This window comes from Melanotaenia boesemani, chromosome 13 (genome assembly GCF_017639745.1).
Source record: "Melanotaenia boesemani isolate fMelBoe1 chromosome 13, fMelBoe1.pri, whole genome shotgun sequence".
Taxonomy (NCBI): Eukaryota; Metazoa; Chordata; class Actinopteri; order Atheriniformes; family Melanotaeniidae; genus Melanotaenia; species Melanotaenia boesemani.
Genome location: NC_055694.1, coordinates 15,253,329 through 15,397,507, shown reverse-complemented (window position 1 = coordinate 15,397,507; position 144,179 = coordinate 15,253,329). Strand labels below are relative to the sequence as shown.

At 37.9% G+C, this 144,179-nt stretch overlaps 2 protein-coding genes across 2 annotated transcripts in view; one reads left to right on the top strand and one right to left on the bottom strand.

Moving 5' to 3' along the window:
* Nucleotides 1-28,165: 28,165 nt before the first annotated feature.
* LOC121652405 (chemokine-like protein TAFA-2) lies at nt 28,166-123,870 on the bottom strand. Its single transcript, XM_042005188.1, has 5 exons — nt 123,386-123,870; nt 71,431-71,531; nt 34,945-35,094; nt 32,539-32,663; nt 28,166-28,459 (listed from the first exon to the last, which is right to left on the bottom strand). Exons 2-5 carry the CDS (start codon nt 71,528-71,530, stop codon nt 28,448-28,450), a joined length of 387 nt encoding a protein of 128 aa, XP_041861122.1. The 5' UTR covers nt 71,531; nt 123,386-123,870; the 3' UTR covers nt 28,166-28,447.
* Nucleotides 123,871-143,447: 19,577 nt separating this feature from the next.
* LOC121652012 (rho-related GTP-binding protein RhoA-D) overlaps nt 143,448-144,179 on the top strand; it is a 21,136-nt gene continuing 20,404 nt past the window's right edge. The window contains exon 1 of the mRNA XM_042004537.1: nt 143,448-143,586. The gene's annotated coding sequence lies outside the window, so the exon portion shown is untranslated. The remainder of the gene's footprint in view (nt 143,587-144,179) is intronic.

The following is a 144,179-nucleotide window of genomic DNA, read 5'->3' as shown; positions in this document are numbered from 1 at the left end:
CTGGTTACACGAATAGCCTTCTTTCATGCTGAGCTGTTTTTCTTTTTCATATAATGTCATGTTTATATCCAGTATTCCGGTATTTAATTGAATCCATTCTTCCCTCGACAGTGAAATATTTTAATTTCCACTGCCTGTAAAACAAGCCTGCAGTGTGATTGATCTCTCCTTGTGTTTACAGTGAGACAAGTATTCTTCCATGTAATTCTGCACTTTTTATCATCAACAAGCAAAGCTTTGCTCATTGCAGCCAAAAAGCTAATTATTAACTTCAGCAGTCAAAATGATTTGCTTTTCAAATCGTGTCAGGCTTGAACTGAAGATTTTATATTAATGCTGTAGATTAAAAAAATCTCATGATGCTTAATTTTGCTTTGAGAGGTCCAAAGAAAACATTTTTTCTGACAACACTTTAATTGGTCATGTCTGCATATGTTGTGATGCAACGAAAGAGTCTGACAGCACTTCCTGAAGAGCTTTCACTGTTAACTAAATGTTTTGATTATCTCTTGCAGCATCACCTTGAGCTGTAGATTTACCAAAAAGTTATCTTTGTCTTCCAGACCACAGCTTGACCTGTAAAACTTTTTTACTGTCTGATCTTAGTTATATGATGAACCCCAAAACAAATAAACACACAAAAAAATAAAAGGTGGCTTTATGCTTTTGCTTCTTGGTGGTCATTAGTTATTCGATCTTGCTTCTCTATCACTGAAAGTAAAAAGAAAACCTGATGGGATGCATCACAACTTTTTCCCAAGAGGGGTCAATGAATGAATAAACACATAGCATATTACTAATGCACTACATAAAGAACTGAAAGATAAAAACAGTTATTTTTGACTTCAGGATTCTACATGGTGATGCAGCTAATAAGTTTAGACAGTGCACAACACACATCTACAAACAACAGGGTGAGTCTGGGTGTGACTGAATCGATACAGTGTTCATAGAGTAAACAATGGATCTTTATCAGAGGGTCTCTACTATTACACACATTTTCTCTTTAACTGATCTTTTTAATTAATTGGCTGCAGATTTTCTCAGCTCTCAGTCTTCACAAAGTACATTTTGTATTGATTCTCCTTCCTAGACTTCACAGTGTCTGCTTTCCAAAGTTATCCCATCTACTGCTGGTGTCTATATCAGTTGCTCTCTCATACACTTGCATGCACACATCCACACCAGAGAACACAAACACTTAAAGAGTGTTTCTTTCTGAAGTCTTATACTAAGCCTTTGGAATGTAAATTGGGTAGAATTTGTCAAAATCTTTCAGGTCTGTTTATTTCAGCTTTTCAGTTTTAAGCTCTGGAGTGAATTTATTCATCAAGAAATAAAGAAAGAAAGAAAGAAAGAAAGAAAGAAAGAAATAAAGAAAGAAAGAAAGAAAGAAAGAAAGAAAGAAAGAAAGAAAGAAAGAAAGAAAGAAAGAAAGAAAGAAAGAAAAAAAGAAAGAATTCATTAAAAAAAATTCAAGTGAAATATACATTTTCTATATAATTTGTGCAAATTTGATTTGACTTAAGTTAAGGAAGCTTAACACACAACTTAATCTTTGAACTCTTAGAAGAGTTGCATCTAAAAGATTATCCTGGAGCCTGAACAGTTTTAAAATTTCAACCCAAACACAAAGAAGAAGAAGAACATAAAACAGCAAGCAGCTTCTGGTTCGAACCTAGAATAGAGCTTTTCTGTGTGCTGTTTGTACATGGGTGGGTTCTCTTCAGGAACTCCAGCTTCCTCCTGCATTTCAGAAACATCCATGTTAGATTATTTGATATTTCTTAATTGTGAGTGAGCGGTTGTTTATCTCTTTGTTGCCCCTGTGATGGACTGGAGATCCTGTCTTGGGTGTATTCTGCCTCTCACTTCAGAGCAAATTAAGCAATTCAGAACTATTTGATTGATTAATTCAATAAACCCATAAATTTATTTTAAAAGGGCTGTCATTGTGTGTATGTGTGCATGTGTAGTGTGATATGTGAACTCAAATGCAAATTTATAGGCATGAGGCAAGAAGATCGAAAACAATAGACTGCTTCAGTGCAAGAATTTAAAGAAATGGGTATTTTTCTGTAGAAAATAACCACATAACTATCAAAGTTTTGTATCAAGAAAGAATTCTGACAGCTATCTAGTGCGGGACCTGTGTTATGTACCTGCGGTGCTCATTACATAACGCTTAACCCTTAATACTGGCTGATGCCAAAGGTGATTGGCACACCTGTACTAAGCTTTGATGCTCTGATTTTTCAAGAGGTCTGTCAGGTCTGTCAGAGTCACACAACTGGATCGGGCTCGTGAATAATACACACCTGCAATGCCGTACACAGCACACTGTGTAACTTGTGTACCAATGCATGAGCAACAACAATGTGTTTAGAACAAGATGTTGGGATTGATATACTTGCTGTTTCACACCCATGCACTGAAACATAGGTGCAGCCGTACAGCACGTCCCACAGGTAACTAATGCAGAATAACATTGTTTCCTGCATACTGGGCTATTAATCATGGATGAACTCCTGCATCACTGACAAATCAGCCTAATCTCACAGGGATGGGTGTGAGAATATACACGCAGGCAAAAGCACACCTAGACACTCACACACAGAAGAGCGTGCACAGACAAGCATTTGTTCATACACAGATCCATTCTATCAGTCTAATCTCATAGGAAAGAGCATGCTCTGACTGGCAAACAGAGAATTAATGCAGAGCAGGGGGCTCTCCTCCCATCTACCTCTTCCTGTCTCTATCTTTACTCATCTGTCTCCGTCATGTCCCCCTCTCTCATCTTCATTCTGTCATTTTTTCACTGGTTTCTTTTTGTGGAAAACAAAGAATATACATAAATATATTTTTATATATGTGTCTATATCTTGGGCATGCAGTAGCTGAGATACGGCCAGCAAACTGATGGACTTACTTGGCAGTCCATTGATTGTTCCTGAATTTTTATGAAACATCCCCTATGCATACCGTCAAAACTATTGGGAAAAACATTGCTTTTTGCATGTGCAGATGCACATATTGTATGTTGGCGTGAATGGAAACTCCAGTGAACAAACAGCCCTTTGACTTCTAAAGGCTCCCTCAGCTGTAACCCTTGCATATCTCAAAGCTCTGTTGGAACATACAATGGCATCCTGTCCCCTGAACACCCACCTCTGTTCTAGTCCCTTTCCCCTTTGGCTGTGTGACTGGCTGCTTTGTACTCTGACAAATATACAGCTCCTGGCTGCCCTATAGGGCTCTGGGGAAATGAGATACAAATGCCACAGTATCTGCGGTATCACTGCCCAAAACCATTGCTGTTGCTGCTGGCAGTAAAACAGCAGCAACAGGACAAAGGACAAAAACACTACAATGGATGTAATAAAACAGCAAAATACACAACGAAACAAAAATGATTTGGGACAATCAGCAGAACAGGAAGTCAGACATGACTGCCTTGATTTTAACTTCCATTTAGTCTAGCACAAGGCATTTAACTTCTCCTGCTCTCGAGGCTAATCTGTAAGTTTATTTTATGTGATGCACTAAAGGGGTTAAGCTTCAAAGGAACGCACAAATCATTGTGAATGCGAGGAATGTTTCCATTTTACTGCTCGTCATGTAACCTAAATAGGCTTTTTAATCTCTGATCTAAACATGGACACATAAATGCTCTTACACTGTTGTATATCTAACGCAGTGTATCTATGTGTCCTTTAATTTGCTTGGCTAATGCAGCACTCTAGCATAGTGATAAGAGAGTGTAATCTTCTTAGGTGTGTCGAAAGCTTAATCAATATTAACATATTCCTCAGCTCCCTCTCCATTGAATAATTGATATCCCCACACAGTCTTGCTGAGAATGAAATAAGATGTAGGAGTATTAAAATAACTTCCCCGAGATAAAAGAAAATTGATTAAAAAAAGATGGCTGAAAATTAAAGAGAAGGAAAGGGAGCCTAAGGGATTGGACTTTGCATACAAATGAGGGAAAAAGGCTGGTGGGATGGAAGGGGGAAAAAAGGAACTTTATAGAAGTTATGAGCCCATTTATTTAACTGTAGTCATTGCACACATGACTGGCTGTGTTTTTACTGAACCAATCAAAGCAGTTAATCTGGGGGATCCACAGTAGCCTCACCAATTCCTGACCTCCTTGTAAGACATGTAGTTATTAATCAGTGATTGCTCATCTGTAATTTCCATGATTATCTCTTCATTAAAACGTTCAGTGGTGCCATTGAATTCACCTGACAGTGTACTTGTCCTAAATACTGTAACAACATGCTCTGGTCAACCTGGAAAAAAAATCACCCAACAGGAATTATAATTAAAATTCATTTAAGCTTTTAAAACATATTTTTACATGATCTTCTAGTTCAATGCTGTATTAAAGTTTAAAGTTGTGCCAACTGTACAAATTGCAAAATTATTTAAAAATACAGTAAAAACCACACACACACACACACACAAAATACTTTTAAGTCTGTAGCCTGGGGACTACAAGTTCATCCTTCACAGTTGCTGTGACAAGGCAGGAAGGGATTTTCAAGATGGATGCAGTGAGAGGATCAGGGTTAAGAAGACTGATGCATTTGGACCACCTCAGCGCTATCAGATCACTGCTGACACCCCACCTACCACCCCTAGGGCTTTCGCTCAGATCACATGTTGAGAGGATAGACAGGTAGCTGTAAATTTGTGTATATGTGAGTGTGTTGGTGCAGTTTACCTGAATGCATGTGTGAGACGGAGGAAGTCAGAATACAAAATACAGCTCATCACAAATCTGAAGGTCGCTGTAGTCACACGAGCGACGTATGAAGGACAAATGTTTGTGCGGTGTCTGACAGCTGCGTTCAGTCAGCGAGAGACAAACTGATTGGTGAAAATGAGATGTCAACAGATGAGGCCAATGTGGAAAAATACATAGGCAGCAACCACACACGTGTATGATGCTCTATGATATGAATACAGAGAACAAGAACAGCACTTTTCTGTGTCCTCTATAGAAAGCATTTTCATGAGTTGATGATTTAACAGTGACACACAGTGCAGGTTTTTACTGTATGTCCTTGTGTCTGCCTTGTGTGTGTCCCTAACTGGTCTCTCATTCATTCAGCACTGTATCACATACCCTCTATCTCCATTTGATGGGCAGCTGGCGTGCAGTGAGGTGAGATAGCTGCTTCAATCAATGTATTCGATCTACACACTGACAGTTACTAACACATGCATGGACATATCCGTCATGATTAACTGTTGTTTTTCTAGGTGAAAAAAAAAAAAAAAAAGAAATATAAACTTATATGGTCTCCTTGTCCTGAACCAAATCAACCATCTGTCACAATTAATGGTGAGAGGATTAACTGTAAATGCCTCCCTTAATGCTTGACAAGCTATGAAAGGTGGCTGTAATGATGATTTATGACATTGCAATTAAAACGGTCTAAAATCTTTTTCACAGCCTTTTTTTAGTGTTATGTTTTAGTGATATTATTTTAATAGCACACATAAAGATGTTGAATTCATGGGGAGAAATTGCAAATTGATGCCATTTGTGTCTGTTCCTCCTGACTCTAACTAATCAAACTCCAGCCTGTTAACTGCCTGCTCTAATTTCACTCCATCAATACTCAGGCTGACTTTACTATGTCATGTTCTCTGCCCTGCCTGGGCTCATCAGCTGATTCAGATCACCTGGGCTTAATTGCCACTCTGCCTCTGCCTCTGTTCCTGCTCTGACAGGCTACCAGCCTAATTCAGCCCACCTGGTTTTTCCCTGATTGCTGCTTGGTTTCTCGGCACTACTTAATCCCTCTTCAGTCTCTCCTTCTCTGCCAGATTATCATCACTAGCACCTCACCAAGTTAATCGCCAGCATTCAGTCGTCTCCAGATTGTCTACTACTGTCACCCTTGGATTACCCTTCTTGCTTTGCCCTTGTTGGATGCCTCTTGCCTGGTTTCTTGGATTTCTGGATTCTGACCCATGCTTTGTTTTGGACCCCGAGCTTCGCCTGACGTCTTGGATAAGTACCCAGCTGTGTCTGTGTTCTGACCATTGCCTGCCTACTGACCCTGATTTTGGATTTTTCCGCACTCCTCTTTCCCCAGGACTAGACCGCTTCTTCCAGCCTTGCTGGACTCTTGCCCCTTTGCTGAATAAATCTGTTTTTTATACATTCCATCTGCTGTGTGATTGAATTTCTGGGTCCTCAGTCACCCATTACATACTATCTACTGGTTGGAGGACATTGTTTGTGCTCTTATGTTAAAGAGACAGTTATAAGCTGTTACTGCACACCTTTCTCGATATATTAAGGAGGAAACTGATGCTATTTTCTCTAACTTTTTTTGGTCAACATTTACTTTATAAATATGTGAAATTTGTGTCTAATGTGATGGACTCTCACTCACTTTTCTTTTTTTTTTTTTTTTTTTTTTTTTTTTTTTTTTTTTTTTTTTTTTTTTTTTGTGTGTGTGTGGATTTTTTTTTTTTTTTTTTTTTCCCCCCCCCCCCCCCCCCCCCCTCTGTCTGAGCTCCTGTCAGCTGAAACAAACTGCTGTGTCTCAAACAACTAGAGCACAGGGCAGGTGTCAGTCAGGCTGAGGAGATCATAAACTGATCATTCTTCTGCACAAGGTTATCATTCAGGATATTATACTCCTTTTACACTCTAAGGTTTTGTAAAACATTTCTTTTTCATTCATTGAAATGTATATGCCTGATTTGCAGTCTACACAGATTTTCATGCCATGTAGTCAAAGCTTCATTTTGTGGCACAGCTTAAATGTGGACAGAACATACTCCAGTCCTTGATGCTTCATTGTTTTTTACTTAATGGCTCTGTGGTGAATTTTGCTGTTCTGCCATGATATTGGAAATTGTCATGTCAGGGCTAAGATGCCCAGAAGGTTATGAAACCTTATACGAGCAACAGAAAAGCAAATCTTATATGGCTCTCAGGATTGAGTGTGGCAAAATGACCCCCTATCAAATTTCAATAATCCCTTTTGCACCACATCAAACCAAAGTGAACAAAATTCTATAAACTCATAACTATGCAAAAGAACATAAAGAAAATTTGGATCTGACTTTTGGTCAGTCTATTCACATCAAATTGATTCATGGACTCATTAATGTGGAAATTTTCTGTTTGTCATGAACAAAGGCAAGTATTCAACAGTCTCCTATCTGCTCTAAACTTCACATTTGTTAATACCAGCCTGAAAACATTTACACATCAAAATTTAGTAAAAGTCAAGGGTATACTTCCTGTCACCTGCTGGAAAAAGGAAGTTGATCTTCTTTGGCAAACATTGCATGATTTTAAAACATCTATATCTAAAACAGACAATAATGGGAAACTAAAAGTAAGCTGTTATAAAACTAAATTTGAGCTTGACACCACCCAAGCTGTATTAATCTGGCCTGTATTCTACAGTAAATCTGTAGCTGCTGGTTCTGATGCTTACCTGCAGCACTCTACCAGAATCTTCAAAAGTGGAATTTTGCTAATTGTCTAAGGAGAATAAAACATGTTCATGTTTTCAAGCAACATACTTTGAGGATATTCTTTTGAAGAATCAAGTAGCTTCTGTTTAGCAATCACAGGTCTTGCAGTCTTCCTGTGATGTCTAAAACTTTGACTAGTAACATTTTTTTTTTTAGGAATCTTATAAGCTTTGTCTTATTTGTACTGTCAGTATATCAGCAGTTTACCAAATGAGGTGGTGAGTTGAAAGGTAAAAAAGTAAACATTGTAAGACCAGGTTGTTTGACTAATCATATAATATCCTGAACAGATGTTGGTAACAAAGTAGTGAGGAAGCAGATTTGCATCTTTAGAAAGGAAAGTCTCTTCTGGGAGCACACAAACTGATGTGAGATCTCTTTCCTTACAAAATGTCTTTCACTGTGGGGTTGCTAAAGCCACAGCTGATCAGACAAGAGTGTTGGGTGATGTTGTTCCTGTCAATGAGTGAATTGGATCCCACTCATAGCCAACTCTGGTCTAGCTCGCACTGTCTTTTGGCCTCATAACTAGAACTCAGTTCCATTCAGCATTGAAGAAGACAAAACATTATAATCTAACCTTAATCCCAACATCTTATCCAGACCATACTGGAAGCTTTAACAGCTTGAAGGTTATTTCAAACGTGAATCTGTGAGATAATCTTTAGAAAATTCAACTAAGTCAGATTAAAAAGTAATAGTAATACTGATATTATAGTATATTTCTATTCTATACTTTACAGGAATAATGTTGACGAGAAGCACCCTAAACTTGACTAAATCTTCTCCCTTGAAATGTAGTTTACACATAAGTACAAAAAAAAACACATTAAGATGAAAAAAAACTGCTCAAAAGTGCCTGTGTCTTGTAGGTTTTGTCTCATGTAACAGATGTCCATCTCACATAGTTGCTATTTTCAGTTGCCTGTTTTCTGCTCTTTTTAGTTGACATGCATTGGAACTGACTCTTTCCATTTACATTCAGGAAAACATGGAAAGAGAACCTCATCTACCTCATCTGGTCCATCAGAGCGAGACACAGAGACAGACAGAGAGGAAATGTTTGAAAGCACAGGAAACAACGCTAAAAACTACACCATCTCAATCATCACTCACTGCCTTCCCCACGCACACTCTAAAACATTTATACAGCCTTGCCTGTCTGCTGATGGTTCTGCCACTGAATTATTTACAAATGGAAATGCTGGAACAATCTAATTGAAGTGAAAGAAAACTCAGTTCAACATAAAACTCTTTTTTTTTTTTTTGTGTGTGTCATAAGATAAATATTTTTCAGTTGACATGATCAGATTGTGCTGCTGTTGTCTTTGTTTTGTATTCTTGCAACTTGCTGTCTACAGCTGTCTGCAATTACCATAATGTTAATGACTTCTCCTCTGTGACTTGCCTATAGGAGTGCTATGTTTGAACTTAGTTTCAGTATTTGTCTGTCTCGTAGATGGATAGTTGGAACAGATTGTGGTATAAGTGCGATTCATAGTTATCTTTGGTTGAGTCAGAGCAACTAGAAAAATGCTATACTGTCTTGTTATAGTGAAAGATTTGTACAGTTCATGAAGACTTTTCATGAATGCTCATCATCTCTTTCTTTGTGTTGTGTTTGTTGATACATCAAGTCACTGTTGTATTCTGTTTCTGCTCCATTAGAAAGTTAAAATAATGCAAACTAAAAAAAAATCCTTGGAAAAAAAAACATACCATTTTGAGCAGATGGAGTTAAAGAAAATGAACGTTACTAATCTAAATGGTGTGTTACGTGGGATGCAGTGCAGATACAAGTATTTTGTTTTTCTTTTATTGTAGCAACCTTCACGAAGTAAACTTGTAGTTCACGGTCAACCATTTTTTTACTTTACCAGCTGACTAAGAATTGATAAAACATATGCATGAAGTTATACAGTATCTATCATTACTGCTGACTTCCTTGCAAAGCATCATGTTTTTAAGCCAAACCCAAGCTGCTTACAGCCTATTCCACATTAAGAAAAAAAAGCAGAAACAGTTTGCACACACTGCAGGATGGATATTGGCAGGGGACATTGCTGTTGTGTGTCTGATGATGAGATTTCCTGCATGTAGCAGAAAAATCGCCCAGTTACACTGTGTTGCACATGCACACATAACACTGTTACACACATGCAGTTCTTCCTCCTTTGAAGTGCTGCATCACTAGGCTGTAATGGAATTCTATACCTGACTGCTGACTGCAGGCTTTGGAGGGGGGATGGATGGAGAAATGGGTGGATCGAGGGAGGAAAGAAAAGAGATGTAGGTGGGAAAAATTGACTGAAGGATATTGTTGAGCTCTTTTTTTGTTCATCGGTTTAAGGAATTGTTCTTCTTGCTTTCATGGTGTTGTGCCATTGGGGTTTTGCTGTATAATTGAGTGTGTCAATACCCCCTGTGTGATAATGCTGATATCATGCATAACATGCAGAGATACAAAGATTTATCTATTTTACAAATGCCTGCTTTATAAACCTCATCTTGCTCATAGCATCAAAAGCCTCTCTGGGGTAAACATAAGTGTATGCAACACCTCCCACCTTCTTTTCCTGACTACGTTTTAGCTGGGGACAAGAGGGTACTGTAAATTACCTTTTGATTCATCCCCCTTTAATTATGCAAATAGACTTCATTATCTGCACTGACTCTAAAGTGTTGTGGAATGTATTCATTAGTCTGTGTGTAGAGCTCTGAGAGTGTTCACTGAGGAGCACTCAAGTGCATACAATTCTGCGTGTTGCCTTTTTCACAGGTGCAAGCACACAGTATATTAAACAATGTGTGTGCGCACTTATCTAACACGTGTACATATTTAGAGATAAGAAAAAAATATTTGACAGTATTTTGTGGGAGCTTGGTGGTACCATATATATATGTATATGTATATGTATATATATATCTCATAAAATCTAGGTTTGTTTTATTCAGGTCAACACTGTGCTACAAGGGTTCTAAATTCCAGGGTTTTCTTTAGTTATTATCACAGATAAAAATGTTAGGTTATAACATTTATTCATTAGAAAACAAGTTTATTTAGACAAAACTAACCCAGAAATGGTTCCAACCCATCAAACAAAATAAACATGTCTCCTCATGATCATATGGACGTTTATCTTTAAAAAAGCAAGTAGGTAGTGGAGTTTTGAACATGTGCTGTAGCTCTCTTCATCTACTTGCATGCATATAAACACACACAAACCACACACAGTTTATTGCTCTGACTGACATTTGCTCGACCCTTCATCTCTTAATTCTGTCTGAGATTAGATGTTGGGATCCATTCTTCCTCGCTGTCTCCACTATCACTCTCCACACACTCAGAAATTAAAGTACCTAATTGTATGCTTAGGGGAACAAAGGATTGTTGCTGGGGTGGTACCTTCAGAGGTACCGCTGCTGTACTCTCAATGATGATCAATGGTACAATAATTTATATACAATAATTTAAATAACAATAATTTATAAGTTTATATATTTAGACCAGTATAGCTAAATGAGGGTAAAGATGGCCCACACAGGTACAATTCTTGTCAACAGCAGTGCCTTTGAAGGTACCACGTTTGTACGACTTGTTCTACGACTTGCTAACTGTCGGAGGGAATGAGTTGTAGGCCAACAAAATTCTTGTTTTTTTGACCTTGCATCCAAGAGTTTCTATAATTATTACTGCTGTCAACTCTACTAGTTGCTTTCATGATGGAAGTTGTGGAAACAGCACAGATTTCTGAAGACATGCACAAACAAGATTAAAAAGGCAAAACATCTGATGCAGCCATGATGGACACGCTTACACATAATCAAAATTATATTCTCTGCCAAACTCCTCAATCATGAACCTTCCACTCCCAAAAGGTTTTTAAGTCCACCCTCCTGTATGTGTTTCAGTGGTAAAGTAAAAAAAAAAAAAATCACTTTGGTCATTATTTTGCTACTAATTACTAATTAGCTCATATTCACTGTAGAATGGCATCTATACAAAGTGCTCTAACTCCACAGTGTTGTCCTGAGGCAACGAACAAAAAACTAAATTTTAATATACAAGTAATAACAAAATAAGTTTTAAAATGATCAAAAACACTTCTTTACATGTTCAAGCACATGAGCATATTTTTATTTAAATCTACCACAAATATAAACTTGTTGAAAAGTGATGTGCATCTTGCTGAATGGTAGCAGTGTGCACCATGTGACTCTGCTCTCTGAAAGGACTGCTCCACTCCCAGCTAATAGGTCACATGCACTTCAACCCCACTTTTTATTGGACACAGACATGTCTAGTGATATTTTATTTTTTTACCTCCTCAAAAAACTTAAAGGGGCAGTGTGAGGACCAGATATGTGGTTTGTTGTCTGAGGGCAACACCATGCCATAGAGGGTGAAGACTGGGTCAAGTTTCCCACTCTCACTTTGAAATATATATGCAACTGTCAAAAGGGAAATTTTACCCTAAATAAATTACTGTTAAGGTTTCAGTTACTAACAATTCAATATCACTGTTTTCTGGAAAAAATAAGAAAGCCAAGATCAATTATTAAACCCTTAAAAACACAAAAAACAAAAGCGAAAACCTTAAGGCAGATTAGAAGCACCATGTTTACGTAAATGGTTAAATGCAAACAATTAAGTTTCACGGATAATTTTAGAACAAACATACTGCAAAATTCTTTTCAGATCTACAATTCCTTAATACCTCAGTTATAAATCACAACTTAAAAAATATATAAAGATATACATACATACATTGTTACAACCCTGGCTCTGCTAAGGGAAAACGGGTGGCAACATTAAAGACAAGAAATTATATTGTAAAGGTAAAGGGGTTTATTATACAACTAAAAGGGACTAAAAGTAAAAGAAAAAGGAAAAACTCAAATCCAAACAATACCAAAAAAAGGCTATACCGGTGCTTGATTTTAACAATCACACCCAAGTCCGTTCACAAAACCAAATTATAACAAGAACAAAGACCCAAATCAGGCCACCTATGGCTTTTCACACACAATCACAAGTCCAAAGACTTCAAATGGCAAGCTGCTCTGAACAATCACAGCTGTCCTGAATGAATGTCAGAAGTGTGTTTAAATAGTGGAGCTCCAGGTGGACAGCAGATGAATGAGCTAATTGTAGACGGGTGATGGCACAGCCAGGTCCTTGCTGAGGGGAACCAGACAGCCGGCCAATCACCTGGTCGCAACCAAACACAGACGCTTAAATACATTCACAGAGGCCAAGGCCTGGGGCCGACACATTTATGTTTAAACAGCTTAAACAGATCAATGTGCTGCAGGAGCAGGGAATTCTGACATACTGCATGAAGTAGGAACTACTCTGTGAAGGCAAAAGGTGAAACCTATAATTAATCTTTGAATCTATTTTTCTGAATAAATGATTGTGATCATATTTTTCATTACAGTGAAACAGGTTACCCAGTGAGAGCAGCAGCATGATATTTACTATTTGTAGTTTTTACAGTGAAACTCTACGACACAGTGGAACACAAACAATCACACTGCGGATACACAGACAATATTTGTTGACAGGCAAAAACTTTGTATAATGAAATCATTTCATAAGATTTGTGGATAAGTAAAATACAGAATAAAAACATCTACATTATTTTCTTATTTTAGCCATCTGTGCAAGCAACAGTGCTTTTGAATGGCTACATTTTTGTGAAGTATTGCAGTGCTGTAATCTCTGACAAATCCATCTCTTTGTGACAACCTCAGAGGTTGTCTTTAGTTGAGCCTGAGTTTAGAAAAGATACTCTCATGAGTTTCCAGCTCAAACTCTATGTGACTGTACTTATGCAAAAGAGGTCATTAAATTAATAAATAGCATCTGTAAACAACATCACAAAAACACAGTTTCCTTGTTTCCTTCCTTTCTTTTCTCTCTCTCTCCATCTTCATTTATTTTGTCTTTCTGTCTATTGCTTCTCTTCCCTTATCCCTGTCCAAATTTAACTTCATGGTCTCTCACTCATGGTTATGTGTATCTGAATATGAGAAAAGCTTCTAAAGTGAAGAGAAGAAAACATCCGCACCATTGCAATAGCTAAATAAACAGCTGATGCCGCGGCAAGGGAGATGAATGGGTTTAATGAGTAGAATATGGCAACATGACCCAGATTTAGTTTCTAGACTGTCACCAAGCTGCCTGCAAAAACCAAACTGACAATAGCAATCATCAACAACAAGTCTCATTAATTACAGTTGCAACACTCATGGTCTCCATTCTCAAAATCGACCCAAACCAACTCCCCTGTGCCTGCTGTGTGTGAGAGAGAGATATCTCTCTCAATCGGTATCCCTGTCTCTCGCCTAATCGCCTCTACTTCTTCTCATCCCCCTATCTTCTTCATGTTCTGTAATGCTCTTACTCTAACTTGGCATCATCCCGCCTTCACATCCTCAGTGCTCCCTACTAAATGTCAACAACTGAATATTCATCACAACACTGACACCCCTCCTCTCTGTCTCACTAAATCTCATCGCAGTCAGGGAATTTTTTTTTGTGCATCTCCCTTCAGACTGATTAACAGCAGATTTGAATATTCACAATTACCAATATTAAATGAGTAATTTCCTGCAATATTCTGCTTTTCCACCCTCCTAACAATTCAAAGAGATCAGAGAGCTTTTTCCTTGTTTACCTAATGCATAGGCTTATGGCTTTCTGTAATAGCATTCACATTTAATCTCAGTCATTTCTGAGCTATAAAGCGTAATAGTGCAAAATTTTTAAACAGAAATGAAGCGATTTGCAATGGTGAGATAAATACTGCCATAAATATTAAAGATATTGATTCATTGGATAATTAAACAGTTACCCAAGAGAAAATAAAAATATTTCTCTTCCACCTGGATTCACAGCATGGCCACTACCCCTTTTCTTATAATCCCACCATAGTGGTAACATAAGAATTCACTACATTAGCTTCCACAGCAGCCAACACCCAGCGGGGAATTTAGTAAGTTATTCCAAACACTCAGTCTAAAAAGAAAACAACGATATCAGCAGACCTTTATTTGTAGCTCACCGTCCTTACAAAAACATTTTCTTTTTTCCCTTGAGTTGTTTAAGAACCACAATATATATAGATAGGGCCGAAATCAACCCTGAATATGTTTCAAAAGTTGAGTTTTAATGGTGCAGATTGATGAAACTTGTGTTGGATCACAAATGAACACAGGACCCAAACTAACCCCAAAGAGCTGTTAGCATCAAAGATTAGTTGGTTGGACCTCCTCAGCTTGAAGATGAAAATTAACTCCCAAACTTACTGTCAGTTACGATCTCAATCAGAAGTCAACAGCTTTCATTAGAATCAAGGTGTTTGTGCAGAATAATGCCCTATCATATGCATCCAAACACTCTGGTGCTTTGCAAGCCAACAAAGTTCTCAAAGAAAATCACACAATGATCTTCTCTGCCTTCCTCAGCAGACTGATGTACTACTATGAACTCGTGGGGCCCTTTCTAAGTGCAATTTTTACAGCGATGGAAGACAATGCACCTTATTAAACAACAATTTAAAGATTTGTACAGATTATATTCATAGTGACCAGATCACTAAGACTCAGCAGGTATAGAGTGAGCTGGGATATACTATAATTTCTGTAATGTGGTTGCCTGGTAATTCTGCATATTAAAAATTCTGCCTACTCATATATACTTCTTAGAAAGATTAAATGAACTTCTCCTTTGTTACACATTAAAGTTTGGGGTATATTAACATTTTGGATTGACCTGCAGCATTGTACTTTTTATTATTCAATATTAAAAGTGAATCCTGGTGAATGCAATTTGTCAAATAACTTTGCGTGCAGTGTAGCACATTTTTAATCGTAAAAGTTCTGCAAAGCACCTTACAATCTGCTTCTCATATTTGCACTTGGTAAAACTGTCATCAGAGCAACTTGGGATTCAGTTTTAAGACAATATAGCAAGCCAAAGGTCTTAAAGATTAAACCTCATTCATATTATTGGACAAACCACTTCAGCAAGAGTTGCAAACCAACTTGAATGGACATATCAAATAATACATGTTTTTACAGAACAGCTGATTTGGCCAAACTATCCTAAAACAATTTCGATGGATATTTTGGGGAAATTTCATCAGCATTTATCAGCCAGAGTGAGGGGTCTCTGTTGGTGTGGGTGAGGTTTAGTCATCTGTTGAACAGTACAGGTGGCAAGTCCCTGTCACCCGAAAATGACGGATGACACCCTCTTCAGTTTGACTACAATAAATTAAAAAGCGTGGGCTGTGCTTTAGTGTCTATGGAAAGAATGTGTCAACAGCCTGCTGCTTATAGTGTAGATGTCATAGTAATGAATACATCAAGACCACACATTCAGATAAGCACACACACAATTTATGCAGCAAGTATAGATGAGAGGTCATCTTATCTGTGTGAGTCATCACTGCAACCTTAATCACTGTGACTCATATTCACTGCTTATTCAGGAAAGACTAGAATAGAAATGGAGGCATACACCTCCTTTCAGGCTTGCCATAGCATGAATGACACAGTTGGGGTTGGGGGTTATCTGTCTTTGTGTGTGTGAGTGTGGATAGCAGGAAGTGTGTTTGAGGAAAATAAAAGGCTGAGACCGCCATGTAAAGAACCCCTTGGGCTAGTGCCGCTTATCAGTCCAACACACTCTTTCAGTCTTGCACAGTATCCACCTTGCACACAAAAAAGATACACATACACACACTCAGTTGAGTTATATGTCACTCTGATCTTTCTCATCTGCAACCTGCTTCAATCAGCTCTGTTCTCCACGTCTCAAGACAGAAACCACAATATTTGTAGGTCATCACTTTGCTCTAGCATCACAAGACTCCTCCTATGTCATTTTTTCCTTTCTTCTCCCTTCTCGTTTTATTCATCATCCTCTCACTTCTTTGTGTTTCAGGATTTGCAGAGTTAAACTGCATGCCTGCACAGCACAGACTGGGTATAATGATGAATTATTGGGAGTTCTGTATGAAAAATCACTCAAGCATTACATAATTGTTGTTAGGGAACCTGGCTTGTCTGACACATTCATTCATTTCATGACTTCAGTAAAAGGTGTCAGTTGTGAAAATACTCTAGGAACAGACTAAAGTTTTTTGAAATTTATTGATACAGAAATGTTAATACCGAAAAAAAAAAAAAAAAAAAAACCCATGTGTAATGTGCTTCTACCATTTATGTCTTTGACAAGAACAACATAAAAACTTCATGCGTTTCAGGATTGATTTTAAGATTCTTGAAGTAGTAATGTCTTAATGGTCTTGGGGCTTTCTTATTTATCTGACCTGCTTTTAAAGTATGAGCTTTCACTGAGCCTAAGGTCCTCTAGCCTTTTAATTATTCCCAAAGTTAAAACCAAAACTTATGGCGAGGCCTTGTTCAACTGTAGACCTCATCAGTGGAACATCCTAAACAAGAATCTCAGGGCTGCAGGGACATTGTTCTTAAAAAAAGAGGCTCGCCTACCTTTTTAGCTAAACATATAGCAGATTTTTTTTTACCCTTTAATTAATGTTATTATATTATCATTTTACAGATTTATCTTTTACTTATTTTGTAATTATGCACTTATATATTTTAAATATCACTTATTTATGTAGCTCTCGCTATGCTGGTTTTTATTGTTTTGTTTTACCAAAGCACATTGTTTGTACATTTTATACCTGTTGCTTTAATTTGGTCTTATGTGTAACTTTTTTTTTAACTCCAATGTTTTCCTCTGGGGTATCTTTCATGCCAAGGACTTTGACTGCTCGGTCTACTGCAGTGATCACCCTGCTCAATTATTTGGCTGGGGTCCTGCACTGCAGCCCTATGGCCTTTGTGGTCATGGGCAGGACTAGCTTTTCCTTACAGCAGCATCAAGCCAGATGTTTATTTCCATTTCTATTTCTATATTAATATTAAGTTAAATATAGGATCCAGAGCTTAGAGTTTATGTTTGTACAAAATAAGGGGGGACATGTGTGTTGTGTGTGTTTGAGTACATGTGAGAGAGAGAGGCTATATGAAGTGTGGTTTTACATACAAAACTGTTTAAAGTTATTAGGTTATATACTTGGGTGTGTGAAAACCTGTTTTTTTAAAATGCATGAATTGTTTTTATTTTATTAAGCACTTTGTGCTTCTGTTTGTATGAAAAGGGCTTAATAAATAAATATTATTTGATTTGATGACAGTAAGAAATCTGGTATTTTTCTGTTAACCTTGGTTTTAGACACTTTTTTGCAGTATTCTCAGTATTCTCTTTTTTCCAGTTCTATATTCAATTCCCACACTCAAGTCACTCTGTATGATTCATACTTTTAAAACAATTTTGTTTTTGTTTTATTTTTTATTGACTTTGTGCAACCCTTCTGTTCTTCTCTACAAGTACTCTAATCTGAACAACCATCATATAGTTTGTTCATACTGTTAAATATTAGGATGTAAAAGCATCCTCGAAAGTATTGCTTCTATACACAGCGGGAAGGAAATACAGGCAATATGAGCATTTCTATATAACAGAAAACATCTTGTTTTTCAAGCCACAAGGATTTCATGAGTAAAAAGAACAAGGATTAGATGGTGTGGCTACATGCTGGGCTTTCAGTGATTAATTTGCTTTCAACTGTGGGACTTGTGTTTGAGACCAGCCCATGAAATAAATATTTTTCATTGAGTTTACTAAAATACTTCTTTTATTTCCTGGTTGGGTTTACGCAATAACATTACTTGGATAGAATTTTAAAAAAAAATTAAAAAAATCATGGTAAGGGCTAAAACACAGTTTTTACAATGTGATTGTCATTGTGATTAATTAAATTTTGCTGGTCACCATGGTTACATAGAAACATAACCTTTTACACTAAAACTCTGTCACTTTCTGGTTGGTTTTAGGAAAATATATCACCTGGTTAGGACTGAAAATCAAAACTGTTTGGTTTACGTTAGAATGAAAGCCAAAATACATTTTTACACTTGACAAACAGCTGTTCTTACAACCATTGGAGGTCACATATTTTATCATTATTCAAATGTATGATGTGTAGAGGGTCCAGGCTGCGTGGATAACGGCAGTCAAAATTTTTCCCAGGACAAGCTGGATCCCTGTTTATTAGAAGGTTAAAAAATATCTGTACTGTACTGTACTGTACTGTACAACAGAAGGAGAAAAATTACTCGGTCAGAACACAGAGAGCTACTTTCTAAAAGGTTACCGAGTAGTGTTAACATACCCTGTGAGCCACAGCGTGCCCACAAACATAGGGTAAACAATTCCAAACCCATTTAGTTGGCTTTATTAAATGTTAGGTCATTAACAGGGAAAACATTTTTAATTAATGATCTTATCACTGAACACAGCCTTGATTTTATGTTTTTAACAGAAACTTGGTTAAACCAAGATAACAACGCAGCTGCTCTTATAGAGTCAGCCCCTCCCAACTTTAGTTTTATCAGTGAGGTCAGACTGAACAGGAGAGGAGGGGGGCGTTGCAGTTTTATTTAATGAATCCTTTCAATGTAAGCATTTATCTTTTGGAAATTTTACTTATTTTGAATATGTGGCTCTTCAGCTAAAAGCTAAAAATAGATCAATGTTTCTGGATATATACCGCCCACCAGGGTACTGCGCATCATTTCATGATGAGTTTAGTGAACTGCTGGCTTTAATATGTGTAGACTTTGACTGTGTAATTATTGTTGGTGATTTTAACATCCATGTAGACAACCCTAAGGATAAGGGGACTAAAGACCTGAGTAACAGTCTGGACAACTTTAGGCTGACTCAGCATATAACAGGGGCCACACACACTAAAGGACACACTCTAGATTTACTGATCTCGAAGGGTTTGAACTTTTCTAAAATTACTGTATGTGATGTGGGCCTGTCTGATCATTACTGTGTTTTCTTTGAGAGTACGATTCCTGTTCACACAAATGTCTCAATAGAGGTGATCACAAAATGGTGCATAGCTGAAAACACGACTGGGATGTTTAACCAGGACTTCTCTTCAACACCTGCCCTATCGGGGGGTTCAGCCAATGAGCTTGTCACTAGTTTTGATGCTAAAATGTTATGTATTATGGATGCTGTTGCTCCTATTAAGGTGAAAGTTGTCTCTGGGAAGAAAAGGTCTCCATGGAGAAATTCCACACTGGTGAAAAATGAAAAAAGAGAGTGTCAGAAAGCTGATCTCAGATGGAGAAAAACAAATCTATAGGTTCAATATGACATGTATAAAGAGAAACTTCACTCTTATAATCTACAACTGAGGAATGCAAGAAAGTCATATTTCTCTGACGTTATTAGCAAAAACTATCATAATGCTCAGGTCTTATTCGCTATTGTCAACAGATTAACAAATCCTCCTGTGTCAGTATCACCTAAACTTTGTTCCACCAAGGCCTGCAATGAGTTTGCCAGATTCTTCACAGAAAAAATCCAGAATATCAGACAAACAGTTATTTCATCAGCAGCAACAGGTTCCGGAAATACACTGTGTCCATTGAAAACCAGTTTAAACACCATGACACAATTTAATCCCATTAGCAGCAAAGATCTAGGCAATATCATATGTGAGCTGAACTCCTCCTCTTGCTGCTTGGACATCCTGCCCACAGGCCTTTTCAAATAGGTCTTAAGAACTCTGGGGCCAGATCTGTTACAGATTGTTAACTTATCTTTAATTTCGGGTGTCGTCCCAGAACTTCTAAAAACAGCTGTAATCAAGCCTCTACTAAAAAGAGACAGTCTAGACAAGACACAAATGAGCAACTACAGACCGATCTCAAATCTTCCTTTTATAAGTAAGATCATTGGAAAAAGTCGTTTTTCATCAACTAAATGACTTTTTAACACAAAACTGCTAGATGTCTCCCAGTCAGGTTTTAGACAGCACCACAGCACTGAGACTGCTCTGACCAAAGTCATTAATGAAATATGTTTGAATACAGACGATGGAAAAATGTCAGTCTTAGTCTTACTGGACCTCAGTGCTGCATTTGATACAGTCGACCACAATATATTACTTAAACGACTGCAAAACTGGGTGAGCATCTCTGGCACTGCACTACTCTAGTTTAAATCCTATTTAGAGAATAGAAAGTACTTTGTCTCAATAGGTAATTTTACATCTGAGCAGACAAGAATTATGTCACACAATAGTGTGAGGGTTCTTCTAAATACCAGCAAAAAAGATTTCCACTGCCGAAGAAGGAGTACACAGAGCGGGGTTTACAATTTTATTAACAATAAAATTGTTTCTCTTTAAAAAGAAAACCAATTCCAAAGAAGTGGAGGCAGGGAACCAAAATACTAAAAAAAAAAAAAAAAAAAACTGTCCTTGATCTAAAACTAGCAAGCATCCAGAAAATGTCCCAGCGTGCTCCTAATGTTCCTCAGTGGAGACAATCCAGTTCGACCAGCTGGCCTGGGTCTGTGGTCATCACCCTGTTGGCTGGATATCCTCGACAAGCCGCTGTGGGAAGGGGAGAAGAAAGCGTAACTCGACTGATGCAGTTTTCTGGGAGGAAGAAAGAGGTTGCACACCTATGGTATCCACAAGCTCTTCCACTTTCCTTTACTTAGCTGGTAGCAGGCGTTGCAGTAGTCTCCTCAAAGCCTGGGCCAATCCTGCAGCTTCTCTGGTCCTCTGCCTGCAGCCAGTGCAGCTTCCTCTGACTCCTTCAGTCCCACCTGTACTGCAGCTTTGTCTCTGTTAAGTCCTCCTTCACTTCTGCACCACTTGATCTGCTGCTTGCCCTCCCTTGCTCATCCTCCCTCAGTTCTTAAGAGAGGCTCCTTATTACCCATTGTCCAATCCAGAGCCAGGGGGCGTGGGGACTTAACTTAAATCAGCTGTCTCAATCATGTCCAGGTGTCTCTCATGCAATTAGTAACACAGCAAGTAAAATATAAAATCCAGTATAAAAATCCACACAATAGCCAAACTCATGCAAAAAACAAAACCCCAAAACTGATCAATAATTAGCTAAAGAAAACAAAGTCCCATTTTGACAATTACATGTGGACTTCTCCAAGGTTCCATCCTGGGGCCTCTTCAGTTTAACATCTATATGCTCCCACTGGCACAGATAAAGAAAATTTAGTTACAATAGCTACGCAGATGACACACAGATATATATTACAATGTCACCAGGAGATCAAGGCCCTGTAAATGCTCTTGGGAAATGCATTGAAGAGATTAATGACTGGATGTGTCTGAACTTTCTCCAGTCAAACAAAAACAAAACTGAGGTGATGGTTTTTGGAGCCAAAGAGAAAAGATTAAGTGTCACCACAGCGCTTCAGTCTATACAACTAAAAACCACCAACCAGTCCAGGAATCTGGGTGTATTGATGGACTCAGACCTTAACTTTGAGAAACACATTAAGGGAATCACAAAGTCAGTCTACTATCACCTTAAGAATATATCAAGAGTAAAAGATCTCATGTCTCAGCAAGACTTGGAAAAACTAGTCCATGCTTTCTTCTTTAGCCGTCTTGATTAATGTAACAGTGTCTTCACAGGTCTACCTAAAACATCAATTAGGAACCTGCAGCTTATTCAGAACTCTGCTGCTCAAGTCCTCACTAAAACCAAGAAAGTGGACCAGCTCTGAGGTCTTTACACTGGCTGCCTGTTCGTCAGAGAATAGACTTTAAAGTTTTGCTGCTGGTCTATAAAGCTCTGAATGGTTTAGGAACAAAATACATCAGCAACCTCTTGACCCATTATGAATCTACCAAAACCCTCAGATCATCTGGTTCCAGTTTCTTATCAGGCGGCCATGTCCTACAATGCACCGCAGGATGACGTAGTTTCCCAAGCTCCATAGTGAGTGATGTCATCTAGAAGATATTTGTGTTTGCTGTCTATGGGTGGGCTACAGTCGTTGCAGGACACAAGCTCCACAAAATTAATTTGTTGGTGAATAACAACTGAGTACAACTAAGGTACATATTTGTGATGACGTGCCGATGAAAATTTCCTGTTAGTTGCTGAAGACAAGAGTTCAAAGCTTAAATGTGTTAATTACTGGCCACATCGGCCCTGTGCCTGATAAATAGCCACCTACCTCACCTGTATCAGCACCTCAGGTGTAAATGTTCAGCTTTTCATACTGTATCAAGTCATGCTTGTATGTACATTATCCAGTTTCAGTACAGTTCGGAGAGTGTTATTGCTGCACTAAAATGCACTGTAGTAGTGTATTTTTAATCACCTAAAGTGCAAAGCTTACGCTACTGCACTACCAGAAGTAGGGCTAGGCAATATATCGGATATACTTGATGTATCCCAAGAAGTTTTACGTCTGATATATAAAATATCTATATTGCAAACATTGAGTATAAAGTGACACTGCACCGCTTAAAGTGTCTACATGTGATTTTCTTCGTAGTTTAGCTTCTGTCACAGCAGACAGACAGCTAACTCCTGCACCTATCTAGAAAACTCTCCTGCACACATCCGCATTGTTGTTTCAGGGGAGACAGGAAAAAAGCTTGGAGTGTGCAGCTAGCTCGCTAGCAAGCTAGTTTAAGATCGTTAAGAGATGGAAGCTGAATGCAAGATGTCCATTTTAACCAGTAATACGCCTCAGAAATGACAATAACGAGACGACTGATTGTCCATCTGTCCGTGTTTCCTGACATTAACATCTTAGTACCCTGGAGCAGGAAAACTCCTCCAGCTGCTCTTATTATTAAATAAGAGCTGATCTTAAATCAGATACTTCTGTTTGTTTTACAGGTGATTGATGCGACTGATGATGGTGGTGTACAGCTATGTTCATTTACCCTGACCTAAGCTGTGTTTTGTATTGTTCCTTAAGAAACCACACACATATGTATAAATAAGGTAAAAAAGAAACATCCCATCAGCCTTAGTTCTTTATTTGATCCATACTCTGAATGGCCTCAAGAAGTGCTTTGGCTAGCACTCCTTGTGTGAACTTGGTGATCAAACCCTGAGCCAGCACCTTCCAGCCAGCACACTATTATTTCCAGAACAGGCCACTTGCTGCAGCCACAGGAGACCAAATACAGGGATCTAGAAACCAACACTGTGCAACTCCACACAGAAACACAGACAAAACCACAAGAATATTACAACAATAACTAACAAAATGGCAGGATAGGGGCAGAACACATACCAGGGGCTCCCTGGCTGCCTCACACCAATCTGATTTTGGCCTCTTTCTCCTCCAGTGTAATTTAGCCAGCAATCATCCACACCTGTTTCCATTAATCTGCTAGGTTCAACACAAGAGGAGGAAAATACAAGACAAATAAAAAAAGAATAAACATTACTATTCTGAATACAAGAACACAAAATGTGAGAAAAAAAAGGAATGGAACCATAAATCACAGCTACCATTCAGTTTCTCTATGACAATGTTACACTATTTCAGTTTAAAAAGAAGCTCAAATCAAAGCATCGTGCAATGACTGCTGCTTAATTCCAGCTCTTCCTCTGAAATAAAGCCAACACCTACTAATGTCATGTGCATGCTTCTAGCTGTTAACCACCTATCTGGGAAAACTTTTAGTTCTTCTTCCTTTAGATAAACCTCCGTTTCTGTCTTGCCTTTATAGCTGGTCAATCTTTAAAAATCTGTTTCAGCACTCAGTCTGCATAAAGGATCAAGTAATGAAAATCAAAACAATCTTAGTAAGCTGGTTATTATGGTAGTCATAGAACATGTGGGCATATTTCAGCATGTTTGTGAATGTCATTGAGCCCTGGCTGCATCACCTTCCTGTAATCATCATCCTTCCGCTGATGTATCCGAACAGGATAGCTTATCTCATAGTTTGACCGGCTGTAGCATCTGCTCCGGCATCTGTTGTAGCAGTGACCATTTCATCACCACTGCTATAACCAGAAAGCACACTGAGTAATCTCAGCATCATCTGGATTTTCAGAGGATAGTCACAGATGACGAGATTTGTGCTTTGCAGCAGTGACGATGATCACAGTCGTCGGATGGCTATGAGGAGGCAGCAAGAGCTGCACCTGATACCTCGCTTCAGCAGCAGTGGTAAATGATTTGTGTAACTACACACTGTAGTGAGGGTGGGGTGGTGTTAAAGGTGCTTTGGAAGAATTAAACAAGACTCACATGGGTAACTCAAAATTGGATTCACACGCAGTTTGAGAAACACCTCGCGAACAGTTAACAGGAATGCTCCAAAACTGAAGCTGTCATACTCTGATGTCAAAACCCCTTTACGCATTTTACCCTGTAATTAAAGCAGTCTGTTGAATGCTCACGACTGCTTTTTCTCCTCGCATGTGTATGTGTGAGAATCTGTGAGGTTTATTCTCTCTAATCTTTTAATGACATGCACTAACGATGCGTTGAAGCTCACAGAGAGCCTAGGCCATGGACACACACACACAGAGGCTAAGGCTCAGTGGAAGACTGTGGCCCCTTAGAGGATCCACTGGGAGATTAGCCAAATCAGAGACGAGTTTTAGAGAAAGGGAGCTTTTAAACCACACAACACAGACTGTGTGTGTGCATGCATGTATGTTTGTCTCAGAAAAAGAAGTCCTTAAATCCAGCATTTTGTTTTAAAATTTCTTTGACAGAGCCATCCTGGTTCATCTCCATCATTTGGTTTGCAGAAGAGGCAAACTTCTGCGCAACATCAGCATATATCTTAAGCCACTGCTTGCAGTGCAGTACACACCCTGTTTAGACCGCATCTTTCCACAGGATACTGTACTTTCTTTGAGCTCTTTCTATATTTAAATCTACAGACAACCCACTTTACTGTAATACATACAGGACCCCCTGAGTTATATGGCCATTTCTTTATATGCTGCTAGACATTATTAAATTAATTTCACTAAATATTTCATCATAAATAAAAGAGGAAGCAAAATCATGCTTAAATGCAACGTGATTAGAGCGCAGGTAAGCAGTACATTGCATGGTGTATTTCATTGAGAGCATCATAGTAGGTAGCAGTCATGTTCCAGTCAACAGTCAGTGGACAACCATTGTTGTTGTGATGGTTTTGTGTTGTCATTTGCATCAGTTTTTTTTGTGCACTGGATGTGAGGAAATGTGTTTTGACAAAGGATCATATTTATTTAATGCCATCTGACCAAGTGGAAGAACAAAGATGTCTTATTTCTGGTCTCAAAGCTACAAGAAGCTTTTTTTTCTACTATCTATTTGGTTATATGTGACAGCTCCAAGAAATCAGCCTTGATTTGGAAGGCGGCTACTGACATCAGGGATAGAATAAACCCATGAACCAAATAATCATTTTGGACTTCAGTTAGAATTATTTCATATTAACACAAACTTAAAGAGGAGTACACCACTTATGGAAAAAAAATATACCTTTAAGGAAAAAAAAAAAAAAAGAACTTAAAAGGGGAATGTGCACATTTGACTCATGCAAGTAAACATTTTGGAGACAAGAGAAATTGGCAAAGATATGGTGAAATTGTGAACTATATACAGCAAGCTTTAAAAACGCCCCTAATGAAAAGTACTCAGGGTCCACTTTTTTGTATTTTTAATCTCACTTTACTGTTACTGTTTTAAAAAGCTCAAAAAGTCTGATATCATTGGTCTTGCTGATGTTATCAGTCAGGCACAAATATAAAAGCAACTTACCTTTACAAATTAAACATCAAATAACTGTTCTCTTTTACTTGGCTGTAAATCTACGATGTTAGAAGTGATTCTGTTCAGTCACAGTTCTTGTGAGACATCAACACTGCAATAAATAAACGTGACACCATCTTGTTTTGGTAATGCGTGTACTATAACTTTGTATAAGCTTGTATTTCACAGTTCTCTTACCAAAGTAAAACTGAGCAAAGAAAATGATGTTGCAATGTAAAGTATGTAGTGGGCATGCTTATGTGTTTCTTATCGAATCTTTAGTAGAAGAGTATATATATATATATATATATATATATATATATATATATAGTGGAAGATATGACATGTTGTTAATGTTTATCTGTTTGTCTTCCCATGGGTGCTCCTGATGATTCTCTGCTTGTTTTCTTTTGTTGTTTTCTTGTTAATCTGATGTTTCCTGTCTTTTATATCTTATTTCTTTTTCTTCTCTTCATTTTTTCCTTCTGTTTTCTCCTCTCTCCACCCCTGTCAGGTCCAGCATTAACATGTAATTTAGCAATGTAATTACTTATATATATCCATAAAGTTCCCCTTTGGCAAAGTCAGTTTGTTTGGCACAACACAGCAGCCAGATCATTCTACTTACAATAATGTTGGATGTGAACTGTTAAACAAGAAGAAAAAAAAAACATCTGAGTGTATAAAATTATTGTTAATTATAAAGTAAAACAATAAAAGCCAAAAAAAAAACAACATACAGTTACAGTTACAGTCTTGCAGTCAAACATGCACACCAGCCCAGTCTTCCAAGTTTGGGCTTATTCATGTTGCATGCAAATATTATTTTCCTTCCTCACCTGATTGGAAATTCTGTGGGGAAAAAACAAACAAACAAACAAACAAAAAACATTTTCTATCACTAAACAAAGGCCAACAAAAATGACAATAAGCAGCTGATTAATGAGTTGTCAGTCACACAACACACATAACCCTGGAGGAAAATAGGAGTTTCAGCTTCTCTATCACAAACAAAACATTTGTTTAGATCTACTAGCATGCAGGGGAAAAACAACATCATGAAATGAATGTATAAAGTTTACAGCAAAGTAATTACCAGTTTCCGATGACATCTCTTGGAGCCAGTAGAATAAACAGCAGTGGTTACAAATTTGTGGTTTTGAGTTCCCTGTTACTCCAGAGTTTCTGGGGAAATTAAATCACACTGATGTTTTCAACAATGCATTTATTGTGAAGCAATTTCATTGCTTTGGTTATGTCTGGGGCTGAAGTAAACTACAGAGACTCCTCTTTTCTTTTCAAAGGTTTTATTCATTTCATATAATACTGACACGTGTACTCAATAGCGGTTAACAGGCGTTTTAAAAACACAGATATTAAAATCATTAGAGCATCAGTTTACTTTTAGTCCCCTCAATTCCATGGAATATCTTTTTTTTGTTTTACACGTTTACATGTTTCAATATACCATAACATCTACTTGGTATTAGTCTAACGCCACCCCTGAAAGAATTTTGTCCTTTGTCAAAAAACAAAAGCAAAAAGAAGACTCGCAAACCGTCTCTGCACTTTTTTTAAAAATGGCATGTGGTAAGCCACAAACTGTTCACGGAAAAATATTCTCATAGAGGTGAAGTCTTTAAAAAAGAAAAAAAGAAATAATAGCTTCAGTTTCAGATCTAACAAACATTTTGACAGCATTAAGGGGGATTATATGTGGCACAGGTAAATTTGAATGTCACCCAGACTACATGGGGTGAGCATCCTGGATCAACTTCCTTTTTTGTAGTGGTGCTTGCAATACAGGAATTAAAAAAAAAAAAAGGTAAGAAAAGAAAAATCAGGAACTTCTTTACTCCCGGAATACATATAGAACACAACTCAGCCAGAAAAAAAGATGGAATATAAGTAGTTTTTTTGTTGTTTTTTTTTTAAAGAAGTTATTTTTCCTGTCTTCTAATGAAGTGCTGTTAAGGTCATAGTTTGCTTTCATGTTTGTAGTAGCTTTAAAGGATTGTGGGTGATGTAGTCCTCCGCAACAAAAGACCCAAAAAAGTCAGTTTAAGGTGATGGCAAGCAGTGTTGGAGTCCTGTCTCCTCAGCCATCAGTTCTTGGTTATCCTTGGAAAAATCAAACAAATATTGGTTCCTTGAAGAGATCCATCTGAGTGCATGTTCTCACAAGTGGATAGGTCCATTGTGCTGCGTAAATATTTTCCCCACAGCTCTCTACTACTTGTCTTGAGATGGGCGGGACTATCGGGTCACCTGGAACAGGAAAAGAAAAATGTAGTGAAAACCCATAAAGAAGAAATGTAGTCAAACCCCCACCCCCACTCAGAGTGCAGAGCCAAAGTTGGCATAATGTCAATGACATAGTTTAAATTATGCATTGTTGTGCTACCATTATGTTGGCTACTATTTGAAAATAATAGGCAGGGAACCTTATTGGCGGAGCACTGACAACTTTGTTTACACAGTCTGACTCTTCTGGCAGGAAACTAAACAAGACACAGCTAGAGTCATGGCAGCCAGCCCACAGTACCTCACCTCATCGCCTGGCCCCCTGCCATGTCACTATGTCTATTTCTTGAGGTGGCCACCCTAATCACATTGTCTCTTTATCTCATTTGCCCAAATTGCCATTTTATTTGCCTTTACACTGTTATTTGGTTTATTCAAAGCTATTTGGAGACAAACAGATGCACACTTCTGTATAACTGCCAGTATTGGAGAATTTACTAGACCAGATCCTCTGAGACCTCTATATCTTTCTCTGAATTACCCAGTGGTCTCCTCTCTTAACCTCCACACAAGCTCCCTTGGCGCTTTCTTCTTGAGTGACTTTCTCTTTTGCTTAACGAACTAACCAGGAACCAACTAACCAAGTGTAAATGCCATTCATCTCTGTGAGCGCTCAGAGCAGTGTTTCCTCTAAGCTGGCAGCTGAAACTATACTGTATCTGCTCTTGATGGCTTCAGGCTACCCTTCCTGGGCCCATGTCCCATTGCCTTCGGGCATCCACTCCTGTGCTTGATCAAAGAGTCTGCAGGCGTTTGTTGTCAAGCCAGTTCAATATGCACATGCACTATTGTTTTTCTGTGCCTGTTCTACTTTAAGATGCAAAGTCAAAGTCCCTTTAGGTGCTCATCCCCTTGCATGATAGAACATGCCTGTAGGTGGCGGTTTCTGTGCCCAGTTAGAGGACACGCTGAGGTAAAGTCTCGCTTTACAAAGACTATAAGAGGTGCTCAAGTTTCATTTCTACTGGCTGTTTTAAATTGCATAAACAGCACATTTTCTTCTTATTGTATTAAAAAAGCATTAGCTTCCTACATTAAAGCCTGTGGACATGGCTATGCGGCAGATGTCAAATGATTTTCTTTTCTGATACTTGTGCAAATACTGTAAAGTTATTTGCAGTTTTTCTTTGTATTTGGATCTTAGAATTTGCTAAAACAATGTGTTAAGCTTCATTAATATAAAATATTCGTCATGCTAATTGAACATCACCTCTTAAAATGATTAAAAAGTGAAAGAAAAATAAAATTAAGAGGATGAAATTAAAGTCAATATGAATCAATGCTGCATTTGAGATTTTTAGGCTAAACATAATTTTTCTGTTGCATTACTTCTTCCAGTTTTGTCTCACAAAGGTCTGAAGAGTAATAACATCACTGCTCTGGAAACACTATTTTCTTCACCAACTTTTTTCCCCTGAGTGTTCTAAAAATAAGAACATTCTTCATTCTGTGTTAGGCAACTTATTTCTGATGTCTTATATTAAATGTGCTTTTTATTGCAATTTTGTACATCTATTTGATCCTCTTGCAGTTGTTTTTTTTTAAAGTGGTAACAAATAAAGTTGGATTGGATTGATCTCCAATGATGAAGCACACCAGCAATGAGTTTGGCTACCGGCTAACTACAGCTAACCAACAGCTAATCTAAGAAAATGAATCTCAGCACTGCTGATGCTTTTGTCTTCCCAGGAGGAACTTTTTATTGCCAATCCTGAACTTGGTTGTGTATGTTGTTCCACTACAGTCACAGAGGAAGATGCTTCTTCAACGCTGAAATTTATCTCTTGTGTCAACAAAGTTTTATTTTTTTATTGTGGTAATAATAGAAAGGCCCCTTTCAGACATTCCACTGAAGGTAGGATGCACCTTGTTGTGTATCACTGCCCTGTTTGTTACAGAATAAGATATAAGAGTTTAAGGCAGATGCACAATTAATAAATTTCTAGTTACATTCACACATTGAAGCATACATACAACACTTAAACCTTATCAGTTGTCTGTTAATGTGACTCTTTGTGCATTCATACACACTTTCCTTGCAGTTTAGGACAGCTGGGAGGCTTGGCACTGTGGCTGTGTCTATCTGCTCATCCATATGATATTATTTGGCATTGATCGAGCTGTCCCGTGTCCCCTCCCTCTCTCCTCCCTCTGCCCTCCTTCTCTCCTCCTTTCTTCTGCTTTCAGCCAGGGACAGAAATAAGAAAGAAAGAGAGTTCCAGATTCTCTCTTTGTGTTTTACATGTTTATTGTCAGCAAACCAGTTTCAATAAGCTAATTGTTGAGTATCTTCTAAAAATTCTTTTATCTCTTTTCCTCTCCACTTTCCAGGTTATGTTTCTCTCTCATCCATTTCCACCTGCCTCTTTCATCTTTTTTTGCAGCTCCTCCACTCTAATTCTCTTTCTCTCTCTTGCTCCATCGTCAATTTCAATTTACGAGCAGGTCTTAATGGGACTATAAAAGAATGTTCGATGCTATTGATCTGGATGTCTGTGCATCTTGACCTCGACGTTCAACAGCAGAGGAGAGACAAAAAAAGAAAAAGAAAAAAAATCACTCTTTTTTATCATCGGGCAAATACACCAGCGTACACTCTCAAATGATGTAGACACAAACAGAAAACAGACACACAAGCACACACAGATCATTGATCAAAGACCTCAATGCAAGAGACAGCAAATATTTGTGCTCTTTTAAACTATGACAGAGTCAATGATAAAATGATGCCTGGCTGGAAACTGGTTAGCTTTGATCTTTAGCAGGAAATTATAAATACACACTTTGGGGGCTGATAAAACTAAATACATGAGATCATATCTGAGAAGCAACTTCCAATCGACATTCATCTACTTAGAAAATACATCAATCCCATATCTGATCAATGCTTATGCGCCTCCCTCTGAAATTATGATCATTCCTTTTCCATTTGTCTATATATCTCTGATGGGGTTCATCTGGAAAAGTTCACTTCTGGCATACTTATGAGCAGTATTACATTTGAGCTTGGGCAGATGCAGCAGGAAGGTATTTCAGGATGAAAATAAAAGGAGGGGTTGTTGAGGAGGAAGAATGGCTTGCGGGGGCACGATCCACTTTACTAGGTGAGAGGTTGAGGAGAAGAAAACATATGGATGGCATCCTTAATCAGCCCAGCTTACAGAAGACTATCTTAGAGTGTTTTAGAGAAAGTCTGAGTCAGAAAGAAAGAGCAGCATAAGTGTCTTAAGCCCTCCTCATCACTTTGCTTTACTCAGGGAGATGCACTCCTGATGCTCCCCTCTGGCCACGCCTTCAATCAATTATTAAGGCAGAAAACAAAGGTCTGCACCTTGCCATGAATAATGGAAGGTGAGAAAGCAGAGAGAAGGATGGAGGATAGAAAGAGAAGCACACTGTGACAGAAGGTGAGTATTGCACAAATTTGTATGACAGACAGCTAAATATATGGCTCAGGTCAAGCCACTGAAGAGAAGCCAACAGGTGGGGATGGAGGTTGAGCAGAGAGATACAGCATGTAACACACAGAAACTTAGACAGAGACAGAGAAATTCAGGGCAAAGAGTTATCACATACTGCACAAACTGTGTTATGGAAGAATCGGAGCATAACAATTATTTGAGGACATTTACCACTCTGGTGTATCCAATGTGACGAGTTCTTTTTGCATCGAGTCAGATGGCATGCCAGAGAGGCGCAGGGAAACGAGGCAAGTGAGAGTGATGGGAATTGTGATATTCATGTTCAGTAAGTGTGTGTGTGTTTGTTATTTGCCTTGTTCCTGTTGGCCTTATTTTCCTACAAAGAATGTTTGATGTCAGATCCAAGATGGAGAGGGTAAAGAGGAAAACACATAAAAAAACATGTTGGAAGAAAAGTTAAAGAAGTAGGCTATACAGTAGAGATAATTAAGACAGAACACTGTGAGAGAGAAGAGGAATATACACCGGCATGTCTGTCTGTGGTGGGTCAGGCCACGTGTGCATGCATGTTTGTGTTAAAGGGATGAGAGTGTGCATAAGAAAGTCGGTATGCTCATCAACCTTTGTGGTCTTGACTTTGTTGCCTGTGCTGCAGCTCCATCCCGTGAGGTCTGGCAGAACCTTGCACTCCTCGCCTTCCATACATGGCTGCATCTGACACCACCACTTCTGGGCTACAATGGAGGCTACAGGATGAGAGGGAGAGAGCTGCTGATTTGTCTCAGTGTTAGTGTGTTTTCAGTCATGTGCTTTCATGTGAGCTTCTAGACTGTGAACTTGTGAATATTGACACTAAAATCTTCCAAGCTACATTTCCCTCTAATTTCCACACGAACAAAGAGTTTCTAGAAAACAAATGCACATTCTAGTATAGTTCTGTGAATAACAGGAGTGTGGCATACTGAAATAAGCACTTGGAGTTCCTTATTTTCAATGATTTATCTTTCATGAGGAAGTGGTCACAGTATGATTTTGTAATTTAGTCCACTAGTGAAAGCAATTACTCAGGTTACTAACTGTGCTGTTCTCCACAAATTCTAAATACACAAGTCACTGCCATAATCTTCTAGCTTATAGAGACACATTTTATACCCAAATTTCACCATATGCTTCTGAAAACTTGAACTGAATGTTGTTACACATGACTATAAAGATAATTATGAAGATGTTGCAAAGATGTCCCAGGCTCCTCTTAACCTCCAGGGTAACAATAAACCAGAACTTTTCTTGTGAGAAAAAAAAAAAAAATCTAAATCCTCTCTCAGTCATAATGAAAAATGAGTGAAGCTGTATGGGGAGATAATTTTATTTAATGCAAATTATTATTGTACGCATTGGTTTCATGGGTACTAGAGTCATGTGAATTTAATTAGTATTTAACAGATCATTTACATTTTCAAATCAAATATGGGCTCATATGTATGAAAAAGCTGGAAGTGTTGTAATCTTTCAGGGCTTACGGAGAACAACGAGATGATTAAATACTGTATACCTTTAAAAAAAGTCACTACATTAAAAGCTGACTGGATGTCTGAATTTGTGGGAGCCATCTTTTTTTTTTTTTTTTTTTTTTGACCAACCTTACTTTGCAATTGTCATGTGAGAATTTTTTAAGGTAAATATTTAGCAAGAGTTTGAAATACAAAGCTTTGGCAGACTTTTTTGAAGTTATCCTCATGCAGTAGGTGACACTGGATGGTGTTGATGCATAGCTGGTATATCCATGCTAATTTCTCTAATTCTGTTGGGAATTCTAAACATCCGGTCTGTCTCTCTGAGTGCTCAGAGATCAGAAATACCAGAGTTTGAATCAACAGTTCATTTTTTAACTGGGCAGGCATGTACTACATATGGTGGCAGACAGGAAAGAAATAAAAGGCTGGACTACACAAAAGGCTGTTTTTGGTAGCTCACTGAGATAGCATAACTTCCTTTGTTATGATCTTTGGACTTACTAACCCTGCAGACCTCCCTGCAAAAAAGGCCAAAACATTATGACCATATAACCTTATACAATATGAACCTATAAAAATCTGTCTTGCGAGTCTGGTCCTCCAGAAATTAAGTATTTATAATAAAACGGTTGCTTTTAGGTGTAAAGTAATGGCTACATCGGTTGCTTTATTTTGACTTTAGTATTATGTTTTTTAACCACCTCCAAATTTTGCGAATTCTGAGAAAGAAACCATAATAAGTTGAATAATTAGTGGAAACTTAGCAGCAAGGACAAATATTTGGTATTTTGACGGAAAAATGAATGCCAGTGCTGTCAATCAGTATATTTCTTATTTGTTAAGTATCAACATAGTTGTCGAATAAAAAGATTAGCAAGTCCATATCAAATTAGAAGACAAACTAATCTTGTTTGTGTTTTCCATTTTCTTAAGCCATATTTGTTGTTGAAGTTTGATGACAGACAAATTGCTAAAAACAGATAATTTACATTTTAAGTCCTGTTCCTTGCACCTTGTATGGCTCATTTTTTTGTGTTACAGACATTCCATTAGTTTTGCTTTGACTGTGTTGACAGTGTTATCTAATGCTATCCATCATGTTTGTAATTTCTCTAAAATCATTACAAAAACATTATACGCAGGGTGTGTGTACAAAACAAATCAGGCTGCTGGAGTTACAAATACCAGCAATGCACAGTGGACTATTGCTGACTCCACTATGTAACTCAACTGCCACACACACATGGGATACATAAATAGGCTGCTCCCGATGCAGTGTAAATGTCAGCCAGCACTGTATACAGTTGTTTAAAATTTCTTTCAGAGTCATAATGCAAACACAGCCTTGGTGCTTTGCCTGAAATAATTGAACTAGCACTCTGTTCTATCATCACTCACAAAAAATGTAATGAGTGTGAAACAGCATAAAAAAAAAATCAATGTGTTGTTCAAAGCAGGTGCTTGTCTGGCAGTGGTAAAATGTACGTGCACACACATACACAGAAATACATACCATCAACACAGGAGGGCATTGCCCGCGTGGTTCCTGCAACCTGACCAGGGAAGCAGGAACATTTGACAGTCTGAGATCGCTCCTCAATCTTGTTCTTGTTGCAGCAGCGATGGGCAGCGATCACTTCACATGTTCCTGCCTTTACATGCACTGTGAAAGAAACAGACACAATGCTCAGTGTACAACGGAGTCCCAGCAAGGACATGGTTTGTTTTTGTTAACCACAAATAACAAGAGCATTTCTTACTAAACCAGCAATTTGCCAGATCCAGAAAAATTAATAAGACCACATTCTTCCCTTAACATGGAGACAAACATAATGCTGTAAGGACAAAATATTATACCTATAGGACAAAATATATCCACTCAGTCCTAAAAATTCTGACAGCATAAAATAAAAATAAAGTCAAATTAAATTTCAGCAAAAGCTATGAGTCACATAAAAGAAATTTACACTCAGATTTATTGAAGCATGCTTGTTTTTGGATGCTTTATCCATAAAGTGATGTTTGCATAAACAAAACAATAAATGTGAAAATACATCTGACTTTCAGACACACATGGAGACTCATAAATATTCAGCAATTCTCACAGTCCCAGATTTACTGCATGACTGCCTCTATACAGGTATGTACTGGATGTACTAGCCCTGCAATTTAAAGTACCAGTCAAAAGTTTGAAAATACTGTCCCATTAAATCTAAGGGGAAGGTGTGTCTAAACTTTTGACTAGTAGTGTATATGTAAAAAATGTAACAACAGCCAAAGTTTGCACTAGAATATGCTGGTTTGTTTTGTGTATCATTTCTACAGTGTTTGTGCAATACAAACAAAGGGATATAAACAAAGGGTGGATGTGGAAAGCCTCTTCACTTCTTCTGTAGCAGCTACTTTTTGTGCATATTTATGTACACACACACACACACACACACACACACACACACACACACACACACACACACACACACACACACACACATATTTCAAACAGGCAGCCGTGTGGTTAATTAACAAGTCCACCCCAAGCACAGAAGTCCCTTGAGTCAGCCATGAGAGAGGGAACAAAGAAACCACTCTACATTTGAAGATTTGTGATGTCAACATATGCCCCTTTCATACCAGCCTTTCATCAAATACATAAAATGTCAAGGACAAACAATAAGCCTTGACAGGAGCTTTGTGTGCAAGTACACAGTGTGTGTGCATTTTTGTTTGTGCACTTGCACTTGTGTGGAATAGTTTACATGAGGTAGATAATATATACTGTATCACTGTTTGGTCATGGGTTTACATTTAAATTTTACCAACACACATAAACATGTTCAGTCTTCTTGCAGTGCAAGCCAAAGTCTACATTTTGTCTGTGTGTGTGTGTGTGTGTGTGTTGGCTTTTTAAACAGTTGTTGGAAGTTACTGTTATTTCCATTACAAAGAGCGCATGCATGAAACAACAAAGGGTGCACGCTGCATGGCAATGAAAACTAAAACAGAAAACAATGATTTTGCTCTGTCTAAAGAGTATTTAAACATAAAGCATGCTGAACTGAAAGGTCCAGTATGAATATATTAAGCAGGCTAACATAGATTTGTAAAGTTATTCATTTGTACTGTTAATGAGAAAAAAGACAGAGACAATCCTGCAAAGCTCAGTCCAATTAAAACCTTAAACTCTGATGCATTTCTGTCACATCGCTCTGGATGATTCCTTCTTTTGTTCCTCCAGCAGCAGGGCCGCAGAACAGCACTAATGCTTGACTGGTTTGTCCATTCAGCTGTCTATCAAGCCAATACTTTGATGGACCAAATAATACTTTGAAAGTTATTGAACAGATGGCTATAAAAGATAAGAATTTTCATAAAATGAACACCCACATACATTTGAGAGATTTTATTTATACCATAAATTTGACAATATTGTCACCAGAGGTAAAGATGGTCTATTACTGGTTGAAATGCTGAAAAATGAAGGGATGTTAAAGCTCTCTAGAAAGGACAACCCTGACTGAGTGTGGTGGCCCCTTGGTCTTCTCTGTGCTGATGTAGTTAGCCACACCTTTGTGGGAAAAATGTCTTTCAATTTTCACATCCTGAAATGGTCCCAGAAGTATGAACTAGATGGATGGTGCAGACCCTGTGGCTTCTCATGTTTCCTTTCTTTATTTTATTTTATTTCTTTATTTTTTTTTTGTCATTTTCCATAAACTTTGCTGGACAAAAAACTGCTGTGATCAAGTTGTTAACATGTGATGTACTGCTGGAAAACCTTGGAAGTATGCCAGTAATTCATTTGAATAAACAATCACCACGGCAGGTATAATCAATTGTGACAACAATTGAACAGCAAATCATACAAGTCTGACACCTTATCAGTGAGGTGTATTGATCAGCTGATTGATTTAACCCAACAAGAACAATCTTTTTATAATCTTTTTTTTTTTTTTTTAAATCCAATCCAGAGAAATTTATTTACTTATTTTTTATTTTCTTAAATAAAGCCTGTTATAGTTTTCCCCATTGAAAAGCAAATTAAAAATAAAAAACCTTCATGCTACAGGAAGTGAGAGAGAAGCAGGCATCTGCATCCATACAGCAGCCTATGACTCCTACTTCAACCCTGTCTGTCACTACGATTTTAAAACGGGGGCTAAATACTTTGCTTTTAATACTTTACTTAAAATTGATAGAAGCTAATGTGTCTACTGGCTAGAAAACCAATCAGAGGCTAACTTGAAAATAAGTGTCTTCCATGTATAAATTATGGCTTTTTTATGCTTCATAAAAATGTTAAGTCTACCTAGCTTTCACTAAACTGGTTCAAAAAGATACAGGGATTTGCCTGAAGTCCTCTAAAAAGGCAAACACAAAAACAAAACAAAAAAAACATAATTTGGCTAAAAACTTGTTTAAACTGAGAGCAGTCAATTTCAACACATAGACCCAATAATAATAAGTAAATCTGTCCATGCACTGGACTGTCTTCAGGAGTTTAACACTCATTTAACTTTGTCTCAAAGATCTTTGTCAACTTTGACTTCTGGCAGAGCGCTAAATAACCAACAACAGCACTGGCACAGCCAAGAGTAGCCCACACTACAGATGGCTCCACATATTTCTCACTGTCCTTTAATGGTTTGTAAATGAATCATTTTTACCTGAAAAAAAGAGTAATTACAGCATAATGCATGTGTTTAAAGCTCTGATTAAAAGTACAGAACCACTTCAAATGCTTGAGCCATTTAATGAAAACAACCAGTGATTTGTCTAACTAATTAATGCTACACGTAAATGAAATGAAAAATACTTTAATAATCCCAGAACGGAATTACAGTGTTGCAGTAGGTTTAGGTTTGTTTATTTGTTTGTTTATCAAATACAAACATCAATAATTAATTATAAGAGATATTGCCTTGTTCTGGAGGGCGACGGCCGCTGGCAGGAATGATGTCGGGTACCTTTCTGTCTTGCATTGGACATGACAAAGCCTCACACGAACACACTTTGTTGCTTCTTTACTGTGTTGTGTAGAGGATGTGAGAAATCCTCCACTATTTTCAGCTGCTTGTGCAGCCTTCTGTTCTGGACAGTCAGCTCCAGCGGATCCAGTTATCCCCAGCACAGAAACAGCCTTTTTCAGTTTGTTCTGTCTCTTTTAAGTCTCTGGTTCTGATGCTGCTGCAAAGCTGATTGCACTTTCCACAACAGACTTATAGAAGATATGCAAGATCTTAGTGCAGACACTGAATGATATGAGCTTCCTTAAGTAATGATCTGCTTCGTCTCTTCTTTTAGATGCCTCTGTGTTGCATTTCCAATCCAGTCTGTTGTCTAGCTTCAAGGTACTTGTATTCCTCCACTATCTCCATCTCTTCTCCCAGGATGTAAACAGTGTTTTGTTTACTCCTGTTCCTCCTGAGGTCAACAATCATCCCTTTTGTTTTGCTGGTGTTCAGGATGAGGTGATTGTTTCTGCACCATCTCACCAATTGACTGATCAGTTCTCTGTAATTACCTTCTTGCCCATTGCCGATACACCCCACAACTGCAGAGCATTCAGAGTATTTCTGCAGATGACAGGACTAAGAGCTGTATTGGAAGTCTGAGGTGTATAGTGTGAAGAGAAATGGTGAGAGTACAGTCCTTTGTGGTGCTCCTGTGCTGCCGACCACCATTCCAAACACACAATATTTCAGTATAACAAACTGTGGTCTGTCTGTTAGATAGTCATAAATGCTGGTGGTTGTGGAGGTATCCACCTGGAATTTATGGAGCTTCTCACAAAATAGAACATCATTTTACGTATCTTATGTAGAAAGAAAAAATATTCTTAAGTTTAGTCACCTCTGTGTTCATGCAAATATGGCAAAGCAGGCAACAAAAACTAAGTATTTAAACTTGCTTACTTGGTAACTTATTTAATGAAATATCATTAAATCATATCATATCATATTATCATAAGAAAAAGAGCACATTTGCAAAAGTTTTTTTTTCTTATAAAATGTATCTGTCTATATCAAATATAACCTGAGAAAATAAACAACCCATATATTATATTCATATTAAGATGTTGAATAATTCAATTTCATGGGGGTGATGATGGGAAATTGTACATACACAAAGGCATTCGACCATTATATATATCTAAGCTTTTTTCAGTCAGGGAAATGAAGATTGTATCGGTACATTGCTTGTGTTTGAGTTTTATTTTACAATTTGTTATATATTGTTTAACACTTATACCTTTCTTTAGTCTCTTCCCCTCTTATTTTCTGTTTTTCTGATAACCCTATTTACAGAAATACAGCTCAGGAAAATCAACACACACAGAGGCACCTTAGCCCCTTGTCAGGCTCAGCATCTGCAGTAGTAATTGACTAAGTGTTAGAGAGAACAGCAGCACGCTGAGCTCAGCAGTAGTAGGGCAGTAATGGGGAAGAAGATGTGAGGATTTTATGAGAGAGATGATTTGATTACACATATTAAGGTTAATAGATGGCAATTTTTATTTATTTAATTTTGTCTCCAAGATTGTCCACATGGTAAACTAAGTGAGCCAAAGCTCAACATCTAAATGGCAAAGTGATTATTTTGGCACTGCTTCTCACACAGACTTTACGTTGCTGCTGGGTTGCTGCTACTGTTGTCACTGAAAAAGTAATCTTACAATTTCTAAATCATTACTCCTTTCTATGAGTCAGAAATTGTTTTAAAGTTGTTAAATCATCATGTGCTACGTTTCTTTTGTTATTGCATCACACAGATGGAGGGATTTGTAGTGTTTTATGTTTTTGTCACTGTAATCCTCTGAATCAACCTTTAAATTCTGCAAAACTAACTAACTATTTAAAACATTTAGAACCTAAACTGTTTTAGGCAAATTTTTAAAAAGATTATGATGTTATACTTGATCAAATGAAAACTGACAACATTCATACATTTTTTGGCTGACTACACAGAGATATTAAAAAAGACTTGCTGAATATTTTTAGGGAAAAATTAAAAGTATTATGGGGGATAGATTTTTTTTCATCTCTTTGCTGTACCATAGCATGATGGAGGGCTCCAGGAGAAACAGTCATCTTCTGTGTTTTCCCAGCAGGATGTGATGTGTTGGGTTTCAGATTGAAAGATCAAGACTAAGTAGAAAAACATGAAACTTCTATTTATTGCTGTTGAATTTGTTTGAATGTTGTCCCCGTGGTGTGTCCCGCTGCAGGTTTGAGATGTCTCCCTGATCCAACACTCTCTCTTCAACAGCTTGTTGTCAAGGTCTGCCCAAGCATGGTTACCCATCAACCGGATTCAGGTGTGCTGCAGCAGGAGGCATCCAAAGGCTGCAGGACAGTTTTTTAAAGTATTTTTTACTGTGGGGAGATAGAAATAACGTTGGCAGTAAAGCTTCTAAATGAGGAGGGAGTGTAAGCGTGAATGGTTGTTTGTCTCTCTGTGTTGGCCCTGTGATGGACTGGTGACCTGTCAAGGGTGTACTCTGCCTCTCACCTGCTAAATGCTGGGTTATGCTCCAGCTTCCCCACAATCCTTAATGGACGAAGTGGAACAGATAATGGATGGATGGATGGGCTTTTAAATGATGGCAAAAATTTTGTTACACTGCTGGAGGTCTGCATTCTTTGAGTACTTCTAGTTGGGCAACATGCTTTTTTTCATGGTGTAAAGCTGCTGGTAATGTTGTGAAACATGCCCTAATATATACCTGTTATACGCCACTGTTGGTTAGCTTAAAGTACATGCAGATTTGTGAATGTGTCTAAATGTTCAAATCTGAATATTTTTTCTATAATTTCATATATATATGACACTACTGTGTCCTGAGTTGAACTATTCTTGGAAACAGGAAAACAGTTTTGGCAAGTATGCTGTGAGTTAATCAAAAAATGCTAGACAGTATTCAGAGTTATTAAATGTGACTGATATGTCGATTTTTAACTGGTTATTACGAAAAGGGTAATAATGACAGATGCAAACATGTTTACCCAAAAAGCATGAACACAGCAGGCAGAAAGAACATTTATAGGGCAAGAGCTTGAATTCAGGAAGGCTTTTTGACTGCAGAATCAATGCATTTGGTTGTCATCAACTACAAGCTCGTTTTCACTATGTCAATTTTTTTACTTAGTGAATTAAAAAAGAGGCAGAGTGACTGAGTGAGTGAATGTGGAAGAGTTAGTTTTATTGCGATCTCCTTCAAACTGTAGAAAATTTGTCTCAGAAACCAGACAGGCTGAACATTTTTCAGGATATTACGTCAGATTTTCATGTCCAGTCATAATTAACTGTATGAAATACATATTCACTCACTCCTAGGGTCAATTTGGATAACTTTACATAACATGCATGTTCTTGCACTGTGGCAAGAAGCCACAGTGCCTTGAAACTCAACAGGGACCGGTCAGAGATTTAACCAAGATCCATCTGACTGTGAGGCAACAGTGCTAACTTCCAGAATTGCACCCAGTTTGCAAAAAAGTCCCGTTTTCTTGTTTTTCTGTCCAGACTTTTTAAAAGGTCAATCTGAATATGCTGAAAAAATTTAAAAAGGAGGAAGATTTGAACTGGGAGTCAGAGCATGGCCTCTGAGACTGAAACTCTCTTGCTTATAAATTGTGCCTTTCTCTCTTGCAGTCTCTCTTTTTTTAAAAAAATTATCTATTTTTGTTCTCTTCTTCTGGACCTCCTCTTTCTTCCTCACCTCATCTTCTACCTTCTGTCTTACCTCATCCTCCCACTATTTCATAAATGACCCGTCTTTTTCTCTCTCTCTCTCAGCCACTCCAGTGTCCCATTTTTCCTCTACTCTTTCTTGCTCTTGGCTCAGTACAGCAAACTCAGCAGGGTAGCAAACCATTATCCTCAATCACAGTCCCTGGATCAGAGAATTTTTACAGTCTCTATAATGTGTCCTCTTTCTCTTGCCCTTTTTCCTTACTGTTGATGTCTCTTTGCCTCTCAGCTCGATCCAGTCTTTCTTCTGGGAATGAGGACTTATCTGTGCCTCTCTTAACACAGCAGTGGTTGTTAACCCCATTTACAAAAGAGGATGTGCTACTGACAGACTAACAGATGGACAGATTGCCCTGAACAACCATGAAGGATGTGTGTATGTGTGTGTGTGTGTGCCTCATTTTGCCAATGCTCAAAGCACTAAAATAGCTCACTTGGTCCCAGCAGGAAGTATTTTTCAAATGCCATTCCTATTACCGGGGGGGGGACTTTTTTTCTCTTATACACTGACAAATTTACATGTATAGATGCAAATAAAGACATGTGATATATTAAGAGACTGTAGGAAAAGTAAAAAGACACACACGCACAAAAAAAAAAAAAAACATTGTAAACAATGTGAAGGGTTTTGGCCCTGGTGTTCCAGGTTGTGGCCTACTTTAAGTGAGTCCATGAGTGAAAACTACAACAAAATATTGCTTGTTACACATCTGCATTGGTCTGACTCTTCAAATAGTGCAACTCTATGCTGTAGTTTTGCACAGAAATAAACTTTAACAGAGCAGAGACCAAGAAACAGAGCAAGTGTATTAGTCATGCAGCACCATCCAGTTTTACATTACAGCATATGGCTATTCTTTCCCTGCAGTCGTTGTGTAATGGGAATTCAGAGGATACACTGTATGCTAGCCTGAATAATTTACTGTGTTCCAAGCTCAATGCTGATGAGTGTCATCAACAATAAAGCTCTTCTCTGCAACTACCAACAGAGTTCATTAGACAACCTGCAAGTCTTCACGTGTTATCGTGTTTCCAGCATTGCCTGTTTGTGAAGATGTGTTTTATGAATTTTGCCACTTTCTGCTCTGGCCAAATGCTAATGCTATTTTTGGCTTTAAGCTCCATCAGTTCCCTTCTCTCTTTTGCTTGTGTTTTTCTAGATGAAAGTCCAGTTCAAAAATGATGATAAATATAAGAGGCTTTTTGTGCATCATACACCCAGCAGTACTTGAATATGTATTGTTGAGGTTTGTCTATGGCCTGCCAAGGGACAACAAATGTAAATTGGAAGTAATGTGAACATTTTCATTTTAGATTTCTTTTTTTACTCATGTTCTTTAATGTGCAATATGTCCCTTTTAAAATTAAATAAATAAATACCATGTTTGTTGATTGTGACACAGTGGATAGAGTCAAATTTGCAGCTCAACTGCAACAACATCCGTTGCAAATACACAACTGTACGATAATGTATTACATCATGTACAAATAACTTCAGCTTTATTTCCCTCTCAGATGTGTCAGCTGACATAAAGGTGTGATTTTATGTGGATGGAACTGTGTTAAAATGGGATTTTAAACTGAGCCAATACTGACATAATTCACTACCTGTGTTACTTTTGCACATAAGCATGTTTACATAATATAGTTTTAGAATAAATTTTGGGGAAAAAATAAACAAATAAATAAATGTAAACTAATACAGATACATGTACAGTAGTAGCGGTTTAAAAGTTCCCCTGTTTCCATGATGGGTCCTTGACTGGTTCTTGACTGGTCCTTGACTGGTCCTTGACTGATCCTTGGCTGATCCTTCACAGGTCTGTGGGGGTAATGTAATCCCCCGCAATGACGTCGTCAGCGAGGCTCTGCCCCTAAGCAGCCCAAGTAAAAAAAACAGCTGCAATCCCTCTTTTGTCCACGGGGAGGAGCAGTGATTTGATCTTGCTGCTCTCTAAACAGTTTATAATGAGCTGTGTCGCTCATTTGTTGCATTTTTGCCAACATTTAAAAAATGATTTGATTTGAAAATGGCGTCAAATAAATGTATCAAAAAAGCCGACATGTGTAGCTAATGGTGTTATGAGGCAAAGCACAACCTCCTCAAGTCGGCTAAGTGGTGAATGTCACTAGCAGCGAGCTTTCTAAACATCCCGAGGAGCGCTGCCAGCGGTCATTTGACTGCAACGTAAGTTATTCACAGTGGGGGTTGATACAGCTGCTGCATAACTGAATATTGACAAAATCATAACGTAATATCGGCAGGTAAAAATAACATAATACTGATAATGTGTAAAGCAGGGATCACAAAAGTCCGGACCCAGCCCAACCTATATTCTGAATTAGGCCTCAAAGTGCTATTATCCTAAGTAGATAAGTAAATAAATGGTTTATACTGTGAAATGAAGTGTCCCTGGATTTTATTCATAGCGATCTAGTGATAAAACGTGATAAAACGTCATACAACTGTGTCTCAGCGGTGGGACAGCTGCCTGCCCGCTGTCTGAAGCAGGCACATGCGCAAAGGCTGGTAGGAATGACAGGAACCAGCAGCCTATCATCACACAGGGTTTGTGATCTTACAGCCAATCAGAAGCAGAGTAGGGCGGCCATTTATTACAACTCCATAGCCGTGATATACGACAGTTTGGCTGAGAAAGAGTCTCCCTGAGCGGCTCTGTGGAAGTTTAGACGTGCTAAACTGCTCGTAAATATTGATGTGTTTACTTTTCCAAACAAGTAAGCAGGTAAAACTATAGACAACAACTATCTAATAAAAGTCCTAAAATACCAGGTTCAGCCGTTTAGTTTTTAATACACTATAAGCATGGTAGCGTGACTGGCGGTCATCAAAAGACCGCTGGCGACGCTTCCAGTGTTTAACACTGGAAAACCCAGAGATTTCTTATCCCTCTACCATGCCCAGAGTACAACCAAAAGGCTGCCCGGTTTGAAATTAACAATTCAATGGCCAACAATTAGCACCTTTACATTTGTAAACACAGCCATTACCTGCCGTTAGCTGTTCAAGCATACTCCTTGGGGGGAGGAGTGTGCTTGAAAAGAGCTAGGGACTGTGCTGTATAGTTTCACTCACCACAAACGGTATATGTGCTTTTGACCATTTCTCACATTTTCATGTACCCTTTATTGAGCATTGGTCATGTGAGTTTTCATCGTCATCACACTATTGTACGCCCAGCTTGCTTTCAAGTGAGAGATTATCACGTTTCTGTTTCCACAAAGGCAAGAAGGAAAGCATAATCAAGTATTTCAAATGAGAGATAATTACATTCCTTTTGACCTGGGAACAGAAAAGCAAAATCAATTTAATGTTCCTCACTTCCTAATATGGTGCAACAAGGTTCACAGTCCTCAATGTTTTTAGTAAAAAAAAAAAAAATTTAAAAAACACCTTACTAACAGGGTGGAATGGAACATAACAGAGTGGAACAGAATATAACAGGGTGGAAAATATTTGTTCCCAATTCCAAATAAAAACGCTTCAATGGCCAGATGATCAGCAATGAATAAAGATATTTCTACAGTGATCCAGATTTTTTGTTTGTTGTTTTTTTTGTTTTACATTTTAGATTTTGTAAGAGATGGGTGTGTTTTAACAACAGCAGTTTTATCCGTGACTTTAATCGATAATTATTATCATTATCCAGTGTATAAAAATGTTGGTGTAAAAACGCCAAAGATAGATAAGCATGATGCTGAACTTCGTGGTCTTAGCTCCTGGTTTGGTGTGTCTTGTTGTGTTTATTATCATTCTGAAAGGTATACCAAGTTGTGGGCTGCATATATGCAGCCCACAACTTGAACAAAGGCTAAATTCCTCAACATTCGCACTTGCTCCATAAAATTACCATCTCCAAGGCTCCTCCACCACCACTTTGACTATGGATTGATAAGTAAATGAGCCGCAGTTTTGTAATTGTTGCATTGTCAAAACAGTTCTGTTAGTGTTGTCACACAAAATTCAGTAGACTAGTTGGTTCCTATGCAGTGAATTTACATGTTATTACAAAAATACACAATAATAAAATAGGCAAGTGGCAAGATTAGAATAATGTTATAAGTTCTGCGCAAAGACTCCTTTTTCATTTTCCAAAACAAAACTGACATAAACAATCTTGAAAAAAATGTGCACGTAGGCTATGAGGAAAGAATGAATGCAATGAAGTAGGGACTGGTTGAATAAACACGGTTTAACTGGACGCCTAAGCGAGCGCGTTGCAGGATGGCTCCAGATTTTATTGTCAAATGGTTCCAGGTCAACCAAGTCCGAACTGCTTAGAGCAGAGTCCTGCACGGTTCCGTTTTGCTACGCATACCTGCTCTAACCCGTTAGAATGACTCCCGAACCCGACTCGTCACCAATGTATTTATTCCATTTAAATCCGAACCAGACTGATGTTTAACCCGCGACCCGAGCCATTAACGCATCATTGCCATGCTGCACCGCTTCTTTTCCATTATTATAGCCTATTGTTGTTTTATCATTGTGTTAATCTAAAACACATAGATAGCCTATGAATGTTTATTTTAAGCTTGTTCAACATTTTTAAAACAGCTTTATATTCCTCTGACTGAACCATTTCAGAGTGAAGACTAAACCAGACCAGTGTGTTTTATTTTGCCACTGAGATTTATAATAGGCTACTCGGAGATTGCTGTGCTTTAACAAAATGTAATCCACCTTTCCTGGCAGCAGCTGTGTTCTCCGTTCCTGGACTACAAATCCGGCGGCAGAAAACTCTGCTGCGCAAATACCAGCGTAAAATAAACTTTCATATATTTTCTCTGTGTTGTTGTAGTATATTCAGATGATAAAACAACAATATAATAAAAAAGAAGACTTGGAAGGAGGAACAGCGGTGCAGTAGGCTATGGCACACGTTAACGTTAAAAAGCACACTGCTTGTTGTAAATACTTGGTTTATGCTTTAAGAGGTAAATATTTTGGTTAACATGTTGAAGAAATATCGTTGTTTCTTTTTTCATCTCTTGCTATGCTATTGAATTTGGCAACATTAACATGGAAATTCACTGCATTAGGACCGACTAGCCTACTGAATTTCTGGTAGCATGACAACACAAACTGGACTCGTTTGACCACTCTTACCCAATGTGCAACAATCACAAAACTGGGTCACTTGTTCAGCTGCCTCATTGCGGCTCATTTACGTATCAATCCACAGTCAAAGTGGTGGTGGAGGAGCCTAAGAGATGGTAATTTTCTGGAGCAAGTGTGAATGTTGAAGAAGGCGCATGTTCAAGTTGGGGGCTGCATACAGTACCTTTTGGAATGGTAATCAGAGCGTGTCGGGGAATAGCCCACATGGAGGGGTGACGTAATCGGGATTCCCGGCGAGCAGGAAGTCGCAGCACAGCGAGTGTTGGATGTCCCCCCGCGATTAGACACATTGAAGTGGAAGAAATTATCTCCGATCCTGCGTGGGGCTTTTATCTGTCGCCCTGTCTTCTTATGGAGGTGAAATAAATAATATGAGAATAAAATAACCCTTCCTAGCTACCTCAAACAGATTCTGTGTTGCTTGATCCAAATCTGATTTGTCTATGTTAATAATGCTAATATTAAAAGATTAATCAGTATGATAAATACATCCTATTGAGAATAGAGCTAGGGGCTGTGATCCAGTATTTGAAAGGTTTTATTAACCTACTAGCATTCATTTCTGAATAAAACAATTGGCAGCGCACAAGCATGTTACAATTTCACATTCCACGTCAAACGATGATTATGTATTAAGTTTTATGCATTTTTATGAATTGTGACTGGCCATCAGAGGTGCTTTGAGTGGCGCCTCTGCCGGTCAGTGTAAATTCAGATAAAATCTGACAGACTACGGGCGATGAGAAGTCTGTGAGAGAAGCGCCATCTTCTGGGTCTACCCTATATTACAAGGAATGGGTGGAGTTTGATTAAAACATCGACACTCCCAGGAGAAGGAGGGGGCCTCTCTGGCGGCTGGAAGTTGGAAGGCAGCTGGCTGGAACTGGAATGGAACTGGGCTGGAAGCCGGCAGGTATTCGGCTGGCTTTCAGCTTGGATGGGAACTTTTAAACCGCTACTACTGTATCTGTATTATTGCTTTCTATTTTTTCAAGAGATGTTTCTATTTTCAGTTGTAATCTTGCTGTAGTTTGTTGCATAGTACAGAAGCTTTATTACTTTTATGACCTTTTTTCTCCAGCTTGTTGCTTGTTAGCACAGTTTATGTCTTTCAGATCAATGTATTAGACATTTTACTGTATTCTGAGTAAATTCTCTATATACTCACCTGTTGGTTCATTTATATCCAAATCTGAGTGTATATATATATATATATATATATATACATCATTTGGGTGAGAAGAAGGAAACTAGCTGCCCATGGTTCATACCAGCACTTATTTACCCCAAGGTATTAACCCCCAGCCTATTTCACTTAGATATTGTTTGTCTTTATTTCATATAACTTATCAGTATTAATTAGATTTGCTAGTGACACAGCTGTAAAATCTAATAGCCATACGACAGCCATGCACACATCTATGAAGTTAGATCAGGTTTAGATAGCTAGTGAGAGTGAAACAGCAAAAGGAAGCAAAGGCACATGTTTTCTAAATCATTGTTGCTATGCAGATGTTGGAGACACAGGTCGGATCATTTAGGGCCCACAAATGTGGTGAGAGAAATTATGAACAGGTTCTGAGATACAAATCCGAGCAGGACCCTCCACTAACAAAGTAGAAAGGATTTAAACATCAGCTATGCAGTCATGGGTCTAGAAAAGTTCTGATGAGGAGCCAGGCAGGGGCACTGGCCAGGAAATGGGGGGCACAAATGCAACCTTTTCATAAGGTCTAGATTTTATGCAATATTGAACTGATTATTACAACTAGTAAGTGATCATCTGTAAAAAAAAAGGGAAGAAAAACACAAGTGAAGGTCAGTTGACTGCACCACAGCCATAGGACCTCTGCCTGTCCTAAACTGGATGGTTTCCAGTGGTGGTGGCCTCTGTGGTCTTGAGTGGGCTGGCTCTTGGTGTGAACAGATCCCCAAGATATCGTTTCCTCACAGCAGTCAAGCCAGATGTTTACTTCCATAATATTCAGTTAAAGAGACAGAAATGGGGAGGGGAGGGGGTAAATGCATGTTGCATATAAATTCTCAACGCATCACATATTTTGTATGAATACTTAAATATATCCTTGAGTACGGTGTTCTATTTATAAAGAGCATATTTCTAAATACAAAATTAGTTCAGAATGTGTAATAAGTTCATTAGATTGGGATGTGCACGTGTGTTCATGCGCTTGTGTTAATGATTAGATTACATTGGCCTCTTAGGGGCCACCATTTGTTCTGAATCATAAACACAGAGCAAATTAAAATTCTGTTTAAGAGTCTGCCAAGAAAATGAGCATGAAGAGATGGGAGGGAAGCACACTCGACCACCACTGTCTTTTCTTGTCTCAGTGCTGTTTTCTATTCTGTGCTATGTCTGAATGTTTTCTGCATGTGTTCCACTTCTGCCTTTGTTTCTATTCATCTGCTGCCACAGCCTCTCAATCAGGTGGTCATTGCAAGAAGATCATAAGTGGTACATAAGCGCAGGAGGAAACATTTCTCTGAAGAATGTGTTTGTTTTCTGCGTGTATATGGATTTAAATTTGTGTGAGAATGAAAAAAAAACTATTCATGACTGAAAAGTTCAGTTGAAATTTGAAGAGGGGGTGGTTAAAAGAGAAGTTTAAATAATAGAAAGAGGTGTTTTGGTAAAAAGAAAAAAAAGAAGAAAAAAAAGCAGTGATTTGCAAGTCCATTAAAAAAAATCAGCAATTAGGATGATTTAATTGTGGATAGACTTACTGCCTACACAGATACGGATGTAGGATGATAGAGGCAACTACTCTATATCATCTGAAAGGTAATGAAACAAACAACAAGATGTTCTCTGAATAAACTCAAACACATTTTCCATTTCCTCTAAATAGATATTTACTGATGCTCAGCTGCCTAACACACTTACAAAGAGAAATTGCTTCAGAGAGGTGTATGTGTGTGTGTCTGGCTTTTAGTGAAGGGCAGACAGGATGAGGCAAAGGAGGGGGTGGGTGGGGGGATGCCATGAAAGCAAACATATTATCTTCAATGCACATTATTTAAATTGATATAAATATGTTTATAGCTAAAATTAGAGAGGGCAACTTTATTTCTCAGGAAAATGTTCCCATAACTAAATGTTCCTTCAAATGAGCCTGGCTTCTCTCACACTGTCATGTCCTATAATGATAACCTTTGACACTAACAGGGGTGGTACACAAAATAAGGAAAACACAGGAGAAACACAAACATGTTGACTAAAATTTAATCATTATTTTCTCCAACTTTGTGAGGGCTAAAGCCTAAAACTAGTTCTAGGAAAAAAAAAAGTTTGTTGTGAAAGACTGGAAAAGCACCCATTTGATACTTTTATCAGTGTTTCTCTAACGTGTTTGCTGTAGATTATCCCACAGAACACAGTTTTGCTAGTACAAAAAGCTATTACTTGCAAGCAAGAGAGAACCAGAAGAGATCTAAGGCACAAGCAAAAAGAAAAAGTAGCGAGACTTTGGACGATATACATCTCATTATGCATATCTCTTAGCTTTACAGCAAGCTCCTCTAAGTGGAAAAATATTCTCCAAAACCAGTCTTTAATAAATGCTTTTTAATTTTTCTTTCAAGGCAGAGTGGAATTAAAGAACAAACTTTGAAGTTAGGTCTATTTTCCACTCGGATAGTCTGAAGAAGACTTTCTGGCTAATTGCTGTGTTGCACTGAAGACTGTTGCAAATGTTCAACACTTTGAAGTCTATGAAGAAGTTATGCTTTTTTTCTATTGTATACAACTGTCATAATTTCTCATCCCTGGAGGACAACAAAACACAATGACATTAACTAACAGACTAAAAAAGCTGCCTAATTTCAACTTTTCAGCTTATCCATTCTTCTTCTTGGAGGTTCACATGAGGTGTAGCTTTCCCCAAAACACCAGAAGCTCTTATTCTTCATAGGAGACCAGCAGAACTTACATTCAGTAGAAAACGTGGCTCTCTTCAGGTTTCTAGACACATCACTTGTCCTAACAGCATCCCCTCCCCAGTTTTGTCAGCACCTGGCTCTTTTTTATCTCAACAAAGTGACTACAGGTTCATTAGGGGCTGCTTGTTGAACATTTCCAATCTCCACAGTCATCATCCCAACTATTAACAGACCAACATGTGCCAGATTTTCTCCCAGTCCCGGAGATCGTGCCCCTGGTTCTCCATCACAGATTTTCATGCAGTTTTAATGCAGCTCAGACAGGTGAATTATTTCTCCACATCACCACTAGCACCGATGTCCTGCTAAGTCATACTGGATATTAGTTCATGCAACAGGGCGAGTCTGGTGACACATGGCATGTCCTGACATATTAGCAACCTCATCAGCACTACTGCTGCCACCCCACAGCAGACAATTTGTACTAATTTGTGCTGCAGGCAAGATATTAGGGCAGTGAATTGGATATAAATTGTTAATATGTTCAGATGAATTAACACAGCATTACCACTCAACCATTAACCTGGGGCAGCATGTGTGTGTGGATATGAGGGCCTCATGTTTTAAACCCTGTGTTAATTGCCCACTGCTGACTAATGGTGCCTTTTCAGGAGCCCTCTGGGTTTGCTCACTTATCTGTATTTCTTTCTCTCTCTTTCGCTCCGTCCTCTCCCTCCCACTCTGTCTCACAGGTTGGAAACCTACACAGCATACATGAGTATTAGCATCTACAGCACTTTTTAAAGTACACTGTTCTGGGGGAGCTCAGAGGCATTAAAGCCTTTTTTCCCCATTTCTCCTGCTGAAGCTGGTGTGTCTTCATTTCCTTCTTTACCTCTTCCAGGTTTTCTTTCTCCTTCTGTGTTATTCTGGCAGATCAGTATAGAGAAAGAAACAATGACTGTGTTTAGTCCAAACACCCTCTGTTTTTCCCTTTGTCAGTCAGTGAACAGAGATCTATAGCACAGCAGCAGGTTGATGAGGATTTCATTCTGTCTGAAATTCTCACCCCGTCAAAGGAATAAAGGCGGACACTCGTAAACGTCAAGCCCCGTGTATTTCATGTTAGCAAGCTACTGTGTTTGTATGTGCACACGCATGAGTTATGATTGTTGTTTATATAACTCCGTAGCCACGTCGTTTCCCAGATCTAGATAAATGGCTCCCTATAAGGCTGTTTACTCTTGGTAAAGGACTGGACAATCCCATATGTTGAACCACACGCTGCCAGTCAACTTTTTTTTTACAAAAGGCTACAGCATTATATGCTGTAGCCTTTTGTAAAAAAAAAAAGAAAGAAAGAAAGAAAAACTAATTTTACAAATTGTAACAGATGTGGGGAAAAACATTATTTGGGTAAGTTCAGTGCTACAAAACTTTCTTTGCATTACTTTATCCATAAAAAAAGATAATGATATTACAATTGTGGTTATTAAATTCTTGTTTAAACCTAGGCAGTCCCCCATGAACGCAGGCTTTTATTACATTATTTAACTTTTTATGCATCAAGTCTCACCAATTTGAGAGGGTTTATGGATTGTTATGAGAGCTTAATAGGCTATTAAAAAATTAATTAATTAAAAAATGGCATAAACAAAACACTGATTATGTAAATATGTTAAAGGGGGACTGTGGACAGAAAATTGCATTGTAATTTTAAAGATCAAATTTAAAGATAGTGTCCATAAAGGTAATGTTCCCATTGTAAAATGATTATATTTATGTCCTAACCATAACTATTTAACCCCCAAGCAAGTTTTGATTTCTAACCATAACCAAGGCGAATAACTGCCTAAACCCAACCAGGAAGGGACTAACTTTGGTCATAACATGTTATGTTGACATGTAACCAAGGTAACCTGAAAACTGCATTCATAAAGGTGACAATCATTTCATTAAAATAAATGTATTTTAGCACTAAAGACAAATATCTTTTAGTTTTTACTAAATAGTTGCGACAAACTCTAAAAAAGTGTCAAAAGGGTGAAGTGTTTTAACTGGATGCAGCTCAGAAGTGAATAAACATGTTTCACATGTTGATCTTTAACATGTGTTTCATTTGGATGACTGAAAGGGCTATGTGTAACACACCACCCTTTAATTCCTGTAATTTTACACAAAGGCAAAGTGGAATACATTTTCTTGCTTGAATGTATTTATTTTTTAACCAAATAAGAAAGAAAAGGTTTAATGAGTGGTCTGTGCTTGTTTCCAACTAATTTAAACCTTGTTCTGTTGACATAATCCCCTTAGCAATAGGTTGTGTTCAACAGAAGTTTCTATGATTATACAGCTTGCAAAGAGAGCTTCCTTTGTGACTCTGAAAACTCTGGCTTTAGGCTCAACATGCTTCCTAAACCTATTAATCTTGCTTCAGGGGACAACTGTCAGGCCCTGAATCCTCAAAAAAGCCCAACTCAAGGAAACCCCCACAAAAACCACATTGGTGCCTCAATCCTAGAACCCAACACTAACCCAGCAGGTGCAGAAGAAAATTGGCAGAAACAGTTTTGTAGGAATATTTTTTATCATTAATTTTCATCATTAATTCAAACTCATCTTTCCTCTTGAAAATAAAACAACAAAAAGTAGCTGGAGAGTGTGGAGCACAAACCTTATCAGCTGCTTACAGCACAAAAATGAGAATAAGTTTAAGTTTTTTGCTTATGTTACAAAAATGTTTCTGATTTTGACAGTTAAAAGTGCACAACTAAACAAAGTGCAGTGCATATAAAATCTGCACTTTCATAATCAATAGTGTCTGTATATATCTGATGACAAAGTCAATGATTAAACTAATCTGAGTTCTGCTGTTGCAGATGCAAAGACTTCTTCTAATCTTCCTTACAATAAAAGTTATTAAAATCTTAATGAATACACCTGACACCAAAATACACCAAACACCAAACACAAACCTGATGTGGGATCATAATTACTACATAAATTTCTTTAATGCAGATGTTTTATTCATATTAAAACAAAATCATTTGTTGTTAAACATTGACAGGTTATCTGACGAGCTCTATGATTGGTGCACTGAGCGCATGTCCTCTTAGAGCTTTCTGTCATGTCAGCACTTTCTCTCTTACTGCATTCATCAGGACAGATCATTACATCCCTCCACTCCTTCCCTCTCTTACCACTTTCATCCTATCTTCACTACCAAATGAAAGGGAAACCCTGGTGTGTGTGAGGCTGGCTCGCAGCAGTGCCAGAGGTGGAAAGATGAGAAGAGTGAGAAAGGGGAGATGAAGGCAAAGAGAAGGAGAGAGAAAAGGCGAGCAGAGGAGAAAAAGCACAGCCTGCTCTGACTGTAAATGCTGCGAGAGACAAGGACAGTGTGTTGGGGAGATGATCAGTTTCTATTAGGGCTGCGTGAGGAGAAAACTGAAGACCCACCAAAGTTGAGCAATTAGTACAATAAAACTGAAGCCTGTCTGTGGCAACATTTGTATTTTGTTGGTAACAGTGAACCTTGCTTTTGCCTTTTGGTGCAGACCTTGGCTGACCCCAAATTTTCCTTTTTTTCTAGTATATTTTACAAAATGTAACTGCCAGTTAGATGGCCATATATAAATCAATTGAGCTTAAAATTCATTGCCTATCATATTTTATCGCCATTTTACTTAAGTCTTATTTTACCTTATAAGTTCCACATAGCAAGGATCTATTCACGAGAAGATAATTAAATTATGACAAACAGGTAGCATGACAAAAGCAACTTATGTGAATGTAAACTACTAACATAACCACCTTGAAATAATACCCCAAAGTCCATGATTCTTCTTATTTAAACCAACTTTGCATGAAAGGTGTTCATGTCCAGTATCTAGCCCAGGGGTAGGCAAGCTCAGTCCTCCAGAGCCGCAGTCCTGCAGGTTTTAGATGTTTTCCTGCTCTAACACACCTGATTCAAATTAAATGGATCCAACAGCTTATCAGGTTCTGCTCAGTGACTCATTCATTTGATTTAGACATGTTAAAACGGGGAAACATCTAAAAACTTGCAGGACTTCAGCTTTTAAGGACTGAACTGACCTACCCCTGATCTAGCTAGACAATCAACCTTTGTTTTACAGTGCTGTGAATGTAGTGATGTTGATGTGTCTGCCCAGACACATCAACATTTCAATGCAAGAAAAGCAAATCTGTATTAATGATGGAGGAGGTCTTGCTACATTGCGTCCTGGTTTACTGTCAATGTTTGTTGGAACATAAAAGGAAACCGAGACATTAATTCTATTTATTCAGTCTGTTTTTTTCTTTTTTTATTGATGTGAAAAGTCAAATATGTGCAATGCAAAAGGTTTGATGTCTATTAATGTTGCCTAATGAGACGTTTCCAGACATGTACAAACTGAGAGCAACATTACTGTTGCTGCTTTTAAATCTTTAATACGACAAATATTTTGGCATTGGCACAGACGGACTGACATTAACAACAGTCGCCTTTTAGGTGAAATAGTTTCAACATTGTGTGCCTGCTGGCTTACTGTCATGTTGTTATGTTTTACTGGGGCAGTTAGTGAGGTATATATAGGTAGGTCCTGCTAACAAAAGTCTTGCTTTTCCTGCTAGAGTAAAATTGTCTGCAATAAAATCAGGCTATTCTGAAAACACCAACAACAAAAATGTAGGGATATTTAATTTCATACAAAACTCCATGGTTGTAGCTGAGGGCTAAATAGCCAGGGCAACTGGAAACACATGTGTAGGTAACTGGGACATTTAAAGGCCCACATGACCATTGCACACCCACAGGTGCTTTCAGATCTTTCCACAGGACATGTGGAGATGTGTGTATATATGCAGGTTGGCACAGTCTTTAAAAGAGGCATAATATTGCCTTGCTGAGTTTCCTTTTTGCATATCCATTATGCTCTCAGATCCCATACTTTAAAAGCATTACTTTTTTTTCTGGTTATTTCAGCACAGCAAATATTCTGTATTTGCTTCAGGCAGCTTGTATTTTTGTCCTCTGAGACACCAGGGGAAATACATAAGAACTCAGACTCCAAACAGTTTGACTCTAAACAGAATAAAAGAAATACAAAAAATCTTTAACTCTATTTATTTGATAAACATTTTCCCTTCCCAAGTTTTCACTAAAAGCAACTTTTGTGTAATTTTTTAAAGTGGTACAAGCTTTAGGGAAAGCTTTGTGCTGTATTGTGTAAAAATTTATTTTGCAACTATTTGTGTATCCTTTCTGTTGTTCTTTTGGCCACAGTTAACTTACATATGTTACATACATACATAGCGGCATTACTCAATGGGTAGAGCGGTCGTCCTGTAACCTAAGGGTTGCCGGTTCGATCCCGGCCCGGAGAGCTCATGTCGAGGTGTCCCTGAGCAAGACACCGAACCCCTAATTGCTCCTGATGGGTCGTGGTTAGCGCCCTGCATGGCAGCTTCCGCCATCAGTGTGTGAATGTGTGTGTGAATGGGTGAATGTGACGTATATGTAAAACGCTTTGGATAAAAGCGCCATATAAGTACAGACCATTTACCATTTTACATATAACAGCTGGTCACTGATAAATTTGGTAGTTTTCTATTGCTGATTTGTAATTTAGATACGTTTAGATAAGTATGTGATTAAATACCGGAAAGTTGATTACTTATATTTCTATACACAAGCAAGCTGCAAAAGCTGCAAAAGACAAGAAAATGCATTAAGAAATAGATGTACTAATTCTTCTCAGTCATTGTTTTTTTTTTTTTTTGAGAGCGTTCTGTTTGAACTTAAGGAGTGAACAAGACAAGAAAACATGGCAGAGAAAAGTAATCTTAAGCAGGGCTGTGCAATATATAGACTTTTGATTTCAGCTCCAAACAATCACAAAAACAGTGGTAGACAAAAACAATTATGAAAATGATTTTGCCCTAATACCCAAATCAAAGGTGATCAGGTGCTTATGTAGCATGGATTTATCATGACTGGCCAATCACAGACGAGACTGAGCAGCAAGCGACCAATCCGGGAGAAGGAGGGCGGAGTGGCAGGCACAGGATCAGCAGCCATCCACCTGCAAGCACTGGCACAGTTCATTTGTATGAAGGCACAACAGGCCAGTAGGCCCAGGGCTGTAACAGTTGGTGCCAAGGCTGCTCTTTGTTACCAGTCCTGTTAATGACTTTTCAGGACAGAATTTCTAGGCACAGCTGAGGTGTTGACAGGATCCAATTTGGTGGCTTCAGGATTTTTCTCTGCTTTGATGATATGGTTCTGTTGGCTTCACGGGCGGTGATCTCCATCTCTCACTGGAGCGATTCGCAGTTAAATGTAAATCGATACAATAGGGATGAGAATCGGCACCTCCAAATCCGAGACCATGGTCCTCAGCCAGAAAAGGGTGGAGTGTTCTATTCAGGTCAGGAATGAAGTCCTTCCCCAAGTAGAGGAGTTCAAGTATCTCAGGGTCTCGTTCAGGAGTGAGGGATGGATGGAGCGGGAGATCAACAGACTGATGAGTCAACAACTCTTGTACAGGCTTCTCACAAACCTCTTGTGTTTTCATTGACTTCCACAATCCTGTTCTTTAAGCTTAGACTTCTATAGATCACTGTTATTAAAATTAAACAAGCGACTCAATCAAATGTGTTATTCCTCTTACAGCTTGGGTAAAAATCTGATGGTTTTCAACATTTTTGATGAATTACACACAAACTTTCAAACAACAATGCACTACACTAATTTCAAAACAGCCCACACAAGATGGAAATGACTCTACAATATCACGACCTTTGTCTAAAGGGTGTAAACTATACATAGGTCATCCATTTCTAAGGCTGCTATCTATCCTGAGCACACAGTCTTTTATTGATTCACTGTCAGTACATCAGTATAAAGATACATTAAAAAGACACACACACCCACACAAAAAAAAAACAAAACAAAAAAAAAAGTCATAGAAGTCAGAGAGGATCCCTGTTATTTCAAGAATCTATTTCAAGGATAAAAAATGACACTAGTTTCTATTAATCTGAACCAAAATAAGCATAAAACACTCAGTGAGGGATTGAGTGATTGGTGCTTTAATGCAGCCCACAGAGTATTTACAGTGTGGTTCTGCTAGGATTAGTTGTGTGAGAGGATTAGTGAAGCTGCATTACCGCTGTTTTATTTAACTCACAACAGCAAAAGACTAAAAATGAAAGCCTCTTAAACACATTTAGGCTACATGAGAGGCCTGCCCAAGCAGTTAGATAAACATGATATTTGTGTCCTCTTTAAATACCAGAAGTGGATAGCAATGTGCAAAACACACACACTTTCTCACAAGCTCAATTTTAAAGCTTCAGTTTTAAAATCGAGTAATCTGCTGAAAGTTGCCTTGTTCAGCATGTGCTACACATGGAAACACTGAGTCCCATTAGCTCAGGCAATGATGCTGGTGAGAGTGCAGCATATGCAGATACTGACGGGATCAACAAAGTTTAGAAACCCACTGAGAGAGGAAAGGATTAATAAAAAAGACTGTAAGAGAAGGGGACACTGTGAGAGACTAAATTAGAGAGATTTGCCGAGGCAGCACATTAACGCTCCCTCCTTTTTCTCTCTGTCATGCTCTCCTTCCTTGCATCAGCATTGATCACAGTGCATCAGTGAAGTAAAGATCAACCCATCCATCAGAGCATGGGTCTGGAGCTGCTGTTAAGAATACTAAAGCCACTCTCCACAGAGAGCACTGATTCACACAAAATGACAATCACATGCTTACTTACCGCATCAACATTAACCGTAGACCAACCAAAACAGAAGTGCTGTTAATCCAGTGAAATATTCAACATGTCAAAGTACAAATAAAGATTGTTTCTCTTTACTCAGTCATATTTGCATTGTCTAGCACATATTTGGGGACACTTTTACAATAAGTTGTGAACAAAAACCAAGCTTTGACTCTGCAAGTTATCCTTTATTTCTACATATGTTCCAACAACTAATGTCTGTTTAAAATTAACCTATTTCTATTTTACACATCTCTTGCATCAAGTGCCTATTTTTAACTGAGATCCCGTTGTAGTTCCCACTGAGCAGTTATTGGCAAATTGCATCCTCAACCATGATGTCATGGATATGTGTCATCCAATGTTGGCTAACATTAGTTTTAAAAGTCAGAACTTAAATCAGATCAGTACTGCCATTAAAACTTTGTAGTTCCATTACTACATGTGAGCCTGTTACAGTAATTTTGCATTACTAAATATAAATTAAGAGATTATGCGAGATACAGTGATTCTTCCTGCACTTTAATTATAACATTTACCTTTGAGTGCACTGGCCTTTCTGCCTTATTATGACACCATCAAACAAGTTCAAGTCAAATTTTATTTAAAAATACGTTTCATACAAAAAGTAGCACAAAGTGTTTTACATAATAAAAACAATTTTTTTGTATTAAAAACACAAATCTTCACACACCCACGTATATAACCAAACAACTTTAAAAACACACACCTGATTATAATTTCTCTCACACAGATGCATTCATACACACACGCACACACACACACACACACAACATATATACAACATGCATGCTACTAGGGTCATAGCAGTGGAAGGAGATCACGCCATAAGTTTTGGTTCTGGCTTTGGGGACAGCAAAATATGCATTTTTATCACGTTTGTTCTGGGTTTCTTTTTGCCCAAAAATTTTAAATTTTGTGAGAACTTTGATGAGGGAAACACTGCCGTCGCTGGTGACTTGCTAGCTGAGTGAACTCCACATGTGTACTGATGTGTGCAGGACTGTAGTCTAACAAATCACTTTGTAACCTCCAACACTGGTGTTATCTAAATGTTTCTAAACAACCAAAAGATCAATTTGAACTTTTATATACTTACTTTGTTGGGAAAACAGACTGGATGGAAACACTGAGCCAAAGTAAATTGGTTCCTTGACTTAATCCACTGCCAACCATCTGAACTCTTGATGCAGATGATTTCCTGGCTGATGAGGCACAAACACACTACTAATTTTTTTCTGACAACTGTGGTCTGTTATATTTGCATGTATTTCAAGTAAATATTTCTTCTCCTGTACTGGATTGCTTTGAAAAATGAACATATGAACTTGCATTTTTACACTTTTGTGCCAGCATTTATGAATCTTCTATCCTGGAAAAGTATGTTGCATTCATTATTCACATAGCTTCAAGCAAGCAGAACATCTGGAAAACTGAAAGAAGGCTATTTTATATTAGATCCAGCCAGCAGAAGACAAGCATCCCTTTGGAACTGTATTCATTTACCTCATTTAAAAAAGAAGGGGCGTAGAGAAGACCACTGCTGCTTTATGATACGCAACATTTTGTATTAGCATTAAATTATCAAGATCATGCTTTGTGCATATAACAAAAGCCTTAAATGACAAGCTGTCATGGAAGAAAAATAACCTTCTGCAAAAATATCTAAATGCTTCAAAAGGCAACAAGATCCAACCCTTTGTTTCCTTTCCCAACACCTGATCATTTATAGAATCTCCTGCGACTATAAATCAGAAACTGTGTACATGTGGATGGAAAAGGAGAGAAAAAATGGGGGTAAATGGACCCCAAGGAGGAAAATGCTTTGATCTGCTGTTTGCAAACTATACAGAAGAATTCAGGAAATTATGGTTTTGTATAGTAATAAAGGAATTAAATAATTAACAAACCCAACAGCAAACAGTTATTTGCATTCTCTTTTTTATTTATTTATTTATTTATTTTTTGTTTATAAAGAACAAAGAGAATTGGAGACCAACATATAGAGCAGTCCTGTGTTAGAATGGTTTGTCCAGAATTCCTGTCTCATGTACACACTCTGAATATCTCTAGCACAACACAAACCTGAACTGGATAAACATTTCACACAATTCAAGGAAAAGGTACAGCTTACACAACATACCTGTTTTCTTCTTTTATTTATTTATTTATTGCATATTGTGTATGACTGCACTGATTATGCTTTTGGTACCATATTATTCCATACAATTATACTGTATTTCTAAAGCACCTTAAAAACAAAACCAGCTGACCAAAGTGCTGTACAATAAATGTATAAAAGTCAAAAAAAGGGAAAAAAAACAGCACAAATTGGAAACAAGTATTACAACTAAGGCCCGACAGATATGGATTTTTTTTTAAGGCCGATGCTGATTTCAATATTTGGCAGAAAAAATTTCTGATAACTGATTATGGCTGATCCGATGGCTGATTAATTTAAAAAGATGCATATAAAATAAATTATATATATATATATATATATATATATATATATATATATATATATATATATATATGTGTGTGTGTGTGTTTGTTTGTGTGTGTGTGTGTGTGTGTGTGTGTGTGTGTGTGTGTGTACCCAGGCAAATACCAGACTGAGCTTAAGTTAGAGCAGTTGTTCCCAAACTTTTTCTGCAGGGCCCCCTTTTTATCTACAACATTCATGTCAAGGCCCCCCTGGTCCCACCACCACATACACCACAATGCATACAAAGAAACATTCAAGAAATGTTGCACAAAATAGTCTTTAGTTTATTGGCTGTATCTTCATTAACTATAGTTAGAACCACATCAGTGTGAGTCTTAAAGCCAGGAAACTCTGCAATCTACTTCAGGTGAGTTGAGCTTTTAATGAGACAGATGCTGCTTTAATTAAACAACTCTGCTATATATGACTGTTGAGTAGTTCATTTCTAAAGCAATTAACAGGATTATCTTTGTGTTTGGGATAAGGGGTCCCCAAGTGGTGTTGTAACTTGTTTGGCTTCATGCTGTCAGATTAATCTAATTTAAAACACACTGTGATCTCTCTTCATTCCCCATCATTGACCATTACCATTACTTGACCATTACGTGGTGAAGCAGGAAAGATACTTTTTGATTCATCATTGTTTGCCCATTGGTACTTTGACAAATTTGTCCATGTTTTGCAAAATAAATAATAAAAGAGTTAATGGTGAAAATATAGACTTTAACAGGAAATAAAAATATTGGATATACAATACTGTTGCGGTGACTTTTTGTCAGACTCATTGAACACTGATATCCTCAGTGCCTGAGGTTGCAAATATGAAACAAATGAATACCCACTACAGTTGAAATTTCAAAGAAACACACAAGGGAAATGCCTTTCAGAGGTAGCTCAAAGCCAAGTAGAGACGCTGTTGGGAATTGTGATGAAATAAATGTACAACCTAGCCTACATTTAAACAAGATTGGGTGGTTTTTGAAATCTTTGCGATAAGACACTATAATTAGGGGATAATTGGTTTATTTAGTAGTATGTAATACCTTTTTGACTGATCTCTAATTTATATTTTGGTTTGCACCTCAAGATATACAGTAAAATCAGGACAAGATTAAAACTGGTGTACTTTTCAGTCTGCAGTTTGTGTTAACCACAAACTCGAAAGCCTCAAAGTAAGCTCTTCTGGTCATCCTTCACTCTATTAAGAGGAAATTGTATGTTTGGTCATACATATTGCACCACAGCTGAGCTAAACAGGGCAATTCCAACCTCAGTTAGACTTTCATGTAAAATAAAGCCAAAAGAACTGCAGACACAGAATTGGGAATATGTGTGTGTAAGCCTGTGTTCCAATGAATACCAGAGGCAAGCATTGTACAAACACATAAGAACAAAAGCACAGCACCACCCACCAGGCAAATACCTCCAGAGGACAAATTGGAAATTGAATCATAAACTATAAAGAGGCAAGGTTGAGTTCAGCTGCGGAAGAAAAGCGAGACAAGATGGAGGGGGAGAGGAGAAAAGAAAGAATGGCTGCATTAAATAAAAGTTCACTCTTTCTCTCCTGCCCCTGCAGAAATTCATGCTGTGCCACCTGATTGAAATTTCCTGGTTTAATAGCTGTGAAATAAAGTAAAAGTTGGTAAGAGGAGAGAGAGAGAATATAAAGCTGAGGGCAAGAGAAGAGTGTTAGCACAACAACACAGGAGAGAAAGACTTTAAAACTCCAAAGAGCAACAAACACATGGGCTTCAGTGAATTATGTAATCATAAGTATAGTTTTAAACAAGCCCCTGATTGCTGCTCTACAAATACACATCTTTTTATTTCTTGCTTTTTAGTTGAACTGTTAATCCATACTAATGTTGTTCTATGCACAAGTTGTCCTCAGGTCTCAAGGAGCTCTGGATTTTAGTGAGATAAATAAAGCTTAGCTAACAGTCTTACTTCCATCTAGTGGCTTAACTAAAGCTACAGGGTCAATAGAGGCCTTGCTTTCACTGACAAAATCATGCAGACGTACCAAACTGGGTCTATGCAAGGTTGGCTGGCAAGCTAACAGGTAACGATTTGAACTAATGAATGCAATGAGAGGGCCCCAATAATCTAATCTTGCTGTGCAGTCAAAGGAAACTCTCCATTTACGCCAATTAAAAACTGACTAGCGCTCCTGGATACATACTGTAAATGATTTTAGTGTAAGAGCTGTTCAATTTTTGGGGGGGTCCTCAGCACATAAACAGCATAGAAAATGTTTTTAACCACGTTTGAGGGAAATTAAAGAATAAAAATGATCTTTCAAGTAAAATGTAATAGTGGTAAACTTCTGTGTGGGATTATTTCTATTGTCTATGAGGCATCAATATATTTTTAGTAGTGTTACACCAGTTAGTTGGCCGACAGGTTTTAGTATGATGAGAGCTTTATGGGTTGACCAAAAAAGCTATATCCTGATACCAAAAGGTGCATTTTTAGTATAAGCACTTAGAGATGTAATGCAGAGTTGTAGAGTTCTATAAGTGCTCGGTGCAAAAGGTTGCTTGATTTGTCACTAGGTGGAGCCAGGGTGGAGCATACTTTACCACTGTTTGCAATTATGCCCCTTTAGCTCTGATGCCAGCCTGTTGTCTGTAATCACACAAAAATGCAGCACTGACCTGTTTGTAGTCTGCCTGAGGAACAACAGGAAAAACTGTGACTAAACAAGGACGTCTTTTTTTGCTCTGATACTAAGTATTAAACCAGTGTCTGAAAACTGCTATTAACATTGTCTGTGGAAGATTTTTCTACCATTAATTATTTAATCCTATCCTAGTGATAGCATGTATTTTCCCTTCGAAGCAATTTTTACATTTTTATTTAACAGAATCATCAATTTTACACAAACATGTCATTACTGTTAGTTTAGTTGTACTTTGTGCTTGTGAGGAAATATTATACTTAGATGGAGATGTGAACTATTGGGCAAATCAAATATTGGTGCTAATAATGATAATATAGTTATTCCAAATCAATGAAAATGTTTTCTGACTAACTGTGTGTTTATATGGTAGCATTCATCAATATGAATAACATGTTATACATTTGAATTAGTGTTTGTTAAATATGCTTAGAAATAATATCCTCTCCTTTTTGATATCTTCAACAGATTTTTCATTTACTATCACGGCCTCACACAAAGTCAAGTGCAGAATATGTAAGTACACAGTAAGAGGTACGCATACTGTTTGGACTTTCTTCAGTAACCCAGTCACATCCAGTCCACTTTTATTTATCTGTTACTGTGGATCTCGAGGCAGAGGCCGTGAATCATACTTCCGCCTAGCAGAGTGCATCTTGTTGTCTAGCATCACCTTTCTACTTTCATAGACATGCATTTACTGCACTGGGTAGAAAATAACATCTGTAAACACACTCCTCCCTAGTAGAGAAAAACATTTCTGTTGCTTTATGATTTTCTTGTTCAATATTTTAGCAAACAGGCGGTCATCCTGACAATCTGAGAAATTTATTTTTGTCATCCCCACATCCTTTGAATATGTGATGGAACCATGCGTGAGAAGAAATGTGCACAGAAGATTATCTTGTGTTTTGGCCACAGAAGGCCAGAAGGCCAGTTATCAGATACACTCCTGGCACATTAATAACTACATGTGTTATCAAGGACAAACACGTCGGTGAAGGTGGATATATGCAAATTAAGTTACTTGTTTATTGTGAACAACAACAACTCAAGTAAAACCAGGAAAGAAAAAAAAAGAGAGTGGGCCCAAGGCTATCTAACACCCATAATGATGAACAAATGGACAGATCATAAATAACATGTATCTTCGTTGCTTTGATGAAACTAGACTCACAATCTGTTTTGGCTGGAAACCAGCACAACTAAATGTTATGTGACTGGCATAAAAAGTCAGAAATTTTACCATAACTCACAAATACTACCCAACCAGCATTGCTACCAAGCTGCACCCTGCATATGATTATTGCTGTGATTTCTACAGTATGTTCAACTTTTAATGAAATGGCTTGCAGAGTACCGTTTGCTTCACATATCCTGTGTGAACAGTTCCACACTGATCTAAATTGTCATCTTAGGTGGCCTTGGCAGGCACTGTCCACTCTTCTACATAACTAAAGAAGTCAACACTTTTGAAAAGAAGTTTTTCACTTAATGCAAAGTTGGATTATTATTCTTGACGTGAATGAGTAAGATTTGTGTGTTATTTTTTTCAGAACATGAGATTCTCTAAAAATTACCAGAAAAAAAATCACTGAAAAAAACACACATGCTAGATGAGATAATTATAAATGTTTTTCCTCAATTTGAGCATCTATAATTACCTTTAATATGCTAAAAAACAATAGTTATTACCCATGACTTTAGAAATAGCCCCCCTACTGTGTATTTGTATTTGTAGTTGTGGTAGTTCCTTCCTTATCTTCTGTTGCAGCATCTGTGTGTGACAGAGAGGAGTGCTCCAGATACACATGAGACATGTCCTAGTGCAATACAAGTGTTTTATCTATCTAAAACCAAAGATGGACAGAACCCCCATGTCTAAAAGACAAGTCAGTATATCTAAATCTGCTGACTTCCTCTGGGTGTACTTACTTAAACATATGCTAACTTTGGTGGCAATACAAATATGCAAACGCTTCTGATGGCTAGCTGTTTCATATTTATTTATGATCTCGTTGATTTCAGAAACTTTAGGAGCTACATTGCAGGTTTGTGGTATGTTTTTTAATATCAGGTGGCCAAACCTATTTAAGAGTAAATTAGTCACTTTAAGATAATCAAAACAAGCCTATGCAGTAGGGGTGTGCAGCATTGTATTGTTTGCTGGAATACCGGTAAATTTTTTGACACTGGTAGAAAATGTAATATTGTGACATTACATGATAACACATTTCTACCCTATGATGTCATTTAATTGCACCTCCACTAATTAAACACAGTGGAGCTCAGCTGAAGGAGCGAACAAGGAACCACGGCAGAGTGCAGCTGTACAATATATGCTGCAGAATGCTGATTTTGGTTTCAAACAACAAAACAACAGTGATTCCCATGTTCCTAGAGACAGCGAACTTCCTAAGGCGAATCCAGGCAAATACCAGAATAGGGCTGGGCAATATATCGAGATTTTCAAATTTATCAAAACCTTATCATACGCAATATAGAAGGAAGGAATATCGTTTATATCGAGATAGCTTGTTTTGAGTTAAAAGCATCTTTTGCATTTTGCACAGCTGTAATTTTTTGTTATAGTCATTGAAAATAATTTTTAATTTACTTTGTTTTAGGAACATTTCATTTAATATAAAGGTACTTTAATTTAATTCAGCTGTTTTATTGCACATGTGCTGCTGATCCTTAATAAAAGTATATTTTCAGCACTGAAGGCTGTAAATTAGAACTGTCTCTTTGGCTACTTGACAAAAAAAAAAGTATATCGAGATATATATCGTATATCGTGATTCAGGTAAAAAAAATATCGAGACATAAGATTTTGTTCATATCGCCCAGCCCTATACCAGAAGTAGACCCACTGCCATAGCTGCTCAATGCTGCTCAATGATGCCAACTTAGTGACTGTGTTGCTATATTTAGCGATATATTCCTAGACCCTTATAGTGACTCTTTTTCAAAACAGGAGTAGCAACAAATCCATTGACTTTTTCGGTCTTATTGGAGTCTGACATGAAAGCATGTATCATTCTTATTCTTCTCAATGAGAAACAGTGCTGGTGTAGCCCCTCCTCCATCCCAAAGCACTTACAGTAAACCGGTGTGTTGTTGAAATAAGTACCCCATCCGTAAAATCCAGAAACACACCCTTTGGCAGGGGTGCTTAATTCAACACAACACTGGGCCTCTTGCAGCAGTACCTTGTCAGAAACAGGCGTTTCTTTTTTGTCTTTCTTCCAAAAATTATTGACCAAAAAAAAACAAAAAAAAAACAATGTGTGTAGAAAATGCATCACATCGTATCGCATAGTTTTGTATTTTCTTCTAAGCAAAAATTTAAAAAACAACTAAACAAAAACAAAACTAGAACAGCAAGAATTGTATTATATTGTCATCCACGTCATCTGTGATATCGTTATTGACATTTTTAGAATGGTAATATTGCCAACCCCTACTCTGCAGAGATCATATCTCTCTCAACACTCACTGTTCAATTTTTGTGTTTTCTAGCTTTTGACCAGTGAATTATAAATACAGGAGTTTCCTGAAATGATTGTCAGCCCGAAAAATGTCACATTTGTAATTTTCAACTTGACTTTTTCACAAGCCATATGGAGCTGTGTTGTAGACCAGGCATGGACTGTAGCACCACTGTGGAGCAGCCACTAAGGAGGGCAGACAGCTTGTCTCCACCCATCACATTAGAAAGCCTCTCTGACCATGCATGAATGTACTTGCATATATATTGCATGTGTGTGTGTCTGTTTGCATGTGTATTCAATGCAGTCTTGTCCAAATGCGCGTTTGTCAGAGTAGCATAGCACTCATAGGCCTGTGACTTTGTATTTGTAACTCTTTCCCCTCTTTGGCAGCTACAATGCCTTTCAGAGTAAGTTAAGTCCTCACTGTCCTCTAATCAGAGGCGATGTATGGAGACTTCAGCCTATAGACTGAGAATCAATGACTCGACAGTGTGTGGTGAAGTGATCAGCGTAATCGCTGTTCCGTTTGCTTCAAAGTCCAAGCCAAGCTGTTTCTCCAACAGTATTGGCAAAGCCACTGAGACATTTAAACACGGCCTTGACTTTTCCTCCAAATAAGATATCTTTATTGAAGGAGCGAGGTCAACGATATACTAAGGCTGTTAGAGCTCTGTGGTCTTGGCATGAAGCATGCAATTTTGCACACATTTGTATGTATGTAGTGATGTGTTTAATAAAGCATGCATGTGGGAGAAAGAGAAAGCATGATGACTGCATCAGGTGACTGCATGTTAAAAAATATAAAGAGAAACTACAGATAATACACAGACATACATATATTTATACAGGACATACTTACACATATGCTAAGAATTATTGTGTCACTTGGGACACATCTTAAAAATGTGTTTCAAGTCCATGCCTTGTGAGCTAGTGGGGACCTTTTACTATATATATTTTTTTTTTGCCACCAGCTTACTACATCTTTCCATTGTGATTTGCAAATGAACAGAGGTTAGATACCATCATTGTGTTGTATGTCACAAAAAAAGGTTTTCCATATTCTTGGCCTGTTTGTAATAAGAGTAAATCTTATTTCTTAATTTCTCCTAGAGGTGTGTAATATAAGGAATATACTCAATTATCTTAAGTTGTTCTACGTGGGATATATTAAATGGTTATATTGTGAACATTGAATACAATGTTCTCATCATTAAGTTCTAATCCAGAAAACTCTCCTGCACACATGCGTGTTGTTTCAGGAGAGACAGGAAAGAAGCACGCAAACATGGAATATCCCCATCAAGCTAGTTTGTGGGTATTAAGAGATGGAAGCTGAGTGCAAAATGTTATTTTAAGCAAGAATGGAATTTCTTGCCTGTTATTTAAATAAATTGTTTAAAATCAATTACTTCTTGCAGTTGTGTTTTATTTAGGCACCTAAGTGAATTATACAGTATATAGTGTATGAAAGAAAAAGAGTGTATTTGTGTGTGAATTGTATAAGTGAGAACATCAACCCTGAGGTGGCCAAAGAGATTGTATGTAGTAATTATCTGATTACTCATCTGTTTTTCTCCACTCAGTCGACCTGCAACTAGATAATGTTGTTACTCCCTGATTGCAACTTATTCAACAATCAGTCAACCATTAACAGGAACACACATACACAAACACACGATCTCATATACAAGCAACACAATATTTTAGACTGTATAAAAAAGTCCTTCTTATTGGCCCACTTTGTTATTAATCCCTTTCACCTGCTGTTTTTAGTGTTTCTACTGCTTTGTGTGGACCTCAGCACTTCAGTCACAAAAAGGTTGGTAAGCACACCACTAAAGAGAGCCTCCATTCTCCCGTCATGTCTTTTTGCCTTCCTTCCTTTTAAGAAAATGTTTGCCTTGGCCTGTTCAGGAGCTCTTTGAGAGCAAGTGATAATGCCCGACAATGGGAGAGTCAGTCTTACACACAAACAGACACTAAAGACACACACAAAGCCTCATATTCCAGCAAGGACACACATTTGCTCTACAGACGCATAGATACAAATAGACCTTATTGTTTCCAAGAAGTGAGAAATTGTGAGAAATTCTCAATTTCCTCACAGAAGGCCAAAGGAGTAGAGCATGTCTGTCTAAGACTGATACTTTATAAGGATTTAAATAAAAAGTCTCAGACTAATAATTACCTCTTTCAGTTACTGACACCTATACAAGGTAGTCTTAGAGACATATAATACACTGACAGCAGGACAAAAAGTGTTGTTATAAATCATCCAGATAACTATGTAAGTTCTTCTGAGTGAAGGAAAAAAAAAAAAAAAACTAGAGTGATCAGAGTGATGCAGTTCACCATCTCTTAATTCTCTAAGAAGCACTGTTATTTTTCTTTATTTATTTAAAGTTTCTGGAACAGACCCGAAGCAGGTTCCTGTCAGTACAGGCTTGATTTTGAGGAAAAGAACAAAAGTTGCACAGTGCTAGATCAAGTGAACGGGGAGGGTGGAAAAGTAGTAGGATGAATTTCCTGCTAAAAGAAGAAAAAAAAAAAAAAACTAGTTGACCAAAAGCACTGAGTGTGCTGGCAAGTCCTCATGAAGGATGAACCTTTATTTTTTTCTACAGCTGTGGCCTCTTTCCTCTCACCTTTTTTCACAAAGTTATAGAACCTGTCTAAAATTCTGGTGTGTTAAAGGGAAAAGTACTGAAATAAAAGTCAAACTCATTAAAATTGAGTTACGGCATTATTTGTCCACCACTATTATATTTTCCACATTGTTTTTTAGCACCTATGAAACATTTGGTAATTGTTAGATACTTATATCTAAGTATCTAATAAGTGAAGCTGTTTATATCTAAACTTTGCGTCTCTGTGTTAGAATATAGATTAGTTCATATTGTTATGTCATGTGATAATTTTTCATCTGATATAAAAAATATATCTTTGCATGAACATTGAATGCAAGCTGGAATTTAAAAGACTAAATCTCAAGCCAGACCACAATACTGGTCATAAAAATCACATTAGATTTTTCCCATATCGTTCAGGCATATTTGTACCTTTTGTAACTGAACAACATAATCTCAGGCACATGCACTGAAACTCTCTGAAAATACAGGTCACAGGTGCAGTTTGCTCCCTATTAAATATTTTTCCCAGAGGTGTTTGACTTTCAGTGTTACACAGGTGATCAGCAAAGGGCCTCTGGGCTCTGTCATGCAGTAGGATAGCTGCTTGAGTTGCACCGGAAGGATATCACACAACCAGTAATTATTAATCCCCAAAGCTCACAGCTCTCTGTCTGTGCTGTAACCCTCAGGCATTTTTGAGAGTTGCCCCAGTGATGATGGGACAGTAAAGATACTAAAGCATCCAGAACAGAGAAGGCTCTTTAGCTGGATTACTTGTATTCCCTTTTCTTCTATTAAAGAACTGCTTTCTGTGTGCTTGTCTTCACAAAGCTTCCTCTGTGATCCTACATTTCATTGTGGCTTTGACCTCAGGATTCCCTCGAGTAGCACACAGTCTATCCACTACAACTTTACAACACGTAAAAAGAAATTGGCTTTAGCGTCTTCCTGCAGTGGCAATCTACAATAGATCTATACGGTAAGTGTTTTAAACCAATCCTCACTAACTGACAGCAATATTTGCTACACACATGTATACACACACACACACACACACACACACACAAACAGATGTACAAACACGTGTCCACTTACCTGTATGGCTCCTGTGTGCATGTGTGAGGGATGCGAGACAAAGAGATAACAGTAGACTCCACACACCTACTCCACAAATGCAAGGACCCCGTTCCCGCATTCTGTTAGACAAAAGAAAAACAAAAAATAAAAAAGCACATGATCAGAAAGCGCTGCAATTTTATTTTTGCTGTTCATGACCTATAAATGAAAATGTAGTATATCCTTGTCTTTTTTCAAACAGTCGCGCATTTGTTTGTCTGTGATGGACCAGAGACTTGTCCAGCCCATTGCAAACTGCAAACATCATATCCACATTTTTTAAATAAAAAAAAAAAAAAACAAGTTATCTAAAAATAAATATTGATAAATCCTTAAAAACATATATTTCCTCACAAAAATGTCAATGACCCTATAAACTCACCAGTTAAACCCAAGCCAAGACATTTGTTTTACAATTTTTCAATATTTTTTTAATTAATTGATTTAATCATTGTGTTGTTTTGCTCTGTGGGTAATGTAAAAACTCACTCTCCTGCCCTAAATTTTGGCATATGTGAATGCATATCATTACAGCCTTTTATATTCTGGGCAGAACATAAACTTCCACAACAGACAGTCTTTTTTTTTTTTTTTTTTACCACGGGAAAGATTTTATTTTATTGGTATGCTTGTGTACATTTGTGTATTCGAATTTGTAGCTACGGGGGGGGTGTAAAGCAAATGTATGAGGCAACATACAGTGAGAGCAACAAAGCATCTGTTATATCTTTTTTCATGATTTATTCACATTTTAAACAAAAGCATTCCAGTGGAGTTGGGAGGATGAAAATTTGCAAAAGTCCTATTTCTGCGAAATTGCAAACTAAAAGCTGCTCACATAGCCAAGAGTCAATCTATCTCCACTTGACAAGATAGGAAGGATTACTTAAAGATTTAATTGAACATGATCTTTCTTCATACTTCAGAGTCCCTTGTTTTATTATTCAAAGAAAACCAAGCAAATGCTTTTTACAACATGTCATAACAGCAACCAGAATCAGCTGACTGTGAAATACAATTGCTGAGCATAAAATGGACTAACTCACAAAGTTCATTTTGTTGAAGTCACTCTTGAAATGTCCTTCATGCCGGTAATTTACTTTTCCTGTAAAGCAGAAAATGCACTGCAGGGAAAAACAAGATTTTTGTGGAATACACTTGATCGGATATGTGATGATGTAAACCAAACTTTCCAGGTTTGTGAGAGTGAGCGGATTAACTCGCTGCAGATTTGATTACACACACACACACACACACCTGGTTGGATGTGAGCATGTGTTGGTGTGTTTTTTTCTCTTCCCATGTAGTGTCTGAGCACACAGTTTGTGTGCTCATGTGTGTGTGTTTGTTTCATGAGGAAGTGTGTGCTAAGCCTTGGCTTGACTTCTGAGCTTGATGTGTGTGAGTCATCAGGCCATGCAGCCAGGTCTTTTCAGAGCTGGGAGAAGCTGCAAAGCCAGACAGGCTAGGCCAAAGCTTTTTGTGGGCATCTCACACACACATCCCCGCATGCATAGAGAATCACAGATCAGCCTGCGCATTAGAAGACTAAAGTTATTAGCACTGATCATCTTATGCTTCAGATGCTGCAGCTGATCAGTTTTAATGAATATCACGTATTGTCACTTTTCTTCTCCTCTCGTCTCCTCCCAGTCTTTGTATATCCTTGCCTCTCTCCCTCCTCCTCTCATCCTCTCCCTCCTGTCATCACCTATGCTCTGCTAGAAGTAAATAATTAGGAAACAAAGCAGAGACGCTGCCAGCTTTCTCTCCAGCTCATTTAGACACACAGCAGTGTTTCTGATGATGCAGTGCCACTTTGTTATGGTTGGTTGTTGGTCTGTCTGCTGCAGAATGAGTGGGCGGGAGATGTAGAAATGGATTCGGAAAAGGAACAGGGAAAGAGGGATGAAAAAGAGAGAAAGAGCAGCAGCAGAGGCAGTCGTGTGTGTGTGTGTTTGTATATGTGTATTTGTCTGCTCAGGAACAAGGGGTTTTGATCAATAGATCTAAACTGCTCGAGTCTCTATTAGTTTCAAACTCAGTAGCCATTGGTGATTCTTCTTACCACACATGCATCGTCACAAACTCACTAAGGCTTTCCTGCATTGGCAAGCCAATACAAAGTTTGAATTTGGATATCCAGTTTTACTTCATCTGTTTTCAAATTGTTGTGTTACACTTGTTTGCATCTCATTGTTTTTTTCATGCAGCCCCATTAAATACTGTAAACGCCACAGTCCCCTTAACTCCATTGATGACATCCTCCAGTATGAACACCAGCAGGATTATATTTGAAAAATCAACCCTTTATGATGTTGCTTTCATTAGCTGAACACAAAGGAATGGAAAGGAGAAAGGAAGCACGAGTGGAGAAATTGTTGGAGAAAGAGTGGTGCTCTCCGATGATTTCTGCAGTCTGTTCCATCCCTTTAATTAGTCCCATTGGAATGCCCTCCCTGCTCCACATGGCTGATCAGTTTCCCCTCCTTACCTCCAGTCTGCGTATCTGTGTGCGCATGAGTGGGCGTGTGTAGTTATATGCATCTAAGCTACAGCCGGACAGACATCTCATGGGCATATGAGCTCTGGTTGAGCTCCCAGTGTCTGAGCAGAAAATGTAGTGGAAATATATTAATATTCAAGGAGTTTCCATTCTCTGAGATAACCAGCGTTTAGAAAATGGGTTGCCTGTGCTCTTCATCAGTCTCTGTGGCAATTAACATGAAGTGATTAATCTTACAGCGTATTAAGATATCACCTTATGTCCACTAATGCTACATTGCTTTTTATTGCAGTCTCTGTTAGTAGCATCATTTCTGAATGAGAAAAAACAGCTTTGAGGCAGCTAATTGAGCTGCTAGTGGATAAACCATCTTCAACATTTTTACACAACCTGTTTGGTTCAATTAAAACAACCTCCAGTTAATTTCCCATTCACTGCAGATTGGTTCCAATAATAATATTAATAAGACTACCTCAAAATGGGGTTTTGGTGTCTCTGTTAGTTGATACCACAGCTCTACTAACAATAACATGCACAATTTTCAGAGCTGAAAAACAAACTTTGATATTCAAAGATTAAAGATCAATCACATCACTTGTTATTAAATACCCAAGTACATAACTTGTTTCGATAACTTCTCTCTTAATAAGTTTAATAGTTTTTGTCAATATGCTGGCAATAGAGAAGGTTAGCATTTGGTTCATTTTGAGATCATGGCAGAAAAAAACAACAGCAACACTATCATAGATAGTCTTCCCCTAATTCTTGTCACCGTCGACCCTGTTACCTTACATACAGTTAAATTGGTCCCGACATGCCTCTACCAGTTGGTCACATATTGCATTTTGCAACTGCAAAGCGTTAAGTTCTGACCAATGCCTCAAACAAATTCAAAATATGTAAAGCAGCCATGATACACACATGTGTGTGTGTGTGTATCATAGCCTAACGTTACGTTATACGCATACATATTTATCACAACAGTGATGTACTGCTGTAAAATGAAGTTTGACTAGGCTCGTAGAGTCAGAACAAAGCAGCACCACACAGCAAAGGCAAGGTTAGATGTTAAAAAGCTTTTTCCTAATTTAGAATGGGCTTTAGGGACGGATACAAGAAAAAATGTTAGAAGCTTAGACAGTAACCAAGCTTACTTTTTTTGAAGGATTTAGGTCAGGAGATACGATGGAAACAGACCAAGAAAAACTTTGTAGATAAAAACATGCCCAAGATTTAGTAAATGGGAGGACAAAGCAAACTATGAATGCTGTACGACACTATGGTGTTTCTGGATCAGTGCACTGTAGTACATTGTATCCAACGGAATAACCATTGCAAAGATTCAGGAATAGAAATGACCTTACAATAATCATGGACAGACAAGACAGTAGCAACAAGTCTCCTATTTTCCTTAAAGGAAAGACAAGATTTCAATTCTAAGAAAATAATAACAGACTTTGCACCCAGGTTCTCCAGACCCAAGCCCATCTCTGTCACCACTACGCTACCACTCCCCTAAAAAAGAACGCCCTTTGACTTAATGATGAGCTATAATAGACCTAGAGTCAGATTAGCTGCAATTCAGTACAGTACCATAAATATATAAAAAATAAAATTAAACTAGTACAGATATCTTTTTTTTTATCGTTTATATCCAAACTTCGTTCCAAGATTGAAACATTTTCACAGAACTTCATCCCTTTAAGGCCAGACCACTAAACTTCCAGTGAGGCCCTCCCAAAGCATTTGGCATCCATCTTTTATCTTGCCTTTCTGAGCCCTCTCCAGTCAGTAAATCAGCCTGATGTTGACCCGTCTCATAGCTTGTTCTGTCCCTTTTTCTTTATCATTTCCTTGCTTTACCTAGTGATGTCTTCTTGCATTTTTTTTAATTAATCAGCCACAGTTTACATTTAAAACAGTGCGTTGATATCATAGACTGTATATAAAAGATGGACAGAGCCTCTGTGATGTCACCCGTAGGTTTCTGAAGAGCTGAATGGAAGCTCATTGGGCGGTTCCCACCGTCGCCATCTTGGCAGCATCATGCGTGTTGTCATTCTTGAAAAATCCAAAAATGGGCAAAAAGGTGGAGCTGAGATGGGGACTGTGAACTGACATCAGAGGATTTTGCAACCTCGAGCACAGGCTTTATCACAGGATTTGTTAAACCTCCTTTCTGGAATCGGCTCTGAAATGTTCTTATTTTGTCATTTTATCTTTCACCCAAAAAAAAAAAATCTGTTAATTACTGGTGACCTCTGTTATCCCCACAAGGTGTTACCTTGTAGTTTTTTTTCTGTCTTTGAGCTTGATGTAGGTAATGTAGAGCCCTCCTTCACACAAATCTAACCAGCGTTTGTCTACCAAGGACAAATATGGACCTTGGAATTAAACAAAGATGGTTATCTCTTTCCTTCAAAACCATAATCTGGCTAATAACACCAGCATACCGAGGCTTATTGTTAGATTAAAAGTCACATTATCAAAGAAAAACGGAACACTATATTTTAGAAAAGGATAATGGAAAGGAAAGGATGATCCAAAGAATACATGATGGGAAGGGTTGTTTACAGGCCAACAGCACGGGATGTCATGCAACTGCTTCAAAAGCAAAGTATGATTTTTATTAATTGCATGCAGTGGATGTTAAATTGATGCTCTGAAAACAAATGGGATTCTCTTGTGGTCTTCAAGTTACAAGAGCTTGTTTACTATAGGGATAACAGAACTGCATCACACACACTCTCAATTTCATGCTCATCGTATTTACAGAGATTGCATAGAGATACTGGAATGAAAAATGGAGAGGAGTGGGGTTTTATGTTTTTTTTTTTTTTTTTTTTTTTTTTTTTTTGCTTCTGTCTGTCTGTCTGTCTGTCTATTTATCTATCTATCTATCTATCTATCTATCTATCTATCTATCTATCTATCTATCTATCTATCTATCTATCTATCTAGCACAATTTCACCAGTTGTGTTGAAAAGCTGATGAATGACATGTTACAGCGCTTAGGTGGCACTTCTATAGAGTGTAAACGAAATAGTCTATATTTAAGAAAAAAAAATTAAATTATCCTTTTTGAGCCAGAAGATCCACAAGAGAAGCTGGCATTATGCACTATTATGTATTTTTGACACAAATAACGTCTTCTTAATTATAATCTTTATACTGAACAGTTAAATAATTCACAGCGATAACAATGAATGGAAATCGGAGTTTATTTAATAAATTACCAATAAATCATATCCATCCCACTTTACAGTCTAAACACAAGCAGCCAAAACAGTAAAGCAAGATGCTTGATATCATTTCTGATTACAGCAAACCGCTTTGTTTGCACTTGTAATAAATCAGTTAAAGCACTATGTTACAACAACATACTTCCTCTGGTAACATGGACCTAATGTCAGGTGTAAGTGTGTGTTATGTTGACTTGATGCTGGGAGGGACAGATGCAGAACAGAAACACCTAAAGAAACTGAGTAAAATGACTTTAACAGGCTGTGCGCTCTCTCGTAGCCATGTAATTAGTGTCTGTCAGGGAGCGCAAAATTTCCGAGGTAACGCTAAAGAAAAATAAAAAGTTCCACGTGACCCCTAGGGACCTCAGAAATTTTTTGAAAAAATGTGAAACAGAATAAAGCCCTTACAGCTTTCTTCAGTCAATCCAAGGGAAAATGTTCTGTTGACGTTTGCATATTTGTAAGGGCCTTATTATACTTCATTTGCAGACATGCACACAGACAACTGGCGGCAACATGGCTGTGTAATTGTTCTTATTATAGCACCTGTTTGGAGTCTGTTTGGAGGACATGTTTCTTAAATGCTCAGTGGATTGGCTGTTACAGTGGTTTTCCAGTCAGCAAATGAGTGAGAACAAGGACATCCTATCAGCCTAATTTCCCCATCTATGCCAATTTATTCACCCACAGCTCACACCATGTGAGACAATCACAAATAACAATCATTTCATGCTGAAACGTGGTTAAATCCTGTTGTACAAGCTGAGGAAAGCCAAACAATAAAGCTGAAGGTTTGTTTGGGCACCTATATTGGAATAACAAATCTATAGATATTAAATGCGTTGAAATGTGTAAAACAAAAGTGGAAAGATGATGATTTGTCAGAAGAATTTGGGGTACACTTCTGAGTTAGTAGAAAAGCTTGTTTCTGGGTCAAAGTTAGGACTAAGGATGACACGATAACTTCATTCTACAATTAATCATGGTATTACTACAATAACGTAACTACAATGTAAACAAAGTTACGCCACATTTGCACGTTGCTGCTTGTGTTGCTTTGTTTTGGTTCTGTTTTAGTTGAAGAAGAGGTGTGTTAGAGTAGGACACTACAGCAGAGGAAGAGTTATTCCCTCTAAACAAACGGATTAAGTCATCCCTGTCGAACTTTTTTTACTTTTTTTTTTTTTTTTTGTTATAGAGGAGGTAAAAGATCAAGGTTTCATTGTGGAGGACAGCTCACCAGCATGACATAAAAAGTTGTAGAGAAAGCAGGAAATGCATTGAATGCACCTGGATAAGCACCAGCTTTTTATGCTGAAGGTAAATGCACAGTAATTTGGTTCAATAACGCTAATGTTTATCTCACATAACATTGAAATGACATGTTATTGTGTCATTTGCTATTTTGTAAACATGTATGACTTGGGATGGTCTTACAACACCACATGATGCATTCACTGAACGTTATTTTATACAGATGAAAAAAAAAAAAAACTAAATACGTCTTTTGCGATGGATAGTTTAGCTGTTCAAACATAATCGACCTGGCATGAGGTCCATGGCTTTTAGTCGTCAGTGTGTAATAGTCGGTAGAAGAAAGTGTATTTAATTCCAGATATCTGATCTTGTTTCTTTATTTCCTCTGTTCCATAATTATTTATGTAAATGGGCTTGTACATACATAGCACTTTTCCAGTCAATTTGACCACTCAAGGCGCTTTACACTACATACCCATTCACACACACACACACACACACACTAATAGGTACTCATGGGGTAATCAAGGAAGGCCTGGAATCGATCCACAAACCTTCTGATTGGAAGACGGCTGTTCTTCCTCCTGAGCTTCTGCTCAAGGAAAGCAGGTAGTTAGATGTTTTTCTGTCTTTCTGAATTATCTTATCGGGTTGAAAGGAAATGTTCAAAACCATTTTTATAATGTCGTTTCCAGAAAGAAGCTACATTATCTCAACTCAAGGTAGAGGTCCTTTTCTATCTGTTTTCTTTTAGAGAAATCCAGAGTTAATATGTAGAATTAATTTATTCTTTACTTTGTTGGTTTGTTATTTTGTTAGTATCAATATAACAAAACTCATTATTTGGGAAATTTATGAACTAATAAATAATTGTAAAATCGTTCCAAGAAAATCTTTAGTCGTGGCATCGCTAGTTAGGACTGCAAGGATTGTCCTAACCTAATTGCAACCTCAGGAGACTTTGCTTATTTAGGCTTCCTTGATCTTGCCATGAGCATGTCTTTGTATAGGCATCTATGTGTGCGTGTGTGTGTGTTTGTGTGTGCCTGTATTCATTAGTGTGTGTATGATCATTAATCAAACACAGTTTAGCTTTTGCAGATAAACTGACTCCATGTGACCTGTACTGAAAGCCAGTGGGTCTAAATTAGGCCCCCAATTTAACTGGAATTGTGGAAACTCAAGACTGATGTAGTGTATGCGTGTGTATTTGTGTGTGTGGAAAGGGAGGAAGACAGGAAAAAAGGGAGAGAAAATAAGGAGTGGGAAGCTTTAGGCCATTTACTCCCCCATTCCTCAGTCTTTTAACCGTCTCTCACTAGTTAACAATATTCTATGGCTCTGGCTGAGTGCTCATCACAGCCTTGACATTCTCATCTTTCAAATCAGCTTTCGCTGCTACAGCTACATGTGTGTCCCCAACACATCCCTAAAGCTTGTTTGGACCCAAGGGTGTCACAGTCCATCCATCTTGTCCTCTCTCCTTCTTTTGCTCTGCCTCTGTCTGCTGATCGCTGTGCTAACCTGGAGAGCTCATTGCACCGCGAGGTACGATCCTGATGTCACTACCAATCCATCGTCTGCACACAACATGGCTACCCCTGAAACATCCTCGGGTCAAACACAGAGAAGGGCACATACATAGAAACAACACGTGTGTCTGCTGACAGTGCAAATCCAGGTGGGAAACGCAGTCATGCTGTCTGAGCCTTTCTATCACCCACCAGTCCAACAGCATCAGACAATAAAAGAAAAAGGGAATTGCCAGCTCTTTCCAATGGGCGTGAGCTACACAACATCGCTGTAAGCTGACTTAACTCTGCAAAAATAACATCAAAGTCCCTCTCTCAGTTGAATACACAGTGCACTACTTTCATATTCATCTATTACACTTTGACTACACTTCAATTTTCTGCAAGGTTTTTAAGCAATGACAGAAAAAAGTACTTTGAAGTAAATAAACAAATACAAAGAGGGATCTCTTGAAGCCTTAAAATTAAGGAAATGTATTAAAGCAAAATGCAAATGGCCTCCTCTGTGCGCTCCCTGTTGAAGGGAGAAGGGAAGTGTCTGGCATGAGAGAAAATTGGATGAGAAAATAATCCAGGCAGCTGTAATGGCTTCTTCAAATAAATTTCAATCTAGTGTTTTATGCATTCATGCCAGTTACAGCAATGGCTGAGGGCATTATGCTTTCAGGATGTCCATCTGTGAAGACGATATTTCAGGAACATGTAAAATTAGATTATTATTATTATTATTATTATTATTATCATTCACTCTGACTTAAAGATTAAGTGATTAGAGTAGGATTTGGTGACATGTTATAGGATATGTTCAGCTTCAGTTTATAAGAATGTAAAATTAAGAAAAATCTAGATCATAATATTGGGATTGATGTTTTCTCAGCTCAGTTTTAACAATAGTTACTGTACTAGCCGAGCTGTTGCTGTTTCCATGGTGACACCTGCACACGTGAGCTGTATTGGTCAACAAGGTTTATTAGTGGCAGCCACAGCAGCTGAACATGATGCAATAAAAACAAAGAAAGATGGTCTTACGCTCTCATTTTTAAGGAAAAAGCTCTGTTTCACAGCATCTGACATGTCCGACATGGGACAGACCACTGTAATGTGTACAGTTTATTTAAAGCCTTGAATTGGAAAGAAAAATTGGGTTTGTTAATATATAAAAGCAGCTGCATTCTTCCTGTGGAACTTTAATGTAATTGAATAGTTTCTATTTGTGAAAAAATATTGTTAATTTATTGTTGCATTTGTTGTTTGGAACATGTATAGCATACTATTTAATAAAGCAAAGTGTTGAATGATGATTTGCCTTTAGTTCTAGGGAAGACAAAAACAAGTTAATAATTCATAAAACTTAAAAGAATTATTCAATCAGTTAATAGATTTTTTTTTTAATCCATATTGCTCAATCTTACTTCAAAGTCTTCACATCAAGAGTTTTGGACAAGGCACATCATATTATCAGTGACATGGATATAAACTGCAAGTAAACTGGTTGGTGGAAGCAAACAAGCGTGACGTGGAATTCTAGTTTAACTTGACTGGAATTATTAGTGCACTACATGAGCGAAGAGGATCAGTGCAATACTACAAGGCTCTCTTCGAAAATGTAGTTGATGTTGTGCCGAGTTGAAACAGCAGCAGTAAACACAAACTTGATGAGCAAGCAAAATTTTAAGACAGTTCAGGAGGAGTTTCATCAAAGAGCAAAAAGTGAACAAGGAACCTCAGTCAGATGCATTAAGATAGTGATCTCTGCTGATAGTACTGGGAGCTAAGAAGGTGAAATGGGTTCAACTATTTGCTGGACTCACTGACAGAAGAAGAAGGCAGGATGTATTTTTCCAGCTTACTTTAATAGGAGGATGATTTCATGTGTCCATCTCCCAGACAGACAAGTGAAAGCAACCAGCAGTAAAAGCACTTACTCTTTCTGAATGCTCCCCTCTCTGTGCCTCCCAAGTTAATTTTTCATTGCAGCAAGGTTTTCAGAGCAGCTGCACTTTTTCTTTTCTCCACTGCCCTCAGCTGGTATATTTAGATACTCTCCTCTTCCATTTCTCTCTTTCTTTTGTTGCTTCCCCTCCATTTAATCATTTCTTTTTTTCATGACTGGCATCAATGTTTTTTTTCATTATGGTTATATTTTTATCATTGCCAACAGTGATAAATCCATGAATGAGTGCCTCAATCAACTTAAAATAAAAGGTGCAAACACCAAACAACAGGAAGTGTTGCTTAAGTCACTATTTTTTACTATTTTTTCTGACATTGTAAAAGATGTATTTTCCTAGATTTATAAAACATATTGTTTAAAAGATGAATGTTTTATATGGTCAGATTATTGCCCAGATGTTGGCACATCAAAAATCTGTTGTATAAAGATTGAATGATGGTGCTGATTACATTAATCTTCTAGTTTAAGCTTTTTTTGGTTCTACATTACATGGTATAAATTAGCTGCAAATATTTAGTCAGTGTTAGCTAGAGTAAACAGCGATTAGAATCATCTTAGTTTACATCTAGATGGTCTCCTTTGGATGAGCTAAGGCTAAAAGTTACTCAGAATGGAGGAAGCAGAAGAGTATATTTTGTTTTTACCACTACAAAATACTCAGTTCTCAAAAGTTTAATCATTTAATTGAAAGCTATATGGTGGATAATGTTTTTTTTATCTTTAACATCACTGTTAGAAGTAGGTTAGATGTAGGCAATGTGGTGGTGGGAAAGGAAGTGAACCATCCAGATTGCCTGTATTCTAGAGCTTATACATCTCATGAAGGTAAACTGTGGGGAAAATGAGAAAAACTGTATGATGAGCACTGATGTGAATTGATGAGAAACAGAAAGAAATGATTAGTGTCTAAGCAGACCTCAGAAAATTCTTCTTGAGTTAATGAATACCTAAAGAAGGGAAACACCATAAGGCATTAGCACATCTTCTCTCCCTGTATTACTTTTTTTTCCTTGTCCAAGTCTCTCTTCCTTTCATAAAAGAATGAAGGGATAACAACAGGGTGTCTCAGTCATGGCTTCAGTCCTCTCTGATCTCATTCTGTAACTATAATCTCCCCCAGTTCAGACCCATTTTTCTGCCCTACATGCATAATTTTGTAAATGAAGCATCTCGTTGGGTGGTCCCTGTAGGCCCATGTATATCAGAATCAGGCAGACACACACAGGAATCCATACGACCATTTAAAAATAGTTCTACCAATGATCCCCAGAAATATTTTGCAAATGACAGCTGTGTTTTTAAAATTGCTAACTTTTTTGCTGAATATCAATTTTTGATAGAAACAAGTTTGATAATTACATAGCAAGCAGTATATGAAGGAAGTTGATAGACTGTTAAGTTCTAAAATGGTAATCTTTCAGGCAGTGCATCATAATGCTGAAAGGTGGGTTGCTGGGTCAGCTCAAACAAAGTTTTATTTCCAATTGGTTTTCCTAAATTAGGACATGCCTTATCAAGAGCACATTTTGTTCAGTCTGCAGGAGCTGTTTAGATAAATAATAGATTGAGAGATAATAAGACAGATAAAAATACAAAACTGCAAATACTGCAAACAAAAGCAATGTGTTTTTTTTTCAATATCTGACTGTATAAATCATCACCATGAAGTCACAAAGTCAGGCTTCTTAAAGTAAGATAACTCTTAGTGTATTGACATGAAAACATAATTTAAATTGAATGAAAAAAGAATTTTACTATGAAAGCATATTAATACAAAACAACTTCTGAGGCAAAAGCTGCAAATACTGCAAAGAAATGTGGAGGTAGTTTTTATTATCACTGTAAAAAATGCTGAATAATCAGATTACCAAATAGTTATTCAATTGGATTTTTTTTCTTCTTTTATCTTTGTTCTAGGTGAGTCTGTCGTCCACTCAAATATGACCCAATGGGGCTTTTGTTCATGCAGGCTGATATACCCCAAGATAGCGTTTGTAGAATATGTGACCTGTAGTGGTCATGTAAAAACCAGCACCTGGATGGTTGAAATGGCATTCATAGGAGAAATACTTTAGCTTAAGTCATGATATTTTCCTAACCCCAGCCAATTAGTTCTGATTTCTAACTCTAAGCATGTGTAGTTTTTGGCTTAACCTAAGGAGGAAGTGGCAAAATTTTGATGCAACATTTTGTCTTTACATATATCCAAGGCAAACAGCAAAATGGTGTCCAAATGGGTGACAGTTGCATTGTAAAAAGAATGTATTTTAGCTGTGTTAGAAAGGAATTAATGTGTTTTAGTAAACTGTTTTTGAATGAATTTTAACTCAGAAGTGATAAACCTGTTTGACTTGTACTCGCATAATGAACATACCAGGGATTGAAGATTGGATTACTTATTGCTCTATAGGCAGAGGAAACATTAGCGCTAGCTTACACACATGTTTTGACTTATTGACTTGGAGGTTTCTAGTTGTAGAAAGTGATGGCTTAATTAAATTAGGTTGATGGTGAATCTCCCTGGAGGGCAGGACTGTTTTTCTTTAAAAAGTACAAAATCATCATATCCATGGCAATGCTGTTTGTCTCCTTCAGATTTATTTTCAAAACATTTTGTCCCAGCTCAGTGTCAACATCTTTGCTTTTAGCCAATTTAAAAAATCTCTAAAACAAGCTTTTGACACATTGAGCAACATTTTCTTCAATAACATCTCCTCTGTTCCAATCTGTGCCTCACCAGACACAAGCTTAAACCCTATTTAAAATAACCCCTTTAGCTTAGTCTCTCCTCAGGTTTAGCGAACATAACTTATGCATGCTGTTTTCATACAGGTTGCCAGGATTTGTGTGCATGTGTGCATGTGTGTGTATATACATACATGATACATTTACAACCAGCAGCTGTAGATAACAGCAGATCAGTAATGGTGTGTAACTCATCGTTATAATACGGGAGCAAAGCAGCAGGTAAGGTCACTGTGGTGGAAGGCAAACTGCCTGGACACACACACACACACACAAATGAATGAATCAGTGGCTGATAAACACATCTCCAGACACATAAACATGCACCCCACCAATCTGTATATCACTCCCAGTCTCCCATATTTCCTTGCAAACCATTATTTTTCCCCCCATCCATTTTCCTCTATGCATCCCTTCCTCCTTTGTTCACCCACCCTTCCTCTTCGGTCCTTTCTGTCTCGTGCTGATATTGTTGGAGGTCAGTGGACACCCTGAGGAAGATGGCTGATAAATGGATCCTTGATCACTGGCTGTAATTACAGTGTCAAATGAAGCTGTCCAATATTTGCAGGTTTGCATGTGTGTGTTCTTACAGTAATGTGCAAGTCAGCTCCCTGCAGATGTAGCTGCCATATCAGCATCCACAACAACAGATGGACTCCAGTCACACACATACACACACATATGCTTAAATGCACAAAATGCATTCAAAAGCTCCATCTTAGGTTTATTACCATCAGGAGAAACAAACAACCCAAGAAAAAAAAGCAGCATGTAGCAACATTAGGTAGTTGCACTCTTTGGTAAACATTGTGCTTTTTGCATTGATCCCAGATAAGCAGTTTCCATGGAGGCTCGTATGGGAATGAGCAGGTTGGTGACAAAACGTCTTACCACAGTTCATCCTGTCATAGCATATTCCCCTCCGTAGGAGCCTCTTTGTGCTCCCAGTATCTCTGGTAGATGTTGCAGTTGGTGCACACACACACCAAAACTCTCATCACAGCTAGTGATATCCTCATCTTTCAAATCAGCTCTAAAATAATGCGTTCATCTATAGTTTCAAACTCTTCGACCTGTGAATGTACTGAAACCCAGACAATAATTGTGATGTGTGCTTTAGTTTAAAATATTCGTGTGACTGTGAGCTATTGACTTCTTTACTTCAACCTCAAACAGTCATAAATTATTATCTCTCTGCCCTAAAGCTAGGGCAGAGAGATCAGCAGCAGGGCTGATGAGAATCAGACACAGAGGCAAACACAAGCAACAAGTAAAAGACTTGTTGCTTGTGTTTGGTTAGTTTAATTATTTTAGCCTGACTCATGTAGTAGAAAACTAAAAAAAAAATTGAACTTCATTATCATTAGTTTTATTTAAGTCATTATCCTCTGGGTGCTTTTCTAAGTTCTGTTTAAGTAGCAAATTTGTGGGCAAGCAGTTGCATGCCCAGGTGTTATAAAGCAACATTACTATTTATCTATTATCAACACAAGTCCAGTATTCACTTATATATATATATATATATATATATAGATATATATATATATATTTATCTCTACTAGTTTTAAAAGAAACATCTTATCTTTTATATATATTGGTCGCTAAATTTGTCAGTGCTGTTTGGTGCCCTTTCTAGTGGGCAGGTGTTTAGACCAGTTAAGGTACAAGTTGGACTATAAGATGTCCATAGAGAAGCCGAGAGAAGTGCAAGATTTCATTTTTGTGAGTTCATCACTAAGTGACTTACTATTTTATTTTATTTTATTTTATTTATTTATTTTTTATTATTAGAATTTTTTTTTTTTTTTTTTTTTTGCATTATCGCATTCTTTTTAAAGCAGCTTAAAACTCCTCTTTCTGCCAACATGTATGTTATAGCAGCGGTTATAAGCCAAGATAAAGCGTGTTAAACCGTTTAAATGTCTGAGTTTAAAAGTGATTTAGTCTTCTACATCCTGTTAATCGGAGCAGATACTCCTGCACAATCACTGTAATTTAAATAAATCATTTATAATGCTTGCCCTCTTGCAGTGGGAGCCAGCATAACACAAATATACACTTACATACGCAATGTGTGTTTCCAGGGATGCAATATAGGAAGATTCTTGCTTACTAACAGTACTGATTGGGCCTGTCTCCAGGGTGCAGAATCACAGTTTGCAGTCACAAAGTTGTAATAAACTTCTTTAATACTTGTACTTTTTTGTTTGCTACTTCTTGTTAACTTAGTAATGATAGAGCACAATCATGAAGAACCATTTCATAGTTCAGAGTTTTAATACAAACTTGTTTACAATCATTGGCAATAAATGAATAACTGCTTTCAATATTCAATTCAATATTTAATCAAAGGAAAATCTGTGTGCATAAAAATCATTTGACAACAACAAAGTGGAATGACCTCTGCTGTTTGTACCCAAATTGCAAATGCAGCGCTGTCATGAAACTGCATAGTAACCTGTCCTATTGCACGAGGAAACTTAGCTTGGACCAGCAAAAAATAAAATAAAAAAAAAGGATGCACATACATGGATAAATATTCTTGATGCCGGTATGAACGTTTCTGCATCTCTGGGAATGCGTCAGGAAGAAAGACAGACACACACACACACACACACACAGAATGTGTGTGCCTGTCTAGTTGATATTCCAGGGTGGCTTGTTGTGACTGTGGTTTCCCACAATTCTTATCAGAGCTGTGATCACAGAAAACTGGTCCCCTTTAATGGAACACATCTCCTTCACACTGCTAGGGACACACACACATACACACTCACAGACACACAGTTATCCCCTATGTTTCTCTGATGGCGATTCTTTTCCTTGAGTCTAATTCAATCTTCAACACAACAGTAAAGCACGTCAGCAGCAGTCAAGAACATGAATGCAATTTGGAACAATCTGAGGTGAGTATGTCTGCCTTATGAATAAATAACATGTTTCCTTTGGAAGTCCTGCTCGAAGCCAGTTGAAAAAATCTGCCTGGGGATGGATAAAACAATAGCTGCTGTAGAAAATTTTGAAACAATGAACAAAAAAAGATGCTGTAGAAAATACAGCACAAGGCACCAGGGAGAAAAAGACATACAATATTCAGTGGAGAAAGCAAAGAGGTCGACATTTTGAGGATTGGCGGTGGGGTACGAGGGATGGGGGGAAGCAAATGGCTGCCAGGTCGTACTTGAGTTCACTTCTTTCAAGCTGCAGCATCACTCTTGTCATGGAAGTACTGTTCGTTTTTATAGAAAAATAGTCTAATTGACAGGCCAGTGATGTAGCGTAGTAAGTCAAAGTACAAAAAAAGCTGTGCACTCACGCTAACGCTGTGCAGCAACACTGTACCCATGAGGCAGATCTGCATGCTGAGGGATGCATTACACAGAGGTAAAAAAAAAATGAATAAATAAAAAAAAAATATTTTGATAAGAGGAATCTTGTTTAGAATTTGGCTTTGCTTCATTCTGGGAAACGTGTCCTAGTTAGTTCTCCACTGCTCAGTGTACACACAGCAGCAGTATGCACGCTGGCACAAAAACACACACACACACAAACATTCCTACACCACTAATGAACAGACTGCTTTCTCACATGGGATTTCTCTACCCATATGTTTTTTTCTCTATACCTCTACTATATCCCCCCAATCCCTATCTGTTTCGTTCCTTCTTCATTCCCGTGACAGTCTCCTCTCCAGAGTTTAGACATTTGACATGTTTCACTTGCACATAAACTGGCAAAGTTGCGCACCCTGACACACACAACACTGTATGTAATGTGCAAAAACAAGTGTCCTTTCCAAAATGAAGCTAGCACAAATGTTATGAAATAGTAATGAAATACACCTGGTGTTGTACAAACACACACACACCTATGATACAGGGTGGCTCACTATTTAAGCAGATGAAATAAGGAGCAAAAGGGGCTCAGACTGCTCATTTACTCTCCAATATATAGAGACAGTGAATTCCACCAAGCAAAATTAAGATAGAATAACGCCTTTACTTGATGGTTTTGACATATTTAAGTGGGTGTAATCTTTTCTTCTAACTGGTCATCTTGCTTTCTCTCTTTTTTTAATTGTGCAGTTATGAAGTACAAACATACATTTTAAATTTAAGTGCAGTACTATTCCATATCATCATTGCTTAAAGGCTTATTTTTTTCATTTTTCTCCCAGGGAATTACGCCATAGGATCTCCCTGGCATTCACCATTTTATGCTTCACACTCACACTTGAGACTGTTTTAACCACCAGCCGTCACTGCTGTGATCTGAGGCTGTGCTCAATGTGTGAAAACATCAGCATGAGCCAGTATGACACCTCTTGTAAATGCTTTTACCTCTGCATCTGCAAATTAGATGAACAAATAAATCTACATTTCTCAAACATCACAGGCGATTTGGAATGCATCACTCTCCTGATCCGTAATACATTCATGTTATTCAACTTCACGCTTGCCATACACAACCCCTCTTATTCAAATACTTGTTTGCAAATCCTTTTAATCAAATTTGCATGGATTAATTTTCAGAATGTTTAAAGCATTCAGAATCTCTTTTCTATAGATAGCTTGGCAATATGTTTGACTGAGAGATAGATACTTGCATCATAGCTCAACACTATCATTTGATAAGTGAGGTAATTGAGGCAGCTAGTAATTACTCATCTCTTGTTGCAGGTCACAGTTGTGTTTCATCAAAGACCTAGCTGAGAGCTTCAGTGTCAAACTGTGGCTTTCAAAGAGTTCATTCTAAGTGAGTCATATACTAAGCCGTTTGACTCAGAGGCAGACGTTGATGACTTGCCCAAGACAGGTTAAAAAATGATCTGATATATGCAAATGTGTGTTACACAAAATGCTGAAAGTGCATAAGGAAATGGGAAAATGGATCATTATCAAAAACACATTTTTAAGGAAAATACAAGCTAATAGGGAAGCCAACATGGCTGTTTCAATTTTTAATTCACATCAGTGAATCAATGACTGTGATATGACATCAGAAGTAGGCAAGCACAGGACCAACAGGCAGGACGTCTAGTGTCTGAACAAAAACATTGTTTAAAGCAATGGTAGGGAACCCTGGTCCTCGAGGGATGCAGTCCTGCAAGTTTTCAATGTTTCAATGCTCCAACACATCTGATTCAAATCAAAATGATCCAACAGTCTATGAAGTTCTGCACAGTGATTCATTATTTAGAATAATGATGCAGGACGAGGGCAGAAAGCAAAGAACACCTAGAAGCATTTATACTGAAATGGTAATTGAGTGAGTGGATGCAGGTAAGTAATATGGTGACTAAAGAACAAAACAAGGACAACTGAGGACATCTAGGGATAATGACTTGAAACCTTAGAAAAGAAACCGTAAAGACTGTACAAAAAAATCTTGTTTAAAATAATTAATTTTAAAGAATTAAAGCAGATGCAACCAGGAGCTGAACAAAAGCAAATAACACCAAAACACAAAAATGACACAACAAAACCAGAAGATCTCATTAAATATCGACCCAGGAAAGCAAAAGATGACAAATCAAAACTCAGCAAAACCCAAGAACCATTGTGTAGGGGAAAAAGGAGCAATAATTAAGATTTTAACCCCCCACACTTAAAGGGAACATCAGCGCTGAGCAGAATTTTGAAAATGATTGCAAAGAAAAGAAATAAATAAGTACAAGTGATATCTTACTTTTCAAATAAAAAAAAATAAATAAAAATTGTCGTAGTTTTAATACCAATCTGAGAAGTGCATGAGTAACTTTTCATGGTTTGCTTCAATGACATGCTAAAACCACTCCTCAAGTCAATACACAAACCCTTTGACCACACCTAAAGGTGAACACTCCAGGGCTGCAAAGAGATTACAAATCACAATATTTCTCAGACGTTTGAACAATGTCACAACTGACCAAACCACAAAGGAAGAGAAGCATCTTTCTGCTGAAGGCAGAAGAAAGTAGCCAGGAGAACAAACGTCAATAATTCCACAATTGTGCATGTGTGGCATCAGTACAACACCACCATGACCATCGCAGATAAACTTTGCCAAGTCAGCAGAGTGTGACTACTGTTCATCAGGATCAACAAATTCAACTTGTCCATGCGAAACATCACAATCTGCTGCTGCTATCACTGGGAAGCACAACAAACCTGTTACTGGAAAAACTGCAGGGAATCAGTGGGTTTCTGATTATAGACGCTCCATTAAAACCTGTCTCAATCCGGACTTTATGGCTGATGCGTGTTCCATAAAAAAATATGTGTTCCACAAAAACAGAGTTTTTTACATGTACAGAACCGCAGTAGAGCCACTACTAAATTGAACTGTTTGGTTTGTTTCTGACACAAATGAATACACTCAGAAAAACCATGAGCTCTCCTGCCCTCATGTTCTCCAGCCAACAAAACACAAAACTCCTAACTGCCCTGACACAGTCTGCCATAAACAGTCTTAAAGGTACAGGCTCTCATTATTTGTTCATCTACTTGTAACACTTATACAAATATATAATATAATACCGATCAAATATCTGAGATAAAGTTACCATAGTACAAATAATAACTCATAGCAATGAATATCACTGAGATGAAGTGTTTTTAAATGTTATTAAATAATGAAACTAAGATCAAATTCCAACATAATCAGTTTTTAACTTAAAGTACCAGAAAGTACACATTAGATGCATAAGGCACCTACAGTGATCCTGGTTTTACAGTAAGAATTTATTAATTTTATCCTTCTCTTTTGGGGCAGTGCTACTTGAATAACATGTACATAACTCCATAGTTTCACAGAATACAAACACTGGATTACCAGCTCTTATTGTATTTCTGTTATTAAATAATGGTTAGTTTTTTTGTTACTTTTATGTAAATAAACACAAAAAAATTTAGACAAAAATAGATTGTCATGCCACAGTATCTCTAGTAGGGATGCGGATCACTAATCAACTAACTGATTAGTCAAAATGGTTTACAAAGTCTTTGGCTTTGTTTAAAAGTCAGCTGTTTATGTTTGGATGAGAGTTATGTCAGAATACACAGTGTTCAGCGCTGTGTTAAAAGAACAAAATGCCCCCTTTAAGACTGAGCTGAAGAGATAGCGAGAAAGAGACACACATCATGTCAGTTATTTTGGGGCACTGGTAAGTCTGAGTCATAGTGGGTGACTACGGGATAAACAAAGTTATCTGTGAGAAACTGTCTGTTAAGCTGTGAATGTTTTGCTACAAGCTTTAGCAATAAACACCACACAGCTCTGCTAGTTCCAGCAGAAGTGTGTGTTTGTGCCTGCTTCACCACTGCTGGTATAGTGAAGGGAGCTAAGCCTGAAGCTAGCAGCTAGCATCTGGAAGCACAAAAGTTTAACAGCTGTTTCTGTTGAAGTTTTCATCAACAGTGGAGGCAACAGACCAGAGCAGCATAGTTACTATATATATATATATATATATATATATATATATATATATTGTTGTATATGTATATGTTGTATATTTATCTGTAGACATTGTTGTATTGCGTGTATATCTAAAATTTTTTCAATATAAAGCCAGAAACATATTTTATTTAACTGCAAATATCATTATCATTAGTGTCTAGACAGGTTTAAATCAGGAAGTTTATTACTGTTATTTATTATTTAAGGAGAAGGGGTGAGAGCATACAAGTTAAACTTCTCATTCCTTGTCAAATATGTATTTGTATGTCTTACATGTCTTATTTGTTTTGTTTTGTTTGTTTGTATTTTGTTTTTATTTTCTTTTTTATTTATTTTGTGTTTCATATTCGAAATCAACACTTCAACAACAAATAATCCTGGTTTTTTCCTGACCCACTTTCTCATCTACTGGCTGAACAATAAAGGACACTAGCGCCCACACAATGTTAAAAATATAACAAAGTAAAAAACACTCATGGATGGAACACACACGTTATACAAATAACACCTCACACATGTTTTACAATTTCCCTTTGGAAAAGTATATTTTCATTTTATTACTGATGATGACTAGTCAACTCACGGGGTTCCTGCAGTACTGGAGACAACAGTTTCAAGATGATAATTTTGATAATATTTGATAATATTTTTCACAATATCTTCTTGGGTGGATTATCAACAAAACTGAGAGTTTAATCAATCAATGCTCAACAGAACTGTACTTTCATGCACCTTAAACTCTTAAAACAATGAATCCATTGATGGTGTTTTCTTTGCAGCAGTTTATCCTTTCATATTGGTTCCCCTTCCCCCTTGCTGAGTTTCATCTGGGTTTCGTGTTTTTTTTTTTTTTTTATGATGAGTCATTTAGCTTGTATTAGAAAGCCTTTTTTTTGTAGTGTAAAACTTGTGCTGCAGGAATTCCCTGTGGTGCCAGAGACAGTTTTGCATTTACCCCCTCACTGGTTTTTGCAGCGTAGCAGCTGTAGTTAGCTGGATGATCTAACTTCTATTCACCAGAAACAAGAGTGGATAAACAATTAAACAATCACAGAGAGATAAGAATTACAAGAGCAGGCTGTTAGATATGTTTGTGCACATTTGCATAAAAAGTTTGCAGTCTCGTATGTTTGTGTGGGCGGGTCAATAATTAAACTTGATTCCCACTGAGCTTTTTAAAAAATAGACACACACAGACTTAGAACAATTCACAACACCTGATTACAGATTGTTTTTTTGTTTTTTTTTTGTGCATGGCAGCACATTTAGATGTGAGCATACATACACATTTTACACACACATACACACACATCCCGTCCCATTGCTCCTTATAGCATATTGCCAAAATAAACAACATCATCCCTGTCAACACAAAAATCTCTCACTGCAAAGCAGGAGACTCAGACTCACACCTGATCGTCACAGCTAAACACATAAATCCACACACACACACACACACACACATGCACGCAGTCTCTATAAACACATCTGGCAAACAGAGGTGTGTAGAGACCAACAGTGGAGAGAAAAGGATCAGTGGGGTATTGATATTACAAGCACACATGCATACAACTCATTTTTCTGTCTTTCATCTCCCTCTTTCTCTCTCACACACACACACACACACTCCACCCCCGACAGAGATACAGACTGTTACTGACAGGCTGATCTCCTGGCAGCCATTGTCTCCTCGCCTCTTAATCCAAGCTGTAGGAGGTGGGCAGTGTTGACATCTGAAACCAGTGTATAAGAGCCTCTCATACCTGACCTTTAACACAGCCAGACCAGAGCAGGTAAAGGTCTACAGCTCCCCAGTGACATGCAGAGATTTGATACTGCACACATAACTGAGAGCAAGAGGAGAGAAAAGGAGCATTGGCACAAATGGAGGGTCATTGAATAAAAACCTATTAGCAACAAAGAAAAGTAGGTTCTTCTTTTTTATTTTCAAGCTCACTCATTCAGATTCACATATTTTTCAAAGGAGCTTTGTGCCATGAGACTATATTACTCAAAACGTGAAAATGGCGTGGCCTTCCCAGCATATTCATCCGACTGCTATCTGTATGGCAGTGTTGAATTTATACATATAAACAAAGAATAAAATTCTTGACTGGAAAGACAGGTTTTTTTCTAGGCTACATTTTGAAGCCATTTCCAAAGAAAATCAAGTTTTAACCTTGACAACCTTCCCATTAAATTTTTATTTATAGCAGAAATGTTATGAGCAAAAAAAGCTCTCAACACTGAGCATTTGCCTTTGTAGAGCAGCAGATCACCAACAACTGGTGGTAAATCAGAAGCAAGGTTAACTGTAACAATGAGAGGTGCAAAGTAGTCAAGCTGAGGGAGCAAGATATAGTTTTTTTTTTTAGCAGAGTTAATGTGACCATTTGCATCCCAAGTTGTGAAGATAGTATTTGTGGATATTGAACAAAAAGAAGGTGTGACAGTAATGAGGTAATTACTTAAAAATATATATATAAATACGATTTCATTTTGATCAATCTCCTCCCAGAGCTGAAAATAAGTACAATTCAAAAGTGTATTTTTTATAACTTATCCCTAGAGTGCTGTTTTCTGAAAGGCACTGTTCATATGACATGATCGGAATCATGGATATTAAATTTGTATGTATCAAATAGCCATCCAATTTTTTCTATGAACCTATGTATTTTTTAACATGCAAACCTAAACAAACACATTAAAGAAGTATGTCAGAACTTTGGTAGATTTTCTCAGTGACACGCCTCCTAATGACGGCTAATTTGACATCCATGTTGCATCCTATCTGTACTGTGATCTGTCTCCAGACATCGCTCTTATAGTACCTTCTTACCTTTCTGCTGAGTCAGCTACAGTGCACGTTCAAAATGGCCGGTTTGTTGATATGCACGTGCTCACATCTGTGTAAAGAAACTCAGCTGTAACATCACATCGGGTCCTGGAAACAAAATTAGTGAATTGCAGTTTCTCAGCCTCGGGAAGCTGCTGGGGAGCGACAGCTCCAAAAATGTACAAAATAAATGTCACTATGCCATCAAAGAGTTGAGAGCGCTGAGTTCGGAAAGTTACAGTACATACCGCGACTTTCATGCTAACCCTTACTATGTGCCTAACACTGACCATTGTCAGATCTGAGCAAAGCAGAAAAGAACGGAATCAAGTGAAAGGGAAGAAGTAAAATACTTTGTTAAACACTGTACAGGAAAAGCCTTGGCACAACAATCTCTTTTAGAATTATTCACAAAGCTCTGAGACTTGTCTCGGTCAAATGCTTGACAAGCCACTTTGGAAATTTCAGCTGGTGACAAAAAATAAAAAAAAAGAAAAAGATTAAATCAAAGTTAAACTAAACAAACAACAAACAACAAAAAAAAGTCAGTCATAAACTGGAACATATGTATGATAAATATATGAAACAACTCCTAGAGTTATAAACTAAAACTAACACAGTTAATTTCTAAAGTATCTCTCTGTGTGTTTAGGTTTATAAAAAATAAAATAAAATAAAAACTATTTACATTTCCTAAAGTGTGAATGTAAGAAAAAGATTTTTACAACACACACTATAGCTTCATAGAATGTATGGAAGGAGCATTACAGAAGTTTTCAGCTGCACTGCAGTGCAAGCTAATGAGACAGAAATCCAAGCTGCTTCACACGAAAAAAACGCCCTCCATTAAACAACATTTCAAACCTGTAACATTTTTCTGTAACAATTTTGGGCCATAACTGGTGTCAGTACAAAAAGTGTCATGTTATTGAGTTTTAGTATGTTACCTCCTATTTTAACTTGTCATTTTATATTCGTCCACATCTCAATTTAGCTTGTTACTTATCTCTATTTGTATGCTTCCATCTAAATGTCTTTACTATACCAGCTCATATTTGTACTTTTGTTGTATCATTTTTAAGTTTCCTGGTGTCTGTTTCTACTTTGGCCAATTTTCAAGATTTTAATATCTGCTCATCATTTGCTTGTTTTATTTGCCTTTCTGTCTTGCAAAAAGGAAAATCTAATCTATCCTATTACAGACTTTGTTTGTGACACCTTTCATGATAGATTAATGTTTCGAATTAATGCACATCAAGTAAGTAATGTCATGGAGAACTAGTAATTCACAGTGTAGCTTATTTATCAGTCACATGATGACAAACTCTTTTCTCAGGTCATTAAAAGCTGCTGGAATGATTTTTACAATAGTTCCTTTTTTATGCTCATCATCATCTGCTAAAGTGATTATTCCTGCATGACAGATGACTCAGTCTACATTGTGTGTCTGCAGCAAATGTTGTAAAGCACACTGCCTTTGGAAAAAGAAACTTATGAGTTGAAGTGTTCTGAGAAAATACCTTTGAGGCTTTATAATGCTAAAAAGGCACGCCATAAACAACAAAAAAAGACAGTGACCTGCATAGGAAACAGGCTTTCTATTCAAAAAGAATATCTTAAGTTGTGACTTCTTCTCGCTCTAAATTACAATAAAATTCCTGTGTTGGTTCAGTTGTAAAATGTCTCAGTTGGAGGCAAATACAATGAGATTCATTGTTTACATGTGTATATGTTACTTTTACAGAGATCAGATCTCCACTTTAACTGTTGGGAAGTGTTTTGGTGTGTTCCACCTGTTAAATGTTAAACAATGAGGAGAAAAAAGAGAAAAAAAACAACATTTTGAGTTGTTTTATTGTTGTTACGTTTGCCTGATATTACAATTGCCCATTCCTAGCTAGAAAGTTAGAACTTACTACAAAAAAATGTTATGTAATATAGGAAAAATATGTTAAATAATTTCAGGGGTTACTGGCATGTTATGGCATTTCGTTGGCCTGCCACATCGCTGAAGTTGTTCCTGCTCTGACAAAGGGAGATTGGGACAAGCTTTGACCTGCCACTGATACCCCTGCCACCTGCCACACAGGTCCATCAGCCAGGGGTGCCACGTCTGTCATGGCCACAGTGAGCTGGATAGCTGGTGACCAAGCAGTTTAATCTTCAACAGATTCCCACCACCTGGCTCTGCTGGCATCCCACCAAGCCCCACAGCCCTGCAATCTGCCAGCTCCTATTGTCACGTTGCAGAGGATTCAAGGGGACAAAACTGAAGATGAATGCATGAATAGATAGATGGAGCACATACGGAACAAAGACTATTTTTTTAACATTTAGCTCCTTAAGCTGTTTGATCTCCTGTATGCCTCTGATCAGTTCTGTTCTGTGAAACACACACTTGGAGTCATCCTTGACCTGGAAGCTGTACTGCTACATAAGTGTCCATGAATGCATGAACGCTTGCCTCTGGGGAGGATTTGCTCTTGGGTCTTGGAAGCTCACAGTCAGGCCTTTCAAAATGACAATTGTTACATTTCCTTTGAGCAATGTAAGATGTTGCAGAGAAATCTCCCTATCTATTGGATAAGGGCTGGCTGTCCACTGCTCTGCTGTAATGAATGCTGCAGTTTCTTATGTATCTGAACGGATTGTAAAGGTTGTGATAGTGTCAAAGCAAGGCAGAAAAAAATAAAAGGAAATGCTTTTCCAAGTTTCGTAGGATATTAAATGTCATACTGGTGTAACTGAATGTAGGAGATTGCATAACAACTAGAACCTGACAGAAATCCTGACATGCAGCAGCTTTGTTTCCTTATCCTCCAAATCTTTCTTTCAGCACATAATTGGGCTTTGTAAACACACTCAAACACCCACACAAACATACAATACGTACACATGCAACTGTGTACAGTTCTGCCAGTCAGAAAGATAAGGAAGCAAGATTACGTGCACACAAGCAAACAAATAACATGAATTAATCAAACAGGTTACATCTGTTATTGTCACAGTGTGGTGTGGGTTTTAGGGTTAAGACCCAAATGCAGAACTAGGCAGGAGGTAGGCAGATGAAGGTTTAATAGTCCCCAACCAAAATGTAGGTTACGTAAAACAAACCAAATGAATAAACAGAGAAAACAAACCAGACTGTGGGAAAACCTACGAAATTAATGAAAGAAACAAAACAGACAAAACAGTGACGATGACCTGGCAGAAAAAAGACAAATCAATGGGTATTTATACACTTAGAACTAAACAAGGAGCAGGTGGAGCAATCAACAGGGTAAACCAGGTGTGCTGATGAACAGGAAGCGAAGCAAACAAAATACACAAGTAGAAAACTCGACAAAATAAGCAGAAAACAAGACCCCAACTGGGTCTGTTTCCTGCATTTAGTTTACTTCAAGCAAAGGGAGACCTATGTGTTTTGGTGGTACAGATTTCACCTCTTTGATGTACATCAGAGTTCAGTGGCTCACTCACACCTCCGTAAACTAACCAGACGTTTTGAGCAAATAAAAAAGAGTTCAGTTCACTGTAGTAAAACTACAGCGGTATCAAAGACAGTCTAAAAAGAAAAATGAGTCCATGTTGTTTTATACTGACATATAAATAAAGACAATCCATTGGAAGTTTCATTTATTATAATAGTATGAATTTAAAAAAAAGGAATAACAGTGAAATTTGCTGGTTCCTTATTGAGAATGATTTCTCACACTCTTGGTGTTATATTTTTCTACATGAGTAAATGTTAGCAAGTATGACTACTGCTGGCCTTTGCTTCAGGTGTTATTCTCCTTTTCTATCATAAAGCATGCTCCAGTATATCATCTGCTAAAGGATTAAGAAGGGAACATCTGAGACACCTTTTCTGTGTAGCTAGAGAAGAAGACTTGCTATTTTCATGGCTGCCTCTTTATTCACGGCCATTTAACTTATATAGGAAACTTCTTAAGGAAAGAAAAAGACGATACCCCAAACACAAATCTAGTAGCAAGAGCAGAAATAAAAAGTTCAACAACTGCTAAAAGAAACTCTTGGAAAGAGACAGAGGTGTGGAACTTACCTCCAAATTTCCCAGATACTAGTTTAATTCTACATGGGATGTGCTAAAACAGGCTTGCTTTTCCTGCTGGAACATTTTGTCTGATTGTTTTATTTTTGTGGGAAACAGAAATGTAAAGACTATAATAAAATCTCGCTTTAGATCCTGCACTTTTTCAGAATGTTCTAATCTCAGAGGCGAAATGCTGCAAATTTTTTCATGTTTTTAGTTTGCAACAGACCTGATTAATTATGCAGATTATTAAAAGGGTTCTTAATTTCACATTCTACACATATCATCTATAATTACAAACTTATTTTGACTCTTTGGAAACTTTGTTCATTAACATTCATGCCATTAAATCGCTTTGAATTGAATTAGAGTAAATTGAGCTGACTTAAATTTAGACACATGTCGTCTAGAAAGAAGAGAGACAGGAACAGCTTCAAACACTAATAGCACACACCTCCCAGTCAGATCAAGTTGCTCTTCAGACTGACTAATAATAGTCCCTGCTCTTCCATGAATCATGGTTAATAAGCAGAGTAAAGAAAAAATTTTCACTAAAGTTTCCTGGCTATTTATTTTTAAACAGTTTGGCTGAGTGAAGGAAGTTTACAGACACGGGCAGAGCCAGCACTCACTCCCACAATGCCAACAGAACAGCATCTTCATGACTCAATATTATCATGCTGTGAAGCTAATGAAGAGCTTGTGTTTGTGCTGCACTCATCCAGCATTTGAAAATAGAAAAGCAGAATCAGAGACATGGACAATCCTAGATTAAAATAGATGAGTGTAAGACCAAAGAAGAAGCCAAGAAGCACAGAGCCATGGGGAGAGGAAGACAGAGAGAGAGACAGAGGAATGCTTAGCAGGTAGGGACCATGAAAAGCTTTTGTTCTCAGAACATGAAGGGTTAGTGAGCCAGCACCTGGCAGTTGGTTCAAAAGCAACAAACTCCAAATCAATCCTTTATGCCTTGTCCAAACAGAGGAGAAGACATGTACTGCTGGATAGAAAACGTGATGCACACAGCAGAAAGCATGCTGGGCTTCCTAAGATCTGTATGGCTGAAAAAAAAAAAAAAAGATTCACTTCCGACACATGCCTGTAAAAGGAGAACATCTGGCTTCATGCTGAGACTGACTGTGTGTGTGTGTGTGACTATGTTTATGAAAGTGTGTGTGACCAATGCTGTTTCTTTAATGAGTTCGGTTTACACACTTCGTTAATTGGCTGGCACAGCAAAGGGCTGTCCACGATCCACAGACCAGTCTGCACACACACATACAGACACACACACACACACAGACACATCTCCATTTCATTGTGCTTATTTATTCATGCATTAGTTAGTTTGTTCCACTAGGCTCACTTGCAGGCTGCTTTAGTAATTGCCACTATATTCTCTGCATTGATTTGTACTGTTGACTGCAACTCTGGGTGTTGTGTCTATGCATACACACACACACACACACACACACACACACACACACACACATACACACACAAATAGTTACTCATGCATACATGAGTCAACTCTTTAGAAGCACCTTTTCTTTGCAATTCTGCTTTCACGGAAAAAAAAAAAAACTAAAAACAAAGCAAGTGCAAATTGTATTCTCAGTCAATTTATCTATCCATTTATCCATTTACCCAATTCTCTCTAACAAGTAATATTTTCTGTAACAGAGACAGGTGAGAGAGCAAGAAGTGCAAGCACTAATTAAAGTGTGTGAGGGGAGGGGGGTAAAGAGGGTTAGCCAAGACTCTTCTCAGCACATCCCTCATCACACTGGCTGTAAAAATAGCATCAACCCCACAATCCCAGGCAGTGTTCAGTGTGCTTGTGGCTCAGGGCTTGTTTCTGATGAGCAATAGGAGGTACAGTGGAGAGATTTTCCTGTTGCTGCTCAACTAATACAGAGAAGCCAGACTCAGTCTACACAGAATTCTGTTCTAGATGTAAAAGTCTGGTTCGACTGGACTGTGTATATGCAGTGCATAAGGAAGCCATGCTAAAATGATTACAGATGGGAATGGAGAATATGTGCATGTGTGTGTGTGTGCGTGTGTCTGTCTGGTGTGTACTGGTGTGTACTTCACATGAATCTTTGTGGAACTGTGGGCAGGCTGGACAGGAGGTCTGCAGGGAGAGATAACTCCTCAAATCTGTCTTCTCCTTCTCACTCGCACCCTTCTGCTCAGACCTCTAAAAGCTCACCCCTAGGCTTACTGTGCCCACACACACAAGAACACACAAATGAATGCACACCAACCGCATATCAACCCCCATTTCACTTTTCATGAACCTTCCAAGTCAAAAGCATTTGTGGTTCATTTGAGAGATACAAAAGGCATTAGCTCGACTCTGTCCAGTTAGGGTTAATATCCATTAATAAGTATGCTCATGCAGTATATGTACACACAGTATATCCATGCTTGCACTTGCACACACACACACACACATAAACACACTGACCAAGTTTGAAAGAACTTGTTTAATATTCAAGTAGGATGCTTTAAGTGGAACTGAATTGGAATGGCCCTGAAGACACTTAGTTGCTATAAAACAAAACAATTCAGATGCCGTGCATTCGGGAGGTGATTCACACTGTATGAAGCTCAAAGAGAAACCACACAGTGCCTCTATCCAAGTCGTCATCTTTTATCTGTCCTTCATGTTCTCACTTTCTCACTGTTCAGTTTTTTTCCCTCTGGAGAAGTTCTTCCTTTGCTGTGACCCATTGCCCTCCCCTCTCCTCTTTATTCCCATGAACAAACAAGTCTATGTCAGATGGAGTTTCTCTATGCCGTGCATCAAAGTATTAGCTCCTCTTTCCCAAACACCTTTTGGAGTGAGAAAGACCATGCTATGTCAAGGCTCCAAAACACCTTGTCTCCATGCTGGGAAATTGTATGTGTGACATTATCTTGTTGTACAGCAGCCAAACAGCTCACCATTGGCCTAAGACAGAAAACCAGAGGTCACCACCTTCACCTTCATGATGGCCATGACTTTCAGTCAGATTATTGAAAAATGACAGTAATCTGACTGAACTGAGGTTTTGCATGTCAACTGGGTTACAGTGGCTTTTGTGATTGTTTTGCTTCCTGGTGTTTCTTCCTAGCTGACATGCTTTCTTCAGGACCATGGACAGACCCATTAGTAGACGGGCTGTACAGGTCAGAACCAGAGACAGCTCTTCAAGGTACAGTGTGGTGGCACAAGACAGCATTTCCTAAAGAAGAGTCCAAGAGCCTGCAGGGACCTCATTAGTGCAGTAAGGAGTATGCAGGTTGTGCAGACAGCTTCTACCTCAAAGCACACCTTAATAAAAGAATATCTGCTCTCTGCTAGGTGTGAAACCAGTGCCTCCAGTACACCATATGGCTGGTGAAGTCTAATCTGATGAAGCTGTAATATAACAAGTTCATGGTGAGGAGAATTAAACAATAAATATGTAATTATCGCAAAGTAGGAATCAATGGATTCTGTTCATCAGTGGTGGAAAGTAGCTGAAATAGTGTATGTGTATTTTTTTTACTGTATATTAAAAGGGCCAACCTCTATTGGTTACTTTGCACACATAGTATTTATGAGTAAAAATGTGTACTTATAAAACATAGAAAGACAAAAGAAGATGAAATAAAAAGTTTTTAGATGGAATAGAACGTAAATGTATTAAACCATTTATTTATTGATTAATCCAAATTTTATTTTTTGGGGGGCTCACAGGGGGGTTTGAAGGTTTTGCAGATTCCACCTGAAAAAAGGAAGGGACAGATCACTAGTTCATCACAAGTTCACATTAAATCAGTTTTTTTCCCCCCATTCATTCATTAGTTTGTTCATTCATTCGTTCGTTTGTTCATTCATTCATTGCAGATCTGAAACTCTCACATTTTTTTTTTTTTTTTTTTTTGTAATAGACTATGAAAAACTGGACATATATTAGTTTTTATTAGATTTTTTTATGTCATTAGAAAAACATTTAGTTCAGCATAAGAGTGGGATCAAATGGCCATTTCTTTTGATTAGGGCTGTCAAAAATGAGACATTAATAGCAGTAACTAATTTATGTAATTAATCGCGTTAATATTTTTAATCCAACTAACATATGCATGGCATGACAAGCCACATACATCCGTTATTTCTCTGTTATGATGGCGGGACATGGAGGCGTTGAGAGACTAGATGGAAAAAATGAGCCTGCTAACCCTATGGATGGATTCATTAAGCGGTTCATGGTTTATACCAGCACATATTTACTTCAAATTATTGTTTTGGCAGGACCTTCTCTAACACAGTAGCTGACATAAGGTAGAAAGGATTTATACTTCAGCTATACAAAAGCAGGTTTAGAAAAGTTTTGAAGGCAGGCCAGGCTGGAGCACTGGCCAGGAAAAGAGTACCCGAATGAGACCTTTGTGCTTTTAGCCAGATCATCAGTTTCTTTATCAATATCGGCTGTTTGACTTAATTTGTCAACATCTGGTGGTTTTATGACTGATATCATCACCATGACATAATGTGTAGCTGGTTGGTAAGATAATGCTGTATGAATTCTGCACTATGATCTAGAACATGGTAGAGATTATGCACAACAACATATATTCAGGGTCTGCACACTTCGAAGTGCGGATTCGTCAGCCACATACGTCATCGCGGTGCACGAAGTACTGTCCCAATTCACAGAATTTGAAGGACCCTCTGAATCCACCCTTCAAATCCGCACTTCGTTTAGCCTCAAACCAAGGCTGCTGGTGATGCATCATTCGCGGCCTCTTTTCTCCCAGAGTTCATTACGCACAAGACGGTGGCGAATCAGCAACCTCAGAAGAGTCGTATTAGGTTTAAATAAAGTTTTATTTAAAAAAAAGTATGTTTTTTTTAACTACACGTTAGTATAAACGTTACAAAACCAAGTACATTTAAAGCATGTTTGTTAAATGGTGACATTAAAATTCGGTAATATTTGATATTCAAGGACTTTAAAGGGGTTAATGAAGTGTGTACCGGCTGGAAAACAACAGAGCCTCAAACCATGGTGTTGCCGGTCTGTGTTCAGCATCCACTGAAGTGTCCTATGAGTAATTTCAGAGGTTTAAGTGATTCAACGTCCTGTGTTGTTGCTATGGGAAATTCTTACATTCTTACTACAGAGGACACTCTATTTCAGGCATAGCTGTGAATAGTGATTTAACATGATTAACCATGATTAATCTGTAAGCTGTGATTAATCTGATTAGAAATTTTAATGATTTGACAGCCCTACCTCTGATATATTCAGATCTTATTTGTCATTTAGCTAAACAAAAAAAGATGGTGTTTATGGGTTTTTATTGTAATGAATAGTAATTTTCAAAATGCATTTTTGATCATTTTTGTTTGCATTTGAGTCCAATTTATTAATAAAGCAGGTAAAGGTAAAGTAACAACAATAATAATAGGCCCATATAAGTGAAATTGTGCGAAAAACAAAGACTTTTTGGTGACTTTTGATCAAATTTTTTTTCTTTTTTTTATACATTATATATAAACCAAAATTAAAAGTATTCAAAACAACAAAAATAGGCTCAGACTCCTAGGGGTTGTAAGAACTTTGCTGAGAGGTCACTCCTATGTTTAAATACCAGTTTAAATCTCCTGTGTTGACTTTGGACTTAACAAAGTAAACAGTTGACCAACACCAACACCTGATGTTGTGTTTTGTTCAGTAGCAGTTTGACAAGAGGAACACAACATTTGAAGACCATGTCCAGGATCCGTCTATATGTGGTGGATCTCGAAGCACTAACTCCAGCCTCAGTCAACTCCTTGTGAAGCTCCCCTACATTTTTCAATGGCCTTTTCCTGACGATCCTTTCCAGGCTGCAGTCATCCTTGCTGGTTGTGCACCTTTTTCTTCCACACTTTTCCCTTCTATTCAACTTTTTATTGATATGCTTTGATAAAGCACTTTGAGAGCATTTAACATCTTTTGCATTTACTTTTTAAAGCTTTCGCTCCTTGTGGAGTTTGTTAATGTTGGTTTTCTGCACAATTGTCAGGTCTGCAACCTTCCCCATGGTTGTGAATTCTCCTGAAACAGACTGAGAGACCATTTAAATGCTCAAAAGTCCTTTGCAGGTATTTTGGATTAATTAGCTGATCAAAGCGTGGCACTTAGAGGGTACAACACTGAACCTTTTTACACTATTCTAATTTTCTGATATTTTGATTTTTTGGTTTTAATAAGCTGTACGCCATATTCATCAAAACTATAACAAATAAATGCTTTAAAATATCTAACTTTGTTATAATGAGTCTATATAACATATTAGTTTATCTTTAAAAGTTGAATTACTGAAATACATTGAGTTTTGCCCAAAATTCTATTTTTTTTTTTTTTTTGTTACACCTGTATACCCCTTTTATAATAATAGCTCCCACCACTAAAAAATATTTTCATTTGGAACTAACCTTTGGAAAAGGGTGGGACTCGTTTACTATACAAAGTTATAAACATGGTGCATGGAGAGCCTAATATCTTCTAGTGGTACGTGATGTAAAATGTTTGAGAACCACTCTGTTCAAAACTATCAAAGAATTCTCAGAAAGCAAGACAATATTAGGTTTTAAAACAGTTTTAAAAGAATTCATGCAGAATAATTAATGACTTTCTTTTTATTCTCCCATGAATAATCTCATGACAGAATAGTTTTTGTGAACTTAGAGTTGCTGCCTCGTGTTGAGTAACAGTTAAACCTGTCAAACTCCAATTAATTTCAGTAGTATAATGATGCTGTATCTCTAACCTAATAATGACAAATACTATAAGACTGCATCAAACAACATCTAACTACAGAAAAAGTAGTTTTCATTATTATGACCCTGACTGTTTATTGTGCAAAAACCATTTATGTTCTTTTAAGTAAAATTCTGAAAGCATGACGTGAAAAAAGGATTTTGACATAATATGACAAAGATGTTCTAATAGCTTTAATCCAAAGTATGTCTATGTGAGATGAGGGCAGAACATGTAGAAAATATGTTTACAAAAAAAGTAAAAAGTAAAAGCGACAATGCGATTCCTTGTGTTCAGAACCTTAAAGCCATCAGCATCACAACTGAAGCTCCTCTTTGTGCCTTTCACTGCCACAGCTGCAGCCTGGGAGAGGACACAAGGCCAGCTCAGCCTCCTCGTATAAAGGCAAGCAGAATGCTAATAAAGCTGGATTCAATCAAATTGAAAGCAGTCTTTTGGTAATTCATGGCTTTAAAATTAGAATTCTTGTTCTGCATTCAGAGCCTCTCTCTGTCTCTCCCACACAGACTGAATCTTACTGGCTCATCCTGAAAGAATGAGGTGTGACACACTGAGAGCTGGACATGCTAGGCCCATTTGACTCAGCACACAAATACACATAAAATATATTATGATATACATTGTTCTGGATACTGTGTTGTGCCAAACAAATTTATTTTGCCAAGGGAAACGTTATGGATTTAAGGCCCTTCTTGATAATTAAGTATTATTCAGAGTAAACAAAGGAGAAAAAGAGAATGAAGTGAAAAAAAGGAGACAAGGACACACCAGACAGCAAATAAAAGCATCAGCTGTTCAACCCCCCCCCCCAAAAAAAAACAACAACCAAACTAAGCAGACAATCATCAGGAGCAACTCAAAAAATACGGACAAAATGGAAAAAAATTATGAATCACAAAAAAAACATCAGCAACACAAATAAAAAAACAAGAAAATAGTTGTAGTTGTTGGTGATTAAACCCACAGGACGGCACAGTGACTTTATCAGCATGCAGGTTAGTACATGTCAGGGGAAAAATTTCAGGCATGAATAGTGATTAGTAATCATGCAAAAATGACCAGGACCCTGCAAACATCAAAGGCAGACCAGGGGGCGCCCAGGACCTAATAGACCAGCTGCTACCCCAGAGAACAAATCCCAGCCAGCTCACCAAAGAGATGACCACTTTGCAATCATGAGGTACAGGCCCCAAGAGGCCAGGGACAGCAGCTGCTGGCCCCCACCCAAGGCAGAGGTCCTGCCCAATGTCCAGGAGGACTAGGTTCCTCTGGACTGCCACCCAAAGCTGGTCAGCACCCACCCCGATGTCCCAGTCAGGCACCCTGGGACCAGGGGATGTAGGACTGGAGTAGGCACCTTCATTATCCTGGGAACCCCACAGAGCAGGACAAGCTGGGGACAGGTGTCACCATGCCAGGTTGTACAGTGACTGCAGCCGCTTACTCTGAGTAGCAGCCACCAGCCCCACACCCAAGGCGGGCAGGGCAGGCAAGATGAGGGAACCGTACCCAAGGCCCACCAGCCCCAGACCAACCCAGGCCCAAAGACCAAATGGCTGGCAACCCCCACTCAGCCCACTGCAGAGAAGCCCGCCTGGCCCAGAGCCAGCGTCCACCAGCCACCCAAAGCCCTCCACCCAAGCCAGCTCCATGGACATATCAGTTGACAACCGTTAGTACGCTAATGCTAAGGTTATGTGAAGGTGTGTGTGTACATATACATGAGTGTAAACATCTGTGAGAGTGTTCTGTGTGTATAAGTATGCATTTGTATCCTGTCTAACAGTGTGCTGAACGTCTGTGTGTGTTGGTACGTGGTATCTGAGTGTGTGCTGATCTAGTTGCACCCTCTGTATTATAGGTTTGATGTGTTTGAAAGTTTGTGTTATGCAAGTCATTAATGGTGCTATGCATGTTCACAATAATGACATAAAGGACACTACAAGTGCAACCAGTACAGGTGAAGTAAAAGAGCTGAAAAAAGAAAAACATTTAAACCCAATAAAAACTTAATCACCATCCTCAAACCTCTGTGTTTGAGACTGGTAGTGATGTTAGCATTCCCATATAGCACATGCAGATTCATGAACTGGATGGATATTTAGCACCAAAAGTGAAAAAATTTATGTTGATCACCTACATTTAGAAGAGCCACAGTTAGTGTGAAACTATGGAGTCCTAAGCTAAGTAAACCTGATGAATGAAGTCAAATAGAGCATGTACTAGTGTGAATCTGAAAATAAAACAATGGCAGATGTAAAAAGAGGTAAAAAGAAGTAATTGAATAAAACTTTATTAAAAATACGCTATTTATACAAGTTGTGCCAAACTACACTATTAACAACCAAAAAACGGCAACACATATAATGTAACCACAACAACGTCAGATAAGTCACTAGTTTCTGTTCCACACTTCTCATATTTAGAGTATGACATCACTTACATTAAATGATACCTTCCTTTACAGACTTTTTGGAAGAACCTGAAACAGGCATAAAAATAAATAAATAAATGGCAGAATTTAGAAGAGATTTGTTTAATACTGGTGGTGAGCCATAAAAAATATGACTGGTGAACCGAGTGACTTCCTGTCTGGAATAATAAAGAACCAGCAACCTCCTGATGGTCTACCTGATGATGACTAGCTACACAGTGCAGATAAATAAACTCAGCATAAATAGGGGAGGTTGATTATGTAAAAATATATATATTTACTTTATTTTCTAAAATAACCCTTTGTGTCTGTTTTTAAAATTATTATTATTATTATTATTATTATTTTAAAATGTGCATTTGCAATGCTAACAATGCTAAGTTCCCCAAGAGGGAACAAGAGGCAATCCAAAGTTAATGTGTTCCATCCATTTCTGCAACATCCCCTCTAAACAGAGACCCAAAATGACAATTCCCGAGAAGTTTGCCAAAAAATTCCATGAGCAAAAATGTAAAACTCTGAAGAACATGAAATAAAAACAAATTCTTCCTGCTGAACTGAATATGAAGTTGGAACAGAGAGCCACAATGCAGAAAATTAACACTAATGAGGCAACTATGATTATGGATAATATAAAAAGTAAAAATATTTTTTTATTCAAATAGTCATGAGTGTGTTTTGATGACTACAAACACGATTTTAAATGAGCCTTGTTTTACTCTTCAGTCACGTAGGTTTTAATTTGTACATATCAAATCAAATAAAAAGCAAAACAAGCAAAATAAAAATATTAATAATTTAGACAGTCCATTCACCCCAGCACACATTCCTAAGCAGAAGTTAAACCTCCCTTTTTGATCAGTTAATTTAATAATCAACTTAGTCTTGTATTAATTCTAATCATCCCACTTGCAAATGGTTTGGTTTTATTTCAGAATAGGTTAAAACTTCGTTACCTAAGCAAGACTCTGCAAATGACTTTGAGTTAAGTAGGCTACAGCAGGCATTTTAGTCTGGGACTAGCCTTAAGTCTTGTCTCTAAAACCAGCCCTAAGTCTAAAAAATCTTCAAATTCGTGCTATGAGCATCCAGAGGTTGGGTACAGAAATATGTAGTCACATAAGGAGTGTGTCTTCAGAAATGACCAGTTCTGGAAATCTCAGATGTCAAACAGAAATTGTGGTGTTGTTTCATTCAGACCAAAGTATAATTCATTTGATTAATAATTAAAACCTATCAAACCCAGTAAGTGCTTGGAAGTGTGAGTGCAAACTTTATTTTTTACACCTCTTTGTGCCCACAGAGTGCTGTGGCTGATGGCAGTGTCATAATATTGGGCATATTAGGAGGGGATTAGTAAGAGAAACCGCTTTAAGAATGTGATCCCTGGGAGGGGGTGTCGGATACTGTTTGTATTCCTGTCAGCCCCGTCACACACACACACAATCTGGGAGCCTCACAGCCATGCCGGCTTTCCTCAATAGCGTCTGAAGAGAAACATGACACACTGAAGTGCACCACCTACTGTAGCTCATTCCCCTCTTCCACAGAGCTTATTTTTTTATATATATCTCATCTATTGAGGTTGCTGGCATGAAACATGTCTGGTAGAAAAACAGAAATGCTGCAGCTGTGAGGGAATGTTGGGCATCTACAGATAGTAGGAGGCAGTCTGAGCTTCATGAAAATGTAAGAAACTTCTTGGTCAAACTGTGTGATTGATCATTGAAGCCAAATTTCTTTGCAAACCATAATACAGCATGCAACTGAAAGCAGTGGTAATGTCAAAATAATCAATTCAGAGTTAAAATAACTGATTTGAGAAACCGTTGATTGAGACACTTTGATGTTAAAGTAAAAAACAAGTCACGATCGTTGTCATAACTAATATTTGTGCTGTCATATTTTAGACAGGATTCATACAGGAAAATAAACCGAGGAGGAAAATGCTCATAAACAAAGCTTGTCAGACAGAAGACAGTGGGCTTTTAGGGAGAAGAAGCAGGTGCCGACTTGTATTCCTACAAAGCTACTCCAGTAGAATGACAAAATAAAAAGATTGTGCTGGAAATGTAGCCAAGCTGGGCTGTTGGTAGAGTATTTTGCTGAGTGAACATAACAGTCAGCTATTGTTGGGGTCAAAACTTTGCCCACTTAGGCAACTTCGTTGCTAGTGTCTGTGCAGAACCTCTCGCCGGCCATTTCTGGCTACTATGTGTATGTAAAAGTATTAAATTTTGTGTTTCTCTTCATTTCTCCACCGTCTTCTATATCTCTAGCATCACTCTCACACATCGCAACCACCCACAAAACTGCAATAATTACTTCTATGTAAGTCCCAGCTAAAATATACAAGTCTACAGTATATAGCATTTTATACTGGATCCATAATTACATAATTAGATATAATTGCATGCACTGTGGGCTTGCCTGACAACCTAATGAGGCAGCTGTAAAATTGCTGGTGGGTTCACTTGTAAGAACATAATCAAAGACTACAAGATAAAAGGGCATACACAGACAAACACAGGCATCCACTAGAATAAGCCCAGGGCTACAGACAGGCAGAAAAAGGAGTTGAAATTATTAAAGAAAGATAAGACAGAGTAAGTGAATGAGTTTACTGCTCTCATTATACTCTGTCAATAGTGACTGTTCATCAGTTACTGTATCTTTCCCTACTCTTCACCATTGCAGCAGAGCTCAACAAGGCAAGATTCCCACTAAAATGCCTCAGGAGGGCAGAAGTAAAACACACAAGAATAGAAATACAGGAACACAAACTGATGCCTGCTTTGAGGCCCTAATGGCCACAGTGATTGTTGTCTAGTTGTTAATGAGGAAAGTTGTGTTTTTTTCCATGTGTGGCGATGCTCTGACTCCTGGTTAGCTTTTTGCCATCAGCCATAATGAGTCAGGGCTGGCACCGCTAAAGCTGAATGCCTCTGCTGCTTTGTTTATAATGGCTAATGAAAGTAATGCCATCTCCTCGCTCAAACGCTGGTGGAGAGTGCTGTCACTGCAAACTCATTAGTAGAGGCGAGAGCCAAGCCAAAATCTGCAAATCAAATTGCTTTCTTAATAAGTTGCAACATGTCGCAGTGAGTGGGGCTGCCATAACAGCAATGATAGCTCACCTGAACACCACGACTCTAGAGGGAACAGCTCTATCCAACACTGTATCTGAAATATGGCCAGTTACCCATTAATGAGCCTGGCAATTAAAGTAAACAATGTCTTTACTGAGAAACACACCATTACAACTTATACACAAACACAAAATCACCAAACAAAAGAAAATGAGCAGTCTGGTGTGTTTCTTTTTGGTTGTGGAAAACACACATAAAGCATGTTCGTTTGCTTTATTGTAAGATGTATAGAAGTTTTAATGGCTTGTAGATCCAGAATACAGCGAGTCTTCTGTTTGTCTCTGTTTACATCAAACAGTCTATGTATCATCAGAGGTGTCTGGATGTTTAAATAATGCTGAGAAAACAGGCTAATGTGCAAGTGTGTGGTCAGGCCCAAAAAGAAATAAATCTGTCTGAGTGAAAAGAGACAGAGAGATACCATAAAGGTGGTTGGTACAATATACTGTAGTTTATTGCTCTCAGGGTTACCATAAGATAAAACTTGATTTGATCATCATCACATCTATAGAGTAAGACTGACACTAGAAGTATTACAGATCTTTACACTAAATCTTTCAATTGAACTGAAACCACAGTCACTGAATGAATCTGAACCTTTTAGCAGTGGAGACTGAGATGCAATTCACAGTATGCAACCTCTCAGTTTAAAACTTATTAAAATTCTTTAAAAACCACACATTCATTACACACTAACTTAACCAAAAATAATGCAGTGCCAAGCTATTAACCTTGTAAACAGGGGTTTCAAATGTCTTGTTTTGTAGAAACGGCCTGAACTAGCACCAGACTGAATGCACTGTTGAACCTGCAGAATATGCCCTGAATGTAATGGCGATGCTTCACTTACTGAAGCATGCACTGAAGTGCATTCGAACAGTATTGCAACTGCTTAGCTTTGGAGAAAGGAGCCTTTTTGAGAGACTGACAGTCAGACAGCAGAGCGTTTGGTCAAGATAGATGGCTATTAACAGTGTAAATGAAGAGAAACATGTAACGACTGGACCCTTGACTTGCTGATGAGGGTGATGGATGGCTTTCAACTTAAATACATGGCAGTTCATCACTCACCTCAGACATCAGCACACACAAACATATTATTACAGTGCATCTGTTCACACACTCACTTGTCTCCATTATTAACCCTCTACATAGCCACTCATGCTGTGTGCACAAGCCATTCAGCATTCTATTTCTTTGGGAAACTTGCAGTATATACATGCAATGCTTTCCACACATCCTGGTTAGTCAAAGAAAATCACTCTCTTCATTATCTTTGTCTGTTACAAACTGTGAACATTAAAGTTCCTACTAACCACTGAATGGTTCTGGTCCAAAATATTTATCTGATCTGCTGACATCATATGAGCCACCAAGACTTCTGGGATCATCGGGGTCCAGTTCGCTTTCCATCATGAGTTTTCAGAGTTTAAACTAATCAAAGAGAATCATTGTTTAGTTTTCCTAATATCAGGAACAAACTTCAGAAAACGTTAAGTCTGATCCAAACCTTAGTTCTTTTAAATCTGGTCTTAAACAAGTGGCGTCGCCAGCCAATTTTTCTGTGGCTTTAGCTTGAGTCTAGACCCGGGTAGCCAAAACAACTGCAACCTAATGTCACAGTAGGTCTGAAGTTAGGTTTGTCTAAGGTACAAGAGTTTGTAAAGGAAAACACTGTAAAGTTGCTTCAAATCTTGCGTAAATAAAAAGAAGGAAGGCTGCATGTCTAGTTTTTCCTCACCATAGTTAGGTGACAGAATCAGAGACTAAAAAAACTGAGCAAGGTTGATGGAGGATATGGAGAGAGAGAAGAGCAAAAGAAATGTGACAGTGAGAAAATGCAAGGCAAGATGATGACAGACGTGAGCACTGTAGGAGACCACAGTGGAGAAGACATGGAAGAAGAAAAGGATCTGCAAGATGAGACAGGAGAAAATGAGAGACAAGACAACATCCAGGGCCCAGAGACTGAAAGGAGAATTTAAAGGAAAACCACTTATTCTTCTTCAAATAAATATTTTTATTCATCCTAATTATTATGTTTGCTTTAATATGAGTAATTTGGACATTTTTGAGTGAGAGAAAATAGGAAGAGAGTTTTAGTATTTTGTGTGTATTGTATGCACTTTGTTAAGGTTAAATCCCAAAATAAAACAAACTCGTAAGTTATGCTGTGCATGTTAACAGCCATAACAGTTCCTTATTGTGTTTTTACTAGTTCTTACATTTTATGATTAGTTCAGTTGTTATTCCGCTTTTATCCGTGCTCCTCTCCATCTTCTAGACATGTCCAAGTGTGAGGGATCAGCACAACCAAAACATGAGTGTTTTACTAAAGCCTGGTACACACATAACAATTTTTTTAATCTTATGAGAATTTTTATTGGTTCAAGACCTCACATGTGAAGATAAAAAAATCAGGCATTAAACAGTTTTGATCATAATGTGTGTGGTGTGCGCCAACAATCTAATCACCGAACAACACACACAAGACAATGCTGTCCCGCAACTCATCTACAATCTAGTCCTCTGAGCCGGACAAACGTCGAAATGTAGAAGAAGAACCATAGCAACAACTGGCAAAAAACAAAGAAGAAGAAACAGTAACAATTTGGACAACACAACACAGCATGGAAGGGGATATATAGGACAAGGGAAAGATGGTGGTCTTGGGACTATTGTTAACAGAAAAAGCCAGAACTGAAAAAATAACAGACTGGAGACGGTGTAAAGACCGACTTTATTTACTTTCTTGTCCCCCAGCCAGCTCGCTCTCTGATGGGCTACATTCCGTACCACGTCACCATCCACGCAGTCACAATACACGACTTGTCGGCGTTCCTCAGAAATCGGCTCTGAAATATTAACTGCCGGCTACGACCCGTTTAAGAGCGGATTATCGGGACAAATCTCCTCGTAACACACCACAGACCAAATGATGATTGGACAGGGAAATCTCACGATGATCGGGCGTTTGCCATCCGACGTCGGGAAGAGGCAAATTTGGGACAAAAACAGCTCAAAAATCGTTGTGTGTACCAGGCTTAAAGCTGGTAGATTGTAGCTGATTTGCAGGACAGCATCATTATGTGTGTACTAGAACTTAGACCTTCCAAGGAAAAACCAGGAGACGCTTCTGCAGCACCTGGTACAAATCTGATCCATGGTTGGAGAACTCACTGACTGTACACTTCTCACAAATACTTAGAGATATTCTGCTTTTTGTATTATGTCAGAACAAACCTAAAATCTACTATAATCTTTACAGGTGTAACGAAGCAGAGTTTCGTTACCTGGACTGTAGAATAATAATTTTAATAAATTTGTGTATTGGTCTTGACTCAGCTGACTCATGTTCTCTCCAGGGCGTTTGGGCAAATGGGTTTTAGGTGGTCTGGACACTCTTTTATGGTTTGGGAGGCACCATGATACCAGGGAGTTAAAAGCAGGCTATTTGTATTGGTTTTGGGTTGACTTTATTTTTGGGTTATTAAATACTTAGGTGTGTAAATATCGTTAGGATTTTGTATGGGATAGTTTTAGCATAGTTTTGTTTTTATAATTGAAGAAACACCTGTTGGAAGTGGTTCAGTCCAATCAGCAGCAGGAGATAAATGGGGCTTGTTTCCTCATTTGGGTGCAAACTTCTGCATGAACATGTACAACTGTCCTCTAACAAGATGATTAACTGCAAAAAATAAAACAAATACAAAAAACAAAAAAAGGCATCTGAACCATGAATGGACCATTGAATTTTCTGGTTTAATGACAGTTTAAATCTATCATCGTCCTCTTCACATTTAGACATCATCAGACCAAGACCACACCTAACACATGACCAGTTATGTTGGGGTTTACCCAGAGATGCTAGTAGATTTCCTTTCAATAAATAATTTGAGATGAAGGACTTACCATCACTTGATTCTGCTTAAAGGGACACTGTGTAAGAATTACTGCCATCTACCACAACTGAAAGCTGGTGTTTATCATGACTATGAAAGTGACTGAAACCATGTAAATATAAACTTCTAACCAACGAGGCTGGTGTATTTTAGCAGGATCTACTATTATGCTGCCCATGGTAACAAGCAACATTAACAAAACCCAAAAAAACTTTAAAAAGTTAACTTTAGGCTAATTTAGGCAGTACCGGTGACTTACTTGTTGAGAAGAAAGCTGCAACTTCAACATCCCTTTTAAAATCTTTCTCCTTCTTAAGCTCCTTCCACCTGGGGAAGGCTAGCCTGATATTGATCCTTCTTTTTGTATTGTCTGGTCACGCTGCCTTTTAAGTGCCCTTTGTTGCTTTCTTGTCGATGGTGAAAATGGCTCGTGTTGCTGCTGCATCCATGGTTCTGCATTTTTGTGAATAACAATTTAACAGATTTTCCAACTTGCAGGGGTAGTAAGTTGCTCTCATTTATCTTCTCCACTTGCATCACAATGACTGTGAGCGGGCTTTCAAGGATTCTGTGTTTGTGTTATTTGACCCTTGCCGGCGGCTGTAGTTTCAAGATGGAAGCCCATCATGGCACTGCCCAACCGGCTCAGCCATCATATGTATGAACAAATCTAAAATTCTTCATTTACGAGAATGTGTCACATCAATAGCGGATGTAATAATACACCAACAGAGACATGCAGACAATGATTTTGGCCAGTAAACAGAAAATGTTACAAATTGTAGTATAGAAGAAGTTTATTCTCCACTAATATAAAATCAGTGGATAATTAACTTTTTACATTTTCTGTAAATTTCATTTTCTGTATGTGATTCTCATTGATACATAGACATACATGTATGTATGTATATGTGATGTACAATCATTTGCTTTCAAAAATACAAGCAATTATTCAAACTACTGAGGAAAGAATAGAAAGAACGTGTTCTGAAGGAACACCAAAACCAGTGTTCACCTTGTTGATTTTAAAAAGTAAATTATTGATTCAGGATGGACAGCTGCTGTTTCTTTTCATGAATTTTTTCATTTTTGTAATTTTACTAAAAAAAAAACAGAGGTGTTTGCAGGTTTTATTGTAATAAATAGAATATTTTATGATTATGATTTGATTACTTTAATGTATTTTGGGCCCAGTATTTTAATAAAGTAGGTTAAAGTAAAAAAATGATCAGATCATGGTGAGATTGTGCTGAAATAGTGATACCAAACGGGTATGGGCAACATTTTCATTGTGGCATTTAAAGGGCAAGTTCACAGTATTAAAGCAGTCAAGTTTGTTGAGGGGTTATTCTTGAGTTGTAATTCAAAGTTTAAATGTCAGTTCTGGTGATAAACTCCTTTTATAATGATAACTGCCATAACTCTACAATAAATATTATAATTGTCTTAAATAATTATATTAAATAATATATATCTAGGCTCAGCCCAGGCTGTGCTTAAAGGCTTAAACCATTTTTATTTGCCACTGCTTTTAACTGAAGTAGTTTTTCTTTTTCTTTTTAAATATATTTTCCAGCATATGTACTTTGACACAGACGGTGACGATGATGATTATGGTAATGATGATAATAATGTATTTCCCACTGACATTTGTTTGTATTATATGTGCCTAAAAGTGTGTATTCTGTATTATCTCTACATGTTCTTTCTATATACTGGAGGGGAAAATATGAGGCAGTTGCTTGTTCATTGCTTTGGGTGTACTAAGCTAGTTAGTAGCCAGTCACGGTGATGAAGAAAAGACAGGGCAGAAAAGGCTACAAACCAGGTGTTCCAGTTAGTTTATAAGCTCACTCCCACTGCCAAGGACTTCTGACTTTGTAGTTCATATATAAATCAGCACTATTGAACTTTGGCGTCCTCCAACGAAGGCTATTTTGGCCTCTTCAACAAGTATAAGTCATTTTATCTGCTTCTTCCTTAAGTTCTCTTGCATTTCTTTGTCTAATCAGTCACGGTGGATGTCTAAATGGACAATGTGTGGATATGCAGTGGCAGACATTTGACATGGTGCCTCAAAGCAAAATGCAGCTGTCACATGGCAATCCAGGCTGGAAACACAAAGTTGTGAAGTGCAGCTTTTCAGCCCCGGGAAACCTGCAGGGACATTATGGCTACAGGAATGTGCATAATGAATGCTAGTGTGCCATCAAAATGAGTCAGAAGCACAGAGTTTTGGTAAACATATTCAGTCTTACTTTAATGTGCATAAAACATACACACACACACACACACACACACACACACATATACATATATATATATATATATATATATATATATATATATATATATATATATATATATAAATGAAAAGCATATTGAATTACTAGTTATAAAAACCCTGAGTACACTGCATGCTAATGCTGTGGTATCAACCAGCTTTTGTTATGTATCTCAGTCAGTTCAGTCTTAAAAATGTCTCACTGTGTCTTATTTAGTATGAAACAGCAAGTGAACCATCTAAACTTACTAAAAACTGCAGGTATTGATTTTATAAATATATTCTGACTAACTGATTAATAATCACATTTTTTTTGTTTTTTTACTGCATTCCTACCTTTAATAAGACAACAACGGAGTGAGATAACAGCTTCTCATTTTCTCCCCTTTCATCAGGTCTTTACCTTATCCTTGCTCTGTTGTTGAAGGAACAGCGTGGGGCAGAGGGGTGCTGGGTAAACAGTGGTTCTGTAAAGTGCCTTTTTGCCGAGGCTGTGTAGGCCCGGGTAATAGAAGCAGTAATGGAGTTTGTTCAGGCTAAGGTAATCGTGAAGCTGTGAGCGTAGCATCTGATGCTGTTTCTCTCTGATGCTGCTCTGTTCCACAGCAGGCGCTGATGTTGTTGCAGCTGTCGCCATTACTGTCCCACACAAGTCGTCTGGGAGTAAAGAGTGTGGGTATTTGGGTGAATGTGTATTTCCTGATACAACAGACTGTGAGTGTAATAAAAAAATGTATATATAAATTAATAAAATGTATGTGTGGACATAATGCAAAAAGTCATACAGAATTTGCTGTTTGGTGGAATAGCTGTACGTGTTTGTCAAAACACAGAAAAATAATCTAATAAATAAATTTAAAAAAATGTATTGGGATGGTATAGCTCACCTTAGGGAGGCAGGATAAAAAACGGGCTGGCAGCTAGAAATGAATTTACAGGGCCCGATCTCCCAGAAACAATTTCTTTATGTGGGTTACACACATTTATAGCGGCTTCGCCTTCCCACTGGGTTTCAACACACCACAAACAGCTGCTGGCAATGGACACTGAAATACAGCAAACTCTCTTATAGGACACATGCTTTTTATTTATTTTCATTTGTTCCCTGTAGCTTACTTTCTACCTCTCTTTGTGAATGTCTCGATTTTGTCAAATAGGGCACTATTTATTTATTTATTTATTTTATTTATTTTTTTTTTTTTTTTTTTTGCATTTTTTCTCGTTCCTCCCTTTATCTTTGTCCCTTTTTCTGGTTCTCCTAATGGATCTTTCACAGAAATGCTGCTCTGACATTATTCTCATGGCTCCAGTGGGGGGGTGGGGGTTGGTAAAAGAGATGGATAAAAGACAAAAGTCAGAGAAATCGTTAAAAAATGAAGGGTGTGTGTTAAAGGTGCACAGAGAGACATAAAGAGATATGAAAACACGAAAGCTCTGTCTTTTTAAGTATGACTGTGCTTGTATGTGCTTGTGGTCATGATGTAGTAGGGGAGCAATGTCCAAAGTCCAGCCTGAGGGCTGATCAAGGCCAATAAAATCTCTTTTTAAAAGAAAAAAGTTTGGACATCCCTGCTGTGGGGAGTTTAGGAAAAACAATACTCTACAAACATGTAGACTTGTCAAAGCATCTATGAACCAGCTGAGTTTCTCTCCAGCTTCTTTGTAGTCCATCCATATGTATGAAGGCAAGATGCTGAACCCTAAAATTATCTCTGATTATGCAGATAAAATACAGATTAAAAAGTATGTCAATGGATGAACATGGCTTGTTGTGTAAAGTATTTTGACTGGCCAATAAGACCACAAAAAAGCATAGAAACACGGTGCATCTACCAGTCTGACAGCCCTTTTATAAAGCTGTTTGAGGGTTAAGATTAGAAGTAGGTTTAAGTTAGGATTAAGCGAGAAGTTGAGGTTAAGTCCACAAATCCTACTTAGGCAATCCCGCGTGGACAGATCTGAGAGCATCACTTTACACCTGCCATTAAAATGCATCTCCGAGTGCAGCTCCAATGACGACATGTGATCAGCTCTCACATCCCTGCTCAATATGCAAATAAACAGATGAGCTAAGTAACTAGTAACTACACGCTGGAAAACTCCACATACAATTTCTATTCATGCATGCCTACTAACTTATTTAGACATCATATAAACTACTCGAGTACATGGAGCAAAGGAGATTGCAGTAGAGGCCTGGCACACTTATACTATCACCCTCCAGGATGTTCTGGGGTAGTGTAGGGTGGTGGGAGACGGCTCGGATCCAGGGGAATAGAAGGTGGGAGGGCTGGATTGTCATGTTATCCTAAATGTGTGTGTGTGTTTTTTTGTTTTTTTTATTAACTAATTTCCACTGACATTGCCCAGATTTTCAATGTTCTGGGGCTTTTTTTCAAGGCGCTCACAGATTATTTCAGCCCTGGGTCTTTACACAATTCTACGGGTTTGTAGTGCTTTTTTTGTTTGTACTTTTTCACGTTTTAGGTAAAAAAAATAAAACACATGATAGGGACACACATAAGGGTTTGTTTTTTTTGGGGTTTTTTTTGTCTTTGTTTTTTTCAATATAAAATATTTCCTGTGCATAACTGTTATAAGAAGCCTGAAACACTGGATATTACAGCGCATATCAAAAAGTAAAATTACTGTCACTCGACCAGACACATTGGCTCCGCTCCGATAATTTAATACAAAGCAAGGAACTGTACCTGAAAGCTTCAGGACAGACACAAAGCTTTGTTGCTGTGCTTAAAGTCGTTGTGTTCATCCTTGCCGAAGAAAGGAGCACAAAAAGTGCCCAGGAAGCTGAAGTGTTACACTCTGTGTGTGTGTGTGTGTGTGTGTGTGTGTGAGTGTGTTTGTTTTTGTTTTTTTTTTTCTTTTTCCTCATGAGGAAACTGGGCTGTCAAAATTTTCAAAGATGGATTCAAAGCAGAAATATTGCAAATCTCATGCATTTCTGCAGTGAGCTGAAATTAAATCAGCCTGAATAGAACAGCTTAGCCATGTATTTCGGATTAAAGTGTTGCCCAGTTTTTACCTTTTACAAACAGCCGGGAAGTGATGATTTGGGAATGAGGTTGTTTGGAAACACAAACCAAGAATGATTACAAAAGATATTGTAGCTATAGGCAGGACAGATGAAGAAGTAGAACCTTACCGTATACCTTACTGGTGCTAAATTGGTCGTGGTTCTAGACTGGTTGGCTCCAAAGTATAAAGAAACTTCAAAGAAAAACAAAATGTATTAAGTGGAAATGTTAACAATCCGTTAACGATGATAAAGCTGCCGGTGTCAGATGATTATGTTTGATTCATGAGTGTGCTTAAATTCTGTGCTATCAAGTCATGGGCAAACTTTCTCAAGTGTTAGCCAGCTCCACAAATCCTAAAGGCAATGAAATGCATAAAATGTTATTAAGTAAAAATAAAGTTTTCAATAAAGTATTCCTACGAGGAACTCTTATTTTCCCATTTAAATGGAAGGCACCAGCAAGTCCACCCCATTCTTCATCACCAGAAAAGAGAAATATACAGAAAGAAAAAGCGTACAGAATGTCAGAGGGCTGTTGCCAAATTTATCTGAAGGATTTGAAGCTAGAAGAGGAGAAGACAAGCTGAGCATTGTGAGGTTTTCAACTAGTGGTAGCAGCTCAACCGTGTCAGTTCAGGTGAGCAGACAAGGAGAAGAATACTGTCAGCAATACAGCCGATGCAGATCTAAGGTCAGTGGATTCAAAATAACTGACAACACAGTGAATTTACACAAAGCAGTGAATGCGTCTGAGGTTATGCAAAGAAGTTTAAGAGTATGTTCAGCAGTATTAATGCTCATGGATTCTGTCCTGATGTAGTAATGACAACTACAGAGCAAATAACAGAAGCAGCACAAGTCTGAAACTACATTCTAGTTAAGAGTTGAAATGTTTCATATTAACATACCATGATTTTATGCAGAAGAAGAAACTGAACTCAGTCTTCACTGGCCTTTGCCAAGTGAAAAATAGTAATAATTTGCACTCTCAAAATAAACAACCGTTTTTACATCCTTATTATACTGGTAAAATAAAACCACCTATCTAAAACTGTCCTCATCCTCTCCACAGAGACACACACACACACACACACACACTCCTATCCAAATCTTTCTTCTTTATGTTTCACCCCCCCCCCCCCCCTATCTCTTATGTGATTTCATTTTTCCTCTCCTATTGGGGGATATATAATATGGCTCAGCCAACATAGTAATTCGTATTTAAGTGCTATGAGCGGAAAAGCAGGGCTGTTGCAAGAGATTGTAGTTACTAAATGTTTCCTAAATGACTCTGCACAAGGACGATTTGCCATCATAGACTTAGGTTGCACACAGTTATGTAACTTACATAAATTCATACAAGCTTTTCTGGATTACTTTAGGTAAAAGTCTTTACACTGTTACTTCCTGCTCCCATGAACTTAATTCTCCTTTGCCCTAATTTTTTTTCTCGTTCTCTTAATTTCTAACCTTCACTCTTATGAATCTTTGCAACTGCTATTAATAATGCAACCAATAAAACCAAAACTGTATATTAAATATACTTAGATGATGATTAGCATCTTTCTGTGGACATATTAAAAATACATTTGCAAGCCATTATAAGAGCAACCAATGAATGACCACAGTTTTTCCCCTTGTCTTCAGGTGTCTCTCCCTAAATCCCAGATATTCAATCCTATCTTCTCCGCTGCTCCGCTCACCACTTCCCCCCATCTTCCCTTTCCTGTCAGTCAGGTCTTACTGTCAGTGCTCTTTTTACTCACTCTGTAACCCCTAAACAGACTTCCTCTGTATTCCTCACGGAAACTGGTGTTCATGAAAACATTCACAGCTGATGTGATCGTATTCGTTTAGCTTAAATGATTGACTTTTTCTTGAACTGAGCCATAAAATGAAAATTATGTCATCACTAATGGTTTAAAAATTCAATATCCACAGCTAAAATTACCTACCTACAACACCGGATCCAACAACTCACAGATTCTACTCTGCTACCAGGCTGATGCCCTGTGTTACCACTGTAACCATAAAATGATCAGATTCACTAGCAGTACATCAGGTGATGCTGATGCTGCGCAGCAGGTATCCTCTCAATATCAGCATATGAAAGCCCTTGAAACGGCTTTTCGGCCATATTAAAACGAGTGCAACTGTGTTTAAACAAGACAAGAAACTATAATTAGCACTGCTTTCTCTGTTAAATAGAGCGACGGCATAATTAACATATAATAACTTAGGAAATGCAGCATCGCAGCTTATAGGACCAACCAGCAAAAGTCGCAAATGCATAATGGTTCGGCCTAAATAAAACACATACCACAGCTACATGTAAACCTCTGTTTGTGTGAGTGCGGGCGCGCTCGGGTGTTTGTATGTCTGAGAGAAAAAGGGAAAGGGAGGGAGACAATCCTATAGGCTGTGCAACACCTGAAACAGCCGCAATCATTTGTCTTCGCTATTATTAAAAAAAATCACTAGCGTGTAAATAAAAACGTATACCAGTTCAGGATTCTTTTTTTGGAATAACTCTCACGCGCTCATAAAATCCACTCTTTTCCGTTTCCTAAAATGAACCGGATGAAGTCTGTTCCATTTCGTGCATAAATGGATTTACAATGCGAGATAGGACTGTGGTACACTTCTGTCCATCCATATCAGATGGCCCGTTTACTTTAATCACACTCACTTTTTACCCAGTTAATTAAAAACCAGCCTGCTGTGCCCCAAGTGTGAATGCTTCAGAGATCCATACCTGTTGTTGCGGTGTGGTCTTGTTCTGTTAGCCCAGCAGGTAAACCTCTTTCCTCATAGCCACGCCGATATTCGAGACGGAGGAGAGGCTCGCATCCCCTCTCCACAATCCCAAAGCGACTCTTTTCTCGCGCACGGGCTGCGCAGGTTTGACAGGAGCAGAAAAGTTATACCATACCATCCACAACCCCAAAGCTGGGTGACGGGAAATAAACGGTGGTTGATGTGTCCTCGCGGAGTAAAAACCAGCGTGCTGCCCTCGCGTCTACTCCGGTGCCAAAGAAGGTCTCCTGAAAGTTCCGCTCCTCCCTTCTTCTTTTACACAGAAAGTTATGATGCCATACCGACAGGGAGAAAACGCCAGAAATGAACTTTCGTTTTACAACGGGATTTTTATTTCTATGCTCTTTAAAGAAAATTATGAAACAGCAGCCCAGCGGCGGGACAGAAGTGCAATTCGGTTGGGGAGTCACGCAGACTGTTGTTGCGCTCCTGCTTGTCCTGCCTTCGGTATGGAGCGCTTTGTCAGGTTTGAAGTGGAGCAGCGCCTCCTAGCGGCAGGTTGAGAGAACAAAGAGGTGCACGCAATAAACGTAAATGATACTATTACGGTAATGTGAAGAAGGCCATATGGGCAGCGCCAAGACATGTTGGATAAATGGTAGGCTATTAGTCATCTCTTGTTAGTGCAGACTGGCAGTCAAACAGAGAGGGGTACGGTAATGCATCAACACAAAACTTAAAAACACAGACACACACACACACCACAACTCCAGGCATGTTGGAAAGGCTCCTTAGTGGACTGCACTGGACAAGAAGGAAATCAGAAATATCTGTGTCAAGTCAAAAGGACAAAACAATATGTTATTGTGTGTGTGAGTGAGTGTGTGTGTCTTTATGTGTGCTCACCTCCCCTTCTCAGCTGTGAGAAGTTCACATTAGATTGAACCCACTTTAGCTAAGTTACAGGCATTCCCAGTAGACAACACCAGCAGGAGCAGAGGGGTGACTGACACCATGGCAACCAAACTGACCTATCTCACCGCCTGTTTTTGTGTGTGTGCTCCACTTGGTGAAATGACCTGAGTTGCCCAAAGAAGTTTACTCACAACAAATGACTTTGTCAAGACACAGTTACTCTGGCCAGTGCAGTTCATTTGAAAAAATAGGCCCCCACTGGCTGTGAAGTGTGACTGTGTGTACAACTGTGTGTGGTTGTGTGTGTGTGCATGCACATGCTATCTCTCCTGTGCTGGCAGCCAAAACAGATAGGAACAGTATTAAGACCAAATAAATAAGGCAGAGACATTTAGTCTTAAAACACCACATAAAGTGCAGTTTAGGTTCTACAGCTTTCTTTTCAGTATATCAGAGATGTTCACAAGTTCTTTGTTGCAACTCCAAGTCAAGTCTCAAGTCTTTGAGTGGCAAGTCTATGTCAAATTACAAGTCACTTTTAGCTGTTAAAAGTAATCTGCCATGTGACACTTGCCACTGCTGCATTGTAATATCCAAGGAGTTTAAAATCGGAGCTCACCCTTTACCGGCATTTAGGAATAGCACTGATCCTCTCCTCTGGAAAAATTTCTTTGCTTAACTGAATACAGAAAACCTGCAGATGACCATGGAAATTTATTCAGATAAGTAAATATTCTCTTAACATAACTTTTCCAAAAGTTTTTAATGTGGACAAAAAAACCTCTGGACCCACAGAGAAATGTTCGAAATGAACACTGCAGTTCATAGCTTTTTTTTCCTGAATGAAGAGTAGTGCAAGATCACCAACTATCCTGCAGGTTTTAGACATTTCCCTGCTACTACACATCTGATTCATATCCATGTTCATCCATATTCATGTACATCTACATATATAAAGTGGAGTCATGACCATGTGTTTGTGTGTGAGATGTGATCAAGGTGATGATGTATGGTTGCACACTTGGATGACAGGGAAATTGATCCATTGAGGGCATGGGATTGTGCATGTGTATGTGAGGAGGCCTGGCTGCCAGTCATATATCATTTCATCCAGTGAGCTAATCTGTTACTCTGACAAAGAGTTCAGATTACTGGTCTCTTCTCTACATTCTGCTCTCTTTCTTGAACTTTCAGCACATTCCTCCCTCTCTATCTATCTATCTATCTATCTATCTATCTATCTATCTATCTATCTATCTATCTATCTATCTATCTATCTATCTATCTATCTATCTATCTGATACATAGATATGAAAACATCCTCCTGCTCCTATCTTTTTCCCTCTCTTTCTCAAGTAACACTGGTGGTGTATCTCGGATAACCTGCTGGATAACCTAACCAGTGGATTTATCATCTGCACTGTTTCTTGGCAGCACAGTTAAACTCAACATGTGGACAGTGAGATAACAGCGACTCACATGCATGCATGCAAGATCCCATAGCTGCTTTGAAGCTCTCAAAAACCTAGCTAATTCATTTGGGATCAGTGGCATTTACTCATATATACCCTCACCCTAACATGAGCACATTGATGCACACATGTACAATCATGCACACACACCGCTGGCCTCCCGGTGACACACGGAGGGATTTTACATGTGCCAATCAGAGACCTTGGTGCATTTCTGTCACAGAATAGATAGTCAATTCCCTTAGAGAGAAGCTTTACAGATCACATGACAGCCGTAGGGATGCATGTTGTGTGTGTGTACATGGAGTGGCAGCACACACGCACACAGCCATGTGAACGTAATAATAGAGCGGCTCAGAATAGTCCAATCGAATTCATTTGTCATACATTTCCTTCAGTCAGCTCACTAAGTCAGCTGAAATGGAGACAAATGCAGCAGGACCAGGAGATAATCCCCACAGACATGAGGATTTTGCCACATGGCTTTGTTCTAATACTCATAATCATCAGAGCAATTAATTATGGTAGACAGTGTACCATTTGGCAGCTGTCACTTGCAAAATCTCACAGTCAAAAAGATATTTTTAATGAGATTTTTAAGAATATGAGCAGTTAGATTTTCTGTTTTTCTTGAAGTCCATATAAACCCCATGAAACCACTAAAATGTCTAAATCCCACGGATTCCAAAAAAGATGCCAAAATGTTGAACTTAAATTCCAGGTGGGTAAAACCTAAAACTCAGAATGAATTTAATGTTACCCAATTCTTCATTCCAAGTGACTTTTTTTCAAGTTAGCTGCATCTACTTAAAAGTATATAAGTTCCTGGTATGAGTAGTTTCTTCTTTCCCCTCCAATTCTCATATTTATCTTTAGCTGCTGGTTGCCTGGAAGTTACAATAGTAACTGGCTGCTTGTGCAATGATAGGCCAATGATAAATATTTATTAATGATGATTGAAACAATGATGTATCAGTCAGAGAAAACATTTTGGCACCTTAAATACATTTTACTTTGTTTGGAGTTTTCATGAAAGACTTTAACCTGTATTAGACTATTTTTATTTCTGTACTTTAAATTAAGTAAATGATTTGAATGTATGTCACACTTCTACAGGATACGATGACTGAACATGTCTTGCATGGTGATAAGAATTTACATAAGCTATATGATAATGTGCATCATCAACAAAAAAAGAAAACATCTAAGACATGCATTATGTGTATTATCTTCTTTTTTCCTTTATGGTTGCAAACCATCACATATTTTATGCAATAAGGCAGGGGTGTCCAGCTCCAGTCCTTGAGTGCCACAATCCTGCAGGTTTTACATGTTTACCTGCTTCAAATCAAATGGCTCCCCTCAACAGGCATGTTGAAACATTAATCCAATTCAGGCATGATGCAGCAAGAAACATCCTGACTTTGGACACCTCTACAAAAAGGCTTTGTTGATATAAAAAAAATAAAATAAAAAATAAAAGTACAGAGTACTCTGTACTCAACTTTGTACAGTGGCTAAAGCCACATTAGTCCCCATTCTGCATGTTATAGCTTTCTCTTACTGCACACTTTCCTGTCAAGTGGGCAGGAAAAAAATATTGGTCACTAGGGTCCAAAAAGCCTTGAATGTGTTACATAAACATGTCACAAATAAATAGGTTATTTGGCAACATGTCAGTAATATGATTAGTTGTAGAAAGAGCACCACAGAGTGGTATAGTCTCTCAGACATAAGGTTTGAGAGACATTCTGCAATCGAAGAATGAGGAATTTCTGAATAATAACTCCAAACATGAAGGCAAGGCAAGGCAAATTTATTTGTATAGTACTTTTCATGTATAAGACAATTCAAAGTGCTTTACATACAACATAAAAACATTACAGCAAGGTGCAGGGGAAGAAAAAAAAAATACAAGTGCATTAGAAAAACAAAGATCATAAAAGATAAAATTGATTACATAAAAACAGCAGGAAAAAGCTCAGATAAAGAAATAAAGGTAAGATTTCAGCATAAAATAACCAAATGCAGATCTGGACTTCTAAATAAGAACTATTGAAATGCAGCAGAGAACAGGTGGGTCTTCAACCTTAATTTAAATAAACTGAGTGTTTCAGCTGATTTGAGGCTTTCTGGGAGTTTGTTCCAGACATGTGGAGCATGGAAGCTGAATGCAGCTTCTCCATGTCTGGTTTTGACTCTGGGGACTTATAAGAAACTGGATCCAGATGACCTGAGGGTTCTGGTACGTTCATACTGGGTCAAGAGGTCTCTGATGTATTTTGGTCCTAAACCATTCAGAGCTTTATAGACCAGCAGCAGAACTTTAAAGTCTATTCTCTGACGAACAGGCTTTGAATATGCCATCATCTAAATAACATCAGGACATGGTCAAATTATGACTCTGATCTTTGGGCCCTTGTGTAATAATGCAATAAAAACAGGCAAGATTATCTCATTGAAATCTTAATGGGATCAGGGACACTGATGGAAATTTCTGAGAGTACAGTTCACCCTTGCCATCCACAAATGCGTCACATGTGAACATAATCTGGAAACACAGCAGCCTTATCTAGGTCAAAGCTCATTCAAATGAACTAAGGTAAAGTGGAAAACTGTTCGGTGCTCAAACAAATTGAAATTTGAAATTCTTTTTTGAAAATCTTGGATCTAATCAGGTATTAGTGCTCAGTCTACATCTCTGCTATGGGGATACATTATTGCCTACTGAAATGGCAACTTGCATATCTGAAGAACACTATCCATGTAAGAGAAAACAGGAATTTCTATATTCTTTTCACATGCAGCTCCTAATCTCTTCAGTTTCCAGGCTTTTAAAGACTTGTTAAAAGAAGAGGGGATGCTACACAAGGGTAAAACACATTACCCTGTCCCAACTGTTTTGAGACAAGTTGCAATTAAAATTCAATATTAATTATTACTTGTCATGGGATAGTAAAATTTCACACTTTAAACATTAGATTTGTTATTTTGTTAATTAAATACTGCTATAAGTAAATCACAGCATTCTGCTTTTATTTATTTTCTACATCATCCCAACTTTTTAATAAATGGGACAATAATTTGCATTAGTTTTAGTATTTGCATTAATCTTTTCAATGGACCTATTGACTGTGGAATGAATATATATATATATACATGTGTGTGTGTGTGTGTGTGTGTGTGTGTGTGTGTGTGTGTGTGTGTATAAACTAACAAAGTAAAAAACATGCCTGTACTTCAATGCCCAGAAAGATGACTCTTACTACCACTGCTGTGTTGCACTTCTCTGTAACAAACACAAAAAAATCACATGCAGATACATAAGGAAGTTTTGTCTGTAGCGTTGCTTTGGCAGGCAATAGTATCACCATTGTGAAAGAGAGCAGTTGGAAGGTGTTGCTGTAACTCTTGTTGATACTTGTGTTATTTCATTGACATTTGCTCTCCATCCTCCATGTTTCCTGCTGCTTTGTCTTCAGTCTTTCTGTTTATAAACCCTCAGGTACAGACAACAACATGTGTGTTAGAACTGGAAACTGTTTGCTGACTCAAGTTAATTTCACAAAACTGTAGAAATTTCTTATACTAATCACATTGAAACTGTAGGGGAAACTGATTTCTGCACTACATTACTGTGTAAAAGATGGTACAGTAGATCACTAATCAGACTGTAAGTTCACTTGAAAGGCAAAGCTGCAGTCAGCTGAGAACATCAGAGAGCAGCAGGGTGCAATATACCAGCTCAGCTCTCTTTTTCCCCTTGTCTGTCTGACTCTTTCTACCCTACTCAAAGATGTAAATGTTCAAACAGGATAATTCCTTCAAAGCTGTGACGAACATGGGAGACTGGTCTCCACCCTCATTCCTAATTGATGGCCTTGCGTGGCAGGATGAAAGCTGGATGAGTCTTGCTTCAGACTCATTAGCAGCAACTACGCCACAGTTAGCTCCATTAAAATTACATTATAGAGATTTAGACACACCTTTACTGATTCCCTTTTCAACCTAATTTGTCCAGTTTAAATGTTATTTATAGTACAGAATTATTTCCTTTCTACAAAAAAAAAAAAAAACTTTGCTTTATTGTTATATTCTGTTTTTTTCTTTATGGCATACAGTGAGAAACCCTGGTAGAGATAACAAAAGGTGTTATGAAACCAAACTGCCCATGTCAAATGCTGGTGTGATAGTCACACTTTATCATTTTGTTTGTTTTGGGGTATAGCCCAAGCCAGACCCCTTGTGTTCCTGGAACTGTTCAACCACCAAGTGGCTTTCATCTGGGAAAGACAGTTGATAGCATGTATCTACAGGTAATGGCTAAAACATAGTCTCTAGAGCAACATGATACTGCGATTGAGAAGATTCTGCAGAGGTTATGGCAGCACCTGGAGGTCAGGGAGAACTGGTGGATGCTGCTGTAGAACTGGACACTTCGCTGTTAGACTATATAAGCTGCTTTCAATGGGGCACAAAAGCAATATCAAACAACCCATCCCCCAAAGGAAAACGTGGCTTTAGCCTTGTTAACATGTCCATATGGTGTTTTATTTGCTAGACCTTTTAGATGTTATAAACATTTCTGCCTTTAATGTGCCAGAGACCATTCTCACTAATTTGAATTCAAACATCTGGATTTCATGTGCAACACTCATGTACAAATTATTCTTTTGCACACAGAAATGGCACACTGGGGCAACTTTCAAATTGGGCTTTCTCAGACATGACAATGGAAAAGAAGGTTTATTGAACATTAGCAGCACATTGTTGACTAAGCCAAGTCAAAGAGTAAAGATTGTTTGAGCAGAGTTAAGAATGAGCAGCCAGGCAAGATTCGACCAGGATTAATTCACATATACAGATATGTGCATATTAAATTAGATGAACCATTTTCACATCCAAAAATGAAGCTTTGTACAATGTCCACAGAGTTTAGTTGGAAAACTATTTCTGAGAGCACTGGGGGTTAAATTACACAGTAACATTACAAACTGCAAAGGAATGACAATGAGCTAAAAGCTCACATTCAAGGTAAAATTACCCTGAATGTCTTATTAGCACTACAGAAGACACCAGAAGTTATTCGATCCATAGTACTGGTGTGCCATTATAAGGAAAATTGGTCAGTGTAACATTAAATACACCTTTGATTTCTCTATAATGGTCCTGATGGTTGTGTAGTCTTACAAAAAAAACACTGAAATTCATGTTGTGATGATTTTGTTTTGACTTTATTTCCTTTGAGTATCCTTACAAGTGAAATGAAAGGACACAATGGCAGAATCCACAATGAAATCCAGTTTTCCAGTGTAAACGCTGTGGTGAAATATGCTTATATTCATGAGAATAGTCTGAATAGCAGCCTCCCACATCCAAACATTTTTGATAAACAGAGCAAATGGGCCACGCATTCTATCTCAAAGGAGGAAATGAAGAGAACTGTGTCCGCATTTGATGTTGCGCTCTCCTGTGTTCTCAAAGCGACTCTTCATCCTGCCACCCTGTCAGGCTGTTCAGTGAAGTAGACACAACAGGAGTGTAATAACCTCTGCAGGAACAGCTGTCCTCTCCAAACGTGAAGCTCTTTGGACTGTGTACAGAAGGCATTTTTAACATTGTTTACAAAAGGGCCAAATCTGAAATTAGTGTGTTGTTTTTAAAGCTTGTGACAGGAGATCGGGTTTCACATTATCTCACAAAATTTGATTATTGTAAGTTTCCTTTCACCTTAACTGTGCATTTTGAACAGGATAGTTCATTTGGACCTTCAAGCCAAATAGAAGCAGGCTGCAAACACAACTGGGTATCACATTTATCGACAATGTTTAGTTAGGTTGACATCTGGTGTCTATAATGACAGTAGAATATTCAAATTATTGTCATACTCATTAAAAACTGTGCAGTGACCCTGCTGCTTGTGGATGTTAGCACTGTCTCGCTGAAAGAGACTGCCCCCATGAGGAGAGAAATGTTTCATCATAAGATAAAGGTGATCACTTGGAAACAGCTTTGTATTGATTTGCAGAGCATCATCAAGGAGCCACTAAATCCCCTTACTTTAACAGTCAAACACCTCAGATGACATGGTTTGTTTGTTTGACACCAGTTTATAAAAGGATCCACTTTACAATGAGAATTAAATTGACTGTAAAGCTGCTGGCCAGAGTGCCGAAAATCACTGTAACACTGTAACACCAAAGAGAACCAAAGCTTTAATTATAATCACATTTTTGACAATGTCAAATAAATTTAATGTTATAGTTTGACTATATAGACAGTCACTGTTTCAACTGGGAGGTTAGCAAAAGAGAAAACATTTGCCTGTTCATGTTATGAAGTGCAATGACACCTTGTTTGATACATGAGTCACTTTACAACAAAGAAGATGACACCCGGTGATGATGATATCCATGTGTGGATGGGAGTCAGTTATCCCGTAACATGGAGAATGATACGCACACCAGCTGGACAGCTTTCCTTGTGCAATTAGAGAGGGTGCAACGAGACTTGTTTCCATGGCTTTTTAAAATATTCAGTGGTAAAGGTGCCTGAACAGGGCAAAAAAAAAAAAGGGTGTTTTTGGACTGCGGTTTGACTTCACATTGGTTTCTGAAGTCACATGAGGCTAATCAAGTGGAAGAGAAAATGTTTACCTTTGTAAGAGTAAATACTGAGTTTTGTGCATATTTTCAGTGATAAACATCTACAATTAAAATGATCTCAAATCTATATTCGTCATCCATGTAATTTTTCTTTCTAGGTCTATCTTACGTGGCTATCTTGTCTACTTAGTGCCACTCAGCTGAGCAGCAGGAAGGGTCATGTTTACAATCTGCTGAGCACAATGAGAAACAGGCTTTATAATACAGCAGGCGCTCATAATCCAAAAACCTTTCAGGAAAAACAACAGCCAAAAAAATCTGGGATTATGTTGTTCCACGCTGCCAGTTTATGGATAGGAATATCTCTCACTCCTTCTCTCAATCTTTTTTTAATCCTCTCTAATTCTCAGTTTTCTGTCTTTCCCTTTTTCCTTCTCTAAATCTCATAAACAGCTTTAGCTCTTATCAGGATAGGGTAAAAAAAAAAAAAAAAAGAAAAGAAAAAACAGAGGTGGAGGGCTTGCAGATGCATTTGTAAGGTTCAGGCTGAACTATACAGTCAGGGGACAGTCAGGATTTTAGAGGGGAGAAAGAAGGGGGTTTAGAGTCTGTTCTTTGACTTGTATTGAAATGTATTATCAGATACTGTGCCCTTAACCCATGTCTGCATCTATCACCCTGCTGCACTGTGGTTCACTGTACATAAGCTGGATTATAGCATCTGACACAAACACAAGCACAGATGCACGCCTTTAGCTTTGTATATCCAAGCAGCACAGCTGGATATCTGGCCCAAGTGAAAAGGGATAAAACTTTTACTATCTCTTCAATTCCTTGTTTTTATATGTGTGTGGTTCTCTTATCCCTGTAAAGCCTTACAAGAGGGAGGCAATTGTTTTGAAAAAAAAAAGAAAAAAAGTAAACACGGTCTGCTAAACAAGCATCTGTTCAGCTTGGATTCACATTTATACAGGTTTAAAATGCCTCATAGTCACACAACATCCCATCTATACCTACATGTATCTACAGAGGCATCACTGTGCAAAGCACAGCCACTGAGAGTGCTTCACCCTGCTTGTATACTCTGCCTGTGGGACTACACTGCACTCATTCATCAGCCCTCCCTCATCCATGCTCTCCACCTGCTTTCCTGTTAGTCCTCCAAACTCCTCGCTTCCCCCCTCATGACAACTCCTGCTAATGATTAATGATAATCTGTACTGGCCATTGGCTGCGATTTGGGAGCATTTTATATGAGCAGCAGCAGAGGGAATATCCACTCGCTTTGTCTCTTTTCCCAGCAGTGTCTTTTACTCAACTGACTCCTGCTTACTGAGAAAAAAAAAAGACACCAGAGGGAGTCAAGATAAAAGACACTTTGGAGACGAGAAGAACAGTGAGCCCACATTCTCTGCTACTAATAGCGCTATTTTGAAGAAAAATCAGCTTCAAGCATGAGTAGGAGGCAGACGAGGTTGGTGGATATAAATGTCTTGTTGTGGCAAAATACGATTATTTTTATTTGGATTTGGCCTAGTTTAGAGAACCTAAACTTGTTTTCTGAAAGGATGAACAGTTATGTAGCCAGAAGAGATAAGATGTTAGTGTTGTTAAAATTAGTACTCACGAAAAAAAAAATTTAAATAAATAAAACCCTTATATGCATATCAAATAAAAAGTCAAGTGAGTGAAATCAGCATCTGTAAGATTTGATGGCCCTCTAGTGGTCAGACCAAGATATTGTCCTTCAAGATTAATTCCCATAATTGAGAAAACACATCCAAATAATAATAATAATAATAATAATAAAAATAATTGTTGCATAACTGGAAATGCTTTATATTCATTTCTTTAACAACAGCAAATTAAGCTGTCATAGGTTATGTGACTTAATACAAACACACATCTACTCACTTATGTTCTAGAATGCGCCGCTAGGTGGCAGCAGCAATTGTAGTTGCTGTGGAAAACATCCTGCCTTGTTCCAGTGCCTAAAAAACCACAACCAGCTGAACCAAAAGACTACAGACCAGTCGCCCTGACATCTCACGTCATGAAAGTCCTGGAGAGACTCTTACTGGCTCACCTCAGCAAGCAGGTGAACACCTTTCAGGACCCATTACAGTTTGCATACTGTAATGGGCTTGGGGTTGAAGATGCAATCATATACCTGCTTCAGAGAGCCCACTCTCATCTGGACCAGTCAGGCAGCACTTTGAGGGTCATGTTCTTTGATTTCTCAAGTGCTTTTAATACGATTCAGCCTGCTCTGCTGTGTGAGAAGCTGCAGAAATTCCAGGTGGATCCCTCCACAACCACCTGGATTTACGACTACCTCACAAACAGACCACAGTTTGTGAGACTGAAAGGTTGTGTGTCTGAGATGGTGGTCAGCTGCACTGGAACACCACAAGGGACTGTACTTTCACCATTTCTATTCACGCTGTACACCTCAGACTTCCAGTACAACTCTGAGTTCTGTCATCTACAGAAATACTCTGATGACTCAGCAGTTGTTGGGTGTATCAGTGATGGACAAGAAGCAGAGTACAGAGAACTGGTCGGTCAGTTTGTGAAATGGTGAGGTGACAATCATCTCATCTTGAATACCAAGAAAACAAAGGAGATGATTGTTGACTTCAGGAGGAACAAGAACACACATAGAAGTGTTTCCATCATGGGAGAGGAGGTGGAGGTGGTGGAGGAATACAAATACCTTGGAGTTCAGCTGGACAACAGACTTGAGTGGAAAAGCAACACTGAGTACATTTACAAGAAAGGTCAGAGCAGACTCTACTTCTTAAGGAAGCTGAGATCTTTTAACGTCTGCACCAAAATGTTGCAAATGTTCTACAGGTCTGTTGTTGAAAGTGCAATCAGCTTTGCAGCAATCTGCTGGGGCAGCGGCATCAGAACCAGAGACTTGAAAAGAATTAACAAACTGATCAAGAAAGCCGGTTCTGTGCTTGGAGTAACTCTGGAGCCGCTGGAGTTGATCATCAAAAAAAGAATTCTGTACAAGCTGACGAAGATAATGGAAGATCCTTCACACCCTCTACACAACGCCGTGACGAAACAACAGAGTGTGTTCAGTGGGAGGCTTGTTCAAGTCCGATGCAAGACAGAGAGATACAGAAGATCCTTCCTTCCAGCAGCTATCAGGCTGAAGAACAAAGCCCTTAATTAATTAATGTGATTGTTTTACTTTACTAAAAAAAAAAAAAAAAAAAAAAAAAAAATTACTACTACTACAATATTGAATTTCCCTTTGGGATTAATAAAGTATTTTTCATTCATTCATTCATTCATTAACATTGGTGGTTCTTGTAAATTACAGACATGAGCTAAAACATCTAAAGAGCTTCAGGCTGACTGGGGGCCTGTTCCAGAAAGGAGGTTCAACTAACTAGTCTAAAGAGAAACCGGGTTAACTTATGCTAAACTGTTAAAATGTTGGAGACGTCATGGGTCGAGGAGCAAGTGGACTCAAATGCAGGACTCGGAAGTAGAAGGCAGGCGGCCTGTAGGAACAAAGTTTTAATTCAAAGAACAGACCTTACAAACACATGACAAACGATCTGACAAACACTGACTGAAACCAAGGGGCATATGACTGGAACACAACTAACGAGATGCAGGTGGAGTGAATTAACAATTAAAACCAGGTGAACTAATGAGAACTAATATAACAATGACAGCTCCTATTGGTACTGAAAATAAAATGTGTCTGAAAAAATTCAGCTTCAAATAAAATAGAAAAACTTGTGTTATGAGTCCTGAAAAACTCGCTTTGGAACTAACAAAGTTTATTGAGAATAAAAAAAGTTGCATTCAAAAATAAAATACATTTATAAAGAAAATCATAACTTTTAATTCAAACAATTATTTACACTGATACTGTTCTTACTTGTTGACATCATTTCTTTATGGTGACTTTTTTTTTTTAACTTGTCAGTTTTCTTTCAATGATGTGATTTTCAGTTTCAATTATCTGAAATAAAAAAACATGTCAGACAGACAGACAGACAGACAGACAGACAGACAGACAGACAGACAGACAGATAGATAGATAGATAGATAGATAGATAGATAGATAGATAGATAGATAGATAGATAGATAGATAGATAGATAGATAGATAGATAGATAGATAGATAGATAGATAGATAGATAAAGATATCTGTGGGAACAGCACCAAACTGAGACTAATGCTTACTGCCATCAGTATTCTCTCATGCAGTGTGTGCTAGCTGTATTATATGTGTATCACCACTAAGAGTCACTCTGTCCCCACATTTCAGCAGTGTTGCGGATGTATGGAGTGATGCAAGGACATCTAGTTCAACTCCTCTCTAATGAGTAAACGTCCTCTAGGACATGACGGGTGACTCGGTGGTTTTCAGCAGCCTCCAGCCTGTTGCCTTGTTATCTGGGTTAACCAAACTATAAAAGGCCAGTGTGGGAAAAAGTTGAGGAAAAGCCAAGTTTTGATCTCACAAAGCTAATTTTGGTATTTTTGGTGTCCTGGGGGAGAATGTACATTATGACAGCAACTCAGGGCTAGCTAAGCTTGAAGAAGTTCATAAAAGGCACAGGATGTTGTGTGACCAACATCTGATAGAAGTAGTCCTTTAAAAGAAAAGCTCTAGAATTTTTCTTACTCCATTAACAATCAAATTATGAGGAATCTGCAATGCAAAGGCAAAAAGAAAAGAAAGAATAAAAAGCGTGAAAGGAAATTTGTGTTGGTTTTTTATTTCTCCCCTAAAATAATATCAATTGTTATTGTATATCAATCACCATTAGCTGCCTATATGGTGAGGTATAACATGTAAGGATCATGCCTCTGTCGAATGAGCAGCACAAGTAAATATGTGTGAGTAGTGCCCTCAAAAAATGTGCCAAAATCCCCTGCTCTGTGCAGGCATTGACTCTTATTTTGAAAGCCAAGTGCTGCCAAGTGTGTGCCAGATACAGGTGTATGTAGATGTAGGCATCTGATTAATAGACGTATCAGGATCTGGAACTAGTGGCTTTCTGACGTCTACAGAGTTCTGAGACAGTACTTACAATGCCATCATTTAAGATGACAATAAAAGAGTGGATACCAAAAGGTGGGCACTACCCTCACATTTAGCTGTGTTTCTCATTCCACAGAACCACACTCCTCACAAATTATATATTTCAGTAAAGCTAACTAATTAGACTTTCCAACAATGTATGCTACAGCACCAGTTTGTGTTATTAAAGAGGAAAACACAATTTCCTTACTTTTTGTTGCCTAATCACTTTTACTTTTACCGATGTTTACTATGAGTGTTGTGATTACAGTCAGCCGTCCAGCTCGCAGCAGTTTCACTCTCTCATAGCATCACTTGAAACTGTGGTTAAAAACCTATTTTACACAGAAGGCACATGATCACATACCCACAACAAACTATCAACATTTGCTGTTAAACACAGTGGAACATCTAGCAGAAAAAAAGCCAAGCGTTTCCCTCATGACTCACAAATATGTATTAAGTTCATCAACTGTAGAATATTAAATTTGCATATAGTTGTCAGCAAGGTCATTATATGTACTAATGTGTTGATAATGTTTCTGCTACCAGTAATTCCAAACATAGGATTAAAACTGTTGGCTTAGAAGTAAGCAGTGGCCATGTACAATGATGGGATTTTGCCATTAAAGTCTATTGTAGGAACTCCTACACAGTAAATAAGTCATCGAGCCGGGGGTCTTGAGTAAATTGCCCATTTGTTTTTTATTCAGCATTTAATTTGTACAGTTAAACTATTTCAGAACAGGCCATAGTTTGTTTCAAACAGTTTCACCCTTAATGTAAATATAATTCTTGTGCTGTAACAGGTTTTAATAGCCATTTCTCTTTCTTTACTGTATTATTTTTCCTGTCAGCCTGGTAATTTGCTTGTTATTGTTTTTTGTTAAAAAGCCTCATGAATATTGTGCCTACATAATTTGTTATTAAATAATAATGTCAGATTACTCTTGTCATGTTCTCTTTATTTATGCTTTTTGTGTTTCCTTTGTGGCCATAAGCTTAAAATAATTTTTAAAAATGAGGATTTGGCATCTTAATCTCAGTCTGCAGTGCTCTTGTTGCTCAAATTAGCAGTTTGATTCCTAGTCTTCCATCTCTCTGCTGCATTTTTATATTATTTATGTGAAGTGACATAACTTACAAATTACTGCAGGTTGTTTTTTTTTCATTCAACTTTTTATTTCAACTTTAGGTGCATCAACAATCACAATTCAATCTCACCCTTGAATCCTTTTACTCCAAGATGTCTAAGAAGCTTCAAAGCTATTAGGTCTCCGAGACGTCGTGAGGAAGTTTCCAACGCTGAACAACCATTTTCTTTGCTGCAGTTTGTCCTGTCAGCAGGTTGTTTTGGTTTTTCTTGAAAGGGAATGTTGTGAATCATCATTCAGAAGGTGTACAGCAGGTTCAATTGGAAAATGTACCTCTTTTAGTGTAGATATAGTATTTATCACCTTCATTCATTAGTCAATAATTCCTGGATATTCCTATTCACTTGTAAAAACAAAGGTTCCATGGGGGCAAAATGAAAAGTATGGGTCCCATTTTATGTCTAATGTTGAGTATTAGATATGATCTATAAAATATTTTAGGTGTATGCATTGATGAGTTATGTTTTTTTAATGATCCAATAACATTGTCTCAAGTTGTCTCCCAATCTAAATTTTGTCATAGCTTAGTTACATCCTTCTGCCAGGCTTTCATTCCTGCTGTAGGCATATGTTTCTGAGAATTTAGCTTATCATAAATATATAAAACTATACATCTGGGGCCATTCTGTATCCAGGCTAAAATAGGATGATCCTATAAGTCTGTCCCCCAGGGAATCTGATAGACTTTACAAGCTGATCTTAATCTAAAGTAGAAAAACTACTATTAGAAAAAAGAGGAGGTTTTCTACTTTATTAATACCATATTGAGATATCGAGTCTTAAAAGTCAAGGGCTCACTAATGTCCTGGAGAGTTTTAATACCTTTTTTCCCCAATGTATGTTGATAAATGTTTACCCTCCTGTTTCTCTCTAAACGTTTAAGCTCTAAACACCTGGAGCACATGTGATAGGATTGGACCATAATACAAAGCACATTTTTTGGAAGATATAACTATAAGAAGAAAATCCTGCAATCTCAATGTTGCTGTTAACTCCTGTTCTCTGCTTTTCTAAGCAGCATTTTTGTTGTCTTCAAACAAACAGCTAAGACATTTTAAAATAAATGCCCAATGATACAGCTTAAAATATGGGCATACTAATCCTTCAGCCTTCTTTTTGTGCTGAAGTGCAGAACATGTTATATTGTGCTGCTTGCCGTTCCACAAATAGCCTCTCAGTAAGGAGTCCAGTTTCTGCTGATAACCTATAGGGGGTGCAAGTGAAAACATTGAACTAATGAAATTAATGTGGGGTAGAACATTCATTTTAAAAGTTGATATTCATGCAGGAATGGACGCTGGCAGATGTCTCCATCTGTTAATATCCTGTTTGATGTTTCTTAGAATTGACAAATTATTTATTTTAGCCACAGCTGACACATAATTACTTATTATAACTCAATAATAATAAATAAACAACCTCTTTTAAAACCTTGATCTGGAAGAGAAGAGATATTTTGCTTTGGTCTGTATTAATCAGCATTAGTGCTGATTTTGACAAATTAATCTTATATCCTGACAGATTTTCAAACTGCTCCAGTACTGTCAGGACAATGGGCAGAGTTTGTTTGAAGTCATTTGCCATTTAAACTAATGTATCATCTGCATAAAGGGATAATGAATGTGATGTTGAGTCTATTTTAATAGGGTCGATCTGTTTGGAGTTTCTAATGAAATGTGCAAGATGTTTCCATAGATAAGGTGAAAACAAGATAAGCAAGATAAGGCCATTCAAGACGAGTGAACGCTTTCTCCGAGTCAAGAAACAGTAAGCCACAGTTAGGCAGGATATCATGTCTTACATCCAGTATTTATAAGAGCAGACAGATGTTATCAGTAGCCATGTGGCCCTTGATAAATCTTGTTTGATCTGGACTAAATGATTTCCTAATTACTATCTCAATTCTACTGGCTAAAACTTTAGAGAATATTTTAAGGTCAACATTTTTTTAGAGAGACTGGACAGTAGCTAGCACGTTCCAAGGAGTCTTTACCAGGCTTAGGTATGACCATGATTGGGGCTGTGTTTAGGTCTCTATTAAACGAGCCTTTATCAGTGGCATAATTCAGCCTCTCTAACCAAACCAGTCCAAGTATATCTCAAAGTGCTAAATAGAGATCAACAGAACTGGTAAATGAACTTGTACTTATATAGCACATTTCCATTCAACTGGACCACTCAAAGCACTTTACACTGCATGTCACATTCACACACACTCATACCCGAATAGATACATCGGGACGCAGTGCAGGGTCTTTTTGGAAGATGACTGCTCTTCCTCCTGAACTACAGCGGCCCCCCCATTTATTTATACCATTTATACCTGGTGTTCAGCCTTTATTTGTGGATTTGATGGCTTTGAGTAATTCCTCCAGCTAATAGGAGAAGCGAGCAATTTGGTGTCATCAGACAATAAGGTAGGAAGTTTTAGATTACTAAAAAAGTCAGTTAAGCCCTTCTTTGAGGGGATTTGGTCACCTATATATAGTTCCTTAAAAGTCATTTTTAAAAGCTTCATTTATTTCTTCTGTTGTAGTTATCACTACACATTGTGCACACTGTAATGCTGGTATAGATCTTTTAGTTTCCTGTTGTAAGAAATAAGTGCTAAAAGATGACTCGTTCTGCTGCCCTCTGCAAAGTTTTTCCGTTAAATGATATGGATCATATATTTTGCCCTACTTCTCAATAAATTAATTCTGCTTGTTTGTTTTCATTTTATTTTCTTTAGTTCTTGAATAATTTCTTTTGAGGTCCATCTCCAGAATAATACTTTGTTCTTCCAGATCTGCAATTTTTTACAGTCTTGTTTTATGTTAGTTGGAACCAAACCCAATGGCATTATTTCATATAAAGCCCTTAATGGAGGCTGAAACCACTGTTTCATCAGAAACACCATTTTTTATAAACTCTATAAACTCTGTTGGCTTTGTTCTTAACTGTGTTAAAAAATGGTCATCCTTTAGAAGAGTGTCATTATATATCCATGCAGTAACTTTGTTTTTAATGTTGGCATAATGAATAGTAGATATAACTGGATTGTAATCAGATAGGTGTCAGGGCAAGAAGTCTACTGAGTGTACAAAGGGCAGCAGGCTGATAGAAATGAAAATTTAATCTATTTGGGAGGAAGTCTTTTGTCTAGAAGAAAAAAATAACAAAGCAAAAAAAAATTTGATTTATCAAGGTCACTATTTAATATAGCATTCATATCTGAACCCATGCTGTATATAGGAAAAGAAGTCTGCTTCAAAATTGCTGCAGCTTGTTCAAGTAAATGTATCATCTTGTCTCTCCTATTACTAATCACGCATACAAATCAAATAGTGTTAAATAAAGTACTAAAATAAAAAAAATGAATGAAAAAAAATCACAGCACTGAATTTGTGTTTACAAAGATTACTTAAACCAAAACTGTTTCAGTCAAGAGTCCCAAAGTGAACAATGTAGCTAAAGCCCCCCCCAAAAAAAACAAAAACAAAAAAACAAACAGCTTTTGCAGGCATCAGGAGACTATAGTATTGTGGTGTAATGAATCTATGTGCGTATTTTCTCTCTATATCCACTTCAAGATGACCTGCAGAACCAGCAATTACTCATGGTACTGGGTGGTGTCAGTGTTTCATGTGAAACTACATTTTTTATGTATCATCATGGAAACTGGACAAGATTGTCCAAATCACTGCCAAAGAGCCAGGATGCAGAAATTTCACAAATTCAGCATGCTGGTGAAGCTTGTGATCCAGTCTTAGAACAACAAGTCTTTGTTGTGACACTAATGCACTATGAAACTTCTGGAGAGCTTTTTCTTTTGATACAATACATTTTCCTTATTTGTCTAGAAAGAACTAAGTCTTAATATGTGAGTGCTTATGATAGATCATTGTGGTCTTATTATTCTGAACTGAAATGTTCTTCATACCCAAAGCTGCTGCTGTGTTTTAACAGTGTTCTACAGTGTACTGAGGAGACTGAACTTATGACCTGACTGAAAGAATGGCATGTAAGCTCAAATCCCTGTTGTGTGATTTCCTGTTGCTCTGTGGGAGAAAAGCACCGGGGGGGTCAAAGTCCATTTCCTCACACAAAAAGACCGAAAAACAACAACAATAGAATTATGTTAAATGTGTAAACAAAAGATGCAAAAATAAAATATAGGATTCCCATAAAACATATGTTGACAACAGAATAAAAAAAATGCAACCTATGTAAAATAAATTATGCCATTATTTTTAACCGTAAAGGGGAGGACTCGTGTAACTGTTAAAGCCTCTCAGCAAATCGCGTGCTGGCGCGTGAATCTGAAACTCGTGCTACATTAATTTAAATTGGAATTTTGAGCGCTCTGAGTGAAGTATTTCGTCCATGTCTCACTGTCACAATTTTCTTGTCCAGTATCGTGGATTTGAAAGGAATTACAATACATTATTTCTTAATTAATTTTTTAAAGCAATTAATCTGATTCATTTTTCAAGTTCTGTCATACTTGATATAAATGTTGATGCCACATTTGGATTTAGAATCAGTATCACTACTACGACTCAGACATTGACTTCTATCTTTCTTTCTTTCTTTACCCCCCCCCCCCCCCCCCCCCCCACCTTGGGGCAACAACATAAATTAGATTAAACTGCATATCTGATCAATTGCAGAATCATAAAACCTAGTTCTAACATTTATATACTTCATAAACACACAATGCTGCAAGAAAATTGCCCAAAAGATCATCAGATGCAGTCACTATCCAGGTCACACCCTCCTCACACATAAACAATCATCATAGTCTGCTGTTTAAAACCAGGCAGCTTGCTCACGCACGCAGCATAAACTGGTGAAGTGCGAATTTTCGTGCAGACCTTACATGCAGCAAAATGGGCGGGGTCTTCAGAGTATCAGTTTGACTGCTTCTCTACCGCTCACTTAGATTAGCTGTAGGGGCAGTCTGACGGAAACACGAAAGTCCTCGATAATTTGGAAGCACACTCTTTTGAGAGGTAAGACAATAACGCACATTTGCTAAGATTTGCGTCACCGAAGTGTCGATCAAATTATTGAGTTCTGTGAGTTATGGTGTATGGTAATAGTTGGTGGTTGGTTAAAGCAGCACTGCTTAAGTAGATACATTAATGAGCTAAAAAAAAAAAAAAAACAGCAGCAACTCCGTCAGTTGAAACTTGTTACTTGTTAAGAAGTTTTCCTGCAGTTTTCCTGAGCTTTGGACGATAAAAAGTAAGGGAAAAACACCATTAACAAAGGACACACCTGTTTGTTCTCTCCAGCTATATCCTGCTTAAGATATAGATCAACTCGGTATTGCGAGCGCACCTACCTAACCCTGTTTCTACCTTTGTAATACATCATTGCGTAATTTAGTTATGTGGAGTTATTCTGTGGATGTCTACATAACCCGAGTATTTTCCGCTGGGGAAACTTTCTTTTTCGTTTTCTCACGGTAAACCTGTTTGACCAGTGTGTAGAGATTGATTGTACCGGATGTTTTTCCTTAACACGGGAATTCGTGGAAAGCGAAACTATCAGAACATATTCGGCTACCGAGTGGTCGACCTTTTTCATGTGGTTCCTCTTC

Bases quoted from the DNA above. Each gene is read 5' to 3' on its own strand.
- LOC121652405 (XM_042005188.1), bottom strand. From the start codon at position 71,530: ATGCGGGAACGGGGTCCTTGCATTTGTGGAGTAGGTGTGTGGAGTCTA. The intron at 35,095-71,430 runs GTAAGTGGACAC...TTTCTTTCACAG, and splicing joins TGCACACAGGAGCCATACAG to TGCATGTAAAGGCAGGAACA. The intron at 32,664-34,944 runs GTATGTATTTCT...CTCATCCTGTAG, and splicing joins AATGCCCTCCTGTGTTGATG to CCTCCATTGTAGCCCAGAAG.